Raw genomic sequence first — 144179 nt, forward strand, 5'->3', positions numbered from 1 at the left:
AGGAGCTTCAGAGAGAGAGAGGGGCTTTCCTTTGGCTGCGCTGCACATCCCTCCCATTCACACTAACTTGGATCCCTCTGACTCTGTGCTGTGCTCAGCGCCAAGATATGACCTCAAACCATACAAGCACTGACTCAACTTTCACAGTGGCATTTGTGTTCACAGCTTATGCTGATATGAGGATGGTTCTTTCAGTCTTTAACCTCTGTAAATCCGAAGCAGGTGAGGCCTGTTTGGGTTAATCGTGCTGGTTTTCTTCAGCTTCTACATGTTGATTTGTGTCAGAAGGCCAGATTGTACCCATGGGAACCAGATTTTACCTGGGTAAGCTCAGGTTCACCCTTGACCATAAAATACATGGGATGCCCTCCTTGTATTATGAGCCACAGCTGAGAATTATAGAAGATCAGATTCTCATTTTGTTACGTCGTACTGAATTTCTTCACCCATGGGCCATAGGAACAGTTAAAACCCTGGATTCTCTGGGAATTCACATTTGCTTCCAGTTATGGGCATTAGCATCCCTCTTATGGGAAAAAAAGCAAGGGTATTTTTTCCCCCCCTGTAACTGAGCTGTAAGGCAATATATCAAGCTCCCTCCATGCCGCCTCACATTAAGAATGCCCATTTCTGCTCATTTGGAATGATATGAGAAAATAAACCTGATGGATGGCAGAATAAGAAAGCTTTGATGTAAAGTGAAGCAAGGCGGTACAATTTTGCTAATCTGTGTTGGTTTGCTTTCAGATGTGGCACTGTGTGAAACGTATAGTTAAGGTTCTCTCATGATCAAGGTGCAAACTAGCCGAATTATGTGTAGCCAACTGGAAAGAGCCAGATACCTCGCTGCCAAGAACTACATGCGAGACGCCGTTACTCAACTAGGCTTAGGCTCTGAAGTATCTCTTCCAAAGTTGAGTGATGAAAAACGAGACAAATATCAAGCAGCTGTTGTCCAAAAGAATCAGAATTAATACAGACTCCATGAAATATCTTGTGAGCGCCACCCAAAATGCCAAAACACATTTAACGCTTGCAATGCATGCACTCACAGCATGACACTCAGCAGGGCTGTGCTTTCCAGCCTCTTGGCGAAAAGGGTGACATTCCATTTGTAAGACGTAGTTGAGAATTTTTTTTCAAGTGGTTGTACGAGCATAAGAAACGCCTGCTGTCATGTTTGACAGGTTGACGTCATAGGAAGTCCTGCCTAGGAAAAGGCCTAAAAAGTCAGCAAATAATGTGCCAAAGATAAAGATGATTCATCCTTTTTCCTGTAGGAAGCACAAGGGTTCATACTGTATGTACATATGTGCAATGTTGCACTTGCTGGAAAATACATATTGTTCCATTGTGATAACAGGTCCACTTGCATGGGTTAGAACAAACTTGACACTTGTTGAAGCCCAAGAGAAGATTTGAAATGTGTGAGAGAAGACAGAACAGTGAATTAGCTTGATGGACAGACTCTTTTGGCTGGTGGTCCTGTTTCAGACATGGGGATTTCCTGTAATGAGCAATTTCACCCATGCACAACTGGAACTTCTCTCAGCCTTTAGCTGAGGTCCAGCACTCCCAATTTATGCAGTTTATGACATATGGCCCCATTTTGCACTTCCCTGGGACCACTCCCTTAATATCTTAATATTTCATCGTCTTCCTTTCATTACTCTTGTTGAGTACTTGCCTATTCAACCATTCAGACAGTTTCCTTTTCTTTTTATCCCCAGACATTATTCCTGTAAGGCCTTTTTATGCACCGTTCATCTTCTGTTTCTCTTCTATCCTTCATTACTTTGCTCAGCGGAGGTCCTCTGACGGCTTTGCTCAAGTCCAGACCTGCGGGGGATGCACCAGCTGTGTTGCAATGAAGGCCCTGTCTTGCACACAAACATATTGCCGTCCATCTCTCAGTGGTAGTTAGCCTCCAGGCCTGTTGTCCAAGTGCCACCACCTCCACCTCTGGAAACTCTTCAGCACTGCACTTCTTCGTTGATGTCTCCTGCAAAGCACATCACAGAGATTTTCCGCTCTACTAAGAATCGACTGCAGAGGGTAAACTGTGCCGTACTCCCGTCAGAACGCGCTGACACATTGCTTGACGCTTCCAATCCAACAAGTTTGAAACCGTAGTGTTGCACAAGTCATTTTGACACTTCAGCAAAATTACAATTATAAACAAAAGACGTGGTGGAGACTTTTTTCCTACACCAGTAATAATCTAAGGGTTTCTCAAAAATGAAAGCCATATAAAGCCATATACCACATTGCTGTTATTTAACAACTATATGAAATGACAGCATATATCCTATTACATCTGGCCTGTAACATAAGTCTCGTTGAGGCTGGAGTTTTACCTCCAAGATAAACCTAGCCATAAATAACCCTATATGAGTATTACTATTATTTCCAATCAGGGACCGATGTTGCATTACAGTAATATAATTAGTTTTAAATTCAGTCATTATATTACAGTTACCAATCCCAGTAATGCTCCATTAATTTTACACTTGAGGATTGGTGTGCTTGCTGTCTTACTGGGATTAATGGAGCAGTTTGGTCTCTGTGTTCAGCTGACATGTGCTCCACAGGAGAAGAAAAATGCAACTCGCTGTGATTCCAAAATTGTCTAATTCTCATTTTGTTATGTTAGAGATAGCTATGGGTATGCCTACATTCAGGGCTCATCTGACACACCCTCCAACTACTTCAGAGTCGAGGGTGTGTGTGTGTGAATGATGCAGCTGAGGTCAGGTCTTCTGGAGTGCTGTGTGCAGTCACTGAGGCTACACTAACCCTGGCTGTTGGATGGTCAGTAAATCCTTCAACATTGTTTCCTGCCTTGTTAAACCACAAAGACTTCTTCTATTTCTACATATGTTAAATACAAAAGATGCATCGTGTGGCTGTGGAGGATTTTGAGTGGAGGAGTTCAGTTGCAGAAGGCTGAGTAATGAAAGAAAAGTAACAAGTAATACAATGCATTAGCCTACTTTTGCTACTGAGTAATAAGTAAGGTGATGTACAGCACTTTCTTTTCCTTTAAGTAACTAATTCCAATGTTCAAGTAACTTGCCCAACACTGGTCAAAACCAAATTTTGTGTTTGCATGTGGCTTAGATTTTAGCTTTCTAGAATCAGTTAATGATAAATAATGACACTAACTAAAAAGAATGGGCTGTGTGGGTTGCCACTACATGAGCTACAGATATTTATCTAGCTACAGATATTTATCTTTATACTTTATCTAGCTAAACATGTCAGTTCAAATGAGTTTAAACAATGTTGATTAATATTACTTAGAACACAAATTGGGATATCATATTAGATAAAAGGAAACAGGATCTACAACGATTTCAGATAAGCTCCTAAATCTGCAATGATTCAATTTATGTGGCAATTTAAGGGCTGTAAACTAGCTGTGAATACAACATCTGACATATTATATGTATGTACATATAATAGTAGTGTACAGTGGGTTTATCAAACCTGTTTTGTAGATAACAGCTGCCTCCTGCTGCTGGAGTTTGATGAGAAAGGTGAGAGTGAGTCAAAACAGCAGATTTTGCCAGCTGTCAAACCCAAACAACGAGCAAAAATATGCTGAAGTGCTCCAAAGAGATGATAGGAACTGCAGAGTTTGGATTCCAGAATGTAAAAAAAAAATTGCTTCTTGAGCACATAATAAAGAAAATTGTTTCTTTTATTTGACCTCAGAGACATAACTCATTTTCGGATCACTTTAGATTTATTCAGGGCTCTAACAGTGTGCAGAGGCCTTCTTCGTGTAAAGCTTACCCTTGAGGACAGACACATCTATAACAATAAAGCACCAGTAACTTGTTTCCCACATTTTCACTGAAAAGAGAACATTGTTTTCCTCACTAATTGAGCGCTGATGTAATGTTCAACTCATCTCTTCCTCATTACTCAAATAAACCACAATCACATCTTTGTTTGATTAATGTCGATACACTGGGCATGAGCTAGGAAAGATGAGGTCACTCACCACCTGCTGAGTGAATTTTACTTGAATGTCAGAGCATGGTGTTTTCTCTCTATCTCTTTGGTTTAATTAATCTTGCAATCCAAATGGGTTGGAGCCATTTGCCTTTTATATCAAACTGACTCATTAGTCTTTCCTATTTTTTTTTCTCAGCTGTATTGCTCCTGCATTTTCTTTAAAATTATTTTTTTTCTGTTCTTTTCTATAGTTCTTTACCTTTGCTTTTCAGATTTCCCAGTAAAGAAACGTATAGTTATGTCTTCTAGTTATGGCTGGTTTTGGGTCCAAACCTTGTCGGCCTCAACGGTGACCATACCACTCACTTTCATGCCATTCAGATCTGGAGCCAGGACTCTGTTAGCCTAGCTTAGCATAAAGACTGTAATCATGGGGAAACACCCACACCTCTAAAACAACTCTAAAGCACAGTAATCAACACATTATATCTCATTTGTTTATTCAGCTCACAAACAGAAAAGCATTAACCCTCCTGTTGTCTTCCCGGGTCAAATTGACCCCATCTCTTTTAACTGTTCCTTCCTTCCTTCCTTCCTTCCTTCCTTCATTCCTTCCTTCCTTCCTTCCTTCCTTCCTTCCTTCCTTCCTTCCTTCCTTCCTTCCTTCCTTCCTCTTTCTTTAATTTTTCCTTCGTTCTTCCCCTCTTCTTTGCTCCCTCCTCCTTCCATACTTCTTTCCTTCCTTCCTTCCTTCCTTCCTTCCTTCCTTCCTTCCTTCCTTCCTTCCTTCCTTCCTTCCTTCCTTCCTTCCTCCCTTCCTTCTCTCCTTACTTCCTTCCTCTTTTCCTCCCTTCCTCCCTCCTTACTCCTTTCCTTCCTTCCTTCCTTCCTTCCTCATTCCTTCCTTCCTCCTTTCCTTCCTTCCTTCCTTCCTCTTTTCCTCCCTCCCTCCCTCCTTACTCCCTTCCTTCCTTCCTTCCTCCTCCCTTTCTTCTTTCCTTCCTCCTCCCTTCCTTCCTCATTCCTTCCTTCCTCCCTTCCTTCCTCCTCCCTTCCTTCCTCCCTTCCTCCTCCCTTCCTCCTCCCTCCCTTCCTTCCTTCCTTCCTTCCTCCCTTCCTTCTCTCCTTACTTTCTTCCTCTTTTCCTCCCTCCCTCCCTCCTTACTCCTTTCCTTCCTTCCTTCCATGACCCGAGGACAACAGGAGGGTTAAAACTGTGCTGTAACAATTCCCTGAAGAATAACAGCTGGGAGCTTCCTGGAGTCTTGGCATTACAATGAGGAGGATTGCCAAACTCTCACACATTGACATTGGCACTTTTTACATGTTCTCATGCCACATGTCCATTTTTCTCACGCAATGAAAGAGAATTCATAACTGATAACGTCGCTTCATAAAAATAAAGGCACAGATGGCGCACAGACAGACAATACAGAGCAGCACATGAGTAATTCAGGGAGAAAGATACATGTATCATATTATAACGTATTCCTTTACATGCTATAAGTAATCTCAGTCAGCAGCCCATCTGGCAACAGCACATCATCTCTTCCTCTCTTCTCATGCTGTGTGCACACAGGCAGAAGTGAGAGTGAATTACTAGAATGTGTGTCTCTGTTGCTGATGATTCCCTATAGTATGCCTGTGTAAAATCATCTCAATGCTGAAATTTAGTAATATCTCATAAAGTTACATTTTACCAACATGCTCCAATCTCTTAAATCAGTCTCTCTACTTCATCACAATTGGTTCATACCAGTGCAAGGCTGTTTCTCAGGCAGAGCGGGGTTGGATGGGATGAAAAACATTTCAAAATTTGAAATGTCAGGACAGGAAATTTTAATAATCATTTCCTGTCCTGATCCACCCAATTTTATACCATTCTTGATGCATTCTTGGTTTTCATAGCACCCTCAATTTCTGGTCCAGACCTCCATTCCCTCGCCAATTATTTATCTTTCCAACTTTGCTTCACCATTTTTAAAACCTAACCAGGCTCCCATGCATAGACATATTTACTTCTATTTGGATTGGATTTAGAGACTTAAGTGGGGAGTGTCAGATGATGGGAGCAACTTGGTGAGGAGCGTAGATCTTTCTCCTCCTATATTTAGGAAAAACATATGTCACAATGCTACCCAATAAATTAGCAACAAATTAGCAAAAAAAATGTGTCCCCCCCCCCCCCCCCCCCCCCCCCCCCGTTTCTTCCGTTCCCCCCCAATGGGAACAAATCTTACTCTAAACTGAAGTCAAAAGTTGGCAGCCTGACAATGAGGTTGCTAGGTTGCTAATACCGTCGGGCTTGTACAGAGACCACAACCAAAAACCTGTGCTATTATATTATAGCCAGAGATAAAATTTCAAAAAACCACCAATTGTCGTTTTCATATTTCTGTTTGTGTTAACAGATTAAACGGACGAGATTCAATGTGTTAATTACAGAGCTTTAGTGTTTATGGTCTTTACGCTAAGCTAGGCTAACCATATCCTGACTCCAGCTGCTTTTTTTAAACACACACCTCTCTTCCCACTCTCAGGAAGAAAGCAAATAAGTGTGCTTCCAACATGTTCAGCTATTTGTTTAAGCTGTTCTGGATGTTTACAGGGTCTTACAGTTGGCCTCCATTATCTCTTCCGAGTTTGAATAAACTGGTGGTTTGTTTAAACATGCCCGTTTGCCTGCTTGTGTTTCCACGTTGGACATCTTTTTAATGATGTCATCTTGCTATTATGATAGAAATGATGACTAAAACTAAGTTGTAATAACCTCAATTATCCTTGAAGAAAAGAACAGTCATACTGTGGATATAGGGCGTGTTTGAATGTAGCCTTAAACAGTAGCATCAGCTGGATGAACAAAGCTTGTCTGCCAGGTCAGCAGAGCAAGGAGGAGTAAAGAAATGAAGCCCGTCCTGCCTCCCCCATCACTTCAGTGTGTCTGACTCACTCATGAGGCCTGCGTGTCACATCCTGTTTGAGTTGATGTACCACAGCTGGACGTTCACCTCCCCTTCAACCTGGTTGAAGCTGAGGTCACGTCACCAGAGCGTGATTGACCGATTCATAAACTGTTGTGCTTTTTCAATACACACAATACAGTTAAAGAAACACAAACATAAGCGCACACGAAGTCCAAGCCAGACATGTGCTGGAAAAAGAACAATACACAGAACTCTGAGACATATATTTGAATGGCAGTTATAATCAGTTTTATTTATATAGAGCGGTTATCTAAAAATCTGGCTTTATGATGTGCTTTTCAAGGAATTCCAAATAAGGTTTTAAAATGAAGCAGTAGAAAAAGTAGATATCTTCGAAAAGAAGCATTTTAAAAGGCGTCTTATAGTTGGTTTACTGGTAAACTTTGCATCACTAGAAACCACCAGCTAACATTCATTCACACATTCATACACCATTGGCACAGCCATCAGGAGCAATTTGGGGTTAAGTATCTTGCCCAAGGACGCATCAACATGTGGGCTTGGAGGAGCCGCGAATCAAACCGCCAATCCTCTGATGTGGATGACTGCTCTACCTCTTGAGCCACAGCCACCCCTTTCTGTCCAATTGTAACGAAGACCAGATCTTGAGTCCATCTTCATCTACCTGCAAGCAGCTGTTGATTTCCCTCATCCACATTCCAGCATGCGAAGCACACCTGGCTACGGGAGCCATTTAGCTTAAACTTGCAGAGTACGCCTTCAAGTTTGCAGAGGTCAGATCATGCTCCCACCACAAATGAACCATTCCAGAGGTTTTTGTGATTGGACCACACTTCGTTTAAAGCAGGCATGTCCAAACTATTCCATAAAGGTTCATGTGGCTGCAGGTTTTCATTCCAACCAAGCAGGAGCACACCAGGCTTGACTCATTTAATCAACTGATCTCAGTCTTCAGACAGTTGATTGGTCAAATCACGTTCTCTTGATTGGTTGGAACAAAAAACCTGCAGGCACATGACCCTTTATGGAATAGTTTGGACACGCCTGCTTTAAGTACAATTATTTTGGTTGTTACCTTTGATAAAATGAAATTTGATTGATTCTATACAAACAATGATGGACTACCAGTAACACTATTGGTTTAATGGGCAGTTGTGATCGATGGTGTCATGTAGGACTGCATTTAATGTTTATTTTCATTATTAATTACTGACATCTATTAAAGACCATTTACAATTAGAGTGCATGATTATGTCTTCTGTTCGATGCTTTTTTGTGACTTCCTTGACCTCTACGAAGGGTCTCACTGTCATTCTAAATTACACCCGAGTGCAATTTGGGTAAGTATTAAAACACACCAACACCTCAGGTTTGAAACCAGCCTAATATAATAATAAAAATGAGATCACCTTTAGTCTGGTTTCATTTACATAATACTGTGTAAATCACCCTTTTATATCATTTCTCAGCCTCATTTTAAATAATAAAACTGTACTAGCTTTGCCTTTTTTTGCTCTTCACAGTCCACAAACTGACTTCCTGGTTCAGTTCATGGAAACTGTGTATACAAGGTCTTCCTGTGAAATAGGGGATTTTTTTACAGGCACTCACTTTGGTTTTACATGCAAATACGAGAAGTGGTAAACTGTTCGTCTGACTGCTTGTGTTTCTTTCCCCCTCAGTCTTCATTGTAGCGTTGTTGCCATTTTCCCAGAACTCTAAGTTTGTGAGTAAAATGCTGTCATAACTGGCCAAAACTATAAAAACAAGGTAATTATAAAGAGTCTAGCCAATAATAATAACAAGAAGAAGAACTGTCCTTTAAGTCTCAACAGCTAAATAATACAAATTTCAGAACAGACAGAAACCAAAGGAGAAGGTGAGACGGGGAATCCAGAATGAAAGCAGAAGACAATAGAATATGTGAAGCAAGAGGAAAAGAAGGAGGAGAAATGTTAATGGCCGGCCTCCAAGGATTCTCACTGTACAGTAAGTGCAGTGAGGTCAGGCAGGATATGGGAGGGAGGAATCGCCTCCTCCTGATTACTCCCATATGGCATCATGCCGGTCCACTCAGCTGTTCACCGCACTGGCAGAAACCAAGCCCACCATAGACCTCCTCCTTCTTTTTTCTCACTGCCAGTAATGGAGAAAAAAGACTGGATAGATATCAGTTGCCAGACTTATAACCTCTCTACCTGTCACATGCCAGGGTGTGTGAAGGAAATCAGAGGCAATGGAAGGTTGGACAAAATTCTTGACCGCAATAATATGTTGTCATGACGTCGGCCTCAGAATCACCTTTCCAATTGTTTCCTCTTGGAAGAATTTGGATGTTGTGTTAGAATACTTAGAAGTTAGTCTGTGTTTAGGCAGAGGTTCACCTTTGATGTGATGCAATTTGATCAATTCTATACTGTATATACAATATTTGATGTAGACGTGATCAATGCTAGCTAAGTTTTTGATGGATAATTTGATTGTAATGCAGCATTTTTATCAGATTATTGTCTGAATATTTGGCATGTTTGCCTGGAAACAATGAAGGAGGAGGTCTATGGTATGCACATCCGTCCGTACATTCATGAAGAGTTACAAAGAAACATTTTAAAACAACAATGACATCTTCCCCTCAGTTCACAACACATTAGCATCTTTTTACATTCACTCGAGTCTTTCCATTGACTAAAATGTGCCTTGTGTTAAACCCAAACCAAATGTATCAACAGACAAGGACGGCTGTTTATTTCCCAGCTCCTCCAGTCCACATGTTGATTTATCCTTGGGCAAGATGGCTGCGCCAATGATGTGTGAATGTTCCTTCCTCAGGTTGTAGCCCCCTACCATTGGTGTATGGATGTGTGTGTGAATGGGTGGATGTGACATGTAGTGTAAAAGTACCTTGAGTGGTCAAAAGACTAGAAAAGTGCTACATAAGTACAGTCCATTTACAAGAATATCAATATTTCGTGGACCTGCAAAACTGTCCAGGAAAGGGTTGAATCAAGGACAACTGGACTTCTTGGTTGTAGATAAGTCCAGTTGCCCTCAATTCAACCCTCCTTCTACAGTGTCTGCACATTACATTATAGTTACAGTGGTGGAAAACATTGTGGGGTATGGAAAAGAAGCCCTGGTGAAGGTAAGACAGTTTCAACTCTTGGCTAACATTAGAGAAAGATTGTGGTTGCTGTTAATGAGGCAAACATTAATTGCAGGTTTGTGAATGGATGCAATTCCCAGTACACTGCATGAAATTCTGCATGACCATCCATGACTTCCACCTCTATATCCATACTTACCAAGTCATTACATACAGGCCACACTAATCCCTGCATCCCTTGTGTCCATAGCTGGTCTGAACATACAGTTCTTTAACTGAACTGAGAAGACAGAAATCAGCAAAACTTTAGATAAATTTGGCAATCTTCAGCAACTTCTTGAAAGGGTTATTCCAGTTTATTACAACCTAGCTCTTGTAGTTGTAGCTGTCATTCTTTTTTATTTCTAACGATAACATCGCACTCGCTGAGATCTTCGAACGCAGAAACGTCGACCGAGCAATAAATTACAGCATCCAGATGTTCAGACAGGTTTTAAATAAACCTCCAGGTGAGCAAAAGCAACAGAACATAGCTGAAGTGAAAATCCATCACCCAAACTGTACCAACATTTCAGGTGTGCTTACCATGGGTTTTTCCTTCAAATGAAGTTGTTGACTTTAGATAATCTAGCTAAACGGTTGGCTTGTTTACAGTACAATGAAAGATATACTAAAACTATTAGATCCTTTCCTTTCCTTTCCTTTCCTTTCCTTTCCTTTCCTTTCCTTTCCTTTCCTTTCCTTTCCTTTCCTTTCCTTTCAGGTTATTGCTCATCTACATTTACTGAAATAAAATAAATTACGTATCAATTACCAGTATTTAAGACTCAAAAATGTTATCCTATAAAAACGAATGTCAGGCATACCAGAGTGTGGAAACAAGAGCGTTATATTTCATAAAATACCATCGACATCGCTATCATTATTAACCTCCAAAAAAGCCACATGTGTCAAATTTGAGTGTTAAAGTTATGTAACTATAGTATGTGTGAGACGGGTTTCACTGCTGCAGTAAAAGCTCAATTCCCCTCCAGCCTCCCAGGTCTCAACACTGACCTTCTCCCCATGCCTCTCCCACCACCAGATGGGAAGGTTGGATCGTCTCTTTATAAACTCCATATGCTGTCTGCAGCTCGAGCCAACACCAAGTGAGGAAAAATGTACGGCTGTGTGTTACACCATAAATCCGAGCCTTCAAAAAAATCTGATTCCGCTGTGTATTTAATGACAATGTGTAAAATGAGATCAACCTGTGAGTTGAGGAAGGTTGACGGAGGTGAGGTTTATTTTGCCAAAGTGTCACTCATCTTCCTGTGTGTACTGTTGTTCTTACAACATTGTGCTGGGCTTTTTATTTTTTTCAAGTCACCGAAATGTAAAAAATATGCATGAAGACACTCGATGACCTTAAGTGACATATGGGACGCATTTCTATTTTTCATCCTTCAGGTTTTGTCTCCTTTCATCATCTGCCAGAGTCAAGTGTCCTGTAAACTTTAGTCTCACTTGAACTGGAAGAACAGCGCCCTCTTCTGTCCTCCGTGTGTCTTCAAGAGTGTGGATGATGTTGACGTTAACACAGCCACACAATCAGTTTATATTGCAGGACTTGACTGCTGATATTATATTTGAGGCGCAAACTTCCTGTTAAATAACATAATTCCTAACAATGTATCTATTTGTCTGGTCTCCGACCCTGCTCCTGGAGAGCTACTGCCCTGCATGTTTTAGGTAACTTGTTATCAGGCAGTCGCAGCTTGTCAAGGGCTCGATGACAAGTTCATTATTAGAATCAGGTGTGTTAGAGTGGACAGATACCTAAAACATGCAGGGGAGTAGGTCTCCATAAGCAGGGTAGGTGACCACTGGTCTAAACCATTTGTATATATAAAGGTTCCATGTCTTAAAACGTATGAATTCTATTGGTTAATAAGTAATGTGTAGAAATACCAGCAAAATGACTCTTACTTAAAACACAATGTATGATCAAAGTATTTAGCTTCGTAGTTTATTCTTGATCTTGGAAACAGTAGTTAATTCAAGTTCCACTTACTTTTGGAGCTTTTGACTTTGCCACATGGCCTTCAACAGAGGAAGTTTGCATGGTTGTCATGAAACTGCAGCTGTTCAAACTTTCTGTATTTATTCTGAGAAAGGCTTGAAGTTTTTGTCCAGATATTGTGTTAATTCATGACCTTGGAAATAACTGAAGAAGACTGTGTGATGCAGTCAAAAGCTCCAGAACAAGCAGATATGTGTACCTTGAGTGGAGATTCTTTTGATTTTTTAGGGTCATTTCTATCACAATCACAGGTTGAACATTAACCATCTCTCCTCCTGAGAACTTGTATGGATGTCTATGACAATGTCTTGTCAGTAGGTGGCAGCAGAGAGCAGGTTGATCAATGCATAGAGAGACATTTCTGGCCCTTCTAAAAATAGCTCATCGTCATGGTGATGCTGCTGATGCAGATACATATAGGCATTTATTTTTTGTTTTCCTCTAACAAACTACAGCCATGCAGTCTCTCCTCAATAACATGTTACAATTTGGGAGTATTTGCAAGGTGATAATCACTCCTGTCAACACAACACAACACATGTGATAACATTTCAGTGTTACAGTGAAGTGATGGTGGTAATGATGGTGATGGGCGTTCACACAATCTATAACATCTGTAACATTCTCTGCACGGGAAGCAGCCAACAGTGTGCTTTACAACACCATCTCCTCACTGTTGGATTAGATCAGATTATAGGCTGAATGGGGATTAGTGGAGATAAATTCATAGCAGGTGTACAAGGGGAACCTGGTGAGGCTCTTTTTGAAGAGGTTCTGTGCTAGAAAAGAAGAGTTGTGATTTCTTTTGAGTTTTACTCCTTAAGAGGTTTGTTTTCCTAATTAAGTTTCTTTCATATTTTTGCCGGAAGACATACAAAATAAATCAGTTTCAGAAACACTATGACCTAATTATTTTGATCAGTCATTAGCAGGAAGATAATGACTGACCTAATACATTACAGTAAATGTGTTGCCAGGAGCTACTCTGTTGCCTTTAAGGTCACCATCTAAGCGTGTACATCTCACAAGTCAGGTTAAAGTAAAAGATGCAATTAGCTGACAGTGAATGCTCATCCTTACCCTCAGAAACTGTAGTTTGACACATGGAGATAGATTATTCAGTTGTGCTGGAACAGCTACAGTAAATCCATACGTTACAGCAGAGCAAAAGTGCTCACAGTATATAGACTGAAGAGAGGTCAAAGGTCAGTGAGATAGTGGATGGCTGGAAAAGATCAAAGGACCATTGGCATGTCCCAAATCAATAGTTACATATAGATTTAACACTTAATTCTTTTTTTTTTCACTGTTTGTCTGGAGATGTTTGAACACCACCACCACCAATAATCTATTTACATTTCCTGTGAGGAGCTACTTCATTCCCTTTAAGCATTCACATTATGCATTAGGCACTCAAAAACTACTTAGAATGATTATGTGATGTGGAATTTGGACATGCTAAGAGGTTACAATCTATATCAACTCCATATACAACAACCTGCCATTATGTGACTGAAGTTCTATACTGAGATTAATAGTCTCCATAACAACTAAACAAACTGAGGCTGTGCCATACCATGAAATGTGCTTTTATTCTGATATCAAGTACGACTAGTGCCATTAAAATGGATACAGATACAATATTTTGTTATCATTGAAAGCAATTAATGTGCTATGTTTTATGAGTTTAAGGCATCATTAGTAGGCTTCAGAACACAGTGTAATTTCTGTTCATTACATCATCACATGCATGTTAAATATAAAGCACCCTGTATATTCTTAAATAAAACGGTAAAAAAAAATCCAGCTTTCTAACTGTGCCCATGCTAAACATAACTGCACAGTGAAGTGAAAATATTCAAATGAAGCAACTCATGCGTAACAGCAACTCATGAGAAACGTGTGAAAACAAACATGCAGTTCCTGTTCTACATATTATTTCAATAAAATTCAACTCGACACATCATCACACATCTCATTCTCATTCTAAAAGGAGACGCAAATGGAATAGTGTTCTTTAATCGAGTCATTGAGACAATGTGGACCCCAATGATAATCTAGTTTCCTTGTTGTCTGTGGTGGGAAATGCTGTGACACAGCAAAATGCAGCAAGAGAACTCAAAAACAGTTGTTGAAGCTGCTGCAGAAAGAGGAAGATCAGATGAGAGTACCACGTCTTGCATATCTGGGTGGTACAGATATAGCCTACGAATGGAGTGGTTTAAATTTATCATCTGAAAATAGTTGTTTCCATTGTAATTCTTTGCATGAAAAGTAGAATTTCTTTTATAATTAGATACATTTCTCCAATTCTACTGTAATTTGTGAATTAAATAGACACATCCTTAAACAGATGTCTTTGGAGAGAGACCTATGTTTATAGAAATGTGGTTCGATTAGGTTTCACACATTTGTCAGGTGAGCAGCAGCAGTTAAATTCTGCTAAATGGAGACATGGCAGCAGATTCACATTATGGCCTGTAGATGGGGCGCTTGTGCAGCATTTCTAACAAGGAAGAGTTCGGACTACATTCTACTCCATCAAGCGAGACACCGCAAACAGAGTCACAACCGGACGCTGGATTATTTAGCTCCAAAATAAAACAACAATTTGAAGTAAATAAATCCCAGGTAAAAATTTAGATTTAAAATAAAACAGATAAAATAAACATTCAAATTTGCATAGTTGTGCACGACCTGTGACACTTTCACAAAATAAAATAAATATGAACTCAAAAACGGAGTCATCCATTTGACAACACACTTTATCTGAAGCCACATGATTGAGGCTTCAGATAAAGTGTGTTGTCACATCATGATGATTGTATAGTGTAAAGCATGATATGACAGTGAGGATGATGTGTATGGATATTATTAGTTGGGAAAATGTTTCCTTTATTTTACAGATTATATTAATTTGAGACAGAACAACAAAAAATGTGATAAAATGAGATACAATTAAAACTAAAAAGGTAAAAGATTAAAACCTTTACACTTAAAATGATTACACATAGGATCAAAAGTTACTACTTTTTACATACTTCAACATGCAATTTAAAAAAAAAATGCATACTGTGAATGATATAAAGCTGTGTTAATTGATTAACAGGAAGCTATTAAAACATTTGTGGTGATAAAAACAAATGACACGTAAAGAAGAAAATGATAAATAACAATGATGGGATAAATTAGGTTCAAAAGAGGTTCAAATGCATGTTTGAAATAATTCAAACATTGTAAAAACGGTTACAATCAATGATTAAACTGCATGTGAATTAACGTTTTATGTTGAAATGTATTCACCGGATGTGTGATGTTCTACATTAACTCTTCATTGACAGCGGTCAACTAATCCAAGTGTCAGTGCGGGGACAAACCCAGCAGACAGCAAAGGACCCCGGTCTGCAGCAGCACATCCAGGAGTGACTGAGAGCTCTTCCCTCACTTTGCTTTAGTTTCCTTCTCTGAAAGGCAGACAGCGACACTCGGGGGGAAAACACGGAGGAAGGACCTGAGGAGAGTATTAAAGCGACTGAAGCTCTCAGTTTCCCGAGTCTCTCTCTCTCCTCTGCTCACCTTATCATGGCTTCAACGACCTGCACCAGGTTCACCGATGAGTACCAGCTGTACGAGGAGCTGGGAAAGTGAGTTTTGTTCATTTTTCTAAATATTTTTATTAGAAATATGTTGTGAAGTTGACGTTAAAGTAGTCCCGCAGTGTTTTCATTGTCCGTGATTCACTAAAATCTCCGACAGAGCCCTCCGCCTACCTGTTCCTACCTGGATAGACTCCCATTCAGCAAACTGCTCATAACAACCCCGCGAAAATGAAAAAGGAACAAACCACTTACTTAACCTCCCTGACTCATGCTGTCATGTTTATCTGAACTTTTTTTTTGACTCGACTCTCCCACTTTACTGTGCGTGTTTGTCAGAGGAAAATTGTCTGTTGAAAAAGTTAAACATTTTTTTAACCAGAAGCACCGCCTGGTGTGTTGTTAGTAATGCTGGGCGATATGGACTAAACCAAATATCACGATATTATTCACCAAATACCGCGATATTGCTATGGCGACAGTATTGTAGGGATACCTGCTGGTGTTTTTTACACAATATCACACAATACTTTTGATACATTTATATCAGTAATGTGGATATAATGACTAATTGGGTGAAGGCAAATAATAGGACAGCTAGAAAAAGTCATATCATCACTTTTATTGTAATGCAATGTATCACAATTTCACGATTAGGGCTGGGTATCCTTAAAAAAAATTACAATACCAGTATCAATCCAGGTACCCTTAAAGTGATGCTGATACCAACTGAGTATTTCATTTGATACCCATCATGTGAATAGAAGCATTCAGTTGCATAAAATGCCACCACACCTCCACATCTAAATGGTTTAATTTTTACAACTCAAATTCACCACAACTTCACCAGTAAGAAGGGTTGTAGCTGCTGTGGCAGTGGGCCAATCACACGTGACATTAAATTGAAGAAGTTACCTTTATTGGCTGTGAGCAAGTCCATAAGAAATAGTCATATTTTCTATATCTGGGTGCAGAAAGGATCGATTGCAGGTATTGTAGTATCGATTTATTTTGGTCGATACCTTAAATATTAAGTACCGATACCCAGCCCTAATCACAATATTACAATATCCAAAATTGAAGACGATATCTATCCTAATAGCATGATATCTATACAATACGGACATATTGTACCCGTCTTCTCACCAGGTGGGACCGGGGCCTTCTCTGTCCAGGCCCCCCTAGTTAATGGAACTTGCTGCCTGAGTATCTCAGTTAAACAGAATCAGTTTCACTTCTTAAAACTTATGAAAAGGCCTTCTTATAGTTTCACTGACTGTATACCTCGTCCTTTTTATGTTTTAAATTCTATAGTCTCTATTTCATGGTGTCTCTTTTTATGTTTTACTTGATTATATGGAAAGCACTTTGTAACGTTGTTTTGAAAAGTGCTATATAAATAAAGTTGTTGGGCAGCCCTAGCTGGAAGTCATGCCGAATATAAAAATAGCACATGATAACTTGTCAGTAGTTTTAAGTTTTGTTGCTATGGCATGTAACACTGTACACATGCAAGATCATTTAAAAATAAGCATAAATGTGAATGGAATTTGGTGTTGGTGTCATTGACAATAGAGATTATTGTTAATATAAAAATAGCCTCTGAATCAGCTGTAGTGTAATGATATCCACCTTGAATTAGACTGTGACTATGACATGATTCACATTAACAACTGAGTGTTTCCCAGTCATTTTGGCCTGTCTTTGCAGAAGTTTCCGCCCTTTTTATGCATAAGCGGGGGTTGAAATTCCTCAGTGGTTTGCCTAGAGTTCACACACAAATGGAGTGTTCAAAATGACACCATCTCTGCTTCTCCTACAATGTCAGTCTGTTTTCTGTGAATTTTTGAAAATGCCAAAATGAGCTTACACACTAACTGTGGTTTTTAGTTAGGTTCGGGAAGGCCTGGCTCTACTTTTTTAGCTCGACCTCAGCTTAAATCTCTCAGTTCAGTTTGTCATTGTAATTGAGTGCACAGAGCACAGCCAGTCATATTGAAAGATAAATCACAGTGGAGGACTATGAGCTGATGCACACCAATCTTTTCTCACATTGACTAAGCACCAACAATCCCATCAGTCATTTCCCCAATCGCTGTTCAGGTTGTTGCCTCTGTCCACTAGTTCTCTGGAGGTTTATTGAATGTTCACCTTGAAGGAAAAGTCTTGTAATGGCACAATCCACTTCGGAATTAAAGTCTTGGTAGTCCGGCTGCATATTTTTATTTTAAGTAAGACTTCAGAAAGGTGAGCTGAATTAGTCCTCTACCTGTCAGGTATGTCAGCATTTTTGTACTCTTGACTTAACGTTCCTGTTCAAATCTGTTCTTGTTCTCCAGGTATGCAGAGCAGTGCTACACATGACATGCCGACACTTGCTGGCATCCTTAAATGCATTCTTTATTTACATACCTTTACATAATGAATACTACTTCAAGGCAATATGCTGCCAGTTTCAATAAAGCATATAGAAAAATCTTTATCAGAGCATTGTTGGGACTTCAGGTGTCATTTTATATCGCAGTGTGCATCTAAATAGCTTAGATTGGAATTAAACTTTTGGTCAATCCAGTGAATTCAATACCTGACATTGATCGATTGGTCGATCAGTTGTTTGATCTATAGAATGTCAGAAAATGGTGAAATGTGTCGATCAGACCCAAGATGACATTCACAGATGTCTTGTTTTTTCCTGACCAACAGTCCACAACCCAAAGATGTTAAGTTTTCTCTAATCCAGAAAATATTCACATTTGAGAGGTTTGAATCAGAGAATTTGGACATTTTTTTCCTTAAATGTCTCCAAATGACTAACCAATAATCAAAACAGCTGTTAATTTAACAGCTGGCAACTAATCGATTGATTAATGTTCAAATCCTATTAAAACCAATACACCTTTTTCACAGCAGACTATCTGACTTGTCATAGCAGGACAAGCACAGCTTACTAATAAGATGGATGATGGCTCCATTCTGTGTAAGTGTGTCTTACAGTAAGTCATGACAGTGTGACAGGACCACGAAATTGAATTCAACTGTTTTTCATTCAGTTTTGTGTTTTTCCTGCTGTCACATGTCAGAATGTGTGAACAAAGGGCCTATACTGCCAGCTGTGAGCTAGAGACACTAAAGCCACAGTCCACCTACACAGGTGTTTTCACTCATGTTTGATTGATTGGACTCTTCTTCTGCTGGGTGTGTACAAGCCTCAGACATCCAGGAGGTCAGAAGCTTTTAAAATAATCGGTGTAATGCTCTCACTATAAGAAAAAAAAGAAATATGGCTGCCCTTGATTGATTGATTGATTGATTGATTGGTGGATTTGATTTATTTTATGACCAAATGTTTTATTGAATTTTTTTTTTTTATAGAAACCGCAAAGGGGGATATGCGCAAAAATAATAACTGAGAAAATAAAATATATATTAATGTCGAGGAAACTCTTCATAAAACACATTACAAGCAGTATTTAAGTTAAAAAGCAGAAACAATTAAAAAAAGGTAAAAAATAAACAAATACAAAGATAACCAATTATATATATCCAGGTATGTATCAGCCAATGGGGTATCTGGGTTTGGGTATATGGTCATGTGACTCAAGACCAAAAAAAGGAAGAAAAAACAACAACAAAACCCCCCCCAAAAAACACCCAACCACAGTATGGGGGGAAAAAGCACCAAGTATAATAACACACAGTGACTGGGGATTTACACTGTTAGTTACCAGGACTATTGATCACTTTTTATTTCAAGGGTTAACATTTGAAAGTGAAAATCACTTATTTCTAGAACAACCAAACAATCAATTTCATTGCAAAAATCTCTGTAGATTTTTAAACCTGTTCCACTTGGGGGAGAAAAAAAACTTGACTTCCATACAACCTTTCATATTTAAGAGCTCATGTGTAAAAAGAACTTAATTCATTATTCAACTAGAGGCACTTTACAAGAGCTCAGACTGGCCCTGGTGTTATAGTTATATTGAGTATGGACTACTGTTATCTGATATCACAAATATTGAGGAGCGTGCTCATTGACAATATTGCACATATGATGCGTGAATATTTAATAAAAAACAGTGACTGATTCCTGACTCTTGTGTGTTCTGTAGGGGAGCGTTCTCTGTGGTGAGGAGGTGCATGAAGATTTCCACTGGGCAGGAATACGCCGCCAAAATAATCAATACCAAGAAACTTTCTGCCAGGGGTGAGTAACCTTTTGCACGTACTGTACCAGCGTTGTATGTAAATTGTATAGAAACTGCAGAAAAGTAGTTCCATTTTTTTTTAAAAACACGCTGCTATCCTCGCTTATTTTCGCTCGCAATTCACATTCAAGGCTTCTCATCTACCTGTGGACATCCAACATGAGTGATTGACTTGCAGTGTGATGCAGATGTGAAGGACACATTTATTGTATTCATATTTAAAGCATTAATATATTGAACATTGTACAAAATATTGTCAATCAGCAGCTTCTGTGCAAAATAATCTCATTTATCTCAGGCTGTGCATCTGTTTTATAAATAGATGGTTATTATCTATAGGTTGTTATGTAATGGTTTTACTGGTCAGGCCCACTTGAGATCAATTGGGCTGTATGTGGCCGTTAAACTAAAATCAGTTTGACACCCCTGTTTCAGACAGTGGCAGCAGGGCATTGTGGGACAGTCTCCGTGCTTCAAACTGTTCCTTTTGCAAACCCCAACTTCCTTTTTGACTGTACATATTTTTCTCACGCTTTCACCGGGTGTTTTTTTTCTTTTTTTCTTTTTTTTACTGGTAGTCATGTCTGTAGCAGGAGAGGAGGGGGGTGGTCGGGTTCCACATGGTAGCATGCAACGCTAACCGCACATTACCAGTCACTTTCACTTTCACGCACTCCATCCCGTCTACACTCTCTGTAACTCCGATAATCAAAGTGGCACCGACACCAAGCAGGCCAGCAGCTTTTTTTTGTGTGTGACTCATTTCATATGAACCACAGTCCGCTGATTTGCAATGAGCTGTACGTGACTCACACCGCCGCCTTTCACATTAACACACAGGAGCCGTGTGTGCTGGCACAGCTGAGAGAGAGAAACTCCTCTTCCATCCAGGCAGCGGTGTGCCCCACAGATTCCTTTATTTTCCTCTCCCCCTCACCTTTATTTTCATTATTCTCTCTATCATTATCTGTGCGGGCGTGGGCCGAGGCTCCCGCTGTCCACTGATTGATCCCAACCAAAAGACCCTAATGGGGTGCATGATACACAATTACACAAAAGGAGATAGGCTTGAAAAGACTGACGGTGACGGGCGGGAGATAGATAGCAGATGCAGCGTCTCATGGGGGGGAAAGCAGAGCAAGGTGTGTGTGGGTGTATTTGTATGTGTGTGTGTGTGTGTGTGTGTGTGTGTGGGGGGGGGGGGGGGTCCTCACAGATGTAACAGCTGCGTGAAGAAAAGCAAAACGTGGCGTACGTGTGATTTCAAAAAAACCCTCACAATGAAAAAAAGTAAAAAAAAAAAAAGAGAGAAGAATGGCTCAATGATGCAACATCTCCATAGACTGAAAAACTGAAAGTCATTGCCCCCCCCCTCCCACCTCCTGTCCAATTGTTGCTGCCTTCAGAGGTGAGAGGAGAAGCTGAACGGCGGAGGAGAGGAGAAAGAGAGGAGGTCGGGAGGTTTTTATAGAAAGGAAGTCCGTGATTGATTCCACACTCAAGATTGCTTTGGCCTTCGCTGAGCACAACCCCCCCCCCCCCCCCCCGAAACACACTCCGTCACCTGAAGGAGAAAGTGTGAGTGAAACAGAAAGAGGAGGTGTGTGTGTGTGTGATGCTGTGGTGTTTGTTCAAGGTGAAATCTGACTTTTTCCAGCCAGTAATTTAAAAAAAATTGCACCTCGTTATATTTGACTTTTATCTGGCGTGACTTCAAGGCTACACATGTGCGTTTAAGATAATTCAGGTTTACTTATAACTAATAAGATTTTGGTCTCCAGGTTCACTGCTGAGATGTAAGAACGCAGCTAGATCATTAAAAATAAGTCCAACAGTTCAAGAAACACGACTCCACAAGACCAGACAGTTATATATATATATGAAAGCCCGACCAATATATCAGTCAGCTGATATTGTCGGCCGATATTGGCGTATCACAGATATATTGGTATTGGCGAAAATGTTGTATGATATGTATATATTTTTAAGTTCTAGAGGCAGCATTTTAGGTATATTTGATCCTTTTTCTTAATTCAAGTTTGATATACGCATATGTTTTTTTGTTTTGTATGTTTTTTTTATTCATAGTTAATTATAATTATTGATTTCCCAGAAGTGTTTACCGTCATTTTATACACTAAAGTTGATTGTTAAACTGCAATATATCAATATCAATCACATATCTTTGTTATGTTTGATAACTACATTTGAGGCATCATTGCAAAAAAATGTGTGTGTATTTATATATTCTATACATATAACATTATCGGCCAATATATCCATCAGATTTTTTTTAAATCTCTAATATCAGTATCGGCCCCTAAAATCCAGTATCGGTCGGGCCCTAGTAAACATCCTGTATATGTGTATAAACACTGAGCTTTCCTCTGTAGTGAGGAAGTATTACAGACATTTTAGGTGAGCTCAGTCAAATAAAGCGGTTTAGATAAACTGGCTTTACTGTTCCTGTATTTCCAGATCTCAGCATTTGATGAGGCATACAGTCTAAAGCATGAGCAGGTTCCAGATCAAGTCAAAACGAGTCCTAAGTACACTCAAAACCAACATAAAGGATCCTAATTTTGCATTATTTTCCAAAGCCAGAGCTCCAAATTACTACACTGAGGAAAAACAATATAACTATACTGCAAAGTAAATATTCAGGCTAACAATTGAAATGTTTTTGTATGTAGACACACATGTAAACTGATTATGTGGTTGTAACATGTGAAAAACACAACAGTGCAGACCAGTAAATGGCAGACTTTACAACAGCATCTCCAGTCTGCTAGATCATGTGATTGAGACAAGTCTGAAATAACTGGACTGAGACCAGACTTGAATACTACAGTCATGTGATAATTACAGTGTCCTCCTAACTGATAGAAAAAGATGACCCAAACCATGAAAATCAAATCCAAGTTATAAAAAAAACAGAATTCCCGAACTGAAAAGAAAGAAAGAAAAAAAACGCTGTTTTTTTTTTAACCTTCTCTTTCTTTTTGCCATTGTTGTTCCTGCTGTGGCTTCTTCCCTCACCATGACAACCACAGCTTAGCTCACTGGTGGTCACACCCACACACCACAGTAGGAAAACAGCTAAAAAAATGTCCTAACAGCCCGAAAAACCAAATACAGTAAAACAGAAGCTGATGACCTACCACATTTCTAGCTTAATCTGTTGATTTTAAAGGGGAAGTCCAGTAATGGTCCACATCTGAATGTTTCTCCAGGTGTTGAATGTGTGGGAAAATTAGTTTTGTGTCCTCCAGAGGGAGCTGTGTGAAATTTGACAAATTGCCTCTAGTGATGTCACTTGAGTCAGCGTCAGTTGAGCTTTGCAAATGAGCCCACTACTAGCAATGACACACCCAAACCTCTAACCAAACTGTCAGGGGTTAAGTTACATTGTTGGTAGTGTAGGAAGGAAGAAGAACAAATGGAAATATCCCTGCTTCTGCTGTATCAGTGTTGATCCTTTCAAAATAAAACGTGAGTCCAATAATGTTAGAGGACAGTCTAATTTCATATCATATGGTCAAATCAAGAAAAACCACCATAATCCAGCTTCCAGGAGTTTCACATGACAGCATTGAAGAGCCAGATGAGAGACAGCACTGAAGGCCCGTTCTGCCTCCAGGCAAAGCGTTGGGGGCAGATACAGTAGCGTACTGTTTGACCGGCTGATAGATATTGAAGCAGACAGGCTGATCTGAAGGTCACGTTCAGCCAGGGGAAACCCCAGAGTCGCTGCCAACACTGCTGCCAGCACTGCTACGTGATGAGAAATCCTAAACAGGAAGCTCCATCTCATCGGAGAGGATTTATGTGAGGCTTTTCATTACAACATCGGAAAGACTTTATATCATATTTTAGATCCTCATCTGTTTGTGGGCACCTTTGCTTCATCTCGCTTTAACAGTGAGATTACATATTTGTTATACACCGTAGTGTCTGATTCCATCTCTAGAACCTATAGAGGATATTGTGTGAATGTATTAGTGCCACCAGTTGAAGTACCCTGTCAGAATATATTACAGCAAAGGCACAGTCCAAGGTTACCTTTCTACCCAGGAGAACCAGGAAGTGGGTCGCTGATATGTAGATAGAACTTGGATTGAGAGCAGCATTGGAGTGACTCCTTAGGCTGAAGCCTCTAACTGACCGGGTGTAGAATATGTCAGTTTCTATAATGATACAACAAGAATTCCTAAAATAAAGCCAGATATGTATTCATTCAGAAAACGGCAGCACTTAGGAGCTGTTTCGAATTCTGAGTCAAGCTCCATGGTATGTCGTTGCCTGGGAAACTCTTGGTGGTGTAGCTTCATTAAGGAATAGGACAGTGCATGATGTGTGTGTGAGTTGAGTGAGGTTATGGTTTACAATGCGGATAGAAATCCAGTATTGAAAATGTTCAAATATGGATATTAAGGCTGCAACTAACTACTGTTTTCATGATCAATTAATTTTTCTTGATTAATTGATGGATTGTTTGAGTCAGATGTCAGAAAATGGTGTAAAAATGTCCATCTTAATTTCTCAGATCCTAAAATGACATCTTCAAATGTCTTGTTTTGTCAGTTTGGAGGTTGTTGCAGCTCTACTGGGAAGTTGGAACTAAATGGGTCCCAACAAGAGTACTGTGTTGTAGGTGGATTTGGGTGTAAAGGTTGACTGTTAGCTTACTGTTAGCTTAACAACTATACAGGACAAATGTAGCTTCAGGTCCTGGGTTGGGGTTGGTTCATAAATGTGGCAGTACCAGTCACATTCAGTGTTTTACTAATATTCTAACCATCTCTCAGATGACTGTGTGTAATATCAAACATGTTGATATAAACTCATAGTGATGAACCAAGGGAACATTTTTACAGCACTTTGTTGTAGTGTCTTCCAACTCATTTTGCAACTTTACTGTTACTTTATTTTATGCTTATTTTCATTACCGATTCATCTGCTGAATATGATCTTGACCAGTGGATTGATTGTTTGCACTTTATAACATCTGAAAACACTCAAAATGTTGTCAATAAATGTCCTGTTTTGCCTAAGCAACAGTCTAAAACCCACATAAATTACATTTACTGTAACAGCCAATTTAACCATTTAAGAAGCTGGAACAGTCACAGTTGGCTTTTTTTGTGAATTTGTCTAACTCATATTTAATAGTCGAATAATCAAATAAGTAGCAACTCTAATAAGGAGAGTAAATGTTCAACAGGTGCACACAAGTCGCCATAGCAACCACTTATTGTTCAATATTTCCTGATCTTAATTAGTTTATAATGTTTTTATAGGCCTGATTTTGTTAAGACAAGTTTAAACATTCATGTACAGAGAAGTTTGGCATATAACTGTATGTTGAAAAGGAATTTGTAAAAAACATTGTAATAAACATTTTCAGTTCTGAAAGAAAGTTATAAAAAAGAAGTATGATAAATAAGTTTGTATTTTCTTACTGAGGAAAACATAGTGGCAATGTTTTTTATTTAACACTGCTTTTAAAAATTCAAATTTGAAGTTGAAATATTGAAGTTAAGGTTGTGTGTCCCCCCCACACAGACACACAACCTCAAAATAACAGCTCTAATACTTGGACAAGCACAGAACATGTATCTGAAACATTATCCAGATGTAGTGAAGTGAAAGCCTGTCTCCCTGTATGAAGGGAAAACTAGGGCAGTGGTTAAACACAGACCTAGTGATGCTTGGACTCGGTGGAGTGGAAATGATCACTTGACAAACCCACCAGGCTGTGGAAAAGCCAGCTATGGTTCGGGAGCCAGCCATTCTGTCGTTTCTTTTTTTTTTTTTGTTGCTTCTGGAAAATACCCTAGGCCCCAGCCGCTCACGCTCTTCATTCCCATGGAAACAAAAGACACGGAGAGCTATATATAGTCTGTGGGGTAATCTGGGCGTTGAAGTATATTACAGACTTTGTTATGTTAATTATGCAAGTGCATGATGCTGTTAGTGTACTAGGAGTCAGTCAGCTAACACATTTAGCTAAACAATCAACAATAATATGATTTTTTTTGTCTTATTTGTTTAAACACACACACGCACACAGAGACACACACCAAAACTGTAGCTCAGCATGTCCGAGCCAACTGTTCTTGATATCAGCTGTGAACCCGGCGACAGGGGTGGTGACCTGTTCCTTGACCTTGTGGTTTATATCAAGACTGGGTCAGTGGTACCTAAATCCCTCCTGCCACTACTCTTTTGTTCACACACACATAAATACCCCACACACACCCATGCCTCACACACACACACACACACACACACACATATAAAGAGTGCCTAAATAAAGTGCTCCATCAGAGGTGTGCTTTGCCAGCGGCTGGCTTAGTAGCTAACGTCAGGGGCTCAAGAAGCCATTTACACAATGCCCTGCAAAGACCAGACATGAAAGAGATGGATCAAGGAAGAGATACAGATGGCTGTGTGTGTGTGTGTGTGTGTGTGTGTGTGTGTGTGTGTGTGTGTGTGTGTGTGTGTGTGTGTGTGTGTGTGTGTGTGTGTGTGTGTGTGTGTGTGTGTGTGTGTGTGTGTGTGTGTGTGTGTGTGTGTGTGTGTGTGTGTGTGTGTGTGCGCTTATAAAGGGGAAAGCGACATGTGAAAAGAATCAGTGTGTACAGTGTAAATGGCATTTGAATGTCTAGTCATTGTGTAGCACAGCTCGTCCCTCGGGTCCTCGGGGTCGACCCATATGGCCTCTGATTTGGAGGACCCGCATCTGTTTGTACAGACCCTGCTGACACAAGCATAAATGATGAGTCAGTAACCCGTAGGAGGATATCTGTATTTCTGTCACCACTTAAATAGTCTGTCTCTCATGCCTTAAGTGTGTCCACTGACCCTAATTGCTGTTGTCAAAGAGCGTAAGCTGTTGGCACTTAACATCCGACACCATCTTCTCATAACTCATTCATTATTTTTGCCATATAGTTTTATTGGGAATCTTTATTAAATAAATGTTAAATACAATGTACAAATCTGTATTCCAAAATTGTTTCCCCCTTTTTTTTTGGCATGTTAAGACAGAAATAATACAACACCTTCCTGCAACCCTCCCACCCTACCCATCTCAAACTCTCAGGAGACAGAAAAGTAAACACATACATACAAAAAACTATATAAAATAAATAAAACACACACACAAGAAGTACATAAAATGAAATGGGGAGAGAAGTACAATAAGAAGGATGCTCAAGGTGCCTACATCAAAGAATAGATGCATTGAGAATTAGTTGGGGTCCATAGAGGTAAGAGTATTAACATAAAAGATAATAGGCTGCCAACTTTTGTAGAAATTTGCAGTTGAACCTCTTAAGGAATATTTGATCTTTTCCAATGAGAGAAAAGACATTTAAGCCAAGACAATTAGCCAAACAGAAGCTAGATTTGGGCTTGCAAAAGCAATATCCACATCTTTTTGAATGAGACTGACTGGTATAAGGGGTACCCCGAAAATGGCTATCAAGGGGTAGGGTTCTAGTGTATCATTGTACCCTGAAACAACCTATTAACCCTAGGTTTTGTAAAATGAACTCTATGCAGGACCTTAAAGTCAGTTCAACTTAGACAGGCACATGAAGATGTAAAGTCGACCCTGACTAGTGCCTCTACCGCCACCATTTATCTGTCACATCAGTCTGAAGCTTTTTACCCCTAACCCCCGCAAGAGAGCTCACACTCGAGGATAATATAATATTAGGTCATACAAAATTCAGATCGTGCCTTAGGGAGAGAAAGCATCTTAATGACAAGAGAACCTGCTGGAAGCTGAGGGAAGGATGTAAAATATGTGCAAGCATAATTATGAGCTTGAAAATACTGGAACAAATGAGATCGGAGTAAATTATACTTAATGCACAAATCATTAAAAGTGGCAAATGAGCCCTATAAATATAAATCTGAGAAACGAGCCAAGTTTCTCTTTCTCTCTCTCTCTCTCCACCAAGTGAAAGCTGTATCTAAACTAGAGGTACGAAACAAGAAGTTGTTACAAATTGGCCTGCGTGGAGTGTGGCCAGAAAGTTTGAAATGTTGCCTGAATTGTTTCCGATTTATTTTCTTTTTTTTTTGTTAAAGAAGAAAAAAAGTAGAGTACAGCTGGGTTTCTAATGTATTAAGAGCAAGAACTCACAGGGGCACAGACCAGAGCCACTAGAGATGATGGGCGGGAAGAATGGTCCTGCATTACTCACCAATCAAGGTTGGTTTTCTAGAGGGGGATGGAGTGAGCAGTGTTGACACCTATATAACAGAAACTTGTGTGGGCCAATCAGGATGGTAGGGTACCTGATCCTGAACCTGAACTCGCTTTTACTGAGGTTTAACTTATAGCCTGTTGTCAAGGTTTGTAAAATATTGTCTACACGCTTACTTGGGTCTGGCATAAACCAAAAGGTCATCAGCATAGAGAGATACGTGATGTTCCAGTCCAGCTCTATAAATACCAGTGAAGAGTGGGGAGGATTTGAGAGCAATGGAAAGAGGTTCTATCGCTACAGCAAAGAGCAGGGGGGAGATTGGGCAACCTTGTCGAGTTCCTCTTGTTACAGGAAAGTAGACAGACATTTGAGAATTAGTTGTCACATAAGCAGTAGGGGCAGAGTATAAAAGATGTATAGAAGAAAGACCCAAAACATTTGCATCCAATTATTATAACCATTTCAGCAGTTTGAGAGGCATCAGGAGAAAGCACAATATTTTAAAAAGGCTTCTGATATTTGACAATAATTGCAGTCCTCTAACAAACCCTGTTTGATCTTCAGAAATGATGAAACTTCAAATGCCAGGCAAAAAACCAAGCAGCGTGCCAAAATCTTGGTTAGAAGCTTTACACCTGAATTTAACAAATGTATTGGCCTCCAGCTGATGTAATCTTCAGGGTTCTTATCTTTCTTGAGACTTAACAAAATTGAAGCTTGATTTAAAGTTGGGTGGAGTGAACCTTGTTTTAATGAATCATTAACAATGCCTAATAATAAAGGGGCAAGTAGGTGGGAAAACCTTTTGTAAAACTCAACCGGTCTATCTTGCATTAAATTAAGAGAAGTGGCTATCTTTTTTTAACTGCAAAGGTTTACAGAAATCCATTTTGTTATCAGATATTATAGAAGTGATATCTAAATTATGAAAAATCATCTATTGTAGTCTTGTAAACAGGTGGCTCAGATTTACAGGGATTAGAATTAAAGGAAGTGAAGATGGAGTGTGAGGAGTCAGAGGTGAGATATGACGTGAGAGGCTGACTGTTTAAGTTTGAGAGCTAAGAGGCTGAGCTTTATTCATACAATGTTCCTTTTAGTCTGTCTTAAAAGATATTCTGCTTTTCCTGTGGAGAGCAAGTCAAATTCAAATCTTTTGGTAAACAGGTCTGTACTGGTAGAGTTGGATTACTCCTTATGCTGAGAACCGTATCAGTCACCTCTTGGCCAATGTGTGCTGCAAGTTTCCCATAACAAAGATGGCAAAGTTGACTCAGACCTGTTAATCTCAACAAAAACACTTTTTTGAGACAAAACCGCAGAACTCTATCATTAGCTAGTAGCCAAGTATTGAACCTCCATTGTTCCCCAGTATAACCCTGTGTTTAGACAGCAAGCATGACAGATGTGGTTTTTTTCTTGTTTTAAACAACCTTAGTGGCCATTTGAGTATAGATATCTGAGTTTATGAGGCACACTTGAATGCACCATGATGTCCCACATGGTTTGCCATTCAAAATGATGTAGATTTCAGAGTTTACAAGGTGTATCTGAATGCAACATGGAGTCTCTTGTATTTAAAGTCTGTGGTCTGCACTATAAAAAACGATGCAGACGCACAATCGATCTTTAAGTGTTTACGTTTTTGAGTGGTGATAGCGTGACAGCGCCTCTCAAGTGCAGATGGCGTGACGTGACTACAGGGTAAAAGCTCAGAGAGAGAGAGGGAGAAAGCTCAGAGTAGAGTGTAGTGTGCAGCGGGGGAAAGGACAAATCGGTGCAAGTGTGTCCTCGTTTGTTTGGGAGAGAGAAAGCACAGCTCCAAACTTAGAAAATCAAATTGTGGAGGGCAAAATGTCATTGGGGCAGACCACCACCAATAAATGAATGTATGGGGAAACCCTGGTGTGCTCCTGCTTCTCCTGCAGAACCTTTCCTATCCATAATGTACCAGGAAGCCCCTGTTTCTGTGTCATGGACCAGTTTGTAGTGCATTTGTCTCAGCAGAATACAGTATAAGCTACAAACACATCTAATGTGTTACTGCTTGAACAAAGTGTGTGTTGACTCTTTTCCAATACCCCAGTATTTGTTTTGATACCAATGTGTTTGCAGCATCAATTATCAAACACTATCAAATACCAGGCGGTAATTCATAATTTTAGCAATTTGAGACCACATTTTATTTAAGCAAGGTTCCGATACAGCCATTTGTGTTTAGACATCTATTATCTTGGTGTACATTTTTTTTCTTAAATGTAACCCTCCCTATTATTTTTCCGTCTTTGACAACATAAGTATCTGTGTGAATAGCTGTCCGCATTGATATTTTGGGTGTGATTCCGCCCATGTTGGAAATTCTTCCTCTCATTTTCTGTCTGCTCTGACAATGTTTCACAGGGGGAAACAGATGGTTTGTTTTATCTCCTCTCTTTATTTTCTGTTAACTAAGGCTCTACAAGTCTTGAATGTATTTTTACACGGGCATCAAACCTCAGTGTGTTTAACCCTCTGATTGATTCAGCTGAGACTAAAGGCTCTGGAGCTCTTTTACTGTCTACTTTCAACTATCTCTTTTTTTTTTTTTTTAAGAAAGGGAAAGACAGTGAGAGAGATTTGAGGTCGAAATGCAACAATGAACATTAACAGTAGTCCGATGACAGAAGCGCGTACGTGTTTGTCTATTTGTAATAACTCACCCCCAGACTCCCTCCTCTTGTAACTGATGCACAGCTGCTCACGGCAGGCTCAAAATATCTCATTAGAATGACGCGAGGGAGCATGAAAAACAGAAATCAGGCTGCCATGTAATAGAGCAACTGTCAGCGGGAGCGGAGGACTCCCCAGTCCTCGGCGAAAAGGTATTTTCATCTCCGCGTGCCTAATTTCACCATCAGTCAATTGGCAGGAGAAAGACTTATCATTCCACTCTGCCTCTTTTTAAATGGTGATTAATGTTATTTCCTTCTGAGCTCTGGCTCAATGTGTTCAAGCTGAAAGGATGAGTAAGTGAGAGAGAGTGATGAAGGTAATAATAAATAAATGGGGGACAAAAACAGCATCAAACCTATATGATATAAGATAAACACATGCAGTAGAATCAGATGGAAAGCTGCATTAAAAACAGGAAATATGTTTTTTTTTTCTGTTGTGGAATTACTCAACCAGCTACAAGGCCTTTTTTTGCCATGTGTAACTGACTGTATCCCATGAGATGTATAAGTTGTTTTTAATGCTTAGTTGGTAGGCAGCAGATGGCAGGTATACTGACTGTTGATGATGAAATACGTTGGCGAGCGCTAAGCTGATTTGTGTGCTATCAGTCACTCAATCAAAGCCCACAGGAGGCGCCTCATCAATACTGATAAGCAGCATTGTCTCTTCTCTTGTGGAATAATACCACGGGATGGATTTCTGTGGATTAGTGAGCCCGTTACGCTCACGTCGAGCCTTTGTTTCATGAATCAACCTGGAGAAGAAAAGGAATACAAAAGGGCAATTTTTCTGCTTTCTATCAGCTAAAATCAGCTCCAGGGCAAGTAGATGTTTGAGCGCTGATCTCAGTGATATTTTAGAATTGGCAAGGTTACTATTAATAAACATTTAATAATATAATTAGTGTGGAAACAATTAGCTGATTAATTGGCAAGTTAGCTGACAAAAAAACTGCTTTATTCTGTTTTATATCATTTTAAAGTGAATACATTTTAGGTTTTTAGGTTTTTGACTGACTAAATTAGTGATATGAACTTGAACTTGAGTTTTAGTGTATTGTAAAAGGCATCAGAGAGACCCAGCAAAGACTTAACTATTACTAGCCAGATGTTGTTGATATAAAACTATGTATTAAAACAATCCATTCATCATATCAGATGTAGATACATCAAAATCTATCAAACAGATGTGTTCCCTGGTATTGCTCACTGCCATTCGATTTTCTATTTTTTTCGGCCTGGAATGTCATTAACTAGGACCTCCAGGTCTTCCTTGGGCATCCCAAGGTGTTCCCACAATAGATGGGATGAATCTCTCCATCTTTATCTGGAGAGATCTGCCCTGAACACATCTCAGCTGGACATGCTCGGAATACCTCCACACGGAGGCGGCCACGAGGCATCCCTAAATCAATGTCTGGACTGCCTCAACTGTCCCGTCAGTGTGAAAGATCATTGATAATAAAGTTCAGGCTCAGCTTCTTGTCAGCTCATGTTTGTGAGCATCTGTCCGGTATGGTGGCTAAAGATTGCATATCTGCCTTTTGCAGATGAAGTGGTTCTGTTTGTCTCATCAGACCATGAATTCGAGCAAGTACTGGGAAGCAGCAGAGATGAGAGTCAGCACCTCTAAATCTAAGACCATGGTGCTGTACTGGAATAGTAACAGCGGAGGACTTTTTTTGGGTTGGGAACGCCTCCTCAAGTAAAGGAGTTTGAGTATCTTGGGGGTCTTACTTATTAATATTTGTGTTTCAGCTTCAGAGTCAGGGCTACAGGTGGAAAGCCTGATGCCACTCCCTGCTCGTCTTTGATTGGTGTCATCCACTCAGGTGCCGTCTCTCCCCATCTCTTTGAAACACAAGGATAAACTGGAGTATTCCCTCTGGGCTTTATTCTAAATCCTCATTTAGCCAAGTAGGCCAGACACTCCAGAGACAGGCTGCCTGCTTTAATTAGGGCTCCTTTGTCTGTTAGACAGAGACTGGGTGCTCCAATCTAGAGAGGGCATCTTCCAGCAGTGCTCGCCTCTGCCTTAATAAACCAACCTATTGGTTTTGTGAGAGCACAAGATCAATCCCCCTCTGTCCCTTTTCTTATCGCTGTCATCTTTGCACTTCCTGCGTGTTATGTTATTATTCTTCATGGCATTGACCTCTGAACTTAAGACATATATCTTTTTGCATTCATCACTTGTTCTCTGAAGAGATAAGGGTGGAGTGGGAATGTGTTAATGACCTGTGGGAGCTCACGTCCCCTAACTCTTCACATACAACTCCAAAACACCCACTCTAATATGCATTTTGTATTCATGTAATGCTTCTGCAGTCCACAGGTGTGCAGAGGATGGGACTTTCCTCCCGTAGCAGGATTTACCCTTGAAATAAAAATTGTCAGTCCTTGTCAATTTTCACAGAGGGGAAAAGAAATGAGCTCAGAGAGAAACACATGTATATCAACTAAATACAGGGCTCATATATTAGCGGAATCAAACTACGAAAAGCTACAAAATGTTTACGCTGCTCTGACCGAAAGCAATGTTGGACATTTAGATTCAGTCCATGTGTGTAGCATAAGGCAGTGTTCAGACTGGCTTTTTCTCTACTTGAAAAAACACCATCATAGAATTGACTGGGTGGGGCCGCCAGTACAGGGTCACCTGGCAGAAAGCGTTCGGCTTGGCTCTATTTTCACCACGACACAATGTGATATAATTTGGCAACACACCACCTCAAGTTCATTAAAACGGAACAAGACACAGCTATTTTTGCTGTGATATTTTTCCACAGTTGTAAATTCCTATCTCATAGTTGGGATGGATGATGTTGTTGTTCTAACTAGAGCCTGACCAATGCTGGATTTTAGGGCCGATACTGATATTAAGGAGTAAAAAGAATTCCGATATTGATATGTCAGCTGATAATTTTACAACTCAAATTTTGGAGACATGAAGCTGAAGGCGTGGGCTGATGAGAATGACGGCGTGTTGTTCATGTGAGCACATGCTGGTTTCAGTTAAAGCGATACAAAACGAAATGAAAAAATGTAAATACAGTCTGAAAATAGCAGAGGAGCACAGCACTCTGTGTGTGTTTGTGGTGACAGTGCGTGAGAGAGGTGTGCTGGCCATCACTGTTCATTCAGGTTAGCAGCAAGCTCATATGAATACCAATATGATGGAGTTGAGGTTACCAGCAGCTGAGTTTATAGTGACAGATTAACCCATAGTCAGCCACAACTTCAGCTGTGGAGCAATGGATTCTCCTCTGACCACAGTCTGGAGGCTGAGGCAACAGACTGATGGACTTATTTTAAAATAAAAAGTCATTTTATACCTGAAATAATCCCATTGATGAACTGAGTCAGAGGCATAAATGAGTTGGTTTTGGTTTGATTCTCCTGTTTCTAGCAGATTTCATGGGTTCTTAACCACTGTATTAATCATAATCCAAGCATTTCTGTTTGTTCTTCAGTATGAAAAATTAATAAGGTCCACTGTGAGGAAAGAATGTATGCAAAGGTGTAATTAATAAGATATTGTTTCAGTAAATGTTACAGTGGTAAATGTGAGGATGAATTGTGATATTGGTTTTCAGTGATATACTCGGCCAAAGCCAGAGACCGCAGTGAGAGCTACATAGGAATGATGATATAAGCCACACTAATAAAATGATTTATTTAGACCATTAAAACTAATTGTGTTACCAATATTAAACAGTTTCTGACCGTAAAGTTAACAATGACCACAGAGCTTTTTGGTAATGATGACCCCATATAGTTAAAATGTTACCCTTGGGTTCCTCCTGCAGTAATGAATGGTTAGAACATCACTAATGGAGTTTGCTGGAGTTGCCTCATGTCTCACAGGGGTGCTTTCTGGACCGTGTAAGTAATACGGCTTCCCTAACGCACGGACAGCCCACACATATTGTGTAGCAACAGTAGAGGTGAAAAGCTGCCAGCACCATGTGAAAGGCGTTGATCCCTCCAGGGAGACTCTTGGCAAACGTCTTGTTTTGTCTCTCTCCTTCCTCCTCCTCCCTTCAATATGTTTTCTCCCCTCTCATGCTTAGTGGATGAAATCAGGGATTGCATCACTTGCTGGAGATGATTTGAGTCATGTTTTTAAATTCAGCCACAGCTAGAGTGTTTTTTTTCTGACTCAGAACGAGGCTTAGGTGGCACGGCAAAGGAAGAATGGATATCCAGAGAAAGTGGAACCTAAATCTCCTCTGCTCTATCCCACTGAAGGCATTCCTCAGCTTTTTTAAATCCAGTTGTAGTCATGTTAGCATGAAGGAGAGGATCAGTAAGCGTGTCATTCACCTCTTCATTTCTTTCTTTCCAACAAAAAATGGCTACCATTGCCTTAAACTTCAAGTAGACAAGACAGACACTAGACGTTCTTTTTTTGAAGATTCAGCAACATATTGCCAGAGTAAAATGGGTTTCACTATAATGAATTAAACACATAAAACCTATTTTAAGATGATTGATTTGTAAGGTATACTCTGAAAGTTGAAACAAGTCATTGGGCAGAAAATGAATCAATTACAAGATTGATAATACAATTGTGTATTTTCTTTAGTTCCATTTTCTAAATAATGAATATTCTATTGTCCTCTATGACTTAATTAGAACTGTACTGTAGAAGTACTTCTAATGACTATACGTTTCCCTTTAAGTCTGGACTTTACAGGTTGGTTTAATATTGTGAGTAATATTCTATACCACTCATTAAATAAGACAATGTGTTTAAACTTCTTAATGTTCACTTATTTATCTAAAGAACACAACCTCGCAGGTTTGTTTCCAGACTCTGTTTGAAGGTAAAGCATCAGGTCGCTCCTTTCTCCTTCCTCCGATTTTAACTCCAGTTAGATGCAGGCACATATCGACTGTTACCACTGTACGTGATGTTGCCATGACAGTGTTGACATACTTTTAGTTCTTTTAACACATTCAACTCCAAAATAACACCAGCGCCTCAAATCTAATCTGGTCATGTGCTGCTTCCATGTCTAACATCTTTTTCATGTCTTCATTTTAAGTTCGAAGATTCAGGTTGGAAGCAGCCCAGTGATAAAAATGTAATCAATAATAATGTCTTTAAGGCTGTCCTTTTAAAAAAAATGCTTAAAAGAGTAAAATGAGGAAGATGAACAGGTTGAAAGTGAGGCTGATGGATTGGGGAAAGTCTTGTGTGGAAAGAGACTCAGGTCTGTAAAATCTGTGATCCAATAAGAGAGGGGTCAAAATCTGTCTCTGATGTAACACCTCGATCGAAACAAGCTCTCCCTTTTGAAAGTAGAGATGGAAGAACAATGATGGCGTAAAGAGGAATTAAGACAACAATAGAAATAATAAAAGGGATACGGACAGAGGTTAATGATGTTTGTGTGTCTGTGAAGGTTTTCTTGAGAGCAATATAACGAAGGGGCGACAGGTTAAAAGGACACGAAGAAGGCGAGGAAATATGGACAGAGTGAAAGAAAAAAGGCTGGAGTGTGAAATCACAGAGCCTTTCAGCTTTGTGGAGAGAAGCAGTGATGTCAGCCAAGGAAAAATGATCAGTGTGTGGGCGACAGTCAGAGCAAGTAAAGTTCTGCTGATTGTGCTGTACAGGAGTGACTCGGAAGAAAGAATTATAGGTCTGGGCCAACAGAGTCTTCTATAGTACATATTAAAATGTTTTATATGTCAATACAGAAAATGAATCCACCAGCAGGTCAAATTTTTTTTTGATTATCTAGTGAAATATCTCAACACTCACTAAATGGATATGGATTTGTTTCCAATGTTTTACACTTATGTTCCCTTCAAGGATGTGTTGTATTTAGTGCTAATTAGCAAAGGTTAGCCTAATAACACGCTAAAATAAGAAATCTAAAGAAAGCTGAGTAAGACACCACCGCGATGAAGGCAACATAGCTGACCACGTTTGTTGACATGAATAAAGTGTGGTGTACTAAAAAGAACTTATTCAACACATTAAAACAATGAGTCAATGGCTAAACACCAATATTTTTGCTATGTCATTGTGAGAATGTTAACATGCTGACGTTAGCATTTAGCTCAGAGAGCCTCAGTGTGTAAATACAGTCTCAAAGCTGCTAGCATAGATTCCTCCCTTGTTCTGGTTATATTTGAAAAAAAAAAAAAAAAAAAAAGAAGAAAAGAAAGTAAACCATGTAAATAAGATTCTTGACAACCATTTCATACCAGCTTATGGTTGATATTTGATGCACGTTTTGTTTGGTTAACACTAGGACCTGACCGATACTGTATTTTAGGGGCCAATGCGAATATTGGGGAACAAACAAATTCTGATATTGATATATTGGCTGATAATGTTTTTGTTTTTTTAACAATGATCCCTAAAATGTGGTTTTCAAACACAATAGAGGCCATGATATTTTACAGTTAAACAATAAACTTTATTGCATAAAATGACATCAGTACACTGAAACAGTAAATTTATAATCATTATAATTACCTATGGAAAAAAAAACACAGAACAAAAAAACAAACATGCATATATATTAAACCCAAATAAAGAACAAAGATTAAGTGTAACTTAAAATGCTACTTATGTAACAAGGCACATATTCGCCCATACCGATATATCTGCGATAGGTCAATATTAGCTGATAGTATCTGTATATGTTGACAGATATATCGGTCTGGCTGTAGTTACCACAAAGTACTCAGGTTTTATACCCAGTTCTATTTCCAATTACATAGCTTCTTTTTGTTTGTTTTTTAACCAAAGCCTCAAAAAAGTTTCTTCATCTGCCTCTCAAATCCACTATTGGTGAGGTGCTAGTCTTTATGAGTACTTTACTAAGTTGATATTTGGTCTGTTTTAACTGGAATATTGACAGCAGCCTTTATCTCACCAAATTCCTTTCTCTGGGAATGTTTGAGAAGAACCGTGGTCAGTTATTAACTAATAGAGACTGGGGGCGTACATATTTGACATATCTGAAATTTCCTCCAGGTAGTAGTAGATGATTTTTTCACAAGATAGGCTACATTGAATGTTGTCTTTGATTGTGAAGTAAACATGCTAGCCTACAGGGGGGCGAGGAACACTCTTAAGGGTATTGCTTTATTTAAATCTTATATCAGAGCTGCTGTTCTGCCAATGTGAGCCAGATAACACACGAAGTCAACATTATCTTATCATGAGTTCAGAATGTCCAAACAGGCGACTTGGCCTGTGACTGTAGTTTTGTGGCAGGACTCTCGAATCCTCTTGAAAACAGCTGTTAACTTGGTTTTAGTTATATTCCTGCTGCTTTAGCTGCGAACGCCGTCTCTGTAAACGCTCATTCACACATCATTCACAAACCCATCGTGCTGAATGTGGCACAGTTTAAAACACCCTAATCCCCTCTTTCATCCCACCTTATTTCTCGCTCTTGTCTGGTTTTTGGCTGCGTCGTAGACATCTGTTTCCAGCTCCAGCCTCCAGGGTTGGCTCCAAAATATTCTCAGCTTCTTGTTATTTCAGTCTAATAAATATTGTGGCTGGACTGTGCTGGGACACCAGTGGAAATATTCCCCAAACAGATGGTCACTTTGCTCTGTGGTTCAGAGCAGGGCCCAGAAACTGAAACTTTTCTACTGTGGTATCAATGACAGCGAACATGGTAGACATTACACCTGTTAAACATCGACCACCGAACATATTATAATGATAGCGCTACATGAAAAAATGAAGCCCTCTGCTTTTTTTGAATGAGTCCTTTGTTTGAGTACGACAAAATAATTGAACTGGGCTCAACCTTTGACGCAAGGCGCTGTAATATACCATAACATAGAAAAACATAGTGGAAGAGCACATTTTGGCGGATTCATTTGTAACATGAACGCTAAAATTAGACCGTTTACCTTGCGATTGTCGTTAAACAATGTTTTCTCTTACAACTTGCCTGATGGACCTTTGAATGCAGTAATTTGTATCTTTAACTTCCTGTGTTGTATTTCATTGTCTCACTGTTACCTTTTAAACAAGTCCAACACAGCCTCTAGCATTGATTTAATGCAGGGCTGATTTTGGTCTAAATCTATTATTCTGTCCGCTCTGGACTTCTTGCCAATAACTCATCTTGTGTCAAGTTACTCCACGATAATTAAAACCGTAAGTCTTATCGGTTAAAACTATTCAAATGGTGGTGTTTTCATATGCAGCAGAAGTTTCTTTTCTTTCCATTCCATTAGAGTCTCGGTATGATGATGGTGGCTGCGGTGAAAGATAATTGAGGTTGTGTCACACCAGTGTCAAGATTAAACGCCTCCACTTGAGGGTGACTCAGTTCTATAAATTGACTCGACGCGCTCCAGCCGAGGAAAATAATGTACGTGTGTCCATGTTCTCTTATGTGATGTATATGTTTGAGCACTTTGGTGTGCCAGAACATTTGTTCCAGAGGCCTGATTGTCTCATTGTTCCTAGTTTGAGTCGGCGTTGTTGTTCGTCCAATGCAAATCGGTGACACAGGTGACACCCTGTTAAACAAATGAGACAAAAGCGCTATTACAGAGAGACTCGCAGGCACCAGTAAACTGAACTCTATTAACTCTATTATGCTTTGAGAAGCTGCAGCCGCTCTCACAAATCGGCCGGTAGAAGAAAATTCAAGCAAAAAGCTTCATTATCTAAATATAAAAGTCTCCCTCGCCAGAAATGTGTGATGCACATTCTTTGATGTTGTTCCATTCGCTCCCTTTAAAAAAAAACAAAAAACACAGCTGATAGTTATAATTTTCCACATATTTTCTCCCACGCGATACATAAATACAGCAGCCTCAACAGGCCATGATATATCACACTTTTCCTTCCTTTTCTAATAATGTGATATATGTTTAGGAGGCAGTAAAGACCTCTCATTATATCTAAACTGGTAACTGATTGTTGAATCTGCAGCTCAAATATGGAGAAAAGAGTTCATCAAAAAGCTTTAATGACACTTCATAAAGCCAGACGCAGGTCTTTATTTGGTAGTTTTTACCATCCTTCCTATCATTATTAATAACAATGTAGAAACCAAGTTAATATCTATCATCAGGGAACATGGTGATATTGCTAAAAAAAAAATGTTGGACATGTTGTAACAAAAAAAAACAAAAAACCCAATTTGTTTTGTTTTGTTTTTTTAACGAGACGACAAAGCTGAGATCATCAAGCTGTACATTCATCAGGTTAGAGGAAGCATGCAGTTTTATGTGAAAGCTGCATCAAGTTTGCTTAAAGCATCTGTAATTAATATTTCTATTGTTACGTTGCATCAGTTGACAGTGTGTAATGTGAGTGGTATCAACCTGAGTATACTGTAAAAGTCACCTCTTCAGCAAAAATGCCAAGCACTCTCTCATTTGCTGTTTCAATTCTTTTTTTCCCTTTTTTTTTTTTTTTTTTTTTACATTGTTTTATGATCCTTTTCTGCCACAAAGTGCTTTACATATTAAAAAAACAGCACAAACAAAACAAAAACAGGAAGTGAGGAAACCCCACAGCAGAGGAAGGACAAAGATGTTAAAATTAAAAATACTCAAATAAAATCAAAGGTAATAAAAGATGGATACATAATAACAAAGAAGTAATCAAATAAAGGCACTATAAAATAAATAGGGGAAAACCATAAATGTGAGGAGGGCTATTAAAAGGAAAACAAAGATAAGAATAAAATAAAATAATAAAACAACCAAGAGGAAATGTGATGAAGTAAAACCAGTGAAACACTTTTAGTTTCAATTTCAATTTTCAATTTTTTAATTATTTAAAGTAATCTGCATGGAAATGATAGTTATTTACAGCATTTTGTCGTAATGTAACTACAGTATATTTCAGCACTATTTGTGATATTTACCAGTCATATGGGCTAAAAATAGGACCTATCAAAACAAATAGAAACTTCAAACATAAGATCCACGTTATAATAAATTGTAATATTCCTGAAAGGGTTTTTATTTTATTCTTTTTTCCTTTTATCTTAAAAATATATGTACCTGATCTCTCTTATATCTAAGCCCTTGTTGTCAACATGTATTCTGTGACATGAGACTGATCTGAAATGCTGAGCTGCTTCTCTCAGGATGTTTCAGGGACACATTGAGTGAAAGCAGGTCCTCTGGGCTGCGCTCCAAATGCTGGATTTATGTTTTGGGCGTGCTTGCGCGTGTAATCCAGGGTTTATAATCCCGGTCTCGTGCTGCCGTCACTGCAATCGGGGCCAGAGCCTCGCACACCTCCTCCATGCTCTCAGCCGCTCTGGATTATATCCTCTGCTGTCCTTTGTTTTCTCTCACGGTCGTACATCTGTAAGAAAAGCCCTCTGGGGGCAAGAGGCAGGAATAGTTTTTGGACAAATGACAGCTGGGAGTCAGGAGGAGGAAGTGGTATTCTCTCTGCGACTGTTTAGATCACATTTCAAACTCAATGCCATCACCAAAGCTCCTCTACAGGGCCGCACATTTTTCCATCCACTTGTAGAGGAAAACATCATCAGGTCCTGGCTATGGCTTCTACATGACAGAGCTGAATATTAAAGCAAGGATCCTAACGTTCTCGTCGCCAAATTGTGTCCACGGAGCTCAGCGTGGCGGCGGGTAAACATAACAGCGTGCTCCCACTTCAGCCAGCTACGACCTCGGTGCACATATGCTCCTGTCAGAAAGCAAGAACACATATTTCCAGGATTTTGTCTTCTTGAACATATGTCCGTGACACACATGCACGTTTCTCCCCCCCTCAGGCTGATAATATGATCACTTTCCTCTTTAATATCATACACTGAATCATATTAGAGTGCTGCTCTAATGTAAGTTTGGCATCAGACCATATTTCCTGCTGCGTGTGTGATGTTCAGCCTGTATCAAATATGAGCATGCACACACAGAGGCCAGGGTAATAAATTAATCTTTTTGTCTCTATACTCCTCTTTTTAAAGCTTAACTATAATCCACTTGTTTAGAAGCAAGCAAACATTGTAAGGTTTAAAAACCTGCAAAATCTCTAATGTGGTTTCTTTTGCACCACGTTCAAAAGCCTGCCTACACTTTTTAATTGTACAACACGCTCTCCTCGTGTCTTTAAATACTCGGTAATGACTCGGACAATTAGAGCAGGGTGAGACAGGGGTTAAACCCAATGGAAATTTGTAACAGAGTCCCCATTCTGCATGGCGGTGTGGACGCCAACAAGTTGACTCATTAAACAAACTGTTTTCCTCGACCGTCTGTGACTCACGCCTGCAGCATAACCTCTGGAGCTAATGAGACAGAGGAGTGGAGATGGTGGAAAATGTGGCAGGTCATACCCAGTTGAGGACTCCTTTTTTTGGGGTGAGAAAATGAACCTGAACTTCTGAATCTGCTCCACTCAAGCCTCTTTTTTTGTGTGCATAGAAAAAGTTCTGAAAGTATAATAATTATTATAATTAGCGGCTTTACATCTTGTCTGTGCTACATTCACATGTTCATGCACAAACAGGCTTAATTACATAAAGAATCCACTTAAAATCATTACATGCCCTATTGAATATGTTTCTTGGAAGTACCTATTGGCCGAAGCATAACAGTGTGATAGAATATGCTTAATTTGGCATCTTAACAAGGTTTAATAAGGTTCTTTTCCAAGAAGAAGAATAAAAGACAAAGCAGGTGACGAATGCCGATGGACAGGTGAAGTAGTAATGATTCTACCTGAAGGGAGGCATTTTAGTGTCTTCCACAAATGATGAAAGAGCCGTAATTAGTCATGAAACATCTGCAAAAGACATCTTCACTGAGTGTGACTCACAGCGTTCAGTGTCTGAAGAGGCGGTGAGCAATCTGCTTTGAATTGTTGCATTGTTTGATTGAACAAATGCAGCGTAACACAGGGAACAATTCACCAATCAGAAAACGTAAAGGTTAAAAACACATTAATGGAGAGCGAGTACAATTAAATGTCATATGTTAGGCTCTACTTGTAGATCCTGTAAGACACATAAAACTGCTTGAGAAGAAGGTGAAATGGTTAAAGAGACATTGATGGCATGAGGGAGGTGCTGTGTTAAAGAACTTAACCCCACCTGCAAGTAAGTCTTCCTTAATGATACTAATAAATATATGTATAGAAACAATGTGAAAGGTAATGCTAATGATAAATCCATAGAGAATAAGAATATTTGACTTAATATTGTACAGAAACAGGACTGAATGCTAATCTTCATGGGGTTTCAACTGATGTACAAATGGGCAATAGTTTGTCATTGACATCATATTTGCAACATTACAATGTGACTGTATATCAGATATTCTGTTTTCAACTTGTTCTGCTCAATGCAAGTGGTCCAAAAGTCTATGAATGTAGCTTTAATTTCCTGAAAGTAAATCATATTGGCAAATCCACAGAAGTGCATTTGATAGATAAATGAGTGCTGTGGGTCTAATTTCCCAAAAGTTAGTTAGTCCTAAAAGTTACACAATTTTTTAAAGAAGACTGATGAAAAATAACATAATTCATCGACTGACCTTATTTTTTCCTTCTGCTTCTACTCACACTGGATCCCTAATGGATTTTCTTATTGAGCCAATCCCATCTAAGCCAATTTAGAAAGAACATAAACTCAGTGTCACTCTTGTCCCTTCGGTGTACTGTAAAATCGAGGCTCGGAGATGTTAATTTTCTTTAATTGCTTGCTAATCATCTTTTAGCTAAGTATGTTCTACACAGTCCTGAGTAACGTACTCTAGCTACTGTGTGTCTACATGCACAGAAACCTGGAGAGGATTTTAACATTTTTCCAGCTTGAATCATGTAGACACTTTAGCACCAAAACACACACTCGTGGAAAATAACCAAAATGACCAATCCATCGACGGTGGTCTTGGAAATTTGGCACTGCTGTGTTGCATGAGATTGGAAGAATATATTGGAAAACAAAAGAGATGTAATGCACTTTTAAGCGGGGAGTTTCCATCAGGAGAGGATGGGATGTGTGGTGGTGAGGATCTCCAGGAGTGGGAGGATTCAAATGAGAGAAAAGTTCAGGTTCAACTACTGTACAGATTAGTGTCTCTGGAACCTCATGGTCAGGCTTATATAATATGTATGAATATCACTGGCCAGTGTTTTAGATTTTTATGAATGATTATAATGGATACTAGTGGTTTCAATGGGGCATATAAAGTCAATAAATTGATGTGAGTAGATGGGAATTCCATCTGTACTGCGCAAGTTGAGGTAAAGATGCGACCACGCACGTTTAGAATATTTCAACTTGAGCAAAAAATGTACATTTATGCTGAATCTTTATAAACCCACTTCATACATTTACAGACGAGGGAAAAGCAGAGGGACTGAAGGAGAGTAACAGAAAAACTAGTAGCAAACACTTGGCCATCAGGGTTATCTCTGCTTGGGCAGGAGACTTAGTCGTAGGACCTTTCAGTTTGTTAGTTCTCGTGGATTAGTTGGTGAACTTGATGTGTTTTCCCTGTTTGTTTTGGGGAAAACCCAAGCAAATCAAAATGCATCATTTCAAGCTAAGTGAGAACCTTCACTCCACTCATTGGACAGATGTGTCAAAGGTGAGAGCGAGAACTAACACAGGAAGTAGGTCCTGAAGAAGGTTCTATCTGTTAATTATCAGAACTGCAATATACTTAGTTGTTAGTCCAGGTTGGACCTCGATTCATTCACCGTCTAGCTGCTAGAAACTTTTGATTTTGCTCATCCGCATCACATTCCCACCACAAACAAACTACTGTAGAATTCTTTTGGGGCCACTTCCTGTAAAGCAGCCATGTCCAAACTATTTCATAAAGGGCCGTGTGCCTGCAGGTTTTTGGTCTATCAACTGAGATCAGTTGATTAAATGAGTCAAGCCTGGTGTGCTCCTGCTTGGTTGGGATGAAAACCTGCAGCCACATGAACCTTTATGAAATAATTGTTGCACCTCTGCTATAAAGGGTCTTGGTACAGTTGGAACAGTTGTTTTGGTCTGCAGCCAGGCATGGTTGCCGTATTCAGACCTGCCTAAATGTATCATACCGAGCGTGAGAACCAACCGGAGTCTTGATTAAACAGTGTAGGTTTGAAAACACCCATAGTCTTACAAACTGGAGAACAGGAATTTCAAAGATGTAGTCTAATGAAAACATGCTATCTATGTTGTTTTAGCAGGAAGCGTTCTCAGAACTTAACCCATTCGAAAACCAAAAATCAGGATATGTCAGCCTCTGGACACTTCATCCCATTCACTTGAATGAGAAAGTATGTCCAAATTTTGACTGGTACTGTAAGACTCCCAACAATATAAAAGTATACATTTGTAGAGTACCTCTTAAAAAGGAAACCATTTGCTTCAACATCAGCATGTGAGCTGTACAAAGCCTCTTAAACCTCATATCACAGTTCTGTTGAATGTGGACATTAAAGAATGGATGCTTTCTTACATGGGGCTTGAACCCAGGTCCTCCTGTGGAAGATCGGTGTCCGGAAGCAGGATATGAGTCACTCAAATGCCAACATGTCGTAGAATATTTCTGGGTAGAATGATGAATTGGAGATAAGTGAAGCTGATACATCTGACATTGTAAACCTGCCAGGAATTAAATGTGATCTAATTTTGCAAATGATTGCTTTGTCTGAGCCTCGAGGCTTCATCACCCTGCTTCTGTCTTTGCTACCATACACTGTAGTGCTGAAAACAACACACTATTCCCTGATGCATGATTAAACTTAAGCAGAGTAGCCCACATGAAATGAAGCGATGCATGTAAATGCTACTTAGTACTACATCGCTTATGTATCGCTAGGTCCTTAAGGAGTTCTTCCATCCTCCAAGATAATGTACAGGGCTGTTGTGGTTCTATTGTACCTTTTTGACCTAAATAAACCAATGGAATGCTATTTAGATGACACGCTTAATGAATGGAGATACAGAATGCTATTCTTTTTTTAAATATGCTCACATAATATGTTGCTATCTGTTACATAGTTTCGACGAGATATACTAGGCATTATGAGAGATGATGGATACAGGCAGAGAAGGAGATAAAACGGAGAAAAGGTGACGAAAGCTGTGAAATCAAAAAAAGAGAAAGGATGAAAGTGAGAGATGTGTGAGTGTGGGCGGCGTTAAATAAAGGTCGCCAGCGGGGGATGTTCTCAGAGCCATATGTGCCTGGGGTTTGACAGACAGGTCATGTGCTGACATGTCTCTGCTCTGCATAACCAGCATACTAGTCTCTGTAAACCTCAATTAACATTAGAGGGTGAAGTCTTTATTTTTTCTACATAGTAACCTTAATCCCTTAAACCCCGGATGATTGCAGTACTATTTCCCTGCAAGTCTTTCAGTCTTTCTACAATTCTCCTGTATGTTTGTTTTTATTCCCACACATATGCATAAATGTGTGTTCTCTAAGTGTGCTTGGAGGAATGCACTGAAGTGCAGTGACACCCAGTAGCTTGCATTTTTAGAGCCATTAGTGCTACTGCAGTGGGTCAAAGCAGGTCCCTGCTTGCAGAGAGTCAAAGAAAATACAGGAATGTGTCAGTCACTGATGTGCTGGCAGCAGAACAGTTTGGCACAGAAAGTTGTCAAACTGTACAAACACTAAAAGAACAGCGGAATGCACGATTAGTTATTTTATTCCAATGGAGGAGAAAACTGACACAAAACAAATTCTTAGTCTTTTCTTTTATGCACCGTGTCTGAAATGCCACCGTCACAGTTTTTTGATGAAATGTTGGTAATTAATGTACTTCCCTACTTCACGCCGGCATGCTGATTGTCGCTGGTGTTGTGAGGAGGCTCAGACCAAAAATAGCCCCTGATTTCAAAAAACAAGGACTTTGTTGATGTGAGCATGCTGTTACAAGTAAGAAGATGAAATATGATTCTCAAAATCCAGTTTGATTTTAAATGCTTATCAGATGCCAAAACACTGCACAGCTGCTCATATTACAAAGTGGCTGTTATAATGATATGTGGTAAGCTTTTTTTCCTCTCAGTCACAACAATTAAGACATAGGAAGTAGAATTAACACAGTGTGCACCATACACTACTAAAAGCTGCTCTACTATACCTTGTAAGTGTGCTTTTATATTGTTTGTTGGTGTGGTAAATCCACTACTTTAGCATGTGTGTACTTGATACCTCAATGATGTACATTCAGAGTTTTAGGCGTGTACCCCACAAGCTCGATTTGCAACACCATCCAGTATGCAACCCGGTGTAATGCATTATACTGTCATTCACATTATCTGTATAACCTCAGCATAACCCCGGGGGCAAGCATTACGAGGATGATCAGACGCTCCACAATAACCACTCATACATATTGAAACTGGTGATGCTAAGAGGATATGCTGAAAAACCGATCTAAGCTGATTCTCTACGGATGCTGTTTCTTTTTTTTTCTTACATCAAAGATAATCTCATCAGTATGAATGAAAAATAGTCAAAAATGAGAATGAATGAAAATACTCTAATAAAACTATATAGAGACATCATAGTAACTCCTTCACTTAGTGGTGAAATGCCACTCTCTTTATGTGAGCTGCTCTGATAATGTGTCCATGTCTCTGGTTTAATGTCACTGCCAGGCTCAGATGTGCACTTTAGGCTTCAGGAGAGGAATCTTTCAAATTTCCCCTCTTATCTGTTTTTTTTTATCTCGGAGCCTGCACCTTCACTCTTTACCAGCACCCAGATTAGAGGAAGGAGAGGGGAGGGGGGGATTTAAAGCACTCAGCCTGAGAGGAAGGAGAGAGGGGATTTTTCGGAGCTCCCTCCATCTTTTTTTTTTCTTCTTCTTTTTTTATGCTCCACCACCACCATCATCGTCATCATCATCATCATCATCATCTCAACACAATCTGATGCAGAAATGCTAAATCGACTTTTGTAGTTTGGATACAGCGCTCTTCAACACAGAAAAAAAGTTAATTTGGTGCGAATGTGCCATGTGAGACATTTAAATTAGTATTTTTCTTAATCATTTTTGAAATGAAACCTGAGAGAAGCTGTGCTGCCTCCGACTGTTGCCACAGTAACATCTCTGTGACCTCCCATTAAACCACTTTTCAAGTTTGAAAATCCTTTTAATACTGACATTAAATGTTATTCACACCTTGATCTAAGGTGACTGAAAGCTAATATATCTCAAAGGAATAGGGGCAAATTCTTGGGGAGTGGGTTGTTGGAAGAATTGGCTGTTGAGATTATTATGATATCAGATGGATCTGCACTACCAATCTTTTGGCATGCACTGTAACCACTACAGGGCCCTCTAAAATTTAGAAATTTCATCATATTTGTTTATGTTGTCTGTGTTCTACAATTGTTCTTTCTTATTATCAGCTTGTCAATCAGCTGTGAAGCACTTGGAGCCACATTAACCTCTATGAAAGCTGCTATATAAATAATGTTTGATTGATTGATAGATCTTGCACTCTAGAATAATGTAATTGACGATTTCACAGTTCTCTGATGTTGTTGAGCAAACAATTTAAGCTTTTCCTTATTGTCAGATATATATGTAATGTCACAATGTCAGATATTCATGTTAAATGCAGCTGACGGGTCAAATAATGAGGTAAATGTATGTAGGAGTGGTCCCTGTTAACGCCCGTGGACAAGCTGACTTTTAAGACAAGTAGTCATTGCATGCTCACACAGTCGGACTGCTGGGATGACAGACAGGCAGAACTGATGGGCAGCCAGGTGGAACAGCAGGTATAGATATCCAGTCTACAGACAGACAGACAGACTTCTACTCCCACGAGAACAGAAAGCAAAGAAGTGTAAAGCGAAAACAGCCGATGAATTAGGAGCAACAAAGCGGGAACATTTTACTATAAATACTTTGTAGCTTTCACAGAAGAAAGAAGGCAAAGTAAACATGTGGAGATGGGTGAAGGGTGTGTTGCTGCCGTTCAGGCACCAGCGAGCGCGCTTCCTTCCACCTGTTTCGATTCTCGTTTCGAACGCCTGGCAAACAGCAGAACATCTAAAAGCTGCTCTGCTCAGTTTATTGTTCTCCTCGTCTCTACATACATTCATATCCATCACTACAGTTCAGTTCAAAAAAACATTTGATTCACCTCACGCTCCCGTCTGTCCATTTTCTCATTTCTCTACCAACAATATATTCATCTCCAATTCTCTCTTGCACCTGCCCTCCTCTTTCCCTCCAGCTGACATCCATCGATTCTCATTCCTTTCCCATCTCGCCTCTCATATACAGTATATACAGTATATTAAAGAGATGTTTTTTTGCAGTTGATCACCACCTGCCAGTCCTACCCAATCCTCTTGTCACTTGTCATCGGGAGTTTCGACTCAATCTTCTAAGTTCAAACTCCAAAGAATGTGTTGTTTGAGCCCAGAAAACTCTGAATTGAGAAAAGGTGAAATAACCAAAATACCAACATGGATTAAGTGGAGTTGACCTGTTGCATGTTTTAACTTCCTAAGTTTTCAACATCTTTTCTTTGGCCCTCACTTAGTTTTGTTGCGATCACTTTCCTTCATGAAAGTTCCAAAGCTTTAGCCAATATCTGGCGAGTCTTTTGAGATATGGGAGTAAACGGCACTTAATCCTCCTTGGTGAATAATCCTAACTCTCAAACTTTGAACCACTCACATTCATCATTAGCTACAGTGGACCTGTCATTGATCTCAGGGGTGATTTACTGTCCAGAGGATCAATACAGTCATTAACCTCCTCGAGCCTCGCCCTCATGGGACAAACGGAGGAAATCGATGAGTCCGGCGTGGAAGACCGAGCTGGATAAATGACACTGCTCTTCTTCTGTCAGTGATATCCATATCTGATGTAACACAGGCCTTTTCCCGAAAATACACATTTACTGACTAGTAGACGTTTGGTGATGTTGTTAAAAGCTTTAGATGACCCTCTGTTGTTGCTCTTAATCGGTTAATGTAAGATTACAGCTGTACTTCTTCTAAGCTTTAAAGCAAAAGTGTCATTTTTATGACTTCTGCAGTGTCCCTGACACTTCTCACAATGTGTCTGACAGAGAAAACTCAAGGGAAAAGGAGAGGTCATTTAACAAAGGAGAGACAATGCAGTTTTTTCTTTCTTTCTTCATCGAGCGCTGGCAGGAAACCAAAAGGGGAACCTCGCAGGATGGCGTTTTTCCTGCGACTTTCAGGATGAAGTGCATCCTTTGACTGTGAAAGAACAGTAGTTAACAGTGAGAAAAATGAGCAAAATATCTCATAAATCATATAAAACAATATTGTAGAAAGTTACATTCATATGGTTAGGATTGGATATATTATAGAGCTTATGTCACCATGACCACAGGCCACATCTTTGATAGTGAAAGAATAATTCAGATTTTCAGTTTCAGCCATTTACGAAGATGTTTCAGTTTCTGCTGTTTGTGTCCATTAAGATAATAATGTACACACTAAAGTCATTACTGAGATATTTCCAACAGGAATAATGTTTTATTATGCAGGAAAACTGTGTGCGCACAACTATAGGAAGTACGGTAGGCTAAAGTGGAAGCAGGAAACTGATGAATGTTTACAACACACAGTTTAGTGACTCAAATCATGACTAAAAGCAGACAAACAACACCCAACTTGTGTGTTAATGAATGCTCATAGCCGTTAATAGCTGCTGCTGCTTATTTGGGAGTGATGTAAATACCACCACAGTCCACCAAACTATGCGTGTGTCAGCTGGTTCTAAATTCTGCAATCTCGTTACTTCTTTAGCAGAAACCACAAACTTGACTGTGTATCAGTCTCAGAGATACCTACAGTCCTTGCACAGAAACAGCTGCCCACATCAGAGCCTTGGCGTGTGTGCGTGTGTGTGTTAGTGTGTGTGTGTGTGTGTGTGTGTGACAGAGACGAGCTGGAAGCCACCCTGAGGTGAGAGGCAGCTGAAGGGCTGTTAGAACAGTTTGACACCTCATCTCAGTCACTTCTGGTTTGAGTCCCAGTCAAGAACAGTGCCAGCTGAAGGTTCGCACATCTGCAGACAACACTGTGAGAGATGCTCAAAAGATAAATCATATAAGTCATATAAAACAGTAAACAGTGAACATGTAGATCATTATATTAAAATAAGTGTAATGTTTACTTTACACATCAATATTTTCAAAAATGTAGCATCATTTCTCAGACAGGTATGTAAATTTAGTTCATGCTCATATATTTAGTGAGGTGACTGTTTCATATTATAACAACAAAACATCCTTTACATGAAGGGTTGAATTATTGCTCTGTAATATCACAGCAGTCAAACTGTCTGCAAACTTCACTCAACCCTAGCAAGGAGCAGCCCTGCGTGACAGTGAATTTAGCGCTGGTTAGCTTTGTGATACAGGAAATAAGAAGTGAAAAAAACACAACGGGTACCTACCAGCAGGAGCCGCGAGTGGGAAAATAAAATGCATGTGCTGCTACTGTAGCTGTGAACAAAGCTAGAAAATTAGCACATAAAAAAAGAAGCTAGTTTTCTATGGTTAAAGAAGCTAAGACAGCCTTGGTGATAATGCTCATTGATTTAAAAGGTAGACTCAAAAAGTTGTGTTGTCAAAATACCAACAGTAGGATTCAAAACTCTTTTGCTTCACTTGATTTAAAAAATTTAAACAATAAATAAATCTGAGCACAGTTATGTTGTTGCAAATTAGGCTAGACAAGCTAGCAGCTAGCTAGTAGGCTAGCAGAGAAACCATCGTTTAGCCAGCCTTTACAGTGCAGGAGGTGAGATGCAGCAGATAATGGTGTTAAATCAAGCAATATCAAGTGTAATATCTCATTAAAATATAATGATAATACTCAGAATAAAGATGTTTTTACTTAGAAAAAGCTAAAGCTGAAGAGCTAAAGAGTCCAAAGGTAACTGAGCCCTTCTATAGTTGAGTTTCATGAGGTTTAGTTCCATTTTGAAACAGTTGCAAAGCCATGTTCATAGTTCATATTTACATTTTACAGTGAAATCACCATGGTGACACTTTTAAGAGTTTGACAATGTGTTTCATCAACTATTTGTCAAACAGAAAAAATGAACTCTGCATCAACACTAGAAATCTAGGCTAACTCCTTCATTTGCTGTATGAGAACAAACTATTTAAAATATTTTACTGCAGGTAGTTAATGTTTAATTTAAATACAAGTTATGTACATAGGGATATATTCCAAACGAAAAACAAATGCTTCAGCCTACTCCTTTTTGGTCAGAAAATGCTTAATTTGTATTTTTTGTTTTGTCACTGTTTCTAAAGGAGATGAAGAAAACAAGGACATACGTTTATTTACTTTATTTCTACATATTTGGGTTGCATACATTTAATGACCAACATAAACTAAACTAAAAGTTGAGATTCCATTAAGAGCATGCAGAATTAGCTTGGACATCACTGGAAAAGAGTAACCCTCACTGTGCAGTTCGCTGACCCCAGGGGGGGAGAAAAAGTCAAAGAAATATCAGCAGGGAAACCCAGCTGCTCCGTCCAACTTCCTCCCTCCTCCTCCTCTTCCTCCTCCTCCCTCCCTCTCTCTCTCTCTATCTAACAGCTGGGCCTGTCCTCTTCCTGTTTACACTACATCACATGAACAGCCCAAGCGACTGCGATCCTGGGTATTAGTATTAAAGCCCTATTTGAAGGCAAAACAAGGCCAGCAGAAGCGTCTACAGCGTGCTGCCTGCATCAACGTATTTCAAAAATGCTGCTACAAGTCAGACCTCTCAATATCAAATGAAAGATATTTCCCATTTGTTTGCTTGGGTGAATTTTTGCAACTCAATCTTAATCCCTTGCATTTAATCATTCGGTCAGTCGTAACTTAACCTCCGGAGTGCCTCTTCATCCAAATTACATCCTGCTAGACTCCACTAAGAGTGTGAGGTGTGTGTGTGTGTGTTTCTGTGTGTATGTGTGTGTGTTTGACGTGTGTCAGGATGCTGGATTGTGACGGGGAGGAGGGGGGGGTTAGAGTTGTCAGATGTGGGATTATGATGGATGTGGCAGCGACTGCTCATGACGGCGTCCAAGTGTCTGGTCGTTGATGATAGCGGGCAGAGAGCGCTGACAGCAGCCCCCCCCTCTCCACCCCCCCTCCTCCCACCCTGCAGCTCTGCCACCTGCCTGCCCACACACTGACTTGTCATACCACCTCCCGCCACAGCCTGCCTGAATGGCCGGGTGGGAAAGCGTGCCTATGGGTGCCATACAGCGAAAGGCGCATTTGAAAGAAAAACATAGAGCTTAGCACACTTCAGTGTAAACGCTGGTCTGACAGAGGATTTCTGCTAGCAAGGCTTTATGTGTGCTCATAATGGCTGTGTGTGCTGACAGTGCTGTAATCTAGCAGTGGATGGTCACGTCTGTCAAAACGAGTGGAGCCACTGAGGGACGTTAACTGCTGAAAAACACAATGAAGTCATGAGTGTGGACGTTGAGTCTTTCACAAATAATCTTAACTGAAGGTTACTTTCATGCTTTTTTTGAGCTTTCACAATGGTTTTCAAATGTCAAATATACAAAAGCATTGATGATCTGACACACCATTTTACACTGTAGAAATGTAACCGTGGTTTATGCATAAGCATTAAGTAAAAAGCTTTTTCTAACTATGGTTCAAAGTAGAGGTGGTAATGGCAACTCTTGTTTTCTGTGATTCTCAAATTGATTCACAAATGCCATGAATCAATATTCCTTTCACTTTTTCAAATCCAAAGGCTGCATATCCTCACAGACGTATCTCTCCTGATTGTGACCTTCATCAACACCATTTATCATAACTGCCAGTTGTGTTTCACATTGTATTTCAGTGAACTAAGGACAGAAAGTAAAAGACTGAAGTAAGAGACTAATAAAAATGTGCCCGCTTTTCTATTCATCCATTTCGAATTAAGAATCAGATCTGAACCCAATTGAATAGTGAGTTCCCCACCACTAGTGTACAGTCTAAGAGTTGCAGTCAAACTACTGCTAATAATTAAGTGGTGAAAGGTTAAAAGTGAGCATCCCATGTCCTGAAATCCAACTTTGAATCACTTTGAAAAGTAGAAAAAAAAACATTTGTATTCTCAAAGTTGTCACAAAGGTATCAAAACAATAATTTTAACATTTTAATGATGTACAACTAGGATTTAAAAATGTGATACCACAACTATTCCTGCCATGGGGTGAATAGACCTTTATTTATCTAAATTTATCACATTTTTTTAATGATTTCAAGAGTCTCAATGTTAATACTTTAGGAATAAAAGTGTTCCTTTCCTAATGGTTTTATTCCACTAATTAGGCACAAAAGCGGAATTTTCCGCTCATTTACCCACGTTCACACCTCAAAAATGAATCACCACTCACACACTGATGCACCTTTTTTTTCCCTCTAATCAGTCGCTCTCAAATACCCAGCCTCAGCTCAGCCTCTCACTGTCTCTTTTTATTCTCGTCGCCTTTCTCTATTCTTCTCTCCACTTCCCTCTCTGCTCAAGCACGCACACTTTGAACGTTGAAGTTTGGCCGTGCTCTTCGCTCTCACCCTGGCAGCATCAGTACGTCTGCGTGTTTGTGATTGGGTGTGTGTGCTGTGAATTTTGGCCGCGGGTTATTTTTAGCCTCTTACACATGACCTCAGCTGCACAAGTCTGGGTTTGTTTTGCCTCCGCTGATGCTGGTCTGCATCTGTGTGTCCTTGTTGTTTCATATATATTCGGAACACACATTCTCTTCCATCCTGCAAGATTTCAGAGCATGATTGACAGCATCTCACCATTACTATTCTTGTTTGCAGCAGCGTTTGTCACTCAATTGTCTTCAGAAAACTGTAACCTAAAAGGTCAAGGAAGCACGAGCAGAGAGATGAAATCAAAGAAAGCTAACTGCTGCCTTTCAATGAGTGGTTTCTGGATCTTGAATGACATTTTTTTCCCCCAACATTTGACATGTTTTATTGAATGACTTTTCCTGTCCTTGGTACCCAACGTTACCATAATGGTGGCTTCAGCTGTCTTGGTGGCTGTCGTCGAGGTTCAGTATGTGGGTTGGACTTCTCTGTGTGGTCTCTGAGCTGTTGCAGTGGTTAAGTCCAGGCTCTGGCTGGAATATCCTCTGTGGCTTAAAGTGGGCCAATGAGATATATGTGTGTGTGTGTGTGTGTGTGGATTTGGCCCGGGGATGCCCAGACTCGGATGGTGGAGCAGAATATGATCTGAATTCAAAGCAGGACAGACAGGCACGGTAGGAATAGACATGGACTCTAGGTGGATGAAGAGTTAGATAGTAATTGCAGCGGTTAGACATGTAGCAATAAAATCTTACATTTTCTTTTCTTTGATGACCCTCTAGTTTAAGAGGTGGAAGGTATACATCATAATTTCAACCTATGGATCAAAAAGGTTCACTCTTTCTTTTTGTCTATCGCCAATCACTTTAGTCACAGATGGACAAAAAAGAAGCTGAAAGAGCAGGTGAAGCAGTAAAGTGTACAAATCTGAACTTCATACCAAGCCCAAGGTAAGGTGCTTCGACTTACATCATGCAAAGTCTTGTCTAACCACACCTAACAGCAAACCTGTTAAAAATGGCCATACTCGAACGTGAGACGAAAAGCCGTAGTTGTAGCCTTCTCTTGGTTGCAACACACTACCTGCCCAACCTTTCTCCAAGAATTCACTTGTCTTAGTAGATGCAAAAGGTAACAGTTGTTAGGGTGTGCACAATGAAGAAAGAAAGATCTTGAGAGAAAAGTTCAAACCCTATCTACTCTTATTTTTCTGCAATCCGACAGTCATGTTGTGTCTCTTGATACCGTGATAACGCCAGTGGAAAGGAGCTTTAGATCCGTCAAGCACACTGTTTGAAGCATACCAAGGTCTGTAGCACTCTTGGAGGTTTGGTGCCTCAAACAAAAGCTCACCCCAGTACAAAGCAATTCTGATCCTGCGTAGAGAGAACTTATGTGTTATAAGAAATCTGTTGCTACCATCAGAATGTCTTGAATCTTCACCCAAAGGTTTCACTTCTATAAAATGCTGCTAGATGAACATTCAATATCATGGTTAAAAAGTTTACCCATCTGTGGTGTTAGCAGTACGTAGTGTGTACACACCTTTTTAAAAAGCCTTCTGGTGTTCTGAGTCACATTCATATCCTTAATGAAGTTGTTTAACGAGGTCAGAGAATCATATTGGCTTTGATTTGTTCCTGCAGTCAGATATTGAAAATCTGGCATCAAAGCGTCCAGTAAGAGTGACACACACGCTCAAAGAAAAAAAAAGTGATAAATAAAGAGAAACAACAGCAAGTAGCATTCCACAAACATGATCGCTGACTCAAACCCTTCAGTGGTGATCAGCAGAGCAGTGACTCAAACTAGCTTCCAGCGTTTAGCAGGACAGGCAGGCACACACAGCAAGTCATTTTCCATGTTGTGTATATACAGTTGAGGCATCTGGTAAATGTGCGTGCTCTCCTTTTGACCTCAGCTTGACTCCATCTCTCCCACTCTTCATCAGCTTATGCACAGACTGCAAACACATGAATAGATAACTACAGCTAACTGCATTTTAAGGGCTTTCTTATTACAGTGCCTCCAATTACACCCACGACAGAGAGTCTCCAGTGCATCTGCAGCTCCACCGGCGGATAAAGCCGCTATGATTATGACTGTTAATGATGATTGCCATCTGAAACATCAGAACAGACCTGTGACAGACCTACTAGGCCTCTGTGGGGCTGTACAATGAGGATGGGCACATGTCAGCGATAAAGCTTGTTTACATCCTTCGGGTTATTATCTTATCCGCGAGCCCTTGAGAACAGGTTGGCTAAGGATGTGTGCTTGGGCTCCAAGCCAGTGTGAAAGGAAACAATGATCAGTAGAGCAACACTGGCAAGAGTTTTGTGATTGCTGTGTCTCACTAGCACATACCAAGATTTGGCATTCATGGTGAACTGTTAAATCTGTGAGTTTATAGAAATCCTTCATTAGGTTCTCTACCTCCAGGAACCCTTAGTCTTATTATTCTATAAGTACGTCAATATCATTCCCTACAACATGCTTCTCTGGGCTGTTGGTAAGAATCTGACCACATCATACATTGCTTAGAGACATTTGCTGTGCTTCCTCTTTTTATACCTCGCAGGGCCAACATACAAAGCAGAATCAACCAATCAATTTGTTCAGTGCACATGCAGCATTGTTGAGATTTGGGGGGGTGCTAAGCTGTGTGTTGGCACTGTAGTTTATAACTTTGCCTACTCTAGTAGAAATTCAAATATCTACGGTTGGCTGGTCTGAAGAAAGGTAGAACTGGGTATTGTCTTAATAACAAAGGTATGAATATCATTAGACCTCTTATAGTCAGTTCATCTGCAGATTGTATTTGGTTAATTGAACGATTGGTTCATAAAATGTTCCAAATGAATGAAAAAGCCCATGTAAACAAAATATGGGAAGTGGTTGACAGAATTGACAGAAAATATCTCTAAAGGAGAGGTAGACTATATCATTTAAGTGCAGAGTCACTGACACCAATCCCCTGCTTCCACCTGTCAATTAGTATCTTATGGTCAAAAGCACCTGGCAGAACCTTGTCTCATGTGTTCCGTTCTCTCGCTTTCCTTTCTTCGCTTTTGCTGCACTCATATTGGCTCTGTGCTGTCCATGCTGTGTCTTCTGGAGAGACAATTTAAAGATGAGAGGCATGAAATGAGAGGAAGTGTGTTTCCTTGGCGAATGGGGGAAAAAAAGAGAGGGATCTGTGTGGATGGGGCAGTGTGGTGCACCAGGGGTATTTCCTATCCTCTTGTTTTCCTTTTTTTCTTATTGTATCCCATTCGCTCCGTGTCTCTTGACACCAAACTCCATTACTCACCTACTACTTTAACAGCAAGTGAAAATGGTGAAGAATGACAGTACTTATCAAGCTGTCAAAGGTCAGTTGCTTGAAAGAATGTTTTGCTCTTTCACTAAATATAAATGAGGTAATGTTTGGATAGCCTGATCGTTTGTGTGCTCCGAGATGATTAAGTGACACTAATGTCTTTGTGGGCACATTGAGGGATTATTTTTTTGTGTGAGTGAACCTGCAGGCACTAGACGAGGAACCAGATGTGCTGCCTTACAGTCCTGTGGAGGCCGTTCAGTTGGCTGCATTGAAAATAGCTGCTGCCCTCATTTTCCGGGGTCTGATGACGACGTCTCTCAAGCTCATCTGGGTTTTCTAAATGGGCCAGCTCCAGAGCGAATCACAGAGAAACATCAAGTGGTTGAGGGGAGCATCGAACTATGTCTTCGCTTTTTGTGCCTTGGTGAAGTAAAGTGCTTGATGGACTGGAGTAGACACCATGGTCTGGTCCAACAGCATAGTTTTTGCCTGCTGTTACAACACTGTGACCAAATATAGGCACTACACTGAATGTGTTGGATTTTGGCTCAATGAAACCTTCAATTTAATGACCATTACATTTCATGCTTTATAAAAAGGCTTTTGTTATTTGTTCGACCAGGACCAGAAAAGTAGGTGAAAGACAGATAAATACTGAGACTGAACAAGTCCAAGTTTCTGTCTTAGTCTTAGACTAAACTAGTCCTAGACTTTTGTACAGAAAAAGGGAAGCGTGCCTTTAAGTCCAGCACATTTTTAATCATTACTGCTTGAATCTTTTCACTTCTGCTTCAATACCAGTCATCCTTCTTGTCCTCTGTGGAAGACGTTGGTTGAAAAAACACTCTAAGAGGAAACTCTTCATAGTTTGCTGCTTTGCCCCTGGTTGCTTAAATCAAATAATTAATATGAATCTGACCAGGCATATAGTATCAGCTTTCAGTACTTGAGACTTTTTATTACTCAGTGATCATTTTTAAAATTTTTATAGCGACTATATCTGTATAGAATATATCCAGTATGTGCAATTCTTTTCACTTTTAATCTATATTACATCTCAAATTTAATGTTAGCAGTCACTTATAATTGAAAAAGGATACATGTCATTCGATGTAAGTAACTCTAAAAGTTACATTAACATATATCAGACTGAAAATGAAGACTGAAGACAGAGAGACTAGCCTGGATAGGACCAGTAGCATGTGGTTGCAGTGAGGCTGGAGAGGTTGAGTGAGCTACTCATGCTGTAAATCCTGTTATGTCACAGATTAGCAGCGTGCCATACAGCGGGTGGCAAGGGTGCGGAGAACGAGAGTGAAGTCAACGGTCACCTGATGACCAGGATTACTGCCCCAGTAAAAGCACATCCTATTGATCTGATTAGGATTAGAGACTTGAAATGCGGGGTGCGAGGGGGGGTGGTGTGATCACATCTGGCTGGAACTAGGCTGGGATTACAAACGAGCAGGAACCTTTTTGAGACTGCTCTCAATTGACTAATTTGGTGCTGGGTATGGAGTAATATGAAGATGTGATTCCACTGACTGATAACTAACAGTACTTTATTGTTATTTAGAGATGGCCTATGTGTTTCTCAAGGGAAAACCTTGAATAGGCCACAGGAGCCATGCCTATTTTAACAGCCAACAGATACTGTTTCAAACACAGAGAGAAGATTAAACCAGAGAGGTGATGTTACACTGCTGAAGTAACCTCCATCCCATTTCAATTCTACACATAAACACACACTGACTACGTTTACATGCACTCCAGTATTATTCCAAGAATGGCATTATTCCAAATTTGATACAGGTCATGTAAACAGCATATTCTGAACTGGGCCTTATTCCAAATAGTAGTATTTTCCAATTAAGACATGCAGGATATGCAGATATTATTTAGGTTTTAGGAGCATTCTTTGGACATGTACACAGCACATTAAGGACAGGCGTCTCAGTTGGGGTATTTACTGAACTTTGTAACCCAGGCCTCTTGCCTGTTTACAGTCAGTCAGTGCGTTGTAAACAAATCCGCTAGCCAGCAGTTTGTGAGGCTGGAGTAGAAGATGCATGACAGGATGGTTGTATAACACCCCCCTGCCCAGGCAAAATGACATATGCTAGAGCAGGAAGGCAGACGGAGGAGAGCTGTTCAGGCCGGGCTTGAAAAACAGAGCGCACCTTCTCCGTGACTGGGACGGAGGGGATTGGTTATTATCCTGAAATGCAGCCACAGAATGGAGGTAACCACACAGTGTGATGAACACTCAGCAGTATAGTGAACATCATGGGATAACCTAAGTGCTGGATGTCCCTGTAAATTTAAATTTATAATATCAGTCATGTCAATACCACCTATAAATATCAGGCAGCAGCTCTATAATGTCTTTCAACTCACTGGTCTATTTCACTGCCTGCTGAGATCTTATGATTCCTGTTCCCACTGGGAATTAATATTTTGTGCATCCGTCTTCTTTTTTTCAGTCTTTCCTGCACCTGGCAGTCCATCCCATACTGTCTAGATATTTCACTTCACAAGTCAGTAGTTCACTCCACAAGTCCACCTCATGGTAAAGTTACATGAAAGCCAGTGAATCATGAGGATTAATCCTCTGTGGACCATGAATAACTACCAAATTTCATATCAGTCCATCTGATATTGTCTAGATATTTCAGTTCACAAGTCAATATTTCACTCCACAAGTCCACCTCATGGTATAGTTACAGGAAAAGCCAGTTAATCACCAAAATCAGTAGGATTAATCATCTGGGAACCATGAATGTCTGTACCAAATTTCATGGGAATCCATCAAATAGTTATTGGGACATTCCAGTCTGGACCAAAGTGGTGGATTGGCCGACCAACTGACCAACATTGCTATCCCTTGGGAAACTCGTCAAATTACAATATTGGCAATGTTGTGAAGTGTTTATATTTATATCATGACGACACATAGAAGCAACACATATGACTGACAGTGGAAATAAAGTAGTACAGGGAGAACCTGAAATAACACAAAGAGAACAGAACAAATAGATGACAGGTAAACAACCAAACAGACTGACTACATTGGCACAGCCTGGTATGGTAGAGTCATTGGCAAATGATTTTAACAATAAAGTAATTGATAAACTACATTCCCAAACAGCTATTGCCTTAAACAATATCATGATTCAGCAAGGTGTTTTTGCAACATCACCCATACCTACCATAATGGATGTTGCGCATCCATTAGCTCCACTTTACACCTTACTGATACCTACATAGGAACAACCTCTTGAATGTGGCTGTGTCAAGCCCACTTATGATTCACAATGGTGAATAATACATACTTGAACAAGAGCTCTTTATTAAATATTCAACAGTCTTTTGGTAACTTAGTCTCCATTAATTCAACATTCTCAAAGCCTCTTGATTTGAATAGCAAATTAGCTGAATTGGAGATGACCCCAGTGAGCCGTCGTAATGTCTGAGCCACTCACAGCTTTGTACTGTTGTATTCCGGTGTTATTGCTGTAGTGTCTAAATGATGTTTGATAAACTGACTTGACTGTCTACATGTATTCGTGGCTAATTACTTATCTTTATCTTTTCACTGACAGAGTTATATAAAAGTTTTTAATGTCACAGTTCAGACTGCGACTGAAAAACATTTGATTAGGTTTTGTCTCAAGGAATCGTGGAGAAATGTTGTCCTTTTTGGTTTAAACGTTGAGTAAATGCCTATGCAAGGAGTAGAAATGGAGACTCCCTTCAATGCCTTGAAGCACCCACCTTTAGCACTACTTAATTCTGAAGTATAATCAGAAAAACTCAAGTACTGCTGCTGTAACAGCAACAACCACGATGCACTGCTTCTGCATGAATCAGAAACAGATCTTTTCGACTGGTAAAAACTATAATTCAGTGTTGGTAGAAAATGGAACCTGTGATAGAAACTCTTCAGTTCATAAGTGTACTTCTCTGGGGAGCTGCGTGGATGTTAACATTTATACACTTCACATCCTCTCAGTCTGGGAATAACAAGCCACAAACGGTCAAATGTCAGAGCTGGATTAAAAGACAGAAAGACCTAAAAGGATGAGCATGTAGTCGTTAATGAGGGATATGGTGACTCTTTGCCTCCAGGGCCTGCAGATAGACTGACAAACGTAATCTAACTAGTTATTCTTGTACTATTTAGCCCTCTATTGTCTGTGGGCTTGATTTTCTGCTATTTTATAAGCCTATACCTCTTCTTTTACTTCGTCAAAGTAAGCTTTGGTATAAGATTGATCTTTACCCAAGAAAGATCAATCACAAGGACTTTTAGTAGTCCTACACATACACACTCCAATACGCATTTGTGTTGTAACACAACACAATGAAGCTGGTGTTGCCAATCTTGTAGCTTCTGTTCTAGTTGTGTGGTGCTGAAAACAGGAATCTCTGTTTATTTGCTGCATTGTTCTCTGCCACTTTGAAGTGGTTTTCATTGTCATATTCTCTGTTTCTTTTACATCTGGGTCCCTTCTTGTTTTCCTAGATGTGAAATATGCATATTGCTTCACTCTGTAGCACTTTCAGCAGCCATTTATATACACTTAATTTCTTTACCCTCGTTATTAGGGATATCACAATATCAATATTATAGCTATCATGATATGAGACTAGATATCTTACATTTGGGATATTGTAGTATCGTGATATTGTGATATGGTATAAGTGTTTTCTTTCCCTGGTTTTAAAGGCTCCCAGAATAAATATGGACAATTTGGAACTATTTTAGTAAATCATGGTATTCATATTTCATGTAGAGACAGATGGAAGTTCTGGTGTGGATGTATGTAAAACAAGTTGTTAAAACTGTGAATTATTAATATATTTAGTGATTTACATTGACAGAATGAAATTGTGGCTTATATTGCAATGTCACCACTCAGGTTTGAGCAGCTACCATACGCTATGTTAGTAATGCTGTACTGGAGGAGTGCCAGACTTTTCCTCGAATTCGTCTCCTGGCTACAGTGCACAGTAATGACTGATGACTGTTAGTTTAACTGCTCGTCTGGTCCCAGCAGGAGGGAGAGGCGGGCAGTGTTTGTAGCGGTTTGAAAAATATCAGGAGGGCTCACCAGACAGATGTGACAGATGTGTCATCTTTTTTTTTTTTTTTTGTCTAAACAGATCACCAGAAGCTGGAGCGAGAGGCCAGGATCTGCCGCCTGCTCAAGCACGCCAACATTGGTAAGGTCTTATTTAGTATTTCCATTTACTGTTTCTTTTTGTTGGTCATATGGAAGTGTATGTATTATATATATTTATATGCTTCCAAACATACAAAGGTTAGCCTGAAGATATACATGTACTTTATAGAATACTCATTCAAAATTGATGCTGCACACAGGAATCACATTTTTCCCTTAAGTGCTTTTGACAACATACTGTATAGGCATTTGCTTAGGGTTAGGGTTATGTAGGTGATGACCATTTAAATGTCAGTTATATGTACAATTGCATATTTTTGGCCAATTTCCTTTACACATAGCTGGATATTGATTCGCAGTGACTTGCATTCATTCCCTTGAGATTTACCCTAACCAATACATCTGTAACCCTAACCCTAAATGGGCCAGTATACTATGTCAGAACTGCTGGTCAGATGGTTGAGTAGTGGTGCTTTCCAATTTTACTCAGTAATTAGAATTTCCAAGTTCCCAGTCAGAAATTTCAACTAGAACGCCCCCTGAAGTCAGACTTCGGTTTCAGAAGTTCGGACAAACCTCACCAGCTCGTACCTAGGAATCCAACATGGTAGCCCCGTGCATCAACAGTGTGAACGTTTTAGTAATATCCTGTTTATTAGCACGTCTGTCTTATTTGTGTCGCATTAAATCATTCGTACACACAGCACTGTTATGCTGTTTGTATGCGCAAAATGCGTTTTTATCAACTGGTATTTCTATCAATGGGCTAACTGGAACGCTTCAAACTAAGGTGTGACGTCATTCCCAGCTCCGACTTCCAACTCCTAGGGTAAATGAAACGCAGCATTGTTTCTGAAACCCCATCCCCCCACATCTATGCCCTGTATGACAATTTCCAACACAGAAATCCCTACATTTCACACCGACTTCAGGCACCAATTTGCCCACTGTGTGGAGGTGAGAAAGGAGTCATTTCTCTCTAAAGCTCTCTTTTTTTTCATTCTTGATACAGCTATTTTCGTCACTTTTCATGTTAACAAGCGACTGCAACACTATGAAGGTCTTCAAGGAGTGTGTTCTGTAACAGCTTTTCACTTCACCTTCACCTTCAAGTCAAGCTAACACCTTTTGATTTCTAAAGTTCTGAAGTTCTACTTCTTTAGAATTGCCCACATCTTAACCTTTCAATTCAAAGGTTTACCCATACCCTCAATTATTAGGTGAGACCGTACATTATATACAGCCTTGTATAGACTGATTTCACTATGTGATTAATATAAGTACAGGCTTTTAAGAGAGCACAAAGAATTTTAACTGTAAAAGCAACAAATACATTTCATTTGAAGCCATTCTTCTGTGGCCAGTAATTAAATCATGCTATACTCAGCTTTGAGCAATAGGCAAGTCTACAAATAGATAACATCTGCATACCCTTCCTCCCTCACCAACACACACACATAATCGCACACACTCCTCCCTCTCCCTCCCCTTATCGCTTCAAGAGCCGTGGAGACCAGGCAGCTGTAATTATCACCTCAGTAACGACTTTGCCACACACTGAGAACTGGCATTTATTTGTTGTTTGGTCTCTTTTCTTTTCTTTTTAAGTGAGAATAGAGGATGAGAGGGTGGGAGCAACAGAGGAATGGATGATAGGGGGGTTATTTGGTTCGCTGGTCTATTGTCAGGGTGTCAGATGTCAACTAACTCAAACAGAAGGGTTTAGCTCAAAGTGATGTAAGTGAGGTTTGGGTTGGCAGAACCGAACTGAAGCTTTATTTCAATGCAGCATGGTAAGGTTAGTTAACAGTCACAGTAAAAGGGCCATGTGAACTCTGATTCACATTGGTTCCGGATGCTTGATATGGCTAGTAGACGTTTTTCATCATTTGAATCTATTGGATTCAGGATTTTCGAGGCAGGTAGTGGCATTGATTCTTCCACATCATAAAGTATTTTTAGAAACATCAAACCCTCATAAATAACATCTAGTGAAATCCCCTGAGAACTTTTTACATACAGACGCTTGAGTGAACAACACTTGAATCTGTGCACTAGTGTGAGCTGGTGAGTAATGACATTCTCCACTGATGAACTCCATCTCCTTGTGAGAGCGACCCGTCTCGCGTCAGATAGAGATTGTGCTGCTAGCGTAGCGTGGCTCTCATTACTATTCCATTCACACACAGCATCCAGCTCTGGGAAAGCCCTTATTGCTTTAATGTCGTCGCAATGATACATCTCTCACAAGTCAATCAGGAGACGTCAGAGATTCCCACAGGGGGATCTTCCCCTTTTTTTAAATCTTTTAATATTGTCTCTGATCTATCTGTTTTTACCTTGTCCTGAGCCCTTTTTTCAGAAGCACCCTACTTCATATTCATACTGTCACAAACATTCCCAGTCCAATCAGTTTCAGTGTTGGTTGTATTACCAACAGTGTCTGTCTCCCTTAGGGAAACAATAGAAACTGGCATATGATGTATTCCCTGCTACACAACTCAATCATGATCTTATTGAAACATAGAGCCAAAATCAATTACAGCAGAGCTTTCATTGTGAGTGTTAAACCTACTTTGTAGTCACTCTAACCTGGCTAGAGTTGGGGGTTAGATAGTGTTTTACTGAATCTGAATCCATGTATACAATCAGGATACCTTTGAATCCCTTATTGTATCTGTTCAGGTTCAGCTTTTAGTATGTCCAAGTAAAAATAGCTACAACTCAAAGATGAGTGTTAACCTCATAAATGTTCACAACCTGCAGCTACAACCTGATAATGAGATGTGCAGCAGAGGGTATTAAATGTTAATTAAATGAATCATTTATATAGCAGGTGTACCCTACTTATTATTTTTCATCTGATTTTATTCACATGCAAATACTGGAAGTCCTAATTCTACTATTAATTTGGTCATTTTTAATTAGATACATCAGATAGTTCCAACAGTCAATAAGACTCACCACTCTGTTGGTCTGCTTAACGGCAAGAACACACCATCCATCCATAGTTGGATGTTTATAGCACAAAGCTATCTAGCAGCTAAGAATTTACCTCGTCACGCTAACGTCAGCTAATTGTCGCTAAACACAAAGCTGAGGCTGATAGGAATGCCATTAGTCTTACAGGTATTTCATCATAAATTACTATTTAAAATTGCGACCTGGTGGTGGCACAGTAGTTGACATATTTCAGTGTTGGACTGACATTGCTATGCCAGCGCCACACCTCTAGAGTGGGGAGAGATAAGAGATTTTTTAAGCCTTTGAGTTTAGCAAATCCAGCACTGTATGACCTTTGAACTAGATAGGAAACTAACTAATCTCAGATATCGGAACTAAGATTGGATAACTACCAATAGAAATACAAACCTAGGCTGGACTATGATGCTTTAACAAAAGACAAAAGATCTATGCTGTAAACTCATTATTAAGACACTAAATTTATCATGTAGTTTTCAGTAATGACTTTGAGTAAATTGGCTATAGATTTTCATAGCAAAGCCATGTAGAGATTAGAACAGGCAATCCTGCTACTAGACCCCCCACCCCCCCGCTTTTATAACCTCTGAGCTAACTCTAAAATAGGTCCTCCAAATTTTGGCAGACATGTAACATTAGTGTCAGTTTCATCCCCTTTCTCACATCACACCATGTCACTTCACGTCCATAAGGCAGCACATCTAATTGGCTCAGAGAAACCTCACCGCCGGCAGTGTTCCTACCTCTCCCCCCCTGCCTTCAGCTCCTTCTCGTTCATCAAAATCAAAGAGACGGCCTCGCTCCCTGACATTCACGCTCATTCAGGAGACCTGAGCGCTAAAAATAGAGCTACGCAGAGACACATTCAAATGAGGAAGCATGTTCATGAGCTTGTGTATTAAAAAAAACATGCAAGGCAACAATGTAGTCCTGTATGAATGCACCGCATGTCCTCAATGGTGAGTGTATTACCAGTTTACTGAAAGTATGGCTTATAGGTATAGTGGAACAAAAACCCATTATATAAACAGTGGTAAACACATTGCGCAATACATGTAAGGTGTGAATGGCATTAATGAGATTTTCAGATGATTTTTTTTATTGCACAATTAAAGACATTTGATTTATTTTGACGCATTAACTGTGAAAAGTAGCAAATGTGCAAATGAGAAATCAATTCATAATAATGATAAATTGAAATACATATAACATCAAAAAAAACCTCAGCTAATGCAAATCGGTTAATGCAGTTAATGTTAACATTTTAACTACAACAAACTTATTTTTATTTCAAATGCAAACATTAATTCAGATTCACTTCCATAGTATTTAAGATGAAAGAGAAAGAGAATAGGCTACACTCAAACCAGTAACAAAATGTATCTGAATATAGTCTGACGTTAATATTTGAACATGGTGTATAACTGTCCACTCATGGACATGCATACTGTATGTGACCAAAGCTGGATCTACAGCCTCTAAGAGGGAAAAATGTGAGTATTGTAAATCATTTATTTCCGTATCCATATTGGAATGAGCTCTGAGAATGTGTAGATAGATGGTAGGTGTAGTTTGACTGACATCTATTTTTAAAGACAGATAGTGACCATTATATCTGGACTTTTGCCAACATGCAGGAGGTTTTCATGCTGAATTCCTGACGATTCTGTAATCAAGATGTGGCCTTATTACTGTAGTTCAATACCTGTTATTGTCATTATTTTAGAATGAAATGAAGTGTCTCCAGTGGTACATAGAGTAACATAAATTAATTATTCAAACACTATTATATGTATTTAATCAGAACTGACTGGAGACATCTTGCCTGCTTGGTTTTTGATCAGGCTTGCTCCAACATATTTCTCCGTCTTAAAACACATTTTTATTCTTTGGTTTTTAACTTGGTATGGAAGTAGGCCTGTCACAATAATTATGTTATCGTCTTATCGTACAATAAGGTAATTATCAGCATCATCATGTCTATATATGGACATATTGTATGACACATGGACATGACCTTGATCATTCTTTGACTTCAGTATTAACATAACTTATATTAGCAGCTAAGAGGCTATTCATGTCACATTGGCTAAACAAGTAGTGTCCTCCATTCCTCACTCCAGTCCCCAACCATAATGACGGTCTGTGTTTTTACAGAAGTGTAGCTCCCACTCTCCAATCCCACCCCCCACCCCGCCTTACATTATAATACTATTATATTATCATTATATCAGTGGTATAAAATGATCTTCAAATGACAATAATATTGTTTATCGCGATTATTTCTGAAACAATATATTGTCCAACAAAAGTAGTTATCATGACAGGTCTATATGAGAGTTGTCTACTACACTAGTCTTCGTATTTTTGCCATGTTGTTTTGATGCTTTTGATTGTTCAGCACTTGGTCAACTCCTGATGTTTTTAAATGTGATTTTAAAAATAAAATTGACTTGATAGTTGCACTAATAATATTCATTTAAACACTGACTTGCTCTAGGTTTAATGAACTAATGCTGCTGGTGCTTTTTTGGAGCAATAATTGATCGCAATTGATAATATTGCAAAGAAAGGAACAACAGCAGCCAAACAAAAGAACACCATTGTGGTACTTCACAATGACACACCCCAGCAGATCAGACTGTGGTTGTACTGGGCAGCTTCCAGGTGTGGATGTATTGTGTGTAACGAACTTTGTGTAAATGTCCACAGAGTTTGTCTGGAAAAGTCAGCAGACTCTCTTGAATAAGTAAAGTTAGAACTAAAAGTAGAAGAAAATCTCAATAATTAACATGTTGTATCTTGTAAAGAGTAAAAACAATGGGGTTTTTTTGGGGAGGGATTGCGTGATGGGACGACTTCTCCTACTTAGACATCCACTCAGCTCTGTTGTTCAGCAGATTCAGTCAGTGAGCATGTTTTAATTTTCATCTCTGTTCAGACACAATGACTCTAAACCTGGCGACCTCAGTGTGACACGCAGAGACTGTTACTGTTAATGAATACACATGAAAAATATCAAAGCAAACAAAAAAGATGAAAAGGTAGAATAAGCAGAACTCGCAGTGTTTTCTTTTATAATTGTACAGACCTGGTGGGTAGCCAGGCCAAACATTTTTTTAAGCCAAAAATATCAAATATCCATTCATTGGGAAATCAATAGTGTTTGGAAGCCTCTGTGCAGCACTGCTCCAAAATGTGAGTCAACCTCTGCGTTGTTGCCTGAGGAAATCTTGGTGATGTAGCTCCTATAAGGAATAGCTCCGTGTGTAATGTGAGTGTGTAGCCAGTGTATGTGATTGAGTGTGCAGTGAGAGAGAGGAAGCAGCTGAAAAGTGACAGTGAATGTGATTGGAGCAGAGGAAAAGGTTAGCAGGAAGTTATCGGTTATCAGTGTGTCAGTTAATAAATGCTGCAGCTTCTCAACGCTAAGAAAAAGTCTCATCTGTTTCCCCAACTGCTAAAAACAGCTGACCAACATCAAAACAGCTGCGACCCCTCCACCACACACACACACACACACACACACACACTGATTATTATTGCGATTATTACTTATTATTTTTATAAACATCAGTATTTTTAAACATCAGTATTTTTAAACATCCTTTTAAAACATCTCTATCTTTATTTTTTAAACATCTTTATCTTTAAAAAAAAAAATCTTTTAAAATATATTAAATGTGTTTATCTTTTTTAAACATTATCGTTCTTTTTAAAACATCTTTATCTTTATTTTTAAACAACCTTATCTTTTTTTTAAAAAACATATTAAAACATTTTAAATATATTTCTTTCTTTTTTTTAAGCGTTTTTATCTTTATTTTTTAAACATTTAAAAATATATATATTTAATAAATCTTTATTTTTTTTTAAATAAGTGCACCTCACATTTTGAAAAGTGCTGGGTTACCCTCACCTGACCAGGTTCACTTAAGGTAGACTGACCTTTTAAGATAGATCAGCTATTTTCAGTGTCAGTCTCAGCCACTCCAAACAGAGAACGCTGCTGAGTCTCTCCTAAACTCTGCTCCGTCACCTCCACCCAAAGCAGTCAACCAAGAGGAAACACTTCACCAGGGATGTCTAACATTCTTAAATACTCTTTACACTGAGACAAAACAAAAGTACACCAGTGTTCACTGCTCAATTTGTGGGTAATGAAGTGTTCATAACTCAAACAGCTACCTACTGTTGCCAATTGTGCTGCCAGTGTGGCACGTTGCCCAGTTTAGTGAGGTAGTGTTTCCATAATTGAATAACTTTCATTTCTCTTTCTCCCTGTTTTTTTCTGTCCTTCACAGTGCGGCTCCATGACAGCATATCAGAGGAAGGATTTCACTATCTGGTCTTTGATTTGTAAGTACTCAAATCACTTCAAAAAGCACCTTTTTTAGATGCTCACCGGATATTCCACACGGTTAAACACATGCACCGGAACACACATTCAGTCATGCACCTGACAGCTGCCAATCAGATGCCTCCTCAGTGAGATATCCTGGGAGATTGGACGCAGCGTGTTCATTCGCCTCCTCTTCTCTTTGCTCCATCTGTCTCGGCGATGCCTTGTGCTCAATCTCCCTGCACCCTCACCATGTTCACACACCGTATAAAAACATCAGAGATACTTGAGGACATGATATACAACACACACACACACACACGCACACAGATAAAACACAAAGGAGCTGGACTACATCATAAATGACCTTATATACACACACACACACACACACACACACACACACACACACACACACACACACACACACACACACACACACACACACACACACACACACACACAAACACACACACACACACACACAGTGGAGCTTTCTAGATAATAAATAATGATAGCTGACACAGATGGCAGGTAGATTACTTTACTCATTTGTACGTGTTCACTGGCCATCTGCTGCTTCTGTCTTTGAATCGTTTGTTCATTATAAACTGCTAATCGAGTAATAATGTGAGGATATAATAAAACACTTCTATGTAGATCGGTCATTTAAAACTGAAACGTGTCATCATGTCTTCATAAAATGGAACTTACTCGTGAGAGCAAACTAATGCAATTTGGAAAAGCCAAGATAAATAAGTTACTGTATATAGCACATTTCATACACAAAGACCATCCTGATTATCACTGTGCATGATTCTGCAGAAAAATGTGAAATAAATGTGATAAATGTACATCTCACACCCCAAGCCTTTCAGCTCCAGCTTGTTAGTCAATATGAGCTTCATTTCCTCCCTGATTCCAATCTGTTCTCATGAAGCGTTTTAAGCTATCTGCCTCATTTCCTGCAACACAAAGCATTGCATGGATATAGCTTAAATATGAAACTAACAATGTCTATCTGCTCCTTTTATATCTGTCTGAATATTTCCCACTGTCTATAATTCTGATATGTGATCTTTATTGAATTCAGAAACCTCCTTTCCTGTTGTCAGGCTTCATCCTCTTAGTGGTTCTCAACCTTTTTGGTGTGAAGGACCCCCAAATTGAGACACACCTGGCCCTTGATCAGTATTTGATAAGATGTCGCCTCAAGGATCCCCATCTAATAAGATCTAGTGTCTATAGTGTAGATTACCAGGTAAACATGAAGAAACCTTCTCAAGGACCTCTCTATTATACACCCAAATTTCTCATCCTCTCATTGGTTCTTAACCTTTTTGGTGTGAAGGACCCACAAATTGAACCACATCTGGCCCCGGACTGGTGTTTGATAAGATGTATTCTCAAGGGTCACCATCTCATAAGATCTAGTGTTTATAGTGTAGATTGCCAGATAAACAGTGAAGAAACCTCCTTAAGGACCCCTCTATAACACTCAAATTTCTCAATCTGTTATAATAGTAATTAATTTTTCCTTTTTACGAGAAAATATGATATCCAGGGCTTTCTCGCACTATATAAAATTGTCCTCCCTGCCTTCAAATTCTCCCATCTCACTCTTCCCCTTCACCTCCCACTATCCCTTTCATGTGTGTAACCTAATCTGGCAGCTAGAAAGGAAATTGCTTTGAATTTTATTTTAAACGCTGAGTTTAATTTGACAAGTGGCCATAAAACAGAACAGAGGGAGTTCCTCCTCTCTTTCACCACAGGGATACAAAAATATTCCCTCCTTTTTTCCTAAAAGAAAACCTGCCTGGAAGGATTACAAGATTGACTACAAGTGGGTAGAACAAATTGACCATGAATAGAGCAGGAAGATAATATATCTCCAGAGGTTTACCGGACCTCAATTTGAACCTAATATTTATTAAGCATGAGATGAAAAGCACTATAACAGATAGGAAGAACATGCTGCATCAGACAAAATCATTTTACAATTCATTTTTGGATGACTTCCTGGCTGCTAAATGCATGCCAGGAATAACAGTGTGCATTTTTACCGCTGAATTTATCATCACACCAAAGCATTAAAATTTCCAGGAAAGTTTAATCTGAAAACCCCTGACTCAAAGTGATAATGTTTTCCAGAGGAGATGGAAAAGTTTTAGCTTTAAAACTTCCTTCAATTCATTCTGTTTTTTGGAAAGTGGCCTACTGGCCTACTTTTAAACATCTTGTTGCATGTTCAAGGAAAACTCTACAGTTTACACATTAAAGAGGACCTATTATACTTTACTTATTTTCAGTCATATATATAATGTTACAATGTTGAATGTTTATATTAAGTGTGGCCAAAGTATCAAATGATGAGGCAAACATATAGAGATATAATTCATATCAGTAAAAAGCACTGGCTTCAGACTAATCTGAATGCTTGTTTTTTTTTTTTCTAATTTTAGCCCGAGCTGACATCAGCTTGTGACAGATTTCTTTATATGTATTGTACTATTCCTCTCTGCATTTTTTCTAACTGATCCACTGAACAAACTAAATATCTCCAGATGTTGTTATGTTGATGGGTTATTAGCACAGCTATTCACACTTTGCTGATTTGGTGAGGAACATAATTTCCTGTAAATTCTTCACAATAAAAGTTCCTGTTATTTAGTTACTTAAAAGCTTTTTAATATGATGTAGTTAAAAAAAAAAAGAGAAAAAAAGGAAAAATAAATACCAAATGTTGTCACTTCAGAATTAGAAATACTTATCATGGGGTGCAAAACCATTAAATGAATATTGGTGTGGCTCTGGGAGATTTTTGTGAAGTTTGTGGTAATAACCCTGATGATGTCATCACAATTATCTTTGTTTGAAAACCACAAGTTATTCAGGAAATGTGAAATTTGAGTGCGAAGTTTAAAAAAATATACAGCTATTTATAAGGTAATGTAGGTCTAATGAAAGCAGTTATTGAAATGCATTTTGGGAAACGTAGGATACAGTGTTTTAATTTTTTAAGAAGTAAAATACAACATTATATTTGGATAGAGATGGAAGAGATGATGTGATTTTAAGAATTTCCATTTAATAATAATAATAATACTTATAATAATAATACATTTTATTTAAAGGCAGTGTGGGGGGTAAGGGAGGGGCGAAGGCGATTGATGTTTCATAGGTGAAAGTAGGCAGACCGGGTAATGTTACTGATGTGGGATTGAAAGTACAGTGTGCTATCAAGGATGACACCCAGACTCTTAACCTGGGGGGAGGGTGAAACGGAGGAGTTATCAATAGTGAGAGAAAAGCTGTTTATTTCAGTGATTCAATCAGTGAGGGAGGTGGGCGGGAGAGTGGACGAAGGTTTAGTGGACAGGTAGAGCTGGGTGTCATCAGCGTAACAATGGAAGTGAATGTTAAATTTGCGGAAGATATTGCCAAGGGGAAGGAGGTAGGTGATGAATAGGAGGGGCCCCAGGACAGAGCCCTGGGGCACACCGGAAGTGACCTCACTGTACCCTGATCAGATGAACATATGTGGTCGAGGACTTAACTCTACAGAAAAGGGACAGTTAGTGGTTTTGTAATACAGCAGTCTTTGTGGCTTGTTTGGTTTCTCTCTTATATCCCTTTTATTATTTTTATTCAAAGAGATCCTACATTTCCCAAAATGCAACTTGATAGTGTTTGGTCATTAAAACATTCCACACCTCCCGACATCTTCAGGGTTATTTTTTCAGACTATTGAAAGTCCCTCTTCAACCACAAAAAACATCTTCTAACTGTTTTCAGTAGCTGAGGAAATTCATGATGTGGAAAACTGATGGCATATCCTTCTAAAGTTAACACTATAAACATTAGTCTTTGCACCAAATACAAAACTCTACTACAGTACGGATGGATTGAGATTTAGGTCCAACTGCTGAATCTCTGCATATGTACTATGTAGTGCTTTACTGTATATTTGTTACAGCTCAGTTGTGTCACAGATATCCATGGTGGTGTTGCTCAGCCACTTGGAAAAGCAATCTGGAATTGAGTCATATCCTCATGGAAACACAGAAACTCCTTCCAGCTGAATAAACAATGTCCACACACCGTATGACCCTATCTGCTGAAATGTGTTATTTTAGTGATTTCAACATATAGGCATAGCATCATGCGTCTGACCCAGCTGGTCTGACAAAATCTCTTCCGGACGATGTTCATCACTTTGCAGTAGTATCAAGGATTTTGCTCTTTTTTTTTTTTTTCCTCCCGAAGGTGAAATGAACATCTGTGCTTTTGCTTTTTCTTCTCCTTTCTTTTTCTTTCATTGTGTTTGTCTCTTTCTCCTCCAGAGTAACCGGCGGTGAGTTGTTTGAGGACATTGTTGCCAGGGAGTACTACAGCGAAGCCGATGCCAGGTCAGTGTGATGCCCAGTCAGGCTGCATACATCACATGTCCTGATGATATTCCTGAATTTACTGTGCATAAATGTGATGTGAAACATGCAGTTATTCTCCTTTGAGGACCATAAAGACACATTCAAGACAGACAGACAGATATACACTATAGCATGACATCCATGACATCCATCATTATGAAACTACATGTTATATGAATGATAATGTACGCAGCATACAAAATACACAAAAGAACAGCTCGTCCTCTTCATGCAGTGGATGCATTAGTCTTCTGTCTTCTGTCGTGCTGCCTTGGATGTGCATTTTATGCCTCAAATCTTCTCTTTCTATATTTTATTGTTCACCTGTGTCCACTGACTATGGATCTGTTTTTCCCAGTTTCACCTTTTTTCCTTCTTTACTAAAAATCCACTCAAAAAAGAACCCCATCTGCTTGCCTCGTGGCATTATGAAGGGTCCACAGCATTGACCCAATATAAAGATGGACATTATGACAGCTCCCCAAAAGTGAAGCCAAAACATCTTGACCCCCCCCCTTGGTGGCTGGCTGCAATATAGATCATAAATCCCGCTCACTCTATGTTAGCAGGTGGGACATGAGCCAAACTACAAAGGAATCAATGCAGACATCAAATAAATTATTCCAAAAGATGGTTTCTATCATTTTAGGTAGTTCTTATCACGCCGATGTTTATCCAAGTGCTAATTCTTTCAGATTTTTTAATTTGTTATTTGACAATATAAAAATGGGGATGTGACATCATGATTGACAGCTGTGACAGCTGCTCTTAAACTTAAGGGGGCAGGATAAGTGGACCGTCATTGCACCACCTGACTCTACTACACCAACTCTGGCTCCAAATGACATAAAACAAACAAGATGATAGCTCCTGGAAAGGAGATATTTTGGTTTCACTTTTGCATAGCGGTCAGTGGTCCAACTAAAATATCTCAAAAACTATAAGGCGTATTTCCATGAAATTTAGTCAACATTTATATTTCCCCCAGGATGTCTGAATGACTTTGATGATCCTTTGACATTTCCTATAGTGCCACCAGCAGGTCAAAGTTATCACTTGGTATCCTGTGAAATATCTCGACATCTACGTGTTGGATGTGCACAACATTTAGTACAGACATTCATGACTCCCTGAGATTCCATCATAAAGTCTTTAGTGATCTACCAACTTTTCCTCTAGCGCCATCATCAGGTTCACTTTGGTGGTTTTAAGTGAAATGTCTCTGCTGGATGGATTGTCAGGACATTACATACACTCGCTGAGCTCTTTTTTAGGAACACCTGTCCAATCTAATCCAATGTAACACAACAGTTCTACCATAAATTCTAATTTTATGAAGCTTATACATTTTCACTTCTTGTTGACATTGTCAGAAAGGTGATAATTCTATTGAGATTGTATTGAGGTGTTCATAATAAACTACTCGGTGAGTGTACATTCATGTTCCTCTCAGGATGAATAGTAACAACTTTAGTGATCCTTTAACTCTTCATCTGGCGCCATCATCAGGTCAGAATTTCAGTTTGTACAATACGTTTGCCATCAACTACCTGCAAAACGAATGACACCATTTATATTTAGTGCTAACTATGAAATGCTAGCATGCTAACTTGCTTAACTGGCGGACGTGGTAAGCATTAGACCTGCTTTACATAGTCAAGGTAGTTTTTTGTCAATGTTAGCATGTTGACATTAGCATTTAGCCCAAAACACTGCAGGCACAGCCTCAAAAAGCCAGCAGCTAGCACGACTATAGATGCTTAGACATTAAAAAAAGCTTCATCCCAAAGCACTCCCATTAAATGTTAATTTAAACTTTGAGTCATTTTGAGGATTTTCAGCTTTACGTCCAGCTGGGTTATACACTTAAGTTTGTCTTTCAGCTCTCAGCTTTCAGCAGGACTTGTCATCAAGACTCTTAACTGTTTTTGATGTTAGCTTTAAGAGATACTTAATTTAAGCAAATAATGATTCAGAAATAAGTTTTATTTGATCATCTGGATTCTATTTTGTGGTGGATTTTGATTAGCAAATAAATGTTTTTAAATGTTATATTTGAAACAGCTTTTTAGATTCAAACACAATGCATGTGACCTTTGTATCTGTCCTATTACTATATTCCTCTACTTTTGAGTAGCTTAAAGGAACAGTTCGACATCTTGGGAAAAATGGTTGTTCACTGTTCTTTCTGAGAGTGAAATAAATAGATGAAGAGAGTGAATGAATCTCATGTCTGTGTGTTATCAGGACATGGCTAACCTAGCTTAGCATAAAAATAGCTCTGTCCATGGTTTGATTGTTCTTTTAGGGGCATTTGCACACACACATGAGATTGATATTAATCTTCTCACCTCTCTCTTGAGAAGAAAGCGTACTTCCCAAAGTGTGGTACTGTTCCTTTAAAATCTCTCCTTTGTCAATCAAGTGTTTGTATTTCATGTGTCTGGTGTGTTCAGTCTGCCTGTTCTTGTTTCTTAGTTCACTGACATTTACCTGTTCTCCCTCTTCCTCTCCTTTTTGCTTCTGGCCCGGTCTCTCTTTCCTCCACAGTCACTGCATACAGCAGATTCTAGAAAGTGTAAATCACTGCCACGTAAATGGCATAGTACACAGGGACCTAAAGGTTAGTAAGTGGAAACAGTAACAGCAAAAAAAAAAAAAACAGACACAGGCCTGCCCTCCTGCGGCACCTTGCCTCGCTCCTCCACTGCCTGATCAGTCGACCAATTAACCTATCACCGAGTGCCGCCTCCTCCAAAACCACACTCCCCCCCTCCACCTTTCTCTGCCAGTCACACCTCACACACCTCCTAAATGACAGGTAACCCCCCTGCTGCAGAGTACTGTGGGCAGGCTGGCTGGAGAGGAGGCGGTAGGTTGTGTAGTGCTGGGGGGGGTTGGTAGATCTCATCATGGCCTGCCTCCCCTGTATGCCAGGACACAAAGTGCATGTAGCATCTGTCCAAGCCCCATGCTCTGACACAGCCACTGTGAGGCTGAGGCCTGAGAGGAGGAAGAGGAGGAGGAAGATGGGGCTTTAGATTCCATCTGTGTGTGTGTGTGACAATCTCTATTCTAAATTATGTCGCTCAAAACACAAAGTTTAATAATACACTAATTTGTTTGTTTGATGTAAAATTAGAATTGAAATGAAAACCATCAAGCAGTGTTTGAATCAGCAGCCTCTCCACTGTCAATAAGCAGCATTATGACAGCGTACGGTAGCTTACATATGAATTATTAAAACAAACTGAATACTTGCTTTCACAACCAGTTTTTCAAACATTTAAAGGGGAATGGAATCCTATAGTACTACCATGTTTTTAGCTTGTAGAATCCTACTCATTTGTGCACCGATAGCTGCAGTCTACTGCTGGATTTGAGGGAAATATGCAGTTACGACTATTTAAAAAAGAAAAAAAACAAAAAACAATTTAACTCCAGAAACTGTGTTAAGCAAGATAACTTGGTGTCAGGCATGTAAATCCTGAACAAATGTATTGCTATATTAAAGATTCAAAAATATAACCCAAATTTTAATAAACCATAGCTTTCATTCGACCAATTCATAGATTAAATAATTATTAATTATGATTGACGATCTCCTACTGTGCTCAGAAAACCTTTGTACAACCTCTGAAGACAATATGTTAACGTGGCTAAAGTTACAATTTGCAGTTTAAAAGTTGCATTGGGATATAAAAGCTCTAGTCTGCACCAAACCGTTGTTGTATCAGTAAACCATGTTCAGTCCACTTCAATAATCTTTAGAGGAAGTGTTGACAGTGCTTAATAGACTATGCTGCGGCCCACCCCATTTTAAACAGGGAGGTGGGAGACAAATCCTCAAAATTTCTTCTCACTGAGTACTCATTACTGACAACAGAACCAGTATCAGATTCAAACACACTTTACTTCAGCTCTTGTATCTCCTTCCTCAGCCTCCCAGGCTCCTGCCTCCAGTTGGTCAGGAGCTAACACCACTTCTGTTTTGATACTCGGGTAGAGAATTGGCCGTGTGTGTGTGTGTGTGTGTGTGTGTGTACTGTAGAGCCATTTTTTTTCTTTCCTGGGCCTGTCGCAGCAAACATTAACTGCAGCCCATGGCAACGTAAAAAAAACATTTCGAACACGCCATTGAGTAAATTGTATATTTTTCCAAATTACCCCCTCGTTATGGCCCCGCCGTTGGGTCAGTTGCCACATCGCTGTATAGTCTCCTCACTAACACGGCCAACAGCTCCCCGAGTGTCAAAGCGAGCTCACAGCTACAGACAGTGAGTGGTAGCTTGTCACTAACCCATGGCCCCCTGGTGTTTGCATGCAGTCATTGCATTCAGCAGATCCTAGAGGCTGTGCTCCACTGCCACCAGATGGGTGTGGTCCACCGCGACCTCAAGGTAAGTACACACACCGTGAATATATTTCAGTTTCTGTCATGTGGCCTTTCGTCTTATAACTGTACTCCGCGTCCATTTCTTTACTTTTTATTGTCTGACTTCCCTAAACATCTATTACCGCCCTCCTTTATTCACATTTATACCCCTCCTTTACCAAACTCATACACCTTTACTGACCCACTCCCCATGGAGATGATTGCTTACATCTTCCAGGGTCACATTTCAATAAAATATCAACCTCACGCTTCTACTCAGCAAAGGAAGCAGCCCGTCCGCAGGCACCAACGACAGCTACGGAAAAGTGTAAATGGGCCTGAAATTAAAAGTGGCAGTCCTCCAGTTACTAAGCAGCTGTAAACTGCACTGCATACTGTTTATGAGCTTTGTAAAACAGGGCACGTGTCTGGAGAACATCGACTATGTTACTTCAAGATTACAAGATATGATATAAATGAATAATGACTGAAGTAATGCAGTGGTTATTTATAAAGTAAAACAATAGAGCATTTTATACCTATAATCAATAAAATATTTTATAGACATTAAATGTGCAAACAACAACAGTTTGGTTAGTTTATTGATTTACTTATTACAGCAGCTGTCACTGTGTTGTACATACAGATACTGGACACCATATCCAGACAGTAACACAGAATAGATGAGATCGGACTCCTGTGTAGCTCACTTATTGACATAGTGCAGTATCTGTGTGTGTGTGAATTCCGTTGTCACAGTCACTCTCCTTATCCGAGGCATTCATAATGTTGTGCTGGGTTGTACTCACCAAAAGTGACAGAAGCAGTTAGGTGTAATTGGAAAAAAGAGAGCTTGATTGGGAGTTCAAAGCCGGAATCCTTCCATACCTGACCAATCACTGCTTAAAGTGGGTATGATTGTTGGCATGTCTGTTTGTGAGGTGAGAAAAATCATTGGACAGACTTATTTGGATGTTCCAGAAAGGCGGTTTCAGAAGCAGTTGAGCTATCTGACAAACACTGTATCTGAAGCATATCGAGATTTTACTGTCCAAGTCCTGTAAAGGTGCAGTGTGTAGAATTTAGTGGCATCTAGTGGAACAAGAAGAAATACAGTGTTTTAATTGGTGTATAACCCCATGAAAATAAGAATCATTGTGTTTCTGTTACCTTAGAAAGAGCCCTTTATATCTACATGGGGAGAGGGTCCTCTTCCAAGGAGTCCACCATATTGCACCACAATGTTTTGTACAGAAGCCCAGAATGGACAAATCAAACACTGGCTCTAGGGAGGGTCTTACATGTTTTTCACGAGTTTTGCTATCTCACCACTAGACGCTGCTAAACCCTACACACTGGTCCTATAAAGGAATACTACAGAGACTTAGTAATGCGCCTCCATAAACTTTGGGGATATGTTTTAAACATGGGAGAAATGACTGCAGCAGTAGCTGACTTTTGGTTGTTGGCATAGGTCAAATTCCAAAAACAACTACACCTCCCAGTGTCTCTTTATTAGATCCCCTTCAAACTTCAGTCTCCTAGTTTGTAAGGCAGACTTTCAGTTAACAAGCTTTTCTGTATTTTATACCAAGTAGTTATTTTAATAGAATAAACAACGTTATTTCCCCTCTTAATACATGTAATACATTCCCTTGTTTACTGAAGCAGTATCGTAGGGGTGTGTTTGGAGAATGATGTTCCTCCCTGAAGGATACTCTCTGTCCTGTCAGGAGCTTGTGAAGACTTTTAAAGTAGAGATGTCATCATGGCCCAATTTTTTCAAGGATGGACTTTAACTAAACATTAGTTATGTTTACACCTCTAATACTGCTTCTTCTCACTGTGGTTTGGTCAGCTCTGATTTGCCAATCAAATGAACCCAGGTGTGTCTGAGGTTAGCTTTACCTTCAGCAGTAATAAGCTTGCATTTTGCATTCGTCAAAGGCCTTCCTGCACTCTGATTGGCTGTTGCCAGGCAGCTGCACAGACTCACTGCAGAAGAACAAAGACAAAACAAATACAACCAAAACAAATAAGCAAGCTGGAGAGCAGTGGCAACATGGGGAAAGCTTTATTTTGCCACACTGTATGTTTATTCATGTGATTTCATTTCACAAGATAATGATTTCGGTAGCACAGGGAGTCCAAAACGCACAGGGAGTCCAAAACACACACAAAGCAACACATAGCGGTCTATATAAAGTTCTTGTAAAGCTTTATAGTTTATGTTGGAAGTCTACACACATGCTGGCAGAGTGTCATCACATTTTATGGAGCAGTAACGGCACATGCAGGCCTTTTTGAACCACTACAATTATGCTTTTCCTAAAGTACTACCAAAAGAGGCTGCTCTAGCACTTCTTGAGCATGCACGTATATTTCTGACCTTGGATCAGTATGTGTGACAATAAAGTCTCGATTTAAAGTCTCACTAGCTTTTTTTTTCTCCGATATTTTAACAAGAGGAAACCCACTCACACATGCCAACAGACCACTTTCAATTTCATGGAACCCTCCTGAATATCTCAATTAAAAGATCGGTGGTAAGAACCCTCCCACATAGAGTGAGTTTCAGTGCAGAGGAGGTTGGATAGAGATTTGGCTTCAAAGGCTGGATGATAAGAATTCTGCCCAGACTTGAGTCTAGGACCAAAAGAAACATCCCAGTGGGTCAGTCTTGCATGACTGGGCTGTCAGAACATGTAGCTATTGTAAAGTCACAAGGAGTCGACTCTTACCACAAACCAGTCAACATCCCAGTGGGTCAACCTTGCAGGACAGGAGACAGAAACCCCTTAGAGAGAAACAGCAAGGAGCCTGGACAAGAGACTGAATGAACAGCGGAAAAGACAACATCAGAACACACAGCATACACTGGGAAGGAGTCAAAGGTCATTGAGCAGGAGTCCATTGACCAACTAGGACATTTATATTCAACGCCAAAGACTGTCTTTGGGCAGATACAAGTCATCAGAGGTTACCCTTCCTCTCCCCCCAATAAGTTTCCATATGTAGGTCATGTGATAACAACTGGGCACCTCTGTTTACTTATGAAAAGCGTGAGATGAGTTTGAATGGACCAGAAGAAATGATTGTGTCACGCGTACTAATTTCTTTGGTCAAGAACACATATAGAACAATACATGAATATGGTAACATGATGTTTGGACTGATTGTCCTCTAGATGAGGGATAGTCCAGCTTTACGCTGTTCCCTCTCTTCTTTAGCACCTTTTCTTTTTTCTCTCTTCTCTTTTTTCCCTACTTTGAATAACTGATGTTCTCCTCCTGTTTCACCTTCCTCAACCCTCTTGAAGAACCACTGAATTGACTGCGTTTCCCTAACTTCTGAAATCAAACCTGCACCGTGTGCATTGTCTAGGAACAGTTAATGTCATTGTGTGAAAGAACAATTGTACAAATGCCTGAAAAGAAGAAGGACAATACCACTAAGTTCATAGATGTATTGTATTTTATCTTAATACTGACAACTTGCTCTTATTATCTTGGTTATAACAGTAGCTATTTCTACTGTAAACTGCAGGGCTTTTCACAATTTCATTTATTTTTATTCAATTTTGTCTATCAAGTAATTAATGCTTAAAACTGTTTAATGAGAGAATATTGATCTCTGTAAAACTATCAACAGAGCTGACTGCTTTCCTCCCTGTTCTTCCTTTTGTTGTCTTCTGTTTACACCACATTAGTATTACTACTATTATAAAATCCACATGTTCAGTGACTTCATATTCTTTCCTCACAATGATGTCTTTCCAAAATATTTGACTCTCTTCCAAAAAAAAGACTAAAACCCCAGGGAAAGTTGTTTGCAGCAAGTACAGCGTGTGCAGTTGTCAGTAACGGTAGTAGTCGTCCAGATTAAAGCAGAACCCTGGGGCTGGTGTAGCAGGCCGGTAATTTTATCTGCTTTATGGCTGCCTATATCAGACAGAATCCAATTACAGCTATTACACACCAGCAGCAAGGAGGGAGCATGAATCCTTATCAATCTGATATGAACTATACTTTGTACTTTACACACATACAGAAACTCATTGTTGGTGTGTGTGTGTGTGTGTGTGTGTGTGTGTGTGTGTGTGTGTGTGTGTGTGGGTACAGTATACCCAATAAGCATTTTTACATTAAATGTACTGTAAGCTGATACAACAACCTCAGTAATATGGGTTGACGTCACATCCTGCACATTTCTGTCAGTCAAATGTTTAGTGGGTATCGATTCATATTCATCATCCAGTAAGTTTGACTGTGTTTGCATGTGTGTGGCTGTTGTAGCCTTATCTGCAGGCCTGAAACCACACAAGGCAGTAATTAGACTGACGGAATGCTTTCAGTCTAGTGATGTGTAAAAGATAAAAAAAATTAAAAAAAATAGAAAGAAAGAAATGACGCATCAAGAGGCGTTACAGCACACTGAGTGCCTTCCATCCATATGGTACCATCTGTGTGATTATAAAGCAGATTATGAAGCACTTCATCAAATCCTCTAGTGATGCAGCCTAATAGGAACACTGAGTTTTGATTTGACTTTTAAAGGCCAACTCCAGTTTATTACTTCTGTTTTATTTTTGTAGACTTAGCCATCGTTTCTGTCAGTCATTATAACATCATATTCAACAAAAAGTGAGGGTATCTCCTGCTTCCAGACATGTGATTCCACATGACACTGGACTCTTCCAGGTTATGTAACAGCCCTATATATTTATGGTTTGGCCAGTAACATGGCGCTGACAGAAGGCTCTACAATACCCATGAGCCTCAGCTGCTATTGCTATGGAGAGGAAGCCAGTCAAAGGTGGGAATGGGAGCTATACCCAGTTCAAAATGCGTCGTTGTTGCAGTTGCTGAAATCATCCAACATTGAACGATGTTTAGTTTCCACCAAATTTCTAAGTTAATGGTCTTGCACCTTTTGATATTTAGAGAGCTAGAAATGTTATAATGCAGTAGGTGTGGAAGTTTTTTGACTATAAGTCATTTAAAATTTCTGTGGAGAAAATGAGGCCTGCAGCTAATGATTATTTTCATGTCGTTTGGGCCATAAAATGTCAGGAAATGGTGAAAAATGTTGATAACTGATAACCCAAAACCAAGATTACGTCGTCAGATGACGTCTGTTTTGTCCCGACCACCAGTCCACAACCTAAAGATGTTGAGTTTGCTGTCAGAGGATTTAATATAAAATATTCACATTTGAGAAGCTAGAATTGTACAAATTTGGACATTTTCTTCTTAAAAATGCAGCAATACAATTAATCAATTATCAAAATAGCTGGCAAATAAAATTTGATTGATTAAACATTGCAGCTCTACCCAAAATGAAAGGGACTTTCATTCCTACTACACAACACCATCACTACAACAAAACCCAATCAGGCAAGAAACTCAAGCAGTCTGATGATCAAACAGATTGGTAACAAGCCAGCAGTTTAATCAGATGGCCTAAATTACTCTATTTGGTGTTGAAACCGAAAGTGATTGCACTGAATGTGATAGTAATGCCGTGTGCACTATACAACAGTGTACACACAGTAAGGTAGGTCAAAGCTGAACCACAAGCTGTGATTATATCATGCATTTCTCCCCTCTTCCAGCCTCAGTTGGCTGACCGCCCTGTCGCTGTGTTTCTAGCTATTAACAAATACTTCAGAGTGTACAATGTTTATTATAACTGACTGAAATGATGGCCTAAACTACAAAAATATGATGAAGTTGAAGGTTAGGACAATGTTAGAGTTAGTGGTTAGAGATTCTTGATGACATCCCTCCTGCAGTGTGTGTGTGTGTGTGTGTGTGGCCCCCAGTTTAATACATCAGTGGGAAACGCTGCCATGCTAGGTTTAGGATCGGGATACACAGTGTCCAACATGATCAACCTCAAACTTGTTTCTCCTCTTCCCCTTCATGTGACCCTTACCTGTCCACCAGTTTTTCATTGTTGTCTTCCAGAGCTGGGATCAAGTGGTTGCAGCGGGCTGGGGTGGAGGATGGCGGGGAAAGTTTGCAATGACTGCATGATGCTGTTGACCTCCAACAACCTCCTCCCCCCTCTCATACCCTTTGCCCCCCCTCCCCCAACCTCTGCCCACAGCATGTCCTCCTCGAACTGCACGACTCAGAATTCACACATGCTCTACTAACTGCTCAACACAACCTTGAAATGCGCTTACTGACTTGACACTTCAATAGATTGCAGTAAAGGGCATGACTGATGCCGTCTGGAATGAATAGCACATACTGTGTATAAAAAAAAGTGTGTAGGCAGTATATGAAACTGTGCAAGCCATAATTCAATCTGTGCATCTTACAAACACATGAAATACAAGTTCTACAGGCAGCAGTACAGCTTTTAGAAATTGTTTTGAAGAATTCTGGAGGTGGTGTGGTTTCATTTGATGTCCAGTCAGGACAGTTGGAGGCAACAGGACACAACTATGTCCAGATCTGGTTCTTTTCTCTGGTTTTATAAGCAGTCAGCAAAAAATATCGTCATTGCTTTGCCCCTCACATGTGAGTATAACTCCAGTTTCAAATGTTTGATGACTCATCTTCCACTCAGGGGCGTTTTCAAAAGTTCATTGACTTTGGGCGAGCCACTAGCCACACCAGTCATATAATACCACTTTTGTATTGTTTGTAGGTAGCAGTAGCTAAAAGAGCAATATGGAGAGAGGCAGGAGGTGTTTAGATATCAGTTGCCAAAAAACTTTGTAAAACAATGTGCCATCTGGAAGAGATGATCTCACAGGTTAAGAGGTATGTGTAGAACCAACAGTCCTCTGTAGCGCAGTTTCAAGTTAAACTCTGAGCCCTTCCCACTTTTTAGCAGTCCAATCAAATGTGAAGGATTCAATTTAATTCCTTATTGTATTTAATACATCACAATACAGAAGCTAAAGACACTAACTTATTTTTCATGGGGCCTTTAAGCCAGGAAAGAACATTAAACTCCGAGTCATGAAATCAGGTCTATGTATAGACTCAAAATTTAAAGGTGAACCATAAAAGTTTGACTCTCCTGGTCACAGGCGAAATTATAAACACACATAGCCTCATCACATTGAATAAATATTGTGATCTATATGATCAGCTGCCCATGTAAAGCATATCATTGAAGTTATTATAGAATATTGGAGCGTCATTAAAAAGGGGAGATACAAAACATCTAGAAGCCAGATGTTTTTTCTTGGAGTCTAAACATTAATTTATGGATTTTTGGTACAGTTTGTGATAAAAGTGCAGATGGGATGGGTTAAAGTTGGGATGTGCTTGAAACAAACTAGTTCACACTGTCATCCAATTACTTTTAAAAGCTGAAGTGGGTGTACCTGTTCCGAATGGCCACACTTGAAGACAGGGCAGAAAGCCTACTAATGGGCATAACTCTGACCAACTTTGGACATACTCTCCTCAGAGGCTTAAATGGTGATGCACTTTGTAGACGCACATATGAAAAGTGTGAGAAGTCTAATTGAAAAGATTGTTAGATGCAACCTCCCGCATTTCCCAAAGGGTGCGGGTGTAGAGGGGTAAAGCACTGTTTGATGCTCCTTGAAGCACTACATTTAAAGCATACTGACACCCTTAGAGGCTGGACATCTGTGTGTCTAGTTCTCATTGGATGATGAACAAAGATTCAACCATATTACAGGGTATATTTTGGCTTTTACCTACGCTGTAAAGCACCCTGAAAGACACCTTGTGCACATGTGAAAGTGAAAATGTAGTTAAAAGTATACTGCATGTAGTGCGATTTCATGTTTTGTGACAATCAGAATGAATTGTGGCTTGCACGACCCTCTGTAATATATAACCATACTGGTGTTAAGGTACCTGGATGTAATTGTTGCCCAGTACCAGCAGCTTTCCTTTTGATCAACAGCATACTTTCCGTTTTGCTCTTATCGTAGTACGACTCAGTCATTATGAACAATTTCCTATTTGGCTCCATCAAGGAAACTGCTTTTGAAAATGTCAGCAAATGCATTATTCATTCTCTCTGAACCTTTCCTAAAGCTCCACCCGCCCGTCTACTGCTGGGGGTGTTGTGTTGGCATGAGTCACTGTCTGCCTCACTCAACAAGTCCATCTCCATCAGCTGGACTTGTACGGCCAATTTGACAGCGTCTTTGTAGAATGATACGCACCCATGCCGCCTGGCCGAGGTCTGCCGCGGCCCCCCACCCCGACTGAACCCGAATGTAATCAGGCTCCGCGTGAGTCAGTCGTATCTTGGATGGTGGACTCTGAGTCTGACATGCCTCGCTTCAGTAGACATTTATCTGTTAGACCAGACAGCTGCTAAAGTTGGCCTCTAGCTCTGCCATTAGTCCAAGCTGCTGAACACTCCAACGCGCCTTATGACATCAGTCCCTAATGTGGTAATGCAGCATAATAACCCTCCCCATACTTTCAAAAGCCTCTAAGCTGCCAGCAAACAAAACACTAGATCTTTAATTACTTACCTCAGTCATGTTATTTTCATTTGAACCTGATATCACTGTCTCTGTGCAAGATGCTAAACGTTTTTTATCTATGTTCCTTCACTCCAAGCCGGAGAATTTGCTCCTAGCCAGCAAGTTGAAGGGAGCAGCGGTTAAATTGGCAGATTTCGGCCTGGCCATTGAAGTGCAGGGAGACCAGCAGGCATGGTTTGGTGAGTACACAAGACTGTTTTCAATTGTTTTTTCTGTTTCAAATGAAAATACTTTCAGGTTCTACAAAGATGTTTATATTCCTCTGTATGTTCTTCAGATATGGTTTTTTGAAGGATCTAGCAAATCACAGTAGTGGTACAGGAATATATTTGGTTCAAAGGGGTAATGGTGTGCAGTTCTGGAAGCTACATAACTTCTAATGATGAAAATATCACCAATGTCCTTGGTAATTGTACAGTCGTCATACCATTTAGTCACAAGTATAGATAATACACACCCTTTAAAAGGTCTAGTCCTTAATAGTATGTATATAAATACAATTTGACTTTCAAAATTCCGTTTTTCTGCACCCTCTCCAGGATTTCGCTGATGCGCAAATTTAACTTCCGACATCTCAGAATAGTGAGTTGTCTCTCAGGCGTGAATGGAATATTTGTGAGCTCATTCCGTCTCTGTCGTCACCTTTTTTTTTTTCTAAGGCAATGTCTCACTGAGCTGATTACAGGCATGTGAAATAGAATAATTGAGTTTTTTTGTTTTGTCCTAGTTTTGTAATTCTTTAAACATCCAAATCCAAATGAACACCTATAACTATGATCATTCGGAGCCTAAAGGCCTAAAGAGACTAGGTGTGCCAATGCTCTCAGCTCTTATACCAAGTTTGAATTGGCTGGAGCTCAGGCCCATTTTCATCTCCTATTCCCTGAAGAAAAGAGAAATAATTAGTCTATTCCCCCAGCACCCACCGCCATCTGGAACCAGTTCAGTTTGTGTTCTGACTTTACTACTACGTGTACATGAGGCGTCTCATTTCCCAAAGGGTCCACTGGTACTTTGAGGCTTTTTTAAAAGTAGGCTGTGAGTAACTGTTCTCGAGCCAAACTACATACCCACAGAGGGATGTTTTCCTTTCTTGGAGCGTGTTAACCTCAGCTCATAAACTTCACTTTATGAGACTTCGAATACTTAGTTACCTTTTAGGAGAAGGTCCTACACTAACGAGCTTTTGATAGACTTCTACGTGCAGGAGGTAGCAAGTTTAGTACCAAGCTAAACAAATTAGAAATGTGTAGCACTGCCAAAGCTTTTATTACTGTAAAATAGTGGGGTTGTACTGAATGATGTTTTTATATATGTGTGTGTGTGTGTGTGTGTGTGTGTGTGTGTGTGTGTGTTAGGTTTTGCCGGAACACCAGGGTACCTGTCTCCAGAAGTGTTGAGGAAAGATCCTTACGGGAAGCCAGTGGACATGTGGGCCTGTGGTAAGACTCTCTGCTAACTGATTGATTTGTTTAATTGAGGCGGGCATGTGGAGCAGCTGCTTAGTATTTAGTGCTTAGTTGCACACAAATGTCACATCCTAAAACAGCCAGTCAGAGGCGTTCCCCAGGGAGTATCACTGGGGCGGCCTTTACTTCAAAGAACACACTACACTAAAGTCACTGATACTATTTTTTTACCCCAATTGTGATCCAAGACCTTTAATAAAATATATAAAATATCCAATTAAAATGTTTGACACCTAAATAGCTCTGCTAGAAAATAGTGAAACCAGCTTTTCAGTGCTCTGATGGTGAGGATCAATCTGAATATTCTTCAACAGATAGGAAATCGGATAAAAAAGAGGGACTGAACACAGAATAACACCCCAAGCTGCAGAGGCTCATAGTAGAGACAGGCCTTTATTTTTAATTATAACAGTTTTAAAAATGATACTTTAATAATTTTTGCTGTTGATGCTGCTTGCTGATAATGCAAACTCAATGCTGCCTCCATACACGTTGACTTTAATAAATCTGGGAATAAATCTTTGCACTTCATAGTTCCAATCGCTTCTACTTTCCCACTTTTTCAACCGATGTAAACCCACTTTCAATCAAACTGATCCCTCCTGCATGTCATATTAGAAGACTACCAGCAGCTGAAAGGGCATTGACCTTTATGTTTACCTGTAGGTTTTTAATGTGAAACACCTACAGGCAATGCTGAGTAATACTGATTGCAGCTCAGTAATGAGAGAAACTGCAAAGCACAAGCAATTGAAATGAATCAGTGAATCTGAAAACAGTGTTTCTGTTTAAAAAAGAGAAACTCATGACATGACTGTTGTACTGATGAAAAATTACATAACGCTGAATTTAAAATTTAAAAATATTTAAAAAAATTCAACAGCAAAGTCGCATGCAAACCATCACCAGACCAGGGTAAAGTAGATGTAAACACAGTGTGGTGATAGTGGTAGGAAAGTTGTATTAGGTTCAATGGACATCTATGTGAATCTGACACACCCTGCAGAATAACACCTGGTTGCAAATCATGCTATGTATAGTGAACGTGTAATGTTAATTGACTTTAGTTGTAGGTTAGTGTGTGTGTGTGTGTGTGTGTGTGGCTCTCCAGTACAGAGGGCTCCAACCTCTTGAATTAATCATTGCTGACACTCACCACACGCACTTCTGATTGGCCGGGCCACCTGGGCCAAACACACGCGCTGTCTAAAACACACACACACGTGCTCTTTTACACACAGCTGTGATGACTCACTGAGTCCACAGAAACAATAGTCGGTGTTGTGTTTGTGGTCATGCTGTCTCGCTGCCAGACACAACGCCTTTCATCTTTTCCTGGATATCATCCAGCCAATCAAATCCCAAGTTTATCGGTAACGGCAGCAAACACAAGCGCTCGGTTTGTCTGTTTCCACACTCTTTATTTAGACATCATACATACTTTTACTCTATATTCACCTCACAAATCTATGGGTTTGATAATAAAAGCATTAACTGTTTTGCATGATTTTCTGAGGTCAGCTTTTGTTTGCTGAGATCAAAGTGCATGCTCTTTCTCTCTGTGTGTGTGTGTGTGTGTGTGTGTGTGTGTGTGTGTGTGTGTGTGTGTGTGTGTGTGTGTGTGTGTGTGTGTGTGTGTGTGTGTGTGTGTGTGTGTGTGTGTGTGTGTGTGTGTGTGTGTGTGTGTGTGTGTGTGTGTGTGTGTGTGTGTGTGTGTGTGTGTAGGTGTGATCCTCTACATCCTGCTGGTAGGATATCCTCCATTCTGGGATGAGGACCAGCACAGACTCTACCAGCAGATTAAAGCCGGGGCTTACGATGTGAGATTTACACTGGTTCACACAATCCTCTCGTTCTCCGCCTTTTAATCAAATCATTTCTTAAACGTCCCTAAATGTTTACTCCCTCTCCTTGTCCGTCAGTCTCTTTTTGGGAGAGCGTAGCAGAGCAGACAAGCTGTAGCTATGTAAACACTGTCTTATTCTCTGCTGCTCAACCTGCCAGATTGATGGGAGGAGGGGGAGGAAAGGAAGATGGATGGAGATGTGTTCATAAAAAACATCACATTTATAAGTCCAGTGTATTGAAGCTGAGGCTGATTAGGCTGAACTACATCACCAACACTGTTATTGCACTGACACATGATGGATAATGGAACATGATGGCAGGAAGATGAATGTACAGTTGATTTATGTAGAGTTGTATTATTGGAGTTCCTACACAAACAATGGAAATCAGAAATATACAGGGCACCCAGAACCCACTGAAGATGTAAAACATGATCATAAACACAGCCGCAGATTAAACCAGAGCTGATGAACACACAGAGACACCATTTTATTTTGAAGGCCTACTCACTGCTACTACTACATTTTGGTATTGATACTAAAACCGCTACTTTTCTGACACCTTCATTTTGGGAATCATTCTTTCCTCATCTAACCCTTACATACAGTTCAGGTCTAATTTGACCCATTTTGACATTTGACAGCTGTAAAAACACCCCAAATGTCTTTTATTCTGAAATTTGATGATTTTTCCTAAAGTGGCCCTTTTATACTTTTATATAGGTGCTACAAATTTTAGTCCATTGAGGCTGTTGTAGGTCAAACTTGACCCGTATCTATTGACATGTGTTTTAGTGAAATGAATAGTTAATAGCCTAAGAATCTGGCCAGATGTTCAATGCAAACTTTCCGAGTACCTATATATGAATTGTTAGATATTTATATAGAAGTCAGTACAAGTACATCAGTAGAATCAGTGCACATAGCAGTTCAGTAATGGACAGAATATGCAAATATTTTATAATTGAACACGTGATTCGATTCAATTATTTTTTATTTACATCGCGCTGAACCACGACAGATGTTATCTCAAGGCGCTTTTTACCTACATAGAGCAGGTCTAGACTGTACTCTGTAATTTAATTTAAAGAGAGCCAACATTCCCACATGAGCAGCACTTAACGACAGCAGAACGCGACTGTAGGTGGAAGATCATCTGCCTTAAATGGTGAGGTTAAGAGAAAAAGAAGGAAGAAGAGAGAGGAGAGAGGGTGACACAGATAGGCACTGTAATAATTATAATAATTATCAGAGCATGCATCGATGTATGCTGCTTCACTGTAAAGTGCACTGGAGGATTCACGTTTCTACATCATGAGTTAAATACTGAACCACGATTGGCTCCAGACTAGCTGTGATGTCACAAAAACTGAGACTAGCACAGAGAAATCACCTGAAGTAACAATAAGCCTAACACATGTTTAACTGCAGAGGGGCTTTAATGACATGCAGATGTAATCCAGGTGTGTTGAAGATTGATCGGTGAATTTGTCATTTGAAAAAAAAAGAAAAAAAAGTCTTTACAAGTGTTGCGAATGTTTTAATTTGAAGGTTAGTGTTAATGATTACTGTGATCTCTCTTTTGGAACAGTTCCCATCTCCAGAGTGGGACACGGTGACCCCAGAGGCCAAAGACCTGATCAACAAGATGCTGACCATTAATCCAGCCAAGAGAGTGACCGCCACAGACGCACTCAAACACCCCTGGATCTGTGTAGGTGTCACACACACACACACACACCTACACCTCTGTCAGATCATTCCACATGCAACCAAGTCAGGTTTTCTCTTAATAAATTCAAACAATATGTGAAAACTGCTGACAACATCACACACTGTGCTTCTGCATTCACAGCAACGCTCCACTGTGGCGTCCATGATGCACAGACAGGAGACTGTGGAGTGCCTGAAGAAATTCAACGCTAGAAGGAAACTCAAGGTCAGTGGCAACGTGATGTTCCCATGATTCACCTGTTCAACTGCTGCACTCTCTTCTACTTGGGAAGTTAACAGATTTGGTATTTCTGTTAAAAAAAAACGCTGCGTCAGTTAGATTAGAGGTGGAAACCGCTCCAAAAAACATCAGCAGCAGATGATCTAATCATTAACCTTTCAGCCTGCGTCTACATAATCGTCTGCTCCTCTCAGTGTGTGTTTCTCTCTTCGTAGGGTGCTATCCTGACTACCATGCTCGCCACGCGCAACTTCTCAGGTAGGACTGATCCACTTCTAATGCAGGTTGATATCTCAACCTCTTTAATTCCTTCCACTCCTGCCACACATGTTGGTCTCCTATAGAAATACTGTTATCAATGAGTCTTTTTCACTTTTTTTGTTGTTTAAAATGCTCTTTTTTTCACACGTGTTGACCTTTAAAAGCCCAATAAGCTCCATTCGTCCCTTTTTTTTAAGCCACTATCAACAGAAACTTGAGTGTCCACATAGATCGATGCAGATCCATCTCCAGGCCTTTTTTTTTTTTTGTTAAAGGGCAAAACATTTCAACTGAGTCTAATTTTATCGATCACACCTCCCTATGACGAACGACAGGCTCGCTGATATTTTATTGTTCAGGTTTTACTTTACTGGTATCTAAACTTGCTGGTGTTAAATCAATATCAGTGCCCTGCCCACTGTTTACTTTTGTTTTTCTTCCTCCCGCCCCCCTCCCCCCTTGTGTGGTTACTGATGTGTGTAAGGTAAGAGTCCTTGTTGTAGATGGCACTCATTGAGTGTCACACTACACTGTCAGGTTTGCTCCAGAGGCACGACATGTCTACTAAAGCACTGGGATAGAGCTTTCAGCTGACAGAATGCATCCACTGGCGGCCATGATGGAGGAAAACATGTTAAATTAACCAAATATATAAATAAAAAGATTTGATAAAGCCACTAAAGAAAAGGGGTGACATATATTAGTTTCCTGGGGATAATTTTCTTCAATAAAGGCCCCAAATGTATAGATTCAATTAACAGTATAGATTTAGATGTTTCAATGTAAAAATGAAAACATAATTAGACTCATTCTGACACCAATATTACTCTTGTATATCATTTTAATATATTTATACTACTATTGTTTTTATTGCTTGTGTATTTACTTATTATTTATTTATTTACTGTTATTTATTCTTTTTTAACACTGTTAATTTCCCCATCATGGGACTAATAAAGGAATATCTTATCTTATAAATATCACAAAATTAAACCATAAAGTTTGTTGTGTTTTATGAATATTGGACAGAATTGATATATTTTATTTTTTAAAATAAGCTAAAGTTTGACATATTTCAATTGATAGAAAACGGAGTATAGGCCTGTCACATAATTATCGACTTATCGTGCAATAACGTAATTATCGAAATCATCATGTCTATATATGGACTATTGCCTAACTTCACCTAACTCTTAGCAGCTAAGAAGCTATCCATGTCACATTGGCTAAACAAGTAGTGTCCTCCATTCCTCACTGTGTACGTCCTGAGTGGAGACCCCCCATTATTATACTATTATATCATCATTATATCAGTGGTATAAATTCATCTTCAGATGACAATAATATCGTTTATCAAGATTATTTTTGAGACAATATATCGTCCAATAAAAGTAGTTATTGTGACAGGCCCAACAGAACAATCAACATGGCTGGATAATTTGTTTTAAGTATAGATTTAATTTGAAGTATGTGTGTCAGGAATCCCTCTTTATATCTACAGGCTGAATGTCAGTGAACATTAAATCATCTATGTGTCAGAGTAAAACATTTTTTGACTTTGGTGATTTCTAGTGGTGGAACCAAAACAGAAAACAAAACTTAAGCAATTAGAACAACCTGAATGTTGCTATGATCATATAAAAAACATACACATAGGCACTTTAAGTTGTTTTGATTCACAAAAAACTCCACCTGATGAGACAGTTTTGTTTGAGCTACATAGACTAAAGAAGTTTTCCTCCAATATAGCCGCTAAAAGATATTTGATGTCACTGCAAAGCCTCTATCAGTTACTAAACATGCACTTCTTTGATTTTAATAATTCACTCCTCCTAATAAAACCCTCACATGATTCACAAACTACCCCCAAAGTCCCCCCTGCTGCTCCCCCCGACACTACCAATCATCTCCTACATATCTCTAACCGTCCTTGCATGTTAACTGAAGATCAGGTGGTCATTCATCAACCACTGAAAACCAAGGAACCAATCACAGCTCACGTGATTTTATTTTTTTTTTTAGCTACCTTTACATCAGTTTTTGTTTTAGATCATTTAAAAAAAGGTAAGTGTTTGAGAGAAAGTGGGCAGAGAAATGAAACGTTCCTGGAAGCTGCTGCCGGTTGCCTACTATAAGTCTTGTCAGAACGATCTAATTGCATGTTCCAGACTAATGATCCACTAAGTTTTATTTCATCCCCTGACTTGATTTGCATTTTTCCTCTTCTGCTTCCAATTCTAGGCAGGCCCACTTTGAGGTTGCTAGTAATTGGCTGGCATTGAATAGACATAATGCATGTGTGTGTGCGAGTGTGTGTGTGTGCATTTCAGCTGCCCACTGATTTCCTTACATTGTCTTTTTTTTTTCTCGACAGCAGCCAAGAGCCTGCTGAACAAAAAAACGGACGGTGTCAAAGTAAGTTCAGCTTCCCTCTCACTCTATTTGTTTTGTGTAAAAAAAAAAAAAGCTTCAGTTTTATATACTTCAGTATATCAAACTGCATCCCAGCAGGTTTGAGCTCACCTTCAACTGTTTCTCAAAGACATCGTCATTGAATTCGGCGCCACCGCTCGGGTTAAAATAGGAGCTCGAGCCGCCTCAGTGTAATCTGTCTTTAAGATTCAAGAACTTTATTTGCCATTTGTGCTTGAACACATAGGAACTTTTGTGCGGTTTGTTCAGAGACCAACAATTATCCTCTTCTGCATTGTCAATCTGTGTGAGAGAAGGAGTATCTGTTGTCTGAGCTCAGGAAACTGTTGGAAGCTGATGATTAAATTATGATTAAAGGGTGTCACACGCTGAAATCCTTCCATTGACACCAACAGGAAGTGTCTCTAAATCAGTCACCCTTGTTAAGGATGTAGATGAGCCAGATTCTGACTCTCTTCCTTCACCAGAAACTCTCACAACCAAGGCTGCATTAGTACTCCCAGGGGCCCCTGGGTTCTGAAGCTCATGCCCACCCCATCCCCCCAAACAGCTTTTAATTATTCTGATTGGATAACACTGCCGTTGTTGTTGACATACCAAGTTTCCAACAGTAACCATAATTATCAACATCAAGAGAATGGGTCAAGCCTTGTGTTGTATTTCTGTTGAGCCTGACATCATTGAGGGGCCCCTTTCTGCTCAACGGCCCCTGGGTATGGTAGATCCGGCCATGTTCACACAACTATAAATATGTTTTGGACACTTGCAACTCATCTGCATGCCTCTAAATCCTGCTTCTCCTCTTTGAAAGCCTCTTATTCTCTTTAGATGTATTTCTGAGGTGTTTTCCTTTTCAACACTCTTCTCCTTTAATCACACTTTCTTTTCCTCGGTTTGTTGACAGCGAGTTTTTCTTTTTCTGGTCTTTTCAACCCACAGTCATTACTGTTTCCACTGTTAACTACACAGCCTCATCTGTTCAATCCAAACAAACTACTTCTGTACATTAATGAGGCTTGACCGCATGTGGAGCGGCGGAGAATGTTTCCCAGGAAAGTGCTATCACACATGAGCAAATACAGATTTTTAAAAGGTTTCATGAGTGGAATATGAGCTTAATCACCAGCTATAAAGACATTAAAATGATTTTCTGGGCTGATATTGATCACTTGTTTAATGTCATTAGAATGGGCTGATCGGAAACAGATTATCACTTTGTTCCTGTTTGTATGGCAAATGAGGCTTTGCAAAATCCAATGTTTTTGTACTGAATGTATCAGGCTTGATATTTTTTAAATCTAACCAGAAATTGTTAAAACATGCATGAAATGCTTCTAGGTTGTAGTGTCAGGCATAGCTTTACTCTCTCTCTTGTTGTGTTGTGGCTGCTCAATGCAGAAAAGGAAGACGGACGGTACAGAACATTTAAGGGTGAGCCTACCGCTGCTCGTTAGCCAGAGTGACACCCGCTGTTGGTAGTTAGCGGTAGAAACAACCCTTGCGTAGAAATTGCCTCACAATGCTGCTGGAGGCTGGGGAGACACTGCATGACTGAACACAGTGAAAAGATCCACCATGGAGATGGTATGGAGAGAAGTCCAAGGTACACTACGTTCAATCATGTTTTTTTAATAAAAGCAGAGACATTATATTCAGGAATGAATTATAAAAAGGCAAATATTTTTGAACCTTGAAGTACCAGATCATCTAACATTGTTTACAGCATTGCATGTCAAAAAACACTTTCAAACACAAATGAGTCCAAAATGTCCTCTGTATTTTCTCTCTGGTGATATAGAAGTTTTAGAAACCTGTGAGGAGTTTATATTCAGCAATTCTAAAACGTTTTTATCAGTGTTTTTAGACCCAGTGTATTTAAAATATTTCTGTAAAATATTTGGACCAAAAATTGAAGAAATGCTTTAAAACAGCATTCACACCATGAGTAAATGAAACAGGAAAGAAATACAAATAATAATAATAATAATTTATATTTTAGTATGTTGACCAGCTAGTTGCCTTGAAATCCATTATAACATATTCTAGTGAAATATATTGATTCTTAAATGGACAATTGTGAATACCAGCCATAAACACATGTCACTGTGCACACATAGATGTGGAATAATTCAAGGGAGTGTCATAAATGTAATCTTCATCAGTGTAAAGCAGGTATGTCCAAACTATTCCATAAAGGGTCATGTGCCTGCAGGTTTTTTGTTCCAACTGATCAAGAGCACTCGATTCAACCAATCAGCTGTCTGAAGACTGAGATCAGTTGATTAAATGAGTCAAGCCTGGTGTGCTCCTGTTCGGTTGGAATGCCACATGAACCTGTTCCTGTTCTTGACTGAAATGGATGACATGAGATCATCTATGTAAAAAGCACCAACTCTGCCTGAACTTTTAAATCAACTGCAATTATATGATGTCATATAGTGTGTCCCCAACCTAAAAACCTATAGAGAGTAGTTTTACCTATTCAGGACTGAAAGTTCTTTCTAGGTAATGTAAATAGACGATATGAAATCCTGACCCTACTCCTTGTATAGTACACTCAGATGCAAAATAGTGCTCTAGCTTTGATTGTGTCTTCGTGAAATAGTACCATAGTGTTTGAGTCATAGCAGATTCTTGTGGAGTCCACTTTGTTGTTTGAAGAGCAGTTTTGAAGACTGATTCATTTCCTTTTCCTGCTTTGTTGGAAGCTGTTACTGGAATTCTTCTGTCAGTGTGTGTTTACGCCGTACATCCTCAAGTTAAGAGTTATATGGGTTTACCATTGAAGTGTTCTATTCAAACATCAAATACCAGGATAAAGGATGAACTTTACATGTTACAGGATAGTCCAAAACCTTGGTGATAACTGTTATGTTGTGCTAGTGTGTCTAATGAGTAGGATACACAGTGTTATAGATACTACCTGACTGTCTCCAGTGTGAACCTGACCAAATATCCTACAGCACAAGTCTAATCAACGTGAGTGTATCTGTCCAGAAATAAACAAGGTTCAGCTGCATATGATTTCTTTCCAGAACACCATGACTCAGCCAGAAACCCAACCATACATCAACAGTCCAGTTTCATCTTTCTCTGAAAATGAAAAGAACAAAGGAGTCCCCACAGCTTATTGCCATGTTTTGAGCAAATGACTTCATGTATGATGTCATACAGTTTAGCTTGCACACATAATAAATGGATAAATAGGACCATGTTTGCTTGCATCAGTATCCCAGGTTACAGCAAATGTGGTGTAAGCATGTACGATTTATCACAATGGCCTGAAGAAAAGAACTCTGACTAGAAAAGGCCTGTTTGTGTTTGTGAATGCCTAATCACACGTTTAGTCTATCAATTTGGCAACTGTTTAATCGTTTTAGCCGTGCTAGCAACTTTGGTGACTGACATACTTCTACAGTTATTGGATGGATTGCCTTGAAATTGGCTACAAACATGCAAGTACATCATAGGTTCAGTCACTCGTACTTCCCTGACATTTTCTCTAAAGCCATCAGCTAGTCAGAATGGTATGTCCAGTACTGTATGACCAGATACCAGCAACACTAATCCTATCAGCCTTAGCTGTATTTTGTGTCTAATGCTGTTAAATAAACTGTTGTTAACATGCTGACCATTATACCTGCTAAACATCAGCATGTTAACATTGTCATTGCAAGCATGTTAACATTTAGCTCAAAGTGCGGGTAAGCCAAACCACAGCTTCACTTAGCTGTTAGCATGGCTGTAGCCTGTAAAGCTACGTCCCACATCCAGACCACACACTAATGCTGAGCAGGTTTGAGTACGCAGTTCACACTGGAACAGTGACAATATAAAATACACTCAAAACAGTTTGTATGCAGGCTAAACAGCCCTTGACTTTTGAGTGTGCTATTGATGTAGACTATTCTCCCACAACGCAGCTGGACAAAATTCAAAGTACAAGTGGTTGGTGGTGAAATAGCTCCAGAGAACAGAAAGCAAAAAAGAACTATTGAAGTTTTGAAATAAACATTTTGGTTTTATTCTGGTATTCTGAAGTCACGGATTGAGAGCACATATTATATAATTTCAAGCTAGAATAAAATTATGAAGTAAAAAATTCAGTGTACTATGACGATTAGTATAAAATGTGTATGGAATTGGAACACAGTTTTAGTCCAGTAATTGAATCATTTGAATTCGAAGCAGTCTACCAATTAATTGAATCATTAGTTTCATTCCAGACATTCAGTCTCTTTTCATGTAGCTCTATGAGCAGGCAGGTGTTTGATAAAAATGCTCCAATTTTGTTTATGAATTGTCCCCTTTATGAACTCAAGTGCTTTCACACAGTATACTGACAGGTTCATGTGCTGCTGTCTTATGCTGGACAGCTCTCGCTGACTCACTGACACCCGCCATGCTTGACAGCTACTCTTGAGCACAATGTTCCACTTTTCCCTCCACAACAGCTGCTTGAAGACTGATTGTTTGGACACTAAGCCTTGTCACTTCTGCCCTGTCTGGTCTGTCTACCTGTCTGTCCACTCTGTCCCTCCAGATCAACAACAAGGCCAATGTGGTCACCAGCCCCAAAGAGCCTGTCCCCACTCCTTCTCTGGTACACTGTCTGCCTGCCCGCCTGCCTGTTTGCATGACCCTGTCTCTGTCTAACTATCCATCTGTCCTTACTTTCAGTGGCATCTGTCCTGATTAGGCAGCTCTGTTAAACTCCACGCCTTTCTCACTTTGTTGATGATGACTGTTTTGTTCCATAAAGCTTGAGAACCACAAATGTCTTTAGTGGTTGTGTAACATAAGCTGTCCACACGCACTTCTGGATTGCTTTATTGCATTGCCACATTGCTGTACATGGGCTACATTTTCCTTTGTTGTTGATGATGGATGTAATGGCAATCCTGGGGCCATTGCATGTCAACTGTGGCTAATACACTGTTGCCACAAGTTTCAAGCATTTCTTGTCTACCAAAATGGAGACAACACTGGTTTGTTTTAAGGGGTTGGGACTTTTAAGACGTTTTCACATATGAAGTCCAGACAATGTCAATCAGGTCCAGATATTTTCATGAGTTGCACTCCTCTTGCATACCTGAGTAATCTCTATGACAGGTGCATTGGTGGAGTAGCTACTTACCAAGAAGAAGAAGGGATACCCTCACACTGTCTTCACTTGACCTCAGGTCTTTGACTGAAACTTTGTGTATATATTAAAGCAGGTGAAGACAGTATACTTGTTTCCCCTCTTCTTTTGAATAGGCATTAAACTAAAAGAAAATTTCCCAAAATGTTCCCTTCAAGATTTTAGATTGGTACCTTTTTGAACTTTTTTTCTATCACCATCTTTTATACCAATGATTCAACCAGGAGAGTTTCATGTCTATCTAATTAATACAATACTATTATTATTGTTGATGCAAAAAATGAACAAGACTTTTACTTCCAGAACACTGGACACCAAAAATAACTCGCTTTTCTATAGAAGAAGCCTGATTGGCTCTCCATCAAAACTCATAGTAGTATTGTCCTGAAATGGACTAGGGACTAAATACTTCTGCCAGAAAACATGATCATTACTATGTCAGAGTTCACCAGCAGATTGCCAAACCTTGTCCTTCAGGGGTTTTAGTCAGAGTCACATCATGTTACCAGGTCAGCTGGTCTACCATGAACAGAGCAGCCGTGTACAGCAAACGGTTTTGCAATAGCATGTAGTGTACCTGTGACTGGGAAATCCATCCTGACAATGTTACCTTTCTGGTACATGGATTGTGTTGGTTATTTTTGGTGTAATAAAGGTATCTGTTTGATGTATTTATGAAGTTGTCTGTAATTGGTCATATGCCTGCCTGTTGTGTAGTCATGTAAACATTTCCTGGGTGTTTTAGCTATAGAAAAAACCATTTGCACTCTACAGCTTGTTTGCCAGGAAAGGCAGACCTGTTGTCTTTTTAATAGATCATCTAGCATGGTATCTGTGTTTGATGTTACTTATTGTCACCTTCTTGTCGGTGTTGGTTAAATCTTGATGACCATCTGCATTAAAAGACTTGATTAGCTTGACATGATGTTCAGGGTCACGTTCACTACTCCCATTACCATACCACCCCATCTCTCTGTAATAGTGCTGTAGTGTAGTGATTCTGTTTTTAACAGTTTATTCATCTTCACCTTCTTCCTTCACTCCGTTTTAAAATACTTTTCTGTCAAACTTACCTTCTAACACACTTTCATTTTGCACCAACTTCTCTTCCTACTGTTGATCCTCTCAAATCAGGAGCCTCAAACCACTGTTATCCACAACCCTGCTGATGGAAACAAGGTATACAGCTAAACAGATGCTAGTGTAAAGCATTAGCTTGCTGGTGACGCGTGCACCACTTAGAATAAAGCCTTCATATTGCTTCTAACGATGTGCTGTTGGATGTTCTTGACACTCAACAAGGGACTACGGGTTGTATGTGTTAGGTATTGCATGCTGTTTACGATTGTTGCATGTCAATATTTGACTTAATGTATTTGGGTCATCGGTGGGTACAGTTTTGTGTTTCTAACAACATTAGTCTTGGTGTTTTCTGCAGTTGTCCTTATGTATGATCTTCAATAACTTCAGTGTTACATGCCTTTGCTTAAACCTTTGAGAAGCATGTACTATCATTGTCATTGTAACATCAGTCAGTTTTACAGTTGTGTGACAGAGGGATTATGCATGCTGTTGGAACAGAGTAAAAACCATGCAATACTGTTCCAAGCCAAATCCTTGTACATGTGTAATCCACATGTATGGATCTACATTATCATGTATAATCCATAAAAATGACAGTTTGAGAACATGTGCATGCTTGTATCTTTTGCTTTGCGTGGTCACATGGTGATGGTGTAAGCTCATGGTGTAGAAATGTGTCATGCATAGTACAAGTAATGTGCAGAAACATGTGAACAGTGCAAAGCCTTGCTTTAATCATCCAATGCAATTTTCTGTTGTGTTTTTTAGCAGATATTTGTTAATCCAAAAGTAATGATTTTTTACCACTGTTTAAGTAATGTGTCATACAAGATGAGATAGTTTTAAACAGTGGGATGAAAGAGGAAGCACATGTTTTTATGAATAAAGGATCATTCTCTGTGGCTTTGGCCATCATTTCGATCAGTAAAAATAAGATTGTTCTTACTACAGTAATTGCTGAGATCTGGGAACACACTGACATTGCAAGAAGACAGGCAGGGAACACGAGCAGTTAGACGATCAAACACACTTACTTGACAGAGAAATCAAAGACAAACAGTACAGTTGTTACACACTTTTAAACACACGTTCCAGTTTACAGAGCAAATCCTTGGTTCAACTTTTACCAACTGTACTTACTGTGGTTGGGCTTATTATGTGTATACACTAAAAATACTGTATGTTTGCCGTAAGCTAGAAACACATTTGTGCACTATGGTTTATTTCTACACTGCAAATGTCCAGCTCACTACATATCTTTTCTCTAACACACAAATTCAGCTGGTGCTTATCAAAACATGTTCTGCTGATAAATAGCCATTATCAAATTTAGGCATGCCCACTGGTTTTACCTCCATGTAAAGCGGTTTAGACCAGTTTCCAAACTGGGCTCAGGAAAGGGTCACTAGATACATTTGAATGGTTGTGAGAAAATCAGAAAAAAACCTACTTGTTCTATGCAAAATAGGTTTATTTGTTCAGGTGGTATTCCATGTTTTTTGTCTTGTGGACTATGAGATAATTGTACCCTTTTTCAGGCCGCTAAATTATTCAAATCAAACTATCTCTTCATGCTTTTAAAGGGTCATGAGCCAAAAAGGTTGGGCTAAGGTTGTAGCTAAGATAATCAGGCACCATTATCGCAAAGTCACAATGTTCACAGATCTCTGCAAATCATTTGTGTACATTACTGTAAATGGTAGCCAAAACATTAAAAATAAGACCAAGTGGTGAATAAGGCTGAATAATGTTTGAATATGTCGTCTGTATTTATATTTCTGACCTTTTACTGAAATCTTACCAAAAGGACATCAACCAACTAGAACCCAATTCTATGAGAAAGTCAGTCTGTCATCAACATAGTTTAATGTCTTCACTGTTTGCTCTCGCCATCTGTTGGCTGACAATAAGGTTTAGTTGGAAGTCTGATCCCAAATTCGTGTGTAACAGGCACTGAAGTAAATGATGATAAAGATGACCGGCTGGGAATGATTGCTGAGCACACTGATCTCAGTGGAAGTGAATTGTTTGCCTTCAGTTTCTTTGTGCTTTCATGTCGGGCTGGTTACCCTCGAGCCTTACGGGTATCTTTATTTGTCATTTGACAGGAATCCAGCGAGAGTGCCAACACTACCATTGAGGATGAGGATGTGAGAGGTAGGGATGCTCAAACTAACAAAGACAAACCACACTTCTGTTTGCAGGATGACTCCCATGCACCTCATTAAACAAGTTTCCAAATCAAGAGTTTAAGGTTAACTTTTAATTTTCCTACTTGGAGTGATCTGACTTACATCATCAGTAGGCTTGGGTTAACCATGTTGTTCACGAGGACTTTTTGACAGCACCCTTCAATGCTGCTGGTTCTGTCAATTGCATGAATGTGTTCTATGTTGTATGTTTTATTATTATCGTGTTTCAGTTGCAACCTGTTTTGTTTCTGGAGTTTCATATGGCTTCATTTTGCATATTGTAGCTGTCATAACACCACATACTTAAACCATTAACACATCAGGGGTAAAACTAGCTGTTAGCCTCAATTGACTCCATATTTTTGATAATTGGTTGAGTACAAGTTTATTTCAGCCAACTCAGGTAGAACAGTGACAGAGACATATAATATGTACAGCATTTATATTTGACGTTGGGGCTCTGACCTGCCAAGGACAGGCCAAGCTCAGCATAGCAAGGAGTGGGGAGTGGGGAGTGGATATAAATCCATATTTTATCATGACAGTCTGGATTATCCGGCCATTTGCTGAAGCTGCACTTGTATTATTCAAATTTCAACTGCAAATGCAAAATACTACATTTTCTATAAATGAAATGGATAGGATGGATAATCCATTAAAAGAGCCATTGTCAGATTTCACTTATGGATTTTACATATTTCTATTTCTGACATTATATAGCTAATGTTGTAGTAAGTGAACAGGTTAGGCTATAACATCAGTACGATCACGACACATTGCCATTGCACTACTAGGGTTAGGGTTAGTGCTATTAAATATATTTGAAACATTTCATTGTACAAGAGTTAGAATTGATTTGTGATTGTGTGTTGGTGTGTTAGGATTGTTCTCGTGACTTTTTGTTAGAAAAGAGATTCTGTCAACCCAAGTTTTGAATCTTAACACGTTTGTAAAATATTCTAAAAGCGTTTTTTCCTTTGTAATTTTAGTGTTATTTCATTCTGGAGATAGTATAGTCATTCATTTACATTGATCTTTTACTGCAGCATGTATGTGGGAGTGTGTGTGTGCCAGCATATGAGCTTTCATAGTTGTATTGTAAATACACAGAGCCATTAACAGACATACTACTGCCCTTCATAATGTCTCTATTGTAATTCATGCTTGAGGGGGTCTTCATTCCTCAATGCCCTAGTAACCTTATTCATCCAAGCTTTGAAATCGCTTTACACTGCTCCACTTATGATCATTTTTTTCAGTAGCGTGTTTCCAAAGACGACATTTCTCCCGTCATAGTTATTTTCCGCTATTATTCTTCTACTTGATAGTGAAATACAGCTTGATGATAGAGCTGTTCCTCTGTCTTGTATTCATCGCCACAATCAGAGCATCAGGCCTACATTCTTATGAATCTCTATGAAATGAGGAGACGGTTTTAATCATGACATCTTTTGTGATTTGAGTAGTGGGCTCATTGTTGAGAAGATGTCTGTGGAAGGAAGTGGGAAGATAAAAGTGCAGGAGTTGTGATTATAGTACTTCCTATTTCTGAATACGACTCATTTTCACTGATTGGAATGATTAATGTCCGAGGACTACTTGGTAGTGTGTGAATGGATTTAGTAAAGTGGGTCACTGTTTCTTTTCATTGGTTGCTTAGTTACAAGATGGACACAGTGGTGTATGGAGAGGGAGGTATTTTAATTGTGAAAACTTTAAGTATTAAGTAGTTTTATTTATGAATTTCTTTATTTTTGACCACTTAAAGGCTAAATGAACTCCAGAGCAAACAAAAAACACACTATACTATCTGAGTTGTCATAGCTAACATTTTAGCACGCAATTAGCATACACAGTTACATTAACATTAATTTGATGGCTGGTCTCTAACCACATGATGAAGGTCAGTCTGGTCTTAAGTCCCTTTTGAGCTCTGGTTGGTCTCCTCCAATTCTTGAGAAAAATACCTGGTTCTTGACTCACTAAAAGTTCTGCTATGTTCACTAGCTGCTAACTAGCTGTGATGAGCTTTTTTTTATTTTACAGCAAAGACAAATTACCACTGCACCAATCAATATTTTTATAACAGCAATAAATATGTGAGTCTCTTATAGTGACAAAGCCACAGAGTTTATCACCCACCGCTGTGGTTCCTCTTAGCTGTACATACTGTAGATCTGTAAAACCAAAACAATGCGCTGAAAGAAGCTAACTGTTTTGGTTGAGTCTCACCGCTCTCATCAAGCTGTTTCCAAGCAGCAGCCAGATGTTGTCAGTGAAAAAGCTATAACGAACTGTCTGCACACTACTTGCCCAGCACCAAACAGCTGACAGTTAGCAACTAGCTGGTGAACATAGACACATTTAGCATCTAAAGGGCTAAAACTGAGCTAAAAGGGGAGTGAATATTTTAACCCCAAATGACTAGAAACACGACTTTCAATGAAAACTAATCTTGCCCTGTGTCTGCTAAAAGTGATATGAGACATCTGTTTGCTAGCACGTTAGCAATATCAGCTTTATATAGTGATAATATAAGAGTTGTGTGAACAGGTTATTCCACTGCTGACTAACACTGCCTTGATGCAGGTGTAGCCACATGTAGCACTTTGAAAGTTTAGAGTCTGAGCTAAAATTACCTAAATTCATCCGTATAGACATCTCTGTTATGGTAGAAATTGATATCAATATTTTATTATTGTCTCTTAAACAGGTGGACTGGGCCGTTTAGACCCATGCTCTCGCAACATAACCTTCCACATGAGGAAAGAGTCATACATTATTATTGATATTCATATTTTCATCCCTGAACATTTTCATATGCTGTCTGTTCTCAACTGGTGGGGGATTTTAGGGCCTTGAACAAATCTTCATTTCCTGCATGCTTTACATGTCATTTTCATTTCATGTTTTCATTTTTTTCCCCATTTCATTCATGCTGCCCTCACTATGCTGATATACATTTCTATTCATTCGTCCTCTAATCCATCCATTCATTTTTTCTTCCTCTGCACCACTTGCTCCATTTTAGCAAGCGCTCCCTCCTCCAATCCCAACATCTACCACCTTAACCACTTAGACTCTTACCACCCCACCTCTCCTCAGCCTTCCTCCTGCTGTTCTTCCTCTGCCTCCTCCTCCTCCTCCTGCTGGTACTCTCCTAGTGATTGGCCCAGTGGTGAGGAGTGTCGCCAGTACATCCAGTGGACACTGGTCGCTGCCTGCCTGCTCCTCTTCTTCTCATCTTCCTTTCTGGTCATTTTCTCTGACCATCTCACCACATGCCACTGCGACACCCATCACACCCCCACGCAGGGCCCTGGCCCCCAGCATGGGGTGCCCCATCCGAGCATGGGCCCCACCGACTCCCAGTGTAAGTCCCTTTCCTCAGTGCTGGAAAGAAGGTGCAAGCAAGTGTAGCAGGACGTAAAACTGTAAATTCATTGCAAAAGTCCTGAAATTTGATGATAGAAAACAGGTTTTAGTTTACTTGAAATTTCCTATGGTTCATGAGGTAGAGCGGGTCATCCACTAATCGGAAAATCATGGTTCGATTTCCAGCTACTCCAGTCCGCATGTTATTATGTCTATGGCAAGATAATTAACCACCTGATGAGCAGGTTGGCACCCTGGGTGGTAGCTCCTGTCATCAGTGTATGAATGTGTGTGAATGGGTGAATGTAACTTTACGCAGTGTAAAAGTGAGTGGTCAAAAGACTAGAAAAGTGCTATATAAGTACAGTCCATTTACCATATCAGTGTAACATAATTCAAACTAGAGTCTGTGAGTAACTGCCAAGCCTTTTACAGTATTCCATGGTCATTCAAACAACAATACACAAATAGTCATGTAGACAGGATCAAGTGTTTTCTGATGGAAGACAAATGGAAACTAAAGTTGTACTTATGGAACTACTGCAAGTATTAAGAGTGAAGTGTCTAATGAGGCTCAGTGAAAAGGTTGACCACTTCAGTTCTGATGATTAATGCTTGAAAAGGTTCTCATACCAGAGCGCCTGCTAATTAGTAAGACTGGTGAGACTAAATGTTGATATGCAGTGATGGTGGCTGGACTACAGAGCAGGTCATGGCTTGCAGAAAGTGACTATCAAGCCAGTGTAGGTCAGTCTGAGCACATACAATGTGGATGAAAGGCACATTTACTGGGTGTGAATAGTATTAAAATGCAGTAGAAAGGTGTGTGAGGTCAGGGATGGAGGATGGTGTCACCAGTTTCATGATGTCACAGCCTAATACACTGCAGGTTGCTAACAGGTCAACACCAACATTGATATTGGGCTTTAAAAGGAACGCTCACCCAACTTTTGATAAAGAGGTCTAAGCAGACATATACAGATGCAGTGTGTTGCCTTCTAAAAGAAAGTCATTTGGATTTCTAATTTCTCTAACTACATATTTTATAGCAAAATTACATCCACTCCTCCTGGGATTGAATTTTAAAAAAAGCTTAAAATATAGAATATTCAGATACATTTTTGCTCTGTATTATATTAATAATATATATTTGTCACTACTTATGAGTATTACTTCATTTTTGATACCATGTATTAAAGTTAATGTAGTCTTTTTTCTCTTTAGAGTTATTACAGCATCTAATGAACATGACAGGTATTACAGGTATTAAGTGTAATTTAATTGTAAGTAGTTCAGCTCCAAATATTCTGTTTTAAAAACATCCTACATTTAAGGATTAAAAAAGGCTTTTATCAAAGAGATTTCTGTGAGACCAAAGTAGTGTATTAAAAGTGAACCACACCTCATCCCCTTCATCTGAGTCCAGAAATGTTGTCTTATAGCACCTCCCACAGGCCAAAGACTGTCATGACACCCTTTGTGATTAAATTTAAGTGATTCCCCCTTAAAATGAGGCTCACTTGTGACCCCTTGATACAGATATGAGTGATTTTTCCATTCTCATTGTTTAATTTAAATGATTGTAAGAGGCCTGAAGAGGGGAAGATACCCATAATATTAACAATAAAGCAGTCAAACCTTGTGTAAACTAAGTAAAGTCCTATAAACACATCGACTTGTGTACTCTGAATTGTATCAGCAGGGTTTTACAAATTCCTGTGGAGTTGTGTCACAGACTCGGGTATTTTATTATTAATCAATCCTGATGTCTTTAACTGACCTGCTTGTTGAGACTTTGACCTGTTCAGTAAAACTGTTGAGTACTTAAATGTAGCTTTGAATGTCTGATCAGATCTTTAATCTTCTTTATTTGCTTCTTGGGCAACAGATCCTGATTTCAATCAAAAACCTGCTGATGTTACACTTTTTTTTAATGTAGGCAAAGTTCTTGCAGTTTTTTGGTTCAGATACTTAGAGATTGTTTTGGGAACAGTATAAAATATACAATACCACAACCTAATGTGCACATTATAAGAAAGTAGCAGCACAATACATGAGAAGTGTGGTCTGTGTCATTGGGGTGTAGTTTCTTCATGTTTGTACCCGTGTGTGTGTGTGTGTGTGTGTGTGTGTGTGTATCAACCCTCCATCGCTCTGCATGCATGCTCTAATCAGAGATCCCACAGGAACAGACGATTATTCATCTGACAGAAGCTCGGAAGGCATATTTCCTCTCTGCAGACTCTGACAGCAGCAGGAGGCGAGCTGCTCATATTGACTCACACTGATTCAGTGGAATGAGAGGAACAGTGAACACCAACAGGCTGTTTAGTACGGTCAAAAAACCCCAAAACCTGTTTTGCCTGTTTAATAAATGACACATAATCCAGACTGGAATGTAGAGTAACTTTGAAGCAGGATTGTGTTTCTTCTCTTGTCACTTAGTGTCAGAGTAACACTCCAAAAATGAGTCAACAGCAAGAAGTGAGGTCTGTTTCTATGGTGTCTGAAGTGTAGCTGATATGTTCCCACAGAGTACCACTGGTAAACTAACTGTCCTGAATGCAGGCGTTTCTTTCAGTAAAAGTTGAAATAAGACCGTATTCACTTTCACTCAGTACACAAAAAAGTTTCTTAATTTGACTACATATAAATTCAATCCAGCACATTTCTTATATGTTATATTGGCAAATGTAGGTACACAGTAAATACAGTGGGATGAAAAGTCCACATTTCTGCTCTTTGTAAGGGTTGGATATTGATTCACTTCTCACTAGGCCTACTTTTTAATCTTTCTGTCACACTGCAGGTCAAACTGCAGATTTGATCTTTGATTTGTTTAGGTGGTTTTTAATTCCTTGTAATTAAAATGTGGTTCTGGATCACTGCCTACAAGGGACGGGCATGATCAATCAATGATCGATAATTGATCGTTAAGAATTTTGACGATCACGTGAAATTTTAATCAATATAACATTGGTGTCAAATAGATTGTGTTGTGTAGTGTGAGACTCTCCAATACTGGAAGCTGCAGTTTCAGGACCGCATTTCTAGGACTCTAGTTTTAAAGGTTTATTCCACCCAAATATTACTTTCAGTCTTGCAATTCAACTTGGTTGCTAAGATGTGCATGTTTGTGTTATTAGCATAATGAACTCATTATCAGGTCAAATAAATATGGAATCATATGCTATGCTCTTTGCAGTTACTAGATCACAACCAGATATTTGAATTCGGGAGAGGGAAGACACAAGATATAGGTTTCTTTTATATATTGTATTAATACACATGTTTCCACACCACTGTTACTTAGGGTCCTAGAAATGCGGGCCTGAAACTACAGTCTCAGATATTGCAGGAATTGCTACATCACTCCCCTCAGAGAGGCTGTTTTCAGCTGCTGGACTGACTGTCCAGCAGCTGTGCTCACTGTTTACTGACCCCACATAATGCTAATATGCTAACACGCTAATCTTCCTCAACAAGAATTAGTAGGATGGAGTTACTTTACTTTGTCACCACGCAGCCTTTATGTGAGTCACTCTGGTTGTTTTATGAGGCTCTAGTTAAATAAGCAGAATTATGAAGTAACACTATCTCTCTCACTCACTCTCACTTTCTCTCAGCTGGGTGCATTTTGGTAAAAACGGTCAGCACTGAGTAATATGTTTTTTCTGTTGTTAGATTTGATAGTTTATTGGAATAGTTTCTAAAAGAGCTCAGTTGTGTTTAAGAGCGCTATAGCCATTGATATTTGAATAAGTTTGGCTCGGAGCTTCAGACTCAGCTCAGATAACAAGAGATCATAATATAGTGTGGTTGAGAATGTCACAAACAAACAGGTAAAGGATCAACCAGCCATTCAGATAAGATATCTATAGATGTAAAATACATTTGCAATTCAAGATTTGTTATGGAGACTAATTATAAAGGAATACTTGTAATATGAAGAGTGTGTAAGGTTTAAGGTAAACAGTTGAACTTTAACTACCTTGTCTAAGAGGATTGTTGGACTATACGTTTTTGATAAGCACGCTGTATTTTCATGGCACTTCTAAGATTAAAAAAAGATGATTAATCGATTATTGATCGTTAATTTTCCCGATCGGTTTAGGAATTGTGCTATATGAAAGTTTCTTTTGCTTACTACTCTAGTCTTTGTATTTTTTGCCATATTGCTTTATATGTTTGATTGTTCAGCACTTTGGTCAACTCCTGAGCTTTATACATTTATAGTTTGACTAGAGAGGATGCAGGATGTGTGTGAATGTTGGTTACAAATGTAAACCAGGTCAGACAGTGTCGGGTTTGTAAAGGCACATTTCAGCCTCATCACATATATAACGTCTCTACAGTCGGTGCAGTTTGCTATTTGCAAAGTAAAGTCCATCACCAGTGCAAAAGGACACTTTTAGACTAATAGTTATTTTAGCTGCGTCAGGCTTTCTGCAAAACCAGCCAATCAGAGGAGGGCATTCTGGTCGTGATCTTGTCAGTGTGTCCTCCTGCTACGCTATATTGTGCAGTAAGTGTAGCAGTGAACATGTTTCACCTCTCAGCAGCTGGATTAGTATTTGTTGTAATGTCGCTGGAGAGGATCAGCTGTCTTGTAAGTGTTCAGTTAGCAGGGAACAGCAGTGGAACCGTGCCTGATGAAGGTAAAAGTGTGTGTGTGTGTGTGTGTGTGTGTGTAATGAAACCTCTCCATCGTGTATCTCTGTATCTGTCAGTAGTAGCTGTACAGTATTTACAGCACAAGCGCAACAACAGCACTTATTCTTTTGCATTCATTGTTTCCTAGCTCACCTACTTAGCATGAAAGGTAATGTTGATGTTCATGTGTTGAACTGCACCAGTGTTTCCTTCACTCATTTTTACGTGATGCTGTATTTTACTCGTCTTTTTGACACTGATGTGAGTCCCTGAACATCCTGATGTTGTGATTTTTGGATCCATGTTGTCGTCACATTCCTCGTGTCCACTCTTGTTCATTCTATCAGAGGTTAGATATGTAAAGCTAACACTTGCTGTGTCTGTGTGTCTCTCAGCTCGTAAGCAGGAGATCATCAAAGTGACCGAGCAGCTGATCGAGGCCATCAACAACGGCGACTTTGAAGCCTACACGTCAGTTTAAACTCTTTTATTCAATCAAACATCTGACAGAGCTCAATCTGCAAATGTTCAAACATTCCTGGAAATTAAAACTGCTCATTTTGTTGAACTGTTACAGGAAGATCTGTGATCCTGGCCTCACGTCCTTTGAGCCCGAGGCTTTGGGCAACTTGGTGGAGGGCACCGACTTCCACCGCTTCTACTTTGAGAACGGTAAAGATTTTCTTTAGATTGTGACTGATAGAAGAAGAAAAAAAAACATTCAAAGCTGAAGCAGCCGAGTCAAAGGGTCAGCTGACCTAAATGAAGAAAAGCAAATAGAATTCAAGGCCTGCAGATAGTTCTGTTTTTTTAAGGTCTGTCAGATTCCTGCCTCTAGTCCAACACAGTGGGGCTGAATGAGAATGTATTTATTTAGTTTACAGCATTGAAAAACTCAACAGAACTGCTTACATGGTTAGATTCTATAAGAGGTACATGAGAAAATATGTTTTTTAAACAAGGTTTATTTTTATTTTCCAGATAATCAGTACAATTTCTGAAGTAGGCACTGGACTATAGATTCCAAGACTTTTGATTTGAAACATCTGTGTAGTGTTGAGTTTCTCTAAACTTAACAGCTGCCTAGAAAACTGCCAAATACAATCAAATGAAGAATAATTATTGAAGAAAAATGTAAATATTAGCCATTAAAATAAGCAATAATGCAACATTTTCCAGGAGGATCTGTGTAGTATTGAGTTTCTCTCGTATCACTTTAACAGCTGTCAACAAAACACAATCAAATGAGTAATTGAATAAATGAATAGTTAATCATTCTTCTATCAGTAATAATAATTGACTAATGAATAAACCAAAACAACCCTTTAAATGAGTTATTTCAATAGTAGAACATGTTTAGAAATCAGTAATGTCTAGATTTGATGACATACACGTGCCAGATTGTTTTCATTTGAGAACATTCAGTAATTTTTCAAAAATTAACAATAATGCAACATTTTGCAGGAGGCTTTTAATTTGAAACATCTGTAGTGTTGAGTTTCTCTGAACTTAACAGCTGTCCACAAATACAATCAAATGAAAAGTGATTAATAGTTCATCTTTCTTACTATTAGTAATAATATTAATAATTACTATTAACATTTTCTGCTGACTAATGAACAAACCAAAACAGTGCAGTGTAACCCTCTCGGTTGTAATAAACCATTTACATCATGCTTTGATTTGATTTGTTTTTAATGCTAACTACCAGATGCAGTGAATAAAGGAACAACTCATATGTCTCATGTTAGTTTTTATTCTGGATCAGATACAAAAATCAATCTTGCTCCAGCTTCTCACCTTCCTTCCTTTCTGTATGTCCAGCTCTGTCCAAGGGGAAGCAGCCCATCCACACCATCCTGCTCAACCCCCACGTGCACCTGATTGGGGACGAGGCCGCCTGCATCGCCTACATCCGCCTCACCCAGTACATCGACGGCAACGGCCTGCCTCGCACCATGCAGTCAGAGGAGACCCGCATCTGGCACCGCCGTGACAGCAAGTGGCAGAACATCCACTTCCACCGCTCTGGCTCGCCCACCGTGCCCACCAAGTAAGATGAAGAGAAAGAACAACAAGAGATGTTTTTATAACAGTTATTCTAATGTACTACCAGTAATGCTAAAAAACATTAAAACTACACTACAAGTTTATATCATCATAATCAGTTTGATTCAGTTAAAATTTGACTATCCCCTAAAAGGAGTTGTTTATTTGAGCCTCATCAGTTATATTTATTCAGCACAAATCATACATTTGCCTCAGTGTTTTACAATCAGTGCAACTTAAAGGTTGATTTGGTCACAAAAACCCTCTGAACATGATTATAGCAGCATGTAGTCAACTAGAAATAACTGAGGAAATGATCACTGATTGCTGATGACCTCGCAGAGTTTAATATCATTAATTTTTTTATTGGCAGTGGAACAACAAGTGTTTACAAATAGTATAAAAGTGTAATCAGTGTGCTGTGACCTCAGTTTAAACCAGCTGGTATTGATTAGGATAAAAGTCCAATCTGTAAATATAGATGACTATAACAATCTTCAGCATTTCAATCTAATGGTTCAAAGATTTGACTTATTATTCAGCCATGTAGGTACAGACTCAGTCTCTGAGTGGAGACTGTAGAAGAGAGCGGTGCTGCTTATATGGAATTAAAGTGACATCTAGTGGTTGTGGAAAGAAACAATGTTAACTGGGAAAAGGCTCTAAAACAGACACAGGTAAACAGAAGTAATATACAGGTTATGCAGAGGGAGACAGGACACACTATATCAGACCTTTTCCCACTCAAACACATTATAAAGCTCACAAAAACCCCCCGCTTTTAATCAGTTTCATTTTTAACTTCAGGGTCTTATACATATGTTCCTATCTATCCATCCTGACAGAATTGTGCATCTAATCCTCCTGCATGTGTTTTTGTGTTTCAGTTGAGAGGACGACCTCCACCGAAACACCCTACAGCCTACAGCTGTCAGCTGACCAGACCCCGCCCCCACACCAAGTGTCCATAAGAATCCCCCTCAGCCAATCCCCCGCCCCCCCACACGATAGCTAGAGCTCGGCCCTCCTCTCAGTGTGTTGTTTACATATTGTCGCTGCTGGACTGAATTACTGTACATGTAAACAGAAACAAAAAAAAATGAGGGAGAAAAGCTCCAAGTCTTGATAATATCATTTTTGTAGTGAGAGTGGTGACATCATCAACATCTGCAGCATGTTAATTACTGATTTGTTGTTTTTTTTTTAAAGATCCAGTTTTAAATAGGAGCTGTTCTCAGATGGAGGAACCAGTCCTTCCAGTTAATTCACTTTTAATGGGCTGGTAACATATGTGAAACCTTCCAGTCATCATGTAGTGACACTTCTTTTGCATTTTTGAATATTGCACATATTGAAGACTTATGAGCTTATTGTGATTTCTGCCTTTTGGGCATGATGACCAATATATCACATATCGGCTTTTTACTCATGTATCTTTTCAGACTCGCCATAGATTTAAAAAAGAAAAGAAAAAAAGCTCAGACACAGGCTTGCTTTAGTTTTGGTGGCGTAGGTTTTTTTGGTAATCGGTGTAACCTGCTCTCTTTGCTTCAGTTTTCAGCAGCATCACGTTGGCTCATTTTACAATTCTCTTGGCATTAAGTATGTTTACTAGGAATTTTAACTACATGTTTAAAAGGGAAGATTTAAACATAATGTGTGTGTGGATCTCCATCATCATCACAGAGCAACACATAAGATAGAATGTAAACTATAGAGACTAACAGGCCATTTATTCAAGCTAATCATATTTTCATACAGTTAGAAGCTGATTGTCCTTTTTATTTTATTTTTATATTGTGATATTGATGCAGTAGCTCGTCCCTCCATCTCTCAATACTGCCTACCTTTTAACCTCTCAGTGAGTCTTTTAGTGACTCCCTCCTTTTTATTCTGTTAGACAGCACCATGTTTTACACTGGAGTAGACTAATGATGTTAAAACTGATGCTGAACACCAAATTCAGCTGAACCATTTGCTCCTGGAAGTAAAATCTGTTCATGATTCTGATTGGACGGTAACAGAATTTATTTTACAACCACAGTGAAGTCACTATCACCTGCAGCTGTGTCTATTAGTAATAGTTTTTACACATTTCTATAGAAAAACTGAATTCTGGAATTAAATCACGTTTAAAAGATAAAGTCACGGGAGGTCACTGGTGATTACGTGTTGTTTTTTAAAGAATGGTGAGATGTTGATTCTTTTCTTGCTTGTTGGTATATATAGTGATGCTGTCACTGAGCTGTTCAGAAAAGCGTTTAATCACAGTCGTTCTACAATCATCACACTTTGTTTTTCTCTTCATAAGTAGCTCTGAAGTTTCCCCTGATGGGACTCTGGTATATAATGTTATCATGATGGGACAAGTCTGATGTATGTTTAAAGAAATATCAAATAAAATGTGTGATTTATGCCAAATGACTTTAGTTTTCTCTTTGTTGTTTTTCTCATTATCATTACTGTAAACGGACAGGAGGAATAAATGAGCTGCTATATTTGATACACTGTAAGAGCAGATTACTTTTTAAGTTGAATGTTACTTTCCTGAATATGATGATGATCCAGTAATCATGTTTACCATGACACACTATTCCATGTAATACTGTGCTATTATTTGTTATCATGATATCAGATCTGCAGTATATATGTTACATCTGACCCATGAAGCTGTTTTAGTTACTAATGTCTAACAAGTGTTGTAGTACTATGTGGCTGCTCACAGTTGGCATAGAGCTTATTAATAACTCATTATCAGCATCATCATGTCTATATATGGACTTATCATATGATACATGGACATGACCTTGATCATTTTTTTGACCTCCGTATTGCCACACTTCACATTAGCAGCTAAGAGGCTATTCATGTCACAGTGTTTATCCTATTATTCAACTACATCAACTCTTGGAGTAACTTTTGACTCAAGCTGCTCGTGTCTTGAGCTGTCAACTTATTATTCTGAGGTGATTTGATTTGAAGACGATCCTCGTTCAACATTCACCCATCAAGAAACCAATGTAAGTAAAAAATATTTAATATAATACATACATTTCTCTTATAAGACGGGTCAACGTTTATTGTGTTATGGAGGCATTAGCGGTAATGGTTTGTGGGGAAACGATTATGATTACCTATAAATCTGTTCAGCTCGGCCAATTTCTTTCCACAAAACTCACCAGAAGTCACTATTTAAAAGGGTTATTTTTCAAAAGTGTCTTCCGGGGGGGGGGGGCATTTCTAGGGGAAACACTGCATATCACATTGTCTAGGTGAGTAGTGTCCTCCATTCCTCACTGTGTATGTCCTGAGTGGAGACTGTAGAAGAGAGCGGTGCTGCTTATATGGAATTAAAGTGACATCTAGTGGTTGGACAGAAACAATGTTAAGTGGGAAGTGGCTCTAAAAGAAGTAATATAGAGGTTATACAGAGGGAGACAGGACACACTATATCAGACCTTTTCCCTCTCAAACACATTATAAAGAAACAGCTGAACATGGTCCAACCTGCTGCTCCTTTATACAACCTGAACCTGATTGGCCCAAAGCTGTCACATTAATTATGATATTATTTAATTATCACTGTTTCGTTTACTGTTCATTGTAACCGTACACATAATTTGAGTTATGACAATCTAATCCTAATTGTATTAAATGAAAGGTTTAGAGGCACAGCTTTAACACACACACTAGTCATGCTTACTCAATTCAACGTGATGTTGTAAAATGATGATCATCATTATTATGCACAGCCTCCATATGGGAATAGTTCCCAGCTTCTCCCTGTCAGTGTGTCTATAGTCCTCTCTGTGGTCTCTGGGTCTGAGCAAGAGGAACAGGATCACAGTTCATCAGGAATGTGTTCCATCCACAGAATATGATGAGTGGTTAAATGTTCTCTCAGTATGACATGGTTTAGTTTCTCATTAACAATAGATTGTGTTGCTCTCTTTGAATGTCATGTTGTCATTAAACTACATCATCATACATATTGTTCTCTTTCTCAAAGGTTCAGTGTATCACTCACACCTGAAATCAATACTAGCAATTCAATAAATACACTAATGAAAACAAATTATAATTGAAACAATGTATTTTATTTATGTTCTCTATTAATTCATTCATATTGTCTTTTTAATTCATTCATCTTTATATGTTTATTTATATATTTGAATTGTATATTATATAATATAATATAACATATTATATAATAATATAAAGTCCTCATTGTGACACCAACAGTCTCTCACATTTTTGGCAAGATTTGGTTTTCATGTTCTTCTCACATGACTCTGATGAGTGACAGTCAGCTGTTAGCAGAGAGATGGAGACATCCTGTTCAGCAGCTTGGTCAGACATCTCTCCACACCTTCAACTTTCAGCCACTAAATGTTTTTTCAACTGATTGATGTTCACAGTCTGCTGATCTACCACCAGGCCTGACTCTGTGTTAAAGATCATTTACTCAAAGGCTAACAGTCACTCTCATTCTCTCTCATATCAAACATCATAATGAATACAATGTGGTGCAGCAGCTGTTTGCTGTTTGCAATAACATCTGGATAGCACCACCAAACAAAGCAATAAATAAGACTGAAAATTAATCAGCTGCTCATGGCACACATACTACCATCATACAACTGGTACATATTTGCTATAATTGGATTTGTGGGACTAATGTACAGAATTGGTTATGATAGAATACAAATATTCTATCATAATCAAAAGCTCATGTTTATTATGATTATTAGCATGTTTTCCCTCTCTATGGTTTCAAATTGTTACCAAAAATAGCGTATAGTGTTTAATGTTATCTAGTATAAACCTTCCACACTCATCACAGCATCTCTCCTCCACATACTCACAGCTCTGCTCATTACACTCTTCATCCAGCTCCTACAGTACTGCAGTGTGTCAGAGCAGCTAACAGTTCAGCACTTTGGGTTTCTTTAGTGGAAGAACATGAAAATCAACAAGTGTACCTCTCTCTTTCATAGGATAACATTTATTTGAGAAGCCTCTGCATCTTTTTCTGTGACCTACATTACTACTTTCATTGAACGATATATTGTCTCAGAAATAATCGCGATAAACAATATTATTGTCATTTGAAGATCATTTTATGCCACTGATATAATGATAATATGATAGTATAATAATGTAAGGGCGGGTGGGGGATTGGAGAGTGGGAGCTACACTCTATAAAAACACAGACTGTCATTATGGTTGGGGACAGAGTTATTTACCTTTAATTCTTCTACAGTCTCCACTCAGGACGTACACAGTGAGGAATGGAGGACACTACTTGTCCAATGTGACATGAATAGCCTCTTAGCTGCTAATGTGAAGTGTGGCAATACTGAGGTCAAAAAAATGATCAAGGTCATGTCCATATATCATATGATGAGTCCATATATAGACATGATGATGCTGATAATTACATTAATGTACAGGTCTACTGTGAAATGTGCTCTCTTCTTTATTAATAATGATTTCACCAACAACAATAAGTTAGTGGTTACTTACTCACAGTTCCTGGAGTTGAAACATTGATGAAGAGGAATGAGGCTGATGATGATGGTGAGTGACGTCACAGGCTGGTGAGAAAGCAGTGTGGATGACGTGAAGCTGAGCGGAACTTCTATTCCTCCATACAGTCCTCAGTATAACTCCTACAATAGAATAACAGTGTTTCTCAGTCACTGAACTCACTTAACACTAGCTCCATTACTTCTCATGCTGACTTCATGTAGAGCTTTCAGTAGTTCACAACATGAACACACACTAGCGACATACACTAGCATTAGCTGACTTGGGTAAAGTTAGAAAGAGATTTGCAGATTCGAACTTCAGCGATCAATAGCTCATAAACGAAACATTGTTAAAACATAAAAAAATGTCTCTTTCCTATCGTGGTAAGGTAGACTATTGACTACAAACTCATTTTCGCCAAAACGAGCCGTCATCCAGGCGAGCGCTTAGGGACCGTCTACAAAGTGCAGTACCAAAGCAGAAAATATTCAATATCTTCACTTCTCTTTATTCACTGTAGTCTCACCAAATTCACTCCACACACCAACGGTCACCTGATAATCACACTACAACAGTTATTTCAGGGGGGAAAAAAATTGTATATTTTTGGGGAATTTTATTGTGAAAAATCGTCAATAGCGTTAATATTATACAGTGTATGATGACCAAAATCATGATACACAACAAGGGTCACCTGATAATCATACTACAACAGTTATTTCAGAGAAAAAAAATTTCCCAAAAATATACAATTTTTTCCCCCCCTGAAATAACTGTTGTAGTATGATTATCAGGTGACCCTTGTTGTATAGCATGATTTTGGTGAGTATACAGTGTATAATATTAACGCTATTGACGATTTTTCACAATAAAATTCCCCAAAAAAAGGCAAAAAGATTTTTTTTTCTGAAATGACTGTTGTAGTATGATTATCAGGTGACCTTTGTTATATAGCATGATTTTGGTCATCCTACACTGTATAATATTAACGCTATTGATGATTTTTCACAATAAAATTGCCCAAAAATATACAATTTTTTCACCCCTGAAATAACTGTTGTAGTATGATTATCAGGTGACCCTTGTTGTGTATCATGATTTTGGTCATCCTACACTGTATAATATTAACGCTATTGACGATTTTTCACAATAAAATTCCCCAAAAATATAAAAAAAATGTCCCCCCTGAAATAACTGTTGTAGTATGATTATCAGGTGACCCTTGTTGTGTAGCATGATTTTGGTGAGTATACAGTGTATAATATTAACGCTATTGACGATTTTTCACAATAAAATTCCCCAAAAATAGGCAAAAAGATTTTTTTTTCTGAAATGACTGTTGTAGTATGATTATCGGGTGACCTTTGTTATATAGCATGATTTTGGTCATCCTACACTGTATAATATTAACGCTATTGATGATTTTTCACAATAAAATTGCCCAAAAATATACAATTTTTTCACCCCTGAAATAACTGTTGTAGTATGATTATCAGGTGACCCTTGTTGTATAGCATGATTTTGGTCATCCTACACTGTATAATATTAACGCTATTGACGATTTTTCACAATAAAATTCCCCAAAAATATTAAAAAAAATGTTCCCCCTGAAATAACTGTTGTAGTATGATTATCAGGTGACCCTTGTTGTGTATCATGATTTTGGTCATCCTACACTGTATAATATTAACGCTATTGACGATTTTTCACAATAAAATTCCCCAAAAATAGGCAAAAAGATTTTCTTTCTGAAATGACTATTGAAGTATGATTATCAGGTGACCCTTGTTGTGTATCATGATTTTAGTCATCCTACACTGTATAATATTAACGCTATTGACGATTTTTCACAATAAAATTCCCCAAAAATATACAATTTTTTTCCCCCCTGAAATAACTGTTGTAGTATGATTATCAGGTGACCCTTGTTGTGTAGCATGATTTTGGTGAGTATACAGTGTATAATATTAACGCTATTGACGATTTTTCACATTAAAATTCCCCAAAAATAAACAAAAACACATTTTTCTGAAATAACTGTTGTAGTATGATTATCAGGTGACACTTGTTGTGTATCATGATTTTGGTCATCCTACACTGTATAATATTAACGCTATTGACGATTTTTCACAATAAAATTGCCCAAAAATAAACAAAAACATTTTTTTCTGAAATAACTGTTGTAGTATGATTATCAGGTGACCCTTGTTATGTAGCATGATTTTGGTGAGTATACAGTGTATAATATTAACGCTATTGACGATTTTTCACAATAAAATTCCCCAAAAATATTTAAAAAATGTTCCCCCTGAAAAAACTGTTGTAGTATGATTATCAGGTGACCCTTGTTGTGTATCATGATTTTGGTCATCCTACACTGTATAATATTAACGCTATTGACGATTTTTCACAATAAAATTCCCCAAAAATATGCAAAAAGATTTTTTTTCTGAAATGACTGTTGTAGTATGATTATCAGGTGACCCTTGTTGTATAGCATGATTTTGGTCATCCTACACTGTATAATATTAACGCTATTGACGATTTTTCACAATAAAATTCCCCAAAAATATACAATTTTTTTCCCCCTTGAAATAACTGTTGTAGTATGATTATCAGGTGACCCTTGTTGTGTATCATGATTTTGGTCATCCTACACGGTATAATATTAACGCTATTGATGATTTTTCATAATAAAATTCCCCAAAAATATTTAAAAAATGTTTCTCCTGAAATAACTGTTGTAGTATGATTATCAGGTGACACTTGTTGTGTATCATGATTTTGGTCATCCTACACTGTATAATATTAAGGCTATTGACGATTTTTCACAATAAAATTCCCCAAAAATATACAATTTTTTCCCCCCCTTGAAATAACTGTTGTAGTATGATTATCAGGTGACCCTTGTTGTGTAGCATGATTTTGGTGAGTATACAGTGTATAATATTAACGCTATTGACGATTTTTCACAATAAAATTCCCCAAAAATAAACAAAAAGATTTCTTTTCGTAAATGACTGTTGTAGTATGATTATCAGGTGACCCTTGTTGTGTATCATGATTTTGGTCATCTTACACTGTATAATATTAACGCTATTGACGATTTTTCACAATAAAATTCCCCAAAAATATACAATTTATTTCCCCCTTGAAATAACTGTTGTAGTATGATTATCAGGTGACCCTTGTTGTGTAGCATGATTTTGGTGAGAATACCGTGTATAATATTAACGCTATTGACGATTTTTCACATTAAAATTCCCCAAAAATAAACAAAAACACATTTTTCTGAAATAACTGTTGTAGTATGATTACCAGGTGACCCTTGTTGTGTAGCATGATTTTGGTGCGTATACCGTGTATAATATTAACGCTATTGACGATTTTTCACAATAAAATTCCCCAAAAATATGCAAAAGATTTTTTTTCGGAAATGACTGTTGTAGTATGATTATCAGGTGACCCTTGTTGTGTATCATGATTTTGGTCATCTTACACTGTATAATATTAACGCTATTGACGATTTTTCACAATAAAATTCCCCAAAAATATACAATTTTTTTCCCCCTTGAAATAACTGTTGTAGTATGATTATCAGGTGACCCTTGTTGTGTAGCATGATTTTGGTGAGTATACAGTGTATAATATTAACGCTATTGACGATTTTTCACATTAAAATTCCCCAAAAATAAACAAAAACACATTTTTCTGAAATAACTGTTGTAGTATGGTTATCAGGTGACACTTGTTGTGTATCATGATTTTGGTCATCCTACACTGTATAATATTAAGGCTATTGACGATTTTTCACAATAAAATTCCCCAAAAATATACAATTTCTTCCCCCCTGAAATAACTGTTGTAGTATGATTATCAGGTGACCCTTGTTGTGTAGCATGATTTTGGTGAGTATACAGTGTATAATATTAACGCTATTGACGATTTTTCACAATAAAATTCCCCAAAAATAAACAAAAACACATTTTTTCTGAAATAACTGTTGTAGTATGATTATCAGGTGAACCTTGATATGTAGCATGATTTTGGTGAGTATACAGTGTATAATATTAACGCTATTGACGATTTTTCACAATAAAATTCCCCAAAAATAAACAAAAAGATTTCTTTTCGGAAATGACTGTTGCAGTATGATTATCAGGTGACCCTTGTTGTGTATCATGATTTTGGTCATCTTACACTGTATAATATTAACGCTATTGACGATTTTTCACAATAAAATTCCCCAAAAATATACAATTTATTTCCCCCTTGAAATAACTGTTGTAGTATGATTATCAGGTGACCCTTGTTGTGTAGCATGATTTTGGTGAGAATACCGTGTATAATATTAACGCTATTGACGATTTTTCACATTAAAATTCCCCAAAAATAAACAAAAACACATTTTTCTGAAATAACTGTTGTAGTATGATTACCAGGTGACCCTTGTTGTGTAGCATGATTTTGGTGCGTATACCGTGTATAATATTAACGCTATTGACGATTTTTCACAATAAAATTCCCCAAAAATAAACAAAAAGATTTCTTTTCGTAAATGACTGTTGTAGTATGATTATCAGGTGACCCTTGTTGTGTATCATGATTTTGGTCATCTTACACTGTATAATATTAACGCAATTGACGATTTTTCACAATAAAATTCCCCAAAAATATACAATTTTTTTCCCCCTTGAAATAACTGTTGTAGTATGATTATCAGGTGACCCTTGTTGTGTAGCATGATTTTGGTGAGTATACAGTGTATAATATTAACGCTATTGACGATTTTTCACATTAAAATTCCCCAAAAATAAACAAAAACACATTTTTCTGACATAACTGTTGTAGTATGGTTATCAGGTGACACTTGTTGTGTATCATGATTTTGGTCATCCTACACTGTATAATATTAACGCTATTGACGATTTTTCACAATAAAATTCCCCAAAAATATACAATTTTTTTCCCCCTTGAAATAACTGTTGTAGTATGATTATCAGGTGACCCTTGTTGTGTATCATGATTTTGGTCATCCTACACTGTATAATATTAACGCTATTGATGATTTTTCATAATAAAATTCCCCAAAAATATTTAAAAAATGTTTCTCCTGAAATAACTGTTGTAGTATGATTATCAGGTGACACTTGTTGTGTATCATGATTTTGGTCATCCTACACTGTATAATATTAAGGCTATTGACGATTTTTCACAATAAAATTCCCCAAAAATATACAATTTTTTCCCCCCTGAAATAACTGTTTTAGTATGATTATCAGGTGACCCTTGTTGTGTAGCATGATTTTGGTGAGTATACAGTGTATAATATTAACGCTATTGACGATTTTTCACAATAAAATTCCCCAAAAATAAACAAAAACACATTTTTTCTGAAATAACTGTTGTAGTATGATTACCAGGTGACCTTTGATATGTAGCATGATTTTGGTGAGTATACAGTGTATAATATTAACGCTATTGACGATTTTTCACAATAAAATTCCCCAAAAATAAACAAAAAGATTTATTTTCGGAAATGACTGTTGTAGTATGATTATCAGGTGACCCTTGTTATGTATCATGATTTTGGTCATCTTACACTGTATAATATTAACGCTATTGACGATTTTTCACAATAAAATTCCCCAAAAATATACAATTTTTTCCCCCCTTGAAATAACTGTTGTAGTATGATTATCAGGTGACCCTTGTTGTGTAGCATGATTTTGGTGAGAATACCGTGTATAATATTAACGCTATTGACGATTTTTCACATTAAAATTCCCCAAAAATAAACAAAAACACATTTTTCTGAAATAACTGTTGTAGTATGATTACCAGGTGACCCTTGTTGTGTAGCATGATTTTGGTGAGTATACCGTGTATAATATTAACGCTATTGACGATTTTTCACAATAAAATTCCCCAAAAATATGCAAAAGATTTTTTTTCGGAAATGACTGTTGTAGTATGATTATCAGGTGACCCTTGTTGTGTATCATGATTTTGGTCATCTTACACTGTATAATATTAACGCTATTGACGATTTTTCACAATAAAATTCCCCAAAAATATACAATTTTTTCCCCCCTTGAAATAACTGTTGTAGTATGATTATCAGGTGACCCTTGTTGTGTAGCATGATTTTGGTGAGAATACCGTGTATAATATTAACGCTATTGACGATTTTTCACATTAAAATTCCCCAAAAATAAACAAAAACACATTTTTCTGAAATAACTGTTGTAGTATGATTACCAGGTGACCATTGTTGTGTAGCATGATTTTGGTGAGTATACCGTGTATAATATTAACGCTATTGACGATTTTTCACAATAAAATTCCCCAAAAATATGCAAAAGATTTTTTTTCTGAAATGACTGTTGTAGTATGATTATCAGGTGACCCTTGTTGTGTATCATGATTTTGGTCATCTTACACTGTATAATATTAACGCTATTGACGATTTTTCACAATAAAATTCCCCAAAAATATACAATTTTTTTCCCCCTTGAAATAACTGTTGTAGTATGATTATCAGGTGACCCTTGTTGTGTAGCATGATTTTGGTGAGAATAAAGTGTATAATATTAACGCTATTGACGATTTTTCACATTAAAATTCCCCAAAAATAAACAAAAACACATTTTTCTGAAATAACTGTTGTAGTATGGTTATCAGGTGACACTTGTTGTGTATCATGATTTTGGTCATCCTACAATGTATAATATTAACGCTATTGACGATTTTTCACAATAAAATTCCCCAAAAATATACAATTTTTTTCCCCCTTGAAATAACTGTTGTAGTATGATTATCAGGTGACCCTTGTTGTGTATCATGATTTTGGTGAGTATACAGTGTATAATATTAACGCTATTGACGATTTTTCACAATCAAATTCCCCAAAAATAAACAAAAACATTTTTTTCTGATATAACTGTTGTAGTATGATTATCAGGTGACCCTTGTTATGTAGCATGATTTTGGTGAGTATACAGTGTATGATATTAACGCTATTGACGATTTTTCACAATTCCCCAAAAATATTTAAAAAATGTTCCCCCTGAAATAACTGTTGTAGTATGATTATCAGGAGACCCTTGTTGTGTATCATGATTTTGGTCATCCTACACTGTATAATATTAACGCTATTGACGATTTTTCACAATAAAATTCCCCAAAAATATGCAAAAAGATTTTTTTTCTGAAATGACTGTTGTAGTATGATTATCAGGTGACCCTTGTTGTATAGCATGATTTTGGTCATCCTACACTGTATAATATTAACGCTATTGACGATTTTTCACAATAAAATTCCCCAAAAATATTAAATTTTTTCCCCTCTTGAAATAACTGTTGTAGTATGATTATCAGGTGACCCTTGTTGTGTAGCATGATTTTGGTGAGAATACCGTGTATAATATTAACGCTATTGACGATTTTTCACATTAAAATTCCCCAAAGATAAACAAAAACACATTTTTCTGAAATAACTGTTGTAGTATGGTTATCAGGTGACACTTGTTGTGTATCATGATTTTGGTCATCCTACACTGTATAATATTAACGCTATTGACGATTTTTCACAATAAAATTCCCCAAAAATATACAATTTTTTTCCCCCTTGAAATAACTGTTGTAGTATGATTATCAGGTGACCCTTGTTGTGTATCATGATTTTGGTCATCCTACACTGTATAATATTAACGCTATTGATGATTTTTCATAATAAAATTCCCCAAAAATATACAATTTTTTCCCCCCCTTGAAATAACTGTTGTAGTATGATTATCAGGTGACCCTTGTTGTGTAGCATGATTTTGGTGAGTATACAGTGTATAATATTAACGCTATTGACGATTTTTCACAATAAAATTCCCCAAAAATAAACAAAAACACATTTTTTCTGAAATAACTGTTGTAGTATGATTACCAGGTGACCTTTGATATGTAGCATGATTTTGGTGAGTATACAGTGTATAATATTAACGCTATTGACGATTTTTCACAATAAAATTCCCCAAAAATAAACAAAAAGATTTCTTTTCGGAAATGACTGTTGTAGTATGATTATCAGGTGACCCTTGTTGTGTATCATGATTTTGGTCATCTTACACTGTATAATATTAACGCTATTGACGATTTTTCACAATAAAATTCCCCAAAAATATTAAATTTTTTTCCCCCTTGAAATAACTGTTGTAGTATGATTATCAGGTGACCCTTGTTGTGTAGCATGATTTTGGTGAGAATACCGTGTATAATATTAACGCTATTGACGATTTTTCACATTAAAATTCCCCAAAAATAAACAAAAACACATTTTTCTGAAATAACTGTTGTAGTATGGTTATCAGGTGACACTTGTTGTGTATCATGATTTTGGTCATCCTACACTGTATAATATTAACGCTATTGACGATTTTTCACAATAAAATTCCCCAAAAATAAACAAAAATTTTGTTTTTCTGATATAACTGTTGTAGTATGATTATCAGGTGACCCTTGTTATGTAGCATGATTTTGGTGAGTATACAGTGTATGATATTAACGCTATTGACGATTTTTCACAATTCCCCAAAAATATTTAAAAAATGTTCCCCCTGAAATAACTGTTGTAGTATGATTATCAGGTGACCCTTGTTGTGTATCATGATTTTGGTCATCCTACACTGTATAATATTAACGCTATTGACGATTTTTCACAATAAAATTCCCCAAAAATATGCAAAAAGATTTTTTTTCTGAAATGACTGTTGTAGTATGATTATCAGGTGACCCTTGTTGTATAGCATGATTTTGGTCATCCTACACTGTATAATATTAACGCTATTGACGATTTTTCACAATAAAATTCCCCAAAAATAAACAAAAACCCATTTTTTCTGAAATAACTGTTGTAGTATGATTACCAGGTGACCTTTGATATGTAGCATGATTTTGGTGAGTATACAGTGTATAATATTAACGCTATTGACGATTTTTCACAATAAAATTCCCCAAAAATAAACAAAAACACATTTTTCTGAAATAACTGTTGTAGTATGATTATCAGGTGACACTTGTTGTGTATCATGATTTTGGTCATCCTACACTGTATAATATTAACGCTATTGACGATTTTTCACAATAAAATTGCCCAAAAATAAACAAAAACATTTTTTTCTGAAATAACTGTTGTAGTATGATTATCAGGTGACCCTTGTTATGTAGCATGATTTTGGTGAGTATACAGTGTATAATATAAACGCTATTGACGATTTTTCACAATAAAATTCCCCAAAAATATTTAAAAAATGTTCCCCCTGAAATAACTGTTGTAGTATGATTATCAGGTGACCCTTGTTGTGTATCATGATTTTGGTCATCCTACACTGTATAATATTAAGGCTATTGACGATTTTTCACAATAAAATTCCCCAAAAATATACAATTTTTTCCCCCCCTTGAAATAACTGTTGTAGTATGATTATCAGGTGACCCTTGTTGTGTAGCATGATTTTGGTGAGTATACAGTGTATAATATTAACGCTATTGACGATTTTTCACAATAAAATTCCCCAAAAATAAACAAAAACACATTTTTTCTGAAATAACTGTTGTAGTATGATTACCAGGTGACCTTTGATATGTAGCATGATTTTGGTGAGTATACAGTGTATAATATTAACGCTATTGACGATTTTTCACAATAAAATTCCCCAAAAATAAACAAAAAGATTTCTTTTCGGAAATGACTGTTGTAGTATGATTATCAGGTGACCCTTGTTGTGTATCATGATTTTGGTCATCTTACACTGTATAATATTAACGCTATTGACGATTTTTCACAATAAAATTCCCCAAAAATATTAAATTTTTTTCCCCCTTGAAATAACTGTTGTAGTATGATTATCAGGTGACCCTTGTTGTGTAGCATGATTTTGGTGAGTATACAGTGTATAATATTAACGCTATTGACGATTTTTCACATTAAAATTCCCCAAAAATAAACAAAAACACATTTTTCTGAAATAACTGTTGTAGTATGGTTATCAGGTGACACTTGTTGTGTATCATGATTTTGGTCATCCTACACTGTATAATATTAACGCTATTGACGATTTTTCACAATAAAATTCCCCAAAAATAAACAAAATTTTTTTTTTCTGATATAACTGTTGTAGTATGATTATCAGGTGACCCTTGTTATGTAGCATGATTTTGGTGAGTATACAGTGTATGATATTAACGCTATTGACGATTTTTCACAATTCCCCAAAAATATTTAAAAAATGTTCCCCCTGAAATAACTGTTGTAGTATGATTATCAGGTGACCCTTGTTGTGTATCATGATTTTGGTCATCCTACACTGTATAATATTAACGCTATTGACGATTTTTCACAATAAAATTCCCCAAAAACATGCAAAAACACATTTTTCTGAAATAACTGTTGTAGTATGATTATCAGGTGACCCTTGTTGTGTAGCATGATTTTGGTGAGTATACAGTGTATAATATAAACGCTATTGACGATTTTTCACAATAAAATTCCCCAAAAATATTTAAAAAATGTTCCCCCTGAAATAACTGTTGTAGTATGATTATCAGGTGACCCTTGTTGTGTATCATGATTTTGGTCATCCTACACTGTATAATATTAACGCTATTGACGATTTTTCACAATAAAATTGCCCAAAAATAAACAAAAACACATTTTTCTGAAATAACTGTTGTAGTATGATTATCAGGTGACACTTGTTGTGTATCATGATTTTGGTCATCCTACACTGTATAATATTAACGCTATTGACGATTTTTCACAATAAAATTGCCCAAAAATAAACAAAAACATTTTTTTCTGAAATAACTGTTGTAGTATGATTATCAGGTGACCCTTGTTATGTAGCATGATTTTGGTGAGTATACAGTGTATAATATAAACGCTATTGACGATTTTTCACAATAAAATTCCCCAAAAATATTTAAAAAATGTTCCCCCTGAAATAACTGTTGTAGTATGATTATCAGGTGACCCTTGTTGTGTATCATGATTTTGGTCATCCTACACTGTATAATATTAAGGCTATTGACGATTTTTCACAATAAAATTCCCCAAAAATATACAATTTTTTCCCCCCCTTGAAATAACTGTTGTAGTATGATTATCAGGTGACCCTTGTTGTGTAGCATGATTTTGGTGAGTATACAGTGTATAATATTAACGCTATTGACGATTTTTCACAATAAAATTCCCCAAAAATAAACAAAAACACATTTTTTCTGAAATAACTGTTGTAGTATGATTACCAGGTGACCTTTGATATGTAGCATGATTTTGGTGAGTATACAGTGTATAATATTAACGCTATTGACGATTTTTCACAATAAAATTCCCCAAAAATAAACAAAAAGATTTCTTTTCGGAAATGACTGTTGTAGTATGATTATCAGGTGACCCTTGTTGTGTATCATGATTTTGGTCATCTTACACTGTATAATATTAACGCTATTGACGATTTTTCACAATAAAATTCCCCAAAAATATTAAATTTTTTTCCCCCTTGAAATAACTGTTGTAGTATGATTATCAGGTGACCCTTGTTGTGTAGCATGATTTTGGTGAGTATACAGTGTATAATATTAACGCTATTGACGATTTTTCACATTAAAATTCCCCAAAAATAAACAAAAACACATTTTTCTGAAATAACTGTTGTAGTATGGTTATCAGGTGACACTTGTTGTGTATCATGATTTTGGTCATCCTACACTGTATAATATTAACGCTATTGACGATTTTTCACAATAAAATTCCCCAAAAATAAACAAAATTTTTTTTTTTCTGATATAACTGTTGTAGTATGATTATCAGGTGACCCTTGTTATGTAGCATGATTTTGGTGAGTATACAGTGTATGATATTAACGCTATTGACGATTTTTCACAATTCCCCAAAAATATTTAAAAAATGTTCCCCCTGAAATAACTGTTGTAGTATGATTATCAGGTGACCCTTGTTGTGTATCATGATTTTGGTCATCCTACACTGTATAATATTAACGCTATTGACGATTTTTCACAATAAAATTCCCCAAAAATATGCAAAAACACATTTTTCTGAAATAACTGTTGTAGTATGATTATCAGGTGACCCTTGTTGTGTAGCATGATTTTGGTGAGAATACAGTGTATAATATTAACGCTATTGACGATTTTTCACATTAAAATTCCCCAAAAATAAACAAAAACACATTTTTCTGAAATAACTGTTGTAGTATGGTTATCAGGTGACACTTGTTGTGTATCATGATTTTGGTCATCCTACACTGTATAATATTAACGCTATTGACGATTTTTCACAATAAAATTCCCCAAAAATATACAATTTTTTTCCCCCTTGAAATAACTGTTGTAGTATGATTATCAGGTGACCCTTGTTGTGTATCATGATTTTGGTGAGTATACAGTGTATAATATTAACGCTATTGACGATTTTTCACAATCAAATTCCCCAAAAATAAACAAAAACATTTTTTTCTGATATAACTGTTGTAGTATGATTATCAGGTGACCCTTGTTATGTAGCATGATTTTGGTGAGTATACAGTGTATGATATTAACGCTATTGACGATTTTTCACAATTCCCCAAAAATATTTAAAAAATGTTCCCCCTGAAATAACTGTTGTAGTATGATTATCAGGTGACCCTTGTTGTGTAGCATGATTTTGGTCATCCTACACTGTATAATATTAACGCTATTGACGATTTTTCACAATAAAATTCCCCAAAAATATGCAAAAAGATTTTTTTTCTGAAATGACTGTTGTAGTATGATTATCAGGTGACCCTTGTTGTATAGCATGATTTTGGTCATCCTACACTGTATAATATTAACGCTATTGACGATTTTTCACAATAAAATTCCCCAAAAATAAACAAAAACACATTTTTTCTGAAATAACTGTTGTAGTATGATTACCAGGTGACCTTTGATATGTAGCATGATTTTGGTGAGTATACAGTGTATAATATTAACGCTATTGACGATTTTTCACAATAAAATTCCCCAAAAATAAACAAAAACACATTTTTCTGAAATAACTGTTGTAGTATGATTATCAGGTGACACTTGTTGTGTATCATGATTTTGGTCATCTTACACTGTATAATATTAACGCTATTGACGATTTTTCACAATAAAATTGCCCAAAAATAAACAAAAACATTTTTTTCTGAAATAACTGTTGTAGTATGATTATCAGGTGACCCTTGTTATGTAGCATGATTTTGGTGAGTATACAGTGTATAATATTAACGCTATTGACGATTTTTCACAATAAAATTACCCAAAAATATGCAAAAAGATTTTTTTTCTGAAATGACTGTTGTAGTATGATTATCAGGTGACCCTTGTTGTATAGCATGATTTTGGTCATCCTACACTGTATAATATTAAAGCTATTAACGATTTTTCACAATAAAATTCCCCAAAAATAGGCAAAAAGATTTTCTTTCTGAAATGACTATTGAAGTATGATTATCAGGTGACCCTTGTTGTGTATCATGATTTTGGTCATCCTACACTGTATAATATTAACGCTATTGATGATTTTCACAATAAAATTCCCCAAAAATATACAATTTTTTTCCCCTTGAAATAACTGTTGTAGTATGATTATCAGGTGACCCTTGTTGTGTAGCATGATTTTGGTGAGTATACAGTGTATAATATTAATGCTATTGACGATTTTTCACAATAAAATTCCCCAAAAATATGCAAAAAGATTTTTTTTCTGAAATAACTGTTGTAGTATGATTATCAGGTGACCTTTGTTGTGTGGAGTGAATTTGGTGAGACTACAGTGAATAATATTAACGCTATTGACGATATTTCAAAATAAAAATTCCCCAAAAATTTGCATTTTTTTTTCCTGAAATAACTGTTGTAGTATGATTATCAGGTGACCCTTGTTGTGTAGCATGATTTTGGTGAGTATACAGTGTATAATATTAACGCTATTGACGATTTTTCACAATAAAATTCCCCAAAAATAGGCAAAAAGATTCTTTTTCTGAAATAACTGTTGTAGTATGATTATCAGGTGACCCTTGTTGTATAGCATGATTTTGGTCATCCTACACTGTATAATATTAACGCTATTGACGATTTTTCAAAATAAAATTCCCCAATATTATTAAAAAAAATGTTCCCCCTGAAATAACTGTTGTTGTATGATTATCAGATGACCCTTGTTGTGTATCATGATTTTAGTCATCCTACACTGTATAATATTAACGCTATTGACGATTTTTCACAATAAAATTCCCCAAAAATATACAATTTTTTTCCCCCCTGAAATAACTGTTGTAGTATGATTATCAGGTGACCCTTGTTGTGTAGCATGATTTTGGTGAGTATACAGTGTATAATATTAACGCTATTGACGATTTTTCACAATAAAATTCCCCAAAAATATTTAAAAAATGTTCCCCCTGAAATAACTGTTGTAGTATGATTATCAGGTGACCCTTGTTGTGTATCATGATTTTGGTCATCCTACACTGTATAATATTAACGCTATTGACGATTTTTCACATTAAAATTCCCCAAAAATAAACAAAAACACATTTTTCTGAAATAACTGTTGTAGTATGATTATCAGGTGACCCTTGTTATGTAGCATGATTTTGGTGAGTATACAGTGTATAATATTAACGCTATTGACGATTTTTCACAATAAAATTCCCCAAAAATATTTAAAAAATGTTCCCCCTGAAATAACTGTTGTAGTATGATTATCAGGTGACCCTTGTTGTGTATCATGATTTTGGTCATCCTACACTGTATAATATTAACGCTATTGACGATTTTTCACAATAAAATTCCCCAAAAATATGCAAAAAGATTTTTTTTCTGAAATGACTGTTGTAGTATGGTTATCAGGTGACCCTTGTTGTATAGCATGATTTTGGTCATCCTACACTGTATAATATTAACGCTATTGACGATTTTTCACAATAAAATTCCCCAAAAATATAAAAATTGTTTCCCCCTTGAAATAACTGTTGTAGTATGATTATCAGGTGACCCTTGTTGTGTATCATGATTTTGGTGAGTATACAGTGTATAATATTAATGATTTTTCACAATAAAATTACCCAAAAATAAACAAAAACACATTTTTTCTGAAATAACTGTTGTAGTATGATTACCAGGTGACCTTTGACATGTAGCATGATTTTGGTGAGTATACAGTGTATAATATTAACGCTATTGACGATTTTTCACAATAAAATTCCCCAAAAATAAACAAAAAGATTTCTTTTCGGAAATGACTGTTGTAGTATGATTATCAGGTGACCCTTGTTGTGTATCATGATTTTGGTCATCTTACACTGTATAATATTAACGCTATTGACGATTTTTCACAATAAAATTCCCCAAAAATATACAATTTTTTTCCCCCTTGAAATAACTGTTGTAGTATGATTATCAGGTGACCCTTGTTGTGTAGCATGATTTTGGTGAGTATACCGTGTATAATATTAACGCTATTGACGATTTTTCACAATAAAATTCCCCAAAAATATAAAAAAAATGTCCCCCCTGAAATAACTGTTGTAGTATGATTATCAGGTGACCCTTGTTGTGTAGCATGATTTTGGTGAGTATACAGTGTATAATATTAAAGCTATTGACGATTTTTCACAATAAAATTCCCCAAAAATAGGCAAAAAGATTTTCTTTCTGAAATGACTATTGAAGTATGATTATCAGGTGACCCTTGTTGTGTATCATGATTTTGGTCATCCTACACTGTATAATATTAACGCTATTGATGATTTTTCACAATAAAATTCCCCAAAAATATACAATTTTTTTCCCCTTGAAATAACTGTTGTAGTATGATTATCAGGTGACCCTTGTTGTGTAGCATGATTTTGGTGAGTATACAGTGTATAATATTAATGCTATTGACAATTTTTCACAATCAAATTCCCCAAAAATATGCAAAAAGATTTTTTTTCTGAAATAACTGTTGTAGTATGATTATCAGGTGACCTTTGTTGTGTGGAGTGAATTTGGTGAGACTACAGTTAATAATATTAACGCTATTGACGATATTTCAAAATAAAAATTCCCCAAAAATATGCATTTTTTTTTCCTGAAATAACTGTTGTAGTATGATTATCAGGTGACCCTTGTTGTGTAGCATGATTTTGGTCATCTTACACTGTATAATATTAACGCTATTGACGATTTTTCACAATAAAATTCCCCAAAAATATACAATTTTCCCCCCCCCTGAAATAACTGTTGTAGTATGATTATCAGGTGACCCTTGTTGTGTAGCATGATTTTGGTGAGTATACAGTGTATAATATCAACGCTATTGACGATTTTTCACAATAAAATTCCCCAAAAATATGCAAAAATATTTTTTTTCTGAAATGACTGTTGTAGTATGATTATCAGGCGACCCTTGTTGTATAGCATGATTTTGGTGAGTATACAGTGTATAATATCAACGCTATTGACGATTTTTCACAATAAAATTCCGCAAAAATATGCAAAAATATTTTTTTTCTGAAATGACTGTTGTAGTATGATTATCAGGTGACCCTTGTTGTGTATCATGATTATGGTCATCCTACACTGTATAATATTAAGGCTATTGATGATCTTCCACAATAACATTCCCCAAAAATATACAATTTTTTCCCCCCTTGAAATAACTGCTGTAGTATGATTACCAGGTGACCCTTGTTGTGTATCATGATTTTGGTCATCCTACACTGTATAATATTAACGCTATTGACGATTTTTCACAATAAAATTGCCCAAAAATATACAATTTTTTCCCCCCTTGAAATAACTGTTGTAGTATGATTATCAGGTGACCCTTGTTGTATAGCATGATTTTGGTCATCCTACACTGTATAATATTAACGCTATTGACGATTTTTCACAATAAAATTTCCCAAAAATATACAATTTTTTTCCCCCTTGAAATAACTGTTGTAGTATGATTATCAGGTGACCCTTGTTGTGTAGCATGATTTTGGTGAGTATACAGTGCATAATATTAACGCTATTGACGATTTTTCACATTAAATTTCCCCAAAAATAAACAAAAACACATTTTTCTGAAATAACTGTTGTAGTATGATTACCAGGTGACCCTTGTTGTGTAGCATGATTTTGGTGAGTATACAGTGTATAATATTAACGCTATTGACGATTTTTCACAAAGAAATTCCCCAAAAATATGCAAAAAGATTTTATTTCTGAAATGACTGTTGTAGTATGATTATCAGGTGACCCTTGTTGTGTATCATGATTTTGGTCATCCTATACTGTATAATATTAACGCTATTGATGATTTTTCACAATAAAATTCCCCAAAAATATTTAACAAATGTTTCCCCTGAAATAACTGTTGTAGTATGATTATCAGGTGACCCTTGTTATGTAGCATGATTTTGGTGAGTATACAGTGTATAATATTAACGCTATTGACGATTTTTCACAATAAAATTCCCCAAAAATATGCAAAAGATTTTTTTTTCGGAAATGACTGTTGTAGTATGATTATCAGGTGACCCTTGTTGTGTATCATGATTTTGGTCATCCTACACTGTATAATATTAACGCTATTGACGATTTTTCACAATAAAATTCCCCAAAAATATACAATTTTTTTCCCCCTTGAAATAACTGTTGTATTATGATTATCAGGTGACCCTTGTTGTGTATCATGATTTTGGTGAGTATACAGTGTATAATATTAACGCTATTGACGATTTTTCACATTAAAATTCCCCAAAAATAAACAAAAACACATTTTTCTGAAATAACTGTTGTAGTATGGTTATCAGGTGACACTTGTTGTGTATCATGATTTTGGTCATCCTATACTGTATAATATTAACGCTATTGATGATTTTTCACAATAAAATTCCCCAAAAATATTTAACAAATGTTTCCCCTGAAATAACTGTTGTAGTATGATTATCAGGTGACCCTTGTTATGTAGCATGATTTTGGTGAGTATACAGTGTATAATATTAACGCTATTGACGATTTTTCACAATAAAATTCCCCAAAAATATTTAAAAAATGTTCCCCCTGAAATAACTGTTGTAGTATGATTATCAGGTGACCCTTGTTGTGTATCATGATTTTGGTCATCCTACACTGTATAATATTAACGCTATTGACAATTTTTCATAATCAAATTCCCCAAAAATATACAATTTTTTCCCCCCCTGAAATAACTGTTGTAGTATGATTATCAGGTGACCCTTGTTGTGTAGCATGATTTTGGTGAGTATACAGTGTATAATATTAACGCTATTGACGATTTTTCACAATAAAATTCCCCAAAAATAAACAAAAAGATTTCTTTTCGGAAATGACTGTTTTAGTATGATTATCAGGTGACCCTTGTTGTGTATCATGATTTTGGTCATCTTACACTGTATAATATTAACGATATTGACGATTTTTCACAATAAAATTCCCCAAAAATATACAATTTTTTCCCCCCTTGAAATAACTGTTGTAGTATGATTATCAGGTGACCCTTGTTGTGTAGCATGATTTTGGTGAGTATACCGTGTATTATATTAACGCTATTGACGATTTTTCACATTAAAATTCCCCAAAAATAAACAAAAACACATTTTTCTGAAATAACTGTTGTAGTATGATTACCAGGTGACCCTTGTTGTGTAGCTTGATTTTGGTGAGTATACCGTGTATAATATTAACGCTATTAATGATTTTTCACAATAAAATTCCCCAAAAATATGCAAAAGATTTTTTTTTCGGAAATGACTGTTGTAGTATGATTATCAGGTGACCCTTGTTGTGTATCATGATTTTGGTCATCCTACACTGTATAATATTAACGCTATTGACGATTTTTCACAATAAAATTCCCCAAAAATATACAATTTTTTTCCCCCTTGAAATAACTGTTGTATTATGATTATCAGGTGACCCTTGTTGTGTATCATGATTTTGGTGAGTATACAGTGTATAATATTAACGCTATTGACGATTTTTCACATTAAAATTCCCCAAAAATAAACAAAAACACATTTTTCTGAAATAACTGTTGTAGTATGGTTATCAGGTGACACTTGTTGTGTATCATGATTTTCGTCATCCTACACTGTATAATATTAACGCTATTGACGATTTTTCACAATCAAATTCCCCAAAAATAAACAAAAACATTTTTTTCTGAAATAACTGTTGTAGTATGATTATCAGGTGACCCTTGTTATGTAGCATGATTTTGGTGAGTATACAGTGTATAATATTAACGCTATTGACGATTTTTCACAATAAAATTCCCCAAAAATATTTAAAAAATGTTCCCCCTGAAATAACTGTTGTAGTATGATTATTAGGTGACCCTTGTTGTGTATCATGATTTTGGTCATCCTACACTGTATAATATTAACGCTATTGACGATTTTTCACAATAAAATTCCCCAAAAATATACAATTTTTTTCCCCCTTGAAATAACTGTTGTAGTATGATTATCAGGTGACCCTTGTTGTGTAGCATGATTTTGGTGAGTATACCGTGTATAATATTAACGCTATTGACGATTTTTCACATTAAAATTCCCCAAAAATAAACAAAAACACATTTTTCTGAAATAACTGTTGTAGTATGGTTATCAGGTGACACTTGTTGTGTATCATGATTTTGGTCATCCTACACTGTATAATATTAACGCTATTGACGATTTTTCACAATAAAATTCCCCAAAAATATACAATTTTTTTCCCCCTTGAAATAACTGTTGTAGTATGATTATCAGGTGACCCCTTGTTGTGTATCATGATTTTGGTGAGTATACAGTGTATAATATTAACGCTATTGACGATTTTTCACAATCAAATTCCCCAAAAATAAACAAAAACATTTTTTTCTGAAATAACTGTTGTACAGATGAAGCCCCTTGAAAGTTCCCGTTCAAGCTGAAAGCCAGCTGAATGGCAGCTGACTCCCAGCCGGCTGCCAGCCGACTCAGCAACCCCCTCCTTCTCCTGGGCGTGTCTATCTTTTCCTGTAAACCCACCTATTCATTGTAATACAGGGTATGACCAGGTGATGGCGCTTCTGTCACAGAATAGCCCACATATTCTATGAATTTTTACTGGTCATCCGAACCAGTAAACTTACTTAATACCTAACGTAACCCACTGACTTTTTATATGCACGCACCACAACTTAGAAAAAATATTTTAAATTTCAAGGAAGACCATGACTGAGCAAACAATTTGCAGACACAGATACATGACTATCTTGAATAAAAAATGCGGAGTGTCTATTTGCACCCTACACGTAGCCTATAACAACGTGAAAACATGGCGGGTATTCATCTTCCACGCCAACAGAAAAGGGCGAATTTAGAAAGGTTTCATATCTTATGTTTGTTCTAAAGACATTTCTGGCGGGAAAGTTGTATTATATTTTCATAATCTTTCCTCAGTGAATGCATACAAGCGTAAGTTTCTCAGTTAGACACGTTATAACGTAGGACCGGAGCGGTGGCGTAACGGGCAGCGTGTCCGTCATTAGTGCGGGAGACCTGGGTTCGAGTTTTTGCAGTAGCAGTTACTTATTGATAATGTTTTCAGCGGAAAAACTCTGCTGCATTTTCATAACTTTGTTAAGTAAATGCATACAACCCGAAAATAACTGACTTTACAACCTTCAGGTTGTTAAATGATGGAAATCAAATCTTGACCGATAATTCTATGGTTCTCTGCTATGTGCCATTAGTTTAATATGTGTTTAATGATGTTCTCTTGGTTAACAGGAAGTGTGTTTGCCTGTAGAGTATTTTAAGAGTGTTTTTATTGTTTAGCAGTGAAGAAAGGAAAATGAATGGGATGTTTGTGCTAGAAAGAGAAACAAAGTGTGCATGACAGGATTTGGCAAGAGTTCATACTGCAAAAAATCGGAACACATTTTCAAATCAAAAAATTAAATAGCCTACTGACTGATTATTTTGTTATTTGTTTTGAATCTAACACAAAAAAGAAAGAAAAATTGCTTTTCATATTTCAATTTTAGGCTCAGATCAATTATACGAAATGGAAAAACGTAAACGACTGTATTTGATTTTAGGCAAGGCAAGACAAGGCAACGCAGCTTTATTTATATGAAAATAAACATTTGACAGTGAGAAATTAGAAACAAACGTAAAAACAAGGAATTTACAGGATGATTAACCTTTCATTTGATGCTGGTTTGAATATTCTCACACAAATTATGCCAGAGTGCTAAAACTGAGAATGAGTAGTTCAGCGTCTGCTAATTTGTGAATTGTAGAATTGTTGAAAAATGTGCAAGCCAACCCCGGTCTATTCAGTGCATGCTGTAAGTCAGGTAAGCCCATCCACTTTATTAGCATTATCATTGCTTAACTTTTTGTTTGGGCTTAATGGACTATTTGGTTCCATTGCCACACAAATCACGCAAGAGTGTTCATGGCCGTTGCAACTACAGTACTTTCTGAAAAGGGGTGCGGATTTGGCGGGGTGATGATGGGTTTGGGGGGATGGTTGGGAGCCTGTTCCATTGTCTTTCAAAGCGAATGCCCCCCTCCCCCCACACCTGTGCATGTCTCCTGGCAAACTGTGAATCCTTTGAATTTTTCCTCCCACGGCTCTATTACGCCTGCTCTCATTATGATCAAATTATTTTAACTATTATTTTTTATAACATATTGCATATAAAATAAAAATAAATGAATCCCATATTCCTGCATTGAACAGACTCACTGGAGCTGAGGTTAATGTTAGCTGCACGGACAGAGACGTGTTTTCTCAAGCGAGTTCAAAGTTTTATCTATTTTACTTTCTTTTGACAATGACACGCTGGATGATGATTTCGGAGGTAATCCGACAGGAGAAGGATTGTGTAAACCAGTCGGTCTCAACAGGGCTTACGATTGGCTACGAGAAAGTGACGTGTCGGGGGGTGCCTCGAGTGGGAGATCCCCCTCCATTCATAACCCGTTGTGCGCCAACGTCATTCATTTCATTTCATTTCATTTTGACTTTTGACTTTGTAATTACCGGATAACGGAAACCCAGTATCAGTGTCAGAATATAATAGCAGCAATAAGAAAAGAATAAAGAACAATAAATAATAAATACAAAAAAACAAACGAACAAACAAAAAACTATAAGAACAATAATAGTAAGAAATATGTAGTAAAATAGTCGTGACATTATTTACATTATTTACACCGTCCATTGAAATACTATGTATTACAGTAAATAACGCGTCCTGTTTTGAATCACTAGACGGGGTATGTCACATGGGCTATTTCTTGGTTTGACAGTGACAATGATTTGTCAGAGGTCCTGTAAAATGTACGGTATCTTCAAATGCATCCTTCTAATGAATTAACTCAGTTTATGTCCATGGACATTATAATGAAAAGGCTAAAGGCTTAATATTAGATTGCATCCAGCGTGCTGCGTGGACTTCATTACATCTGCTGCACCGCTGCTACCACAATTATGAAATGCTAAGTTTATTCTCAGTGACTGTGACCTTCATAAAAGTAATATTTTACAAATCTGCATTATATAAACTAACGAAATTCGTTAAAGTAAGTCATTTGGCGACTTCTAAGTCATTAAACTAAGTCTTACTTTTACTGGAGTAAAGAGTTGAATCAGGACGTCTGCTTTTACTAGTCTTTTTTACACTAGTATCTAGTACTGCATACTACACAGGCATGACTCAGAATAACAAGCTTGCACTTTTTAATCATAGTGCGTTTTGTTAATTGATCGGCTGTGTTGTGTTTTACCGGCGCACAGCAGCTTCAATTGCATCCTTCTAATGGATTGAACTATATTGCACCCTTCATTAGATAGATAGATAGATAGATAGATATACGTTATTGATCCCAAGCTGGGAAATTATAGTGTAGCAGCAGCATTACACAGACACATAGTGACGATACAGTGACAATAACAACAACATATAGTATAAGGCTACTTTATGAAGAAGAATAGAAGTAAATACAAGTTATATTAGTGTGTAAAACTAACTCGGGTCTCCTGCACTAATACCTGCGCCTCCCCGTGGAAAAATGAAGCATTGCAACTGGTTTTCACTCAGGCAGTTTAGGGGCGTTTCCAGTCGGGGCCTCATTGACACGTCATCGCATTTCCCCCCTGCTTCCATTATCGGCCAGTCAAGGACCTATCAAGGGGCGGTCAAGGAGCCGTCACGGAAACAGGGGAAATTTCTAGTGGCTTCATCCGTAGTATGATTATCAGGTGACCCTTGTTATGTAGCATGATTTTGGTGAGTATACAGTGTATAATATTAACGCTATTGACGATTTTTCACAATAAAATTCCCCAAAAATATTTAACAAATGTTTCCCCTGAAATAACTGTTGTAGTATGATTATCAGGTGACCCTTGTTATGTAGCATGATTTTGGTGAGTATACAGTGTATAATATTAACGCTATTGACGATTTTTCACAATAAAATTCCCCAAAAATATTTAAAAAAATGTTCCCCCTGAAATAACTGTTGTAGTATGATTATCAGGTGACCCTTGTTGTGTAGCATGATTTTGGTGAGTATACAGTGTATAATATTAACGCTATTGACGATTTTTCACAATAAAATTCCCCAAAAATAAACAAAAAGATTTCTTTTCGGAAATGACTGTTGTAGTATGATTATCAGGTGACCCTTGTTGTGTATCATGATTTTGGTCATCTTACACTGTATAATATTAACGCTATTGACGATTTTTCACAATAAAATTCCCCAAAAATATTAAATTTTTTTCCCCCTTGAAATAACTGTTGTAGTATGATTATCAGGTGACCCTTGTTGTGTAGCATGATTTTGGTGAGTATACAGTGTATAATATTAACGCTATTGACGATTTTTCACATTAAAATTCCCCAAAAATAAACAAAAACACATTTTTCTGAAATAACTGTTGTAGTATGGTTATCAGGTGACACTTGTTGTGTATCATGATTTTGGTCATCCTACACTGTATAATATTAACGCTATTGACGATTTTTCACAATAAAATTCCCCAAAAATAAACAAAATTTTTTTTTTTCTGATATAACTGTTGTAGTATGATTATCAGGTGACCCTTGTTATGTAGCATGATTTTGGTGAGTATACAGTGTATGATATTAACGCTATTGACGATTTTTCACAATTCCCCAAAAATATTTAAAAAATGTTCCCCCTGAAATAACTGTTGTAGTATGATTATCAGGTGACCCTTGTTGTGTATAATGATTTTGGTCATCCTACACTGTATAATATTAACGCTATTGACGATTTTTCACAATAAAATTCCCCAAAAATATGCAAAAAGACATTTTTCTGAAATAACTGTTGTAGTATGATTATCAGGTGACCCTTGTTGTGTAGCATGATTTTGGTGAGAATACAGTGTATAATATTAACGCTATTGACGATTTTTCACATTAAAATTCCCCAAAAATAAACAAAAACACATTTTTCTGAAATAACTGTTGTAGTATGGTTATCAGGTGACACTTGTTGTGTATCATGATTTTGGTCATCCTACACTGTATAATATTAACGCTATTGACGATTTTTCACAATAAAAT

The 144179-nt window shown here is 38.1% G+C and overlaps 1 protein-coding gene across 1 annotated transcript; it reads left to right on the forward strand.

Moving 5' to 3' along the window:
• The first annotated feature begins 15576 nt into the window (after window positions 1-15576).
• On the forward strand, window positions 15577-116407 carry camk2d1 (calcium/calmodulin-dependent protein kinase (CaM kinase) II delta 1). Its single transcript, XM_062444330.1, has 18 exons — window positions 15577-15717; window positions 19782-19876; window positions 62876-62935; window positions 70182-70236; window positions 74566-74631; window positions 78980-79052; window positions 87601-87703; window positions 88883-88966; window positions 90719-90813; window positions 92432-92554; window positions 92696-92779; window positions 93010-93052; window positions 95433-95470; window positions 103823-103871; window positions 112330-112405; window positions 112512-112606; window positions 113759-113987; window positions 114871-116407. Exons 1-18 carry the CDS (start codon window positions 15656-15658, stop codon window positions 114872-114874), a joined length of 1434 nt encoding a protein of 477 aa, XP_062300314.1. The 5' UTR covers window positions 15577-15655; the 3' UTR covers window positions 114875-116407.
• Window positions 116408-144179: the final 27772 nt, after the last annotated feature.

Source organism: Scomber scombrus, chromosome 23, assembly GCF_963691925.1.
Source record: "Scomber scombrus chromosome 23, fScoSco1.1, whole genome shotgun sequence".
Taxonomy (NCBI): Eukaryota; Metazoa; Chordata; class Actinopteri; order Scombriformes; family Scombridae; genus Scomber; species Scomber scombrus.

What these genes read in the sequence shown, in the direction of transcription:
- camk2d1 (XM_062444330.1), top strand. Translation starts at nt 15,656, where the DNA reads ATGGCTTCAACGACCTGCACCAGGTTCACCGATGAGTACCAGCTGTAC. An exon ending in CACTATCTGGTCTTTGATTT is followed by an intron (nt 70,237 to 74,565) that starts GTAAGTACTCAA and finishes TTTCTCCTCCAG; the next exon opens with AGTAACCGGCGGTGAGTTGT. An exon ending in CGCCACGCGCAACTTCTCAG is followed by an intron (nt 93,053 to 95,432) that starts GTAGGACTGATC and finishes TCTCGACAGCAG; the next exon opens with CCAAGAGCCTGCTGAACAAA.